At 43.3% G+C, this 144,179-nt stretch overlaps 1 protein-coding gene across 1 annotated transcript; it reads right to left on the bottom strand.

Moving 5' to 3' along the window:
• Positions 1-39,418: 39,418 nt before the first annotated feature.
• PTPRC (protein tyrosine phosphatase receptor type C) lies at positions 39,419-141,817 on the bottom strand. Its single transcript, XM_032466457.1, is given in 34 exon segments — positions 39,419-40,812; positions 41,602-41,737; positions 43,326-43,504; positions 43,721-43,843; positions 45,232-45,366; positions 46,289-46,422; positions 47,687-47,777; positions 50,660-50,809; positions 52,422-52,557; positions 52,767-52,924; positions 54,693-54,818; positions 55,697-55,794; positions 55,892-55,928; positions 58,321-58,397; positions 58,488-58,578; positions 59,136-59,201; positions 59,203-59,246; positions 61,895-61,929; positions 62,546-62,654; positions 65,300-65,360; positions 69,952-70,163; positions 72,019-72,171; positions 76,032-76,151; positions 80,180-80,338; positions 81,756-81,884; positions 83,009-83,135; positions 83,167-83,225; positions 84,951-84,977; positions 86,115-86,195; positions 86,973-87,116; positions 90,853-91,050; positions 94,965-94,991; positions 141,479-141,594; positions 141,678-141,817. Coding segments are annotated over 33 exon segments (3,771 nt in total). The 5' UTR covers positions 141,552-141,594; positions 141,678-141,817; the 3' UTR covers positions 39,419-40,536.
• Positions 141,818-144,179: the final 2,362 nt, after the last annotated feature.

The raw sequence follows: 144,179 nt of genomic DNA, 5'->3' as shown, positions 1-144,179 counted from the left end.
GGGAGGAGATCAAATAAACAGGGCGCTTCTGCAGTCCTTTGTGATACTCCTGAAAGGACTGAGCTGGTTCCCAGTGGGCACTCTCAGCGAGGAAGAAAGAGCTTCTCAAAATCTTCCGGGATTGTAGAAATCTCACAAGAACTTGATATGCCCCAAATAGCTGTGATTAAACCTAAGAGAGAGGCTTCTCTCTCAAACTGTAGGCATGGCCTTCTGAGTTAGAATTGAGTGGGATCCGATTCATAGAAAACCTGAAAAGTTATTAAGGGAGGTATATAAGCAAAAGCGTTGCCAGACTGAAAATAAAACTATTTAAAAACCAAAAAGGCTTCCAGCTTCCAACTTTCTGCAGACAATGAAGAACGAGGGAATTTCTTCAAAGGCCGTGTTTTCCAGTAGAAATCCTCCCACTGCCAGGGCAGGGGCTCTGGGGACATGGCTCACCCGGATTCTGGGATGCTATGGGTCAGGGGCTGCTGTAGCTCTCATTCATCACTTTTTCAAGTGCACATGTTTAGTAAGGGAATCATCCTCCGTTCCCATCCTTGTATGTTGGGAGGATGTGAGACAGATACCTTGTGTTTTTGGTCCTTAAGCCTCTACATCAAGAGGAGTCACATCAAGAGCTGATGCAGAATCCAAGATACTGAATTTTGACCCTCCTGCTGCAGGTGGTAATGCTTTGAGGATCCTGGAGGGGGGAGAAGACATTTTGTAGGTGGAAGGACCATGAGCATCTATGGCAGAAGATAGACGACTGCATATTGGTGACAGAAAGTGCCCGCAATTCTTCACCCTGCCCTCTACTCTGCAGTGCAGTTTTGCAGTCCTTCCCCTCGGAGGTCACTTGGACCTGGCATGGCCTTGTCATTTCCATCAGTCGGCAGGTCGCCCTCTGGGCCAGCCCCGCACTATCTGAATGACTGTGGCTTTGTAGTAAAACCTGAAATCGAAACGTGTGAGTCCTCCGACTTTGCTCTTTTTCAAGATTGGTTTGAATATCCAGCATTGAGTTAAAGATGGAACCCAAGTCTAGTGAAAGGTGTGTGGTTAACGTTGGACAAAGGGACCGTTTGGTACTGGCCCTGCCAAAATGAAGCTGTTCAGCACGGTTCTCCCTTGCACGGTATGTGTATAATAAATGTGCATCCCATTTAAGTGTACTTCCGGTTCACATGTGAGATAATATTCTATAGCCTACGGTAGATTTTGGCAGCTGTTAAGTATTTTCTGACTACAGATCTCAGATAACAGGATTTTCTATCTTCCAACGCGGCATAGAGGCACAGCCTCCAATGAAAGATTCGCGATCACACAGTGAAAACATGAGACTCTTGGCAAATGGCGGCGGGGCCTTGAATCATCGGGTCGAGCTGCGCAGCCCGCGTGGGACAGCGAGGGCCCGACGCCCACGGCGCGGGGCGGGCTGGGCTGCTCGGCTCGCCGGCCTGAGGAGCCCCCCCGGCCGGAGCTGCCCGGCGCCGCGGGCCCGGCGAGCCGCGGGGCGGCGCCTGCTGCTCGGACTGCGGGCTGTGCGAGTGACAGCCACAGCCCCCTGCAAGCTCCGTCTACTGGCCTGAAGCACTGAGTATCCTTCTAGGCTGATTTCTGACGGTGCTCAGATTTCTTCAAGAAAAGCCAGAGCCCCTGAAATCAGTGAACCGCCAAGGGCTGTTCTTGTTCTTTTGATTCCTCCGTCACCGCCCCCCTCGCTTGCTGGGTCCATGTCCCTTTTTAAAAAATTTTTCTCCTCTTTCTTTGAGGTCCGTTTATCCTAAGTACACCCTTCTCTGCACTTCGTCCTGCTCCTCCTGGAGATCCTGACCCTCGATTTCTCCCTCCCACCCCCACCACACCCTCACCTGATCATCTCTTTACAAAGCCTTCTCAAAAACAGAGATTTATAGTGAAACCTGAGGACGATGGCGACAATTTCAGACAATAGCTTTTATACCAAATATACTTTTGAGTGGCTGTTATAGTCCAGGCATTTTGTGAGCCGCTGGAGACACATCCAGGGAAAGGATGGGCACCTCCCTTTCCATGCAATTTAACAAACACTTACGGATGTTTAGTAAGGGCTACAGAAAAGTGCAAGGTTCGACTGCACGATGCATTTGGCCAGAGATACCTCGCGGAAATTGAGACCTGATGGACGAATAAACGGAGGTCAGTGGAAGAAACGTTCCAGCCAAAGAAAATGACGTTTGGAAGCTCTGGAGTGGGAGAAACAGCCTATTTCAAGATGAGAGAGGAATCCATTATGGCTGGAGCTTAGGAGAGACAAGGAGGATAAAGCTGTGCGTTGAGAAGGAGGTACCTGGAGACCACTTGCAAGACTTTGCCCCAGTATTTAGGGGAAGTAGATGGTTTACCAGAAGGCTGACATGAGGGCAGCTGTATCTTCAAAAGATGAATCTACGGATTGGAGATGGATTGGAAGGGGCAAGACTTGGTGTGGTGAGGAGGTTATTTCCCACACCTAGAGGAGACATTGCAGTGATGTAACAGCCCTGCAAGAGGGTATAAAGAAAAAGGAGTCAATCCTTTAGCTCCTTCAGAGACAGAAACTGCAAACATGGAGGCGCCGCGTGAGGAGGAAGCATCAGGGCTGTGAGGGAGCAGCCCGTGGCTTCCTGCCCGAGAGAGCGGGGGTCTGCAACACTCAGATGCGCCACGCTGCGCAGACGCCAGGACGCCGGGGGCTGGGGGCGTGCTTACTGTCGAAGTGGGGGGCTTGTTAACAGCTTGGGGCATGTGAAAGGACGTGACTGGAATAAGTACTTTGCAAAGGGGAGTTAGATGCTTTATACCATTCCCACATATTAAAATCGGCTGAGTTTTATTTTTTGCTAACTTAGAAATATTTGTGTCTGCCTTACCTCATCTTACACTGGACTTCAATAAAATAGAGTTTTCATTTGGGTAATAAAACTCAGTCTGCATAACTTGTAAAATTTGAGCAGGAATCCTCACATAGACCGAGGAAGGAGACAGCGTGAGCCAGGGTCCGTGCAGGGAATCTGAAGGTTGGCGACTGAGGACAGTCTCTGAAAAATACACGAATTCCTATTTTTACCTCCGTGGGGACCTTGGGAAGAGAAGGCAGTGGGATCTGGGATGAGCTGGAGTATTTCTGCCACTGACTGCACTTGAGATCTGGCCATGGACTCGTAATAAGCCTGTCATGGTGATGCTCATAATTTTTTAACTCAAGCCCAAATCTCTTCTCTGAGCTTCAGTCTCATTTATCCTACCGCCTACTTGACCCACTTTTGTGTCTAAGGGAGAGCTTAACTGACATGCCCAGATCTGAACTCCAGGATTTCCTCCCTCAAACCCTGAAACTTCTCTGCCTGCATGCAGTCTCCGTGTCTCTCAGTTCATGGTGCCACTGCTCACCCAGCTTCTCAGGCCAGAAAAATGGGAGGCATGTTTGGAGTCTTCCTGGGCTACCACATCCGCTCTTCCTGTTCTTCTTTTCTTCTTTCTTTCTTTCCTTTTCTTTTTTTTTTTTTTGCTTTCCAAATATAAGAGAGATCATATGGTACTTGGCTTTGCCTGTCTGACTTACTTCACTTACTGTAAGGCCCTCAAGGTCCATCTGTGCTGCCGCAAACAGCAGGATTTCATTCTTTTTTACAGCTGAGTAATATTCCATCTGCAAATAATGACAGTTTTACTTCTTTCCTTCCAATTTGGATGATTTTATTTCTTTTTCTTACTTAATTGCTATGGCTAGAACTCCCAAACCATGTTGAACAAAAGCTGGTGGCAGTGGGTCCTTTTTTCCTGATCTTATAAGAAAACCTTTCACTGAGCATGCTACTAGCAGTGGGCTTCCTCTGCATGGCCTTTATTATGTAGACCTGCTGTGCCTTTATAGCCCCTTTGCTGAGAGTTTTTATTATTAATGGAAGTGGAATTTTGTTTAGCTGTTTTTCTGTGTTTATTGTGATGATTATATAATTTTTATTCTTCATTTTGTTAATATGGTGCATCACATTGATTTGTGGATGTTGACTCGTCCTTGCATCCCTGAAATCAATTCCACTTGATCATAATGTATGATCCTTTTAATGTATTATTGAATTTGACTTGCTAACATTTTACTGAGAATTTTCGCATCTATGTTCATCAGGGATATTAGCCTATAATTTTCTTTTTTTGTAGTACGCTTGTCTGGTTTTGGTGTCAGGGTAATGCTAACCATGTAAACTGTGTTTGGAAGCATTCTGCCCAGCCCCACCCCCCCACCACCACTTTTATTTTTTTTGAAGATTTTGAGACGCTTTAGTACCAGTTCTTTTCTGAATGTTTGGTAGAATCCATAAGTAAAGCCGTTTGGTCCTGGACTTCTGTTTGTAGGCAGGTTTTTGATCTCATGCTTCAATTCTCTTTATGAAGGCTCAGAACTTAAGGGCAGCTCCGTGTCATTTTACAAGGAATGAGAGTGAGGAGGACTGTGAGATAATGGTGCCAACACTTTTATTGTAACACTCAGAGGGAGAGGTTCAGTTTTCCCACGTGAAGTGAAATTGGAAAAGGGTCCTTCCCTGTGCATTTGCGCCCCCTCTGTTTCCCTCTTGTGGTGGAGAAATAACAGTAGAGGGAAATTCATTTGGTCACAGGCTCCAGTTGGTTTGTTCTGATGAAACCCTCCTGTTTGATCCAGCAAGGGTAAGTAGCCAACATTGCCTGCATTCCTGCCTCTCCTGTGTCTCCTCTGGTTCTTAGAGACAGAATGAGAAGTTATAATTTTGTTCCCTGAGTGCTTCACGCCTGTTTTCCTGCTGTGTCTGTTACATACATATGAGTCATTTTCCAAACGCTCAAAAGAGAAAAATATTGTGTCAGAGCTCATTGTAGCATCTTGAAATTCCCTGGGGAGGCTGAAGGCTCTAATGGAAACTGCCCTGGGCCAGGAGCCTTGATATTAGCTTTCTAGCTCACTTTGTCACTCCCTCACTGCATCAACTTGGACAAGCCAGTGTGTGTCTCCGGACTCCAACTCACAGGCCTAGGTGCAATGAGAACATTGGATGAGATTACCTGTAATCATGCTTTCATGATTTATTTTGTGTGTTTGAGGACCCTTATTTAATTTATAGATTCTCAGGAATTAGAAAGATACCAACATAGTGGTTCTCACTCCCGAGCTGTTCACAGAAAGAAATTGAGAGGAACAGAGAGAAGGGAAAAAGGGGAAACAGGGCAAACATTGGGCTCGAGACCATGTGACTCATTTTAGTATCACAACTATATTTTGGCCAAGTAAGGAGCTCCATTTAGGATGCTGTATCAATCGGTTTAAGTGAGATTCTGCTCCTGTTATAAATGGCTCCCAAATTATCAGCGACACACAACAACAACAAAAGTTGTTTTAAACTTACATTGCATCTCCAGCATGGGTTGGTTTTGGCTCTGCTTCAAATTTTCCTCATTCCTGGGCCCAGACTTAAGGAGCAAGCTTTCCCAAGGATGTGTCATTCTTAAGTCAAAAGCAAAAAGCCATGGTAAAACCACATGAGGGCCCTTAAAACTGCTACCGAGAAACATCACAATTCCCTGCCACTCCCATTTTATTGGCCAAAGCAAAGTACACAATCAAGTCTGAATTCAGTGGAGAAAAAAGTATGACCCTCTTACAGAGAGAGTGGCAAACTAATTAGAGACAAGAATGTAATCAACTGCAGGAACATTTTTGTGAAAACTGAGCAAAACGTAGTGGTCCCACGGGGAAAGTAAGGGCCTCCGACCACTGACACGCTAGATAAATCATGGTCTGCACAACCATCACTACAGGCTGACTTTCCCTACACAGGGTAAAGAAATTCGTATTAAACAGCTTTCTAGCACAGCTATCTTGCAAACTCTGGCTTAATGATACACTGATCACAGCCACGAAAACCACCACATGCCGCTCACTGGTTTGTCCTCAACTGCTCAAACCTCTACCAAGCCTGGTCCTCACTCCGTCCCAGCACACAGAGATTCTTTCTCTCCCCATGCCCAACTATTTTTCCTGTTTGAATTGTCTCTACAATTTTAGAAGCTCAGAGTCTCACAGCTTCTAAAAGATTTGAAAAGTTCTCTGTTCAGTAAGTGCGGATGAATTTGGCTTCCTACAAATCAGCTGCCTCAGGAAGGCTGACACTCCTGCAGATGGGAAAATGTGCAACTTGGTTCGCATGTCATTATTTTAGCATTTCAGCATTTAAGTTTCTTGAGCATTCATATCCCATCTACAACACTGAAAAAATTAAAGTAATTTGGGTGTGCTTAAGCCTTACAGCCGGCCAAGACAAGTTGCTTAGTTGAATGAGAAGAAAAAAATTGGTCTAAGGGAAAATGAAATTAGAGGTTTGCTACATATTAAGAATCAACCAGTAATGGCCTTTCAATGTTTATTGTTGTTTTGCTTAGTTTTTTAAGCAGGGAGAAACTTACATAAACACATGTACTCCGGAAAACACTCTTAGCAGGGTTCTTTAATATTGTTTTACTTATGAATGCAAATTCTGAATCTATTCAATTCATTGTTAAACCATACTACACTTTAATTAGCCACATAAAAATTGGAAATGATCAGAAACTTACCACTTCTATAGAGCAATTCTCTAGAGGAGACAGGATTGGCGACCACCATTAGGTAGTCTCGCTCCTTCTATTCTGTCATCTGATACTAAAAAAAAAAATGCCCGCTTAACAAGATTTCTTGGGAGGCGCACACGCCCCTGTTGCACCAAACTTTATGCTGATTAGATGATTCTATCACCATCTTTCCTTTACTGCCTCATTTCTCTTCTTCTTAACACATCAACTCCTCCTGCAGATACATATTTAAAAAGTATCAGCAGACAAAATGCATCTCATCCTTTCCCTAACTTACGCGTTTTCTTTTCAGTTGCCACGTTTTTGCTGTTTGAAGTCTGCTGCCCACGAGGCCAAGGTCAGAGGCTGGCTCATTGGAAGACTTCTCCCAGTCAAACCTTTCCAACCGTTATTTCTAAAAACTCTATGACATGCCGGCAACTTACTGTGTCGTGATTGTTTTCAGCTTCCACATCTTGATTTATCACTTGCTGCTATTCTCAGCTGTGTGATCTTGGGCCAGTTATTTAAATTTCTTGTGTCCCAGATTTTCTATTTGTATAATGAGGAAAATATGAGCATCTTATGAGCACCTACCTATTTGTGTTGTTCTGAAAAGAAAATAAACCATTGCTAACAAAGCACTTGAAATGGCATCTGGTACATAATAAATACTCGGTAAATGTTCACTATTACCATGGAGATGAACACATGTAAATAATCTTGAGCTTTGGAATTTGACTCTTCTATTAATGCAGGCCTTTCTGTTGTTGCTTTTGAAAATAAAAATATTTCCAATAATCCAATAAATGTATTTAACCACTTTATGTACAAAGCACTTTTGTGTAAGCCCCATGAGAGTAGAAATCTCTGGCTTCCTGTCTTGGTTACTGTGCTGAGATGTGTCTTGGCAACTCTTTGTTGACTCAATGAATAACAGAATGATATGATTTTACCCTTGCCATTCTGAATCTCGCAAAGGAATGGTGATATATTCAACCAGCTGTGTTAGTTTGCCACGGCTGCGTAACAAAGAATGCACGCTGGGTGGCTTCAACAACAGACATTTATTTTCTCACTATTCTGGAGGCTGAACATCCAGGATCAAGGTTTTCAGTAGGATTGCCTTCTCCTGAGCCTCTCTCCTTGGCCTGGACGTGCTGCCTTCTCCCTCTGTCTTCACGTGGCCTTTCTTCTATGTGTGGCTATGTCTTCATCTGCTCTTCTTATAAGGCTATCAGTCGTACTGGATTAGGGTCCACTGTAAAAAATAAAACAACAAAAAAAACCTCATTTTAAATGTAATCATCTCTTAAAAGGCTCTATCTCCAAGTACAGTCACATACTGAGGTGCTGGGGGGTTAGAACTTCAGCACATGACCTTGCTGGGGTCACTCTTCAGCCCGTAATGCCAGTCTCCCATGTTGGGGTCACCACAGAATCAGACATCTTTAGTCACCAGGTTCATTTCTCTTCCATCAAAATGTGCTTCATCTTGGTAGCAGGGGGCACAAGTCGGCAGACATTGAGGAAAACAAAACATGAGAATAACAATGAAGAAATTAAGGTCAAAATCAAGAAACAGAGGAGGAAAATTATCATAGCAAAATTACTGATAAAAGTAAGTAAGGGAAGGAAGGAGAAAGGAAAAAAGACTAGTTAGGAAAGTAACTTATCCTGTGTCTTGGGCATTTTTTTAAGCCTAGCTCCATGCAATGTGAAAAAGAAGGTTATAACAAGTCAGTAATCTAAGAATTAGGGGGAAAGCAAACTCCGGCCACAACATTTTCACAATCTTTCTCCATGATTAATTCAAAACCTCGCTTGTTACTTTAGAATCACATTTAAATCATTTTTCATTATGTGGATCTTAGTTGCAAAGCACTGATGAAATTTAGTTATTTTTAATCTTATATACAGCAAACCATTAACAAGCAAACAAAACCAAAATTAATCAGCGGGGGTTGCACTGACTGGCCGAGAGCTGGCTGTGTTTCCGGCGCCCGCAGCCCGTCCCCGCCACCAGCGCCGCGACGTCCGCATCGCACAGCTGCGCACCCCAGCCCTTGCAGCGACGTTCCCCGCGCTGCCTCTGCATTAATCCACGAACTTAATAAGCGTCTGTCTCCCCGATGGTGCCTCACTGTCTAAGTGAGCTACTTATCCTCTGTACAGTTGCAGTCTGTTTGACTTCCAGAAAACAAAGCAGTCAGGGTTGCCTGATCTCATCAGTTTAATCGCAGAATATCCAAGCTACTCAACAACTCGTGTATCTTTATGTTAAAAAAAAAAAAATTGGCTCAGCCAGAGCTGTTATTAGAGACATGTGTTCCAGGCTGTGATCAGAAACCATTAGTCTTCCTGGATGAACATGAAAATATGAATATGATCTATTAAAAACGAATGTGGCCAATGAGTGACTACGTGCTGAAATTACCACGGTCATCTGCAGGATGAGAGTCGGGGCTTGAGTATCAGTCACAAAACATATTTTCTAGGAAAAGGGATCAGTCAGGAGAGTCGTGAATCTGCCAGACAACTCAAGAGTGTGAGTGTGGCAGTGCTTCCGATACATTCATTACGTGTCTATCTGAAAGTTTCTTAGCTCTGCTAAGTTAAGTCTGAAAAGTCAGGAAACGGTATATATTCACCAGAGGGCCTTGATCCCAGAGGTACTTGGGGACAAAACCTTATTTTTTCCTGAACCACGTCCTTAATGGCCTCCACCTTCCTGGCGCCAGACAAGCGGGCACTATCGTCATATAATGTTGCAGGAAGGGGAGTGAATGACTCGTGACAAAGAAGAACACCTTATGAGCAAGGCTTCCTCCTGTTTTTCCGTTGGGGCAGAACCTCACAAAACCCCTCCCTGTCTTGGGCTTGGTGCAGGGAGATAGTAAAAATGGGCAGCATTTATCAAATATTTGGTCTGCTCCAATCAGTTCCAATCACACAAATTATATAACCACCCTATGAACTGAGTCATAGCATCACCCCCAGTTAAAAACAGAAAAAGCCAGGGAGCTTAAGTAACTTCCCAAAGGTGCCATCCTCAGGGAGTAGTAGACCTTGGACTTGAACGCAGGCATTTAACACCACAGCGCTGAGATTAACCACTACGCTGTATAGCAACTTGAGGCATAAACGTCTGGGTAATGAGGACTCTTGTCTTAGAGGGGAGATGAGGAATGTCTTGCTTGCCCCACTTTGCACACACAGTCAGCTGTGTGTGAAGAGATCCAACAGGACAGGGGCCAACTTCTTTCAGAGAAGAAAGGACAGTAGGACGTGCCCCAAGTGGGGAGCTTCCTTCGTGACCATCCCAAGCATCTTTTAAACATCAGCCAAGAGGAAGGGCTGGGGGAGCACATTGAATGTGAGGACCTCTCTACCTGGGGGATGCTGAGCAATTCTTCTAACTTCTCTGAACCTCAGTTTCTTCACTACTTACTGAAGATAATACATTTGTTACTGCTTCCATCTGAAGAAAGCATAAGACTTGCTCATTTCATCTTCTTAAAAATAGAGCAAATAATATTAAGAGGCAGACATTGTTAACTCCATTTGAGAGGTAGAAAACTAGGAAGTAACAACATTTAAGTTAAATTTAGTCATTTCTGAACTCCATACTTTCCTCCTAAACCATGTAGCCTACCATAAGGCACATTTTCTACATTTCTAAAAGCTTCAGTGGATTTTTAGGTGATAAGAAGTTTCTTCTCCATGGGGATGTTCATTTGTGGGCTGGAGACTGCCCAGAAAGGAAGTAGTATTTGATTGGAAAAGGAGATACATAAGGGTCCTTCTGAACCTGAGATTCCTTGACTGTGTGATCACCCAAGATGGGGCCACCCATGCTTCTGATCTTGCAGAAGAATTCTGATTCCACCCTCGAGTTCTTTCGTGTAACCCATTGTTACAGTGTCTCTCTGTAGTTAGTTAACTTACCTGGTTATTCCATGCTCCTAATTATATTGAATTATTGAATCCAGAAGAAGGTATTAATTACACTGTGAGCCAGTAAGCTTTGTGTTCCGTGACCCTGAATTAAATCATTAAACCCATCAAGATTCCTTCAAATGCAAGGATGGATGAATTCACTCAATCCATCTCAAATTCTGGGCAACAGGCGAAGATACATGCGTCCTTAAAAGCAAGTTGGTAGCCTTGTCTTCCTCAACATCTGGTGTCTCCACATCCAAAAGATATTATTCTTCCTTGGGTAAAAAACAACTCATTGCCAAAAAGAAAAAAAAGAAAAGGAAAGCTCCACTTCATGGAGGGTCATTTCAGCTGTATTGTCCTAATGTGCTCCCTAAAATCTGAAATAGACCTGCCCATTTCTGAATTTATACTTAAGCTACACCTGCCATGCTAAGTGGGTTTATTTTTAAACTAAATTCGTAATTAAATAAATAATTATAATACCCACATTGGAACACATCTTTTGATGCAATTTACTTTTCTAATACCATCTGTTGCCTTTCGGAGGCGTTACGAACAAGTCAGGCGAAAGGTTAATTCAAGAAGAAAACAGCATTCTCTTTGAAGTATTTTACTGCAGCTGGGCATTCTGCTTCCATTGGTTGTGTAGAGTTTATACACTTTTGTTTTTGAAGAGTCAGGCTTCTCCTCAGAGCAGGACTTTCCTGAATTTGCATTTTTTATTTGTTGTGCCTGGTCCTTCTATTTTTATGCTCAAAGGCCATACTCAGTTCTCATTTCAAATAAACAGGGAAAGATCAAGTTGAATGAATTGGAATAAAGGAAAGATACACACACGGCACTTAGCCACTTGCCGAGATATGGGAGCGTCAACTTTGATCTAATTTTTAAAAGAGATGAGAGTGAGATTCTAACCAAAAAAAGGCCGGGGGCGGGGGTGGGGCAGATTTTTTAGGTAAATCTTCACTGAGATTTTCAAGTAAATGAGGACGATACTAACGCAGGACATCGGGCCTAACATCCAGCGGCACGCGTGCTCCAGCTTCCGCTTCGAGGTGGAGTGCTGCTCTGGGTGTAACCGCCCAGTCACTCCTCAGCACAGGAAGCAATCTTAAAACTGAATAAAATATGCACGGCGACACTTTGAAGTACCCAACAACCGAAAGCAGAGGGTACGAGCCTTAAGAGCAGGAAACACATAAAATAAACTCTGGGACTGTCCATACTCCAGAGCAGAGACATAGTGCCCAGGGGAGAACAGGGGTCCATCCCGCAGGCAGAGGCTGGGATCATAGCTGAGCCGACGAGGCCCCGGGAGTCCGTGGGTCTCGACATCTGAAAAGTGGAAACTGCCTGGAGAGAGAAGCCCCTGAGGCTTCAGGGGAGTCCTCTTGGGTTCGAGGCTGAGGGCTGGCTCGTACACACACAAGACCGGATTCACAGCTTAGTGTGGTGAGCAGAGGCAGTGTACTAGGTGGAGACACCAGGTGTTGTGTGGGGCTGGGAACAAGTATTCACTAAGCTCCTACTGTCTGCACCAGGGCACCATGGAAAGCATGATTGTGTTTTTAAACACAATATATAAAACATATAAATTTATTTATGTAAAACATATTAAGATATATGCAGCAATATTTACAATAGCCAAGACATAGAAGCAACCAGGCAGACAACTGGCTTAAGAAAATGTGGTGTGTACACAATGGTGTACTACTCAGCCATAAAAAGAATGAAATATTGCCATTTCCTGCAACATAGACAGACCTAGAGGATGTCCTGCTTAGTGAAATAACTTAGAAAGAGAAAGACAAATATTAAATGATATTACTTATGTGTGGAAGCTAAAAAAATAATACGAATGAATGTATACAGAAAACAGATACAATTTATGTTCATGTATAACTGAAGAATTGTGCTCTACACTGGAATTTGACACAACATTGTAAAATGACTATAATTCAATTTAAAAATGTTTAAAAAAAAAAAAAGAAAGAAAACAGAAACAGACTCACAAATGTAGAGAACGCATTTGTGGTTATCAAAGTGGAGAGGGTGGTGGGGAGGGACAGATTAGGAGTTTGGGATTAGCAAACACAAACTACTGTATGTAAAATAGATAAGCAACATGGATTTACTGTAGCACAGGGAATTACCCCAAATCGCTCATAATAACCGATAATGGAATATAATCTGCCAAAATTACCAAATCACTGGGCTGTCCACCTGAAACTAACACAATGGTGTAAATCAGCTGCACTTCAATAAAAAAAAGAATGGGCTCAAAATGCAAATAAATAAATACATTTATAAGTATATAAATAATATTTATAGAAATATAGACAATATTTCTAAATATATAAAATAAATTTATAAAATCTATAAAATACCTAACTGATATTTGCCTTTTTCTCACCAGTTTTTCACCATCTGCCCACAAAGGACCCCGCGCAGCCTCTCCGAGCCACCTTTCCCAGTGACAGTCCGAGGGGCACCGGGAATGAAAGCGGCCCTCAGGAAGGGGGCGGGGCGCGAGCCAGCCGTCCACGTGAGTAGATGGAGTATGGATTGTTTCGTGACAGCTTCTGAAACAATCTGCCTGTGAAGAAACTCAGGGACAACTGCTTCTTGAAATTAGTGTTGGAAGGACTGACAGTGAAGCCGTGCCTGTCACCGTGGGAGTCAGCACGCCGGCTAGGTCAGCGTGCTGACTGTTCCATCCTGGGCTGAATGGCTCCGTCCTTGTTTTCCCTTTGAGAAACTGTCTCCTAAGGACTGAGATAAAATGATAACTTGGTTTTCAATGAAATATTTTTATTCACAGCAAACTTGTTATTCAGTCGCCTGATAAATCACAATTTTGCTCTCTATAGAGGAAGTGGGAATAGCCCGGCAGCTTTCCCTCTGTAATTCCAGAGGGAAAGGCGCTAAGCGAAGCCGTGGTGTTTATCACGAGACTGGGCCCTGTGACTTTTGTGGTGATTTCATTTGGGCTTAGCTAATGGCGCTTCCATTCTTGCTGGGCGACCAGTAGAAGTGGGCAGGATTCTGTAAGACCACCCAAACTGGAATAATCTAGGGGGTTCCAAGCACCATGGCAAACAGGCTAGTCTAGAATCCTCCCGGGGGGGTCCCGTGGCTGGGGTGTGTGCGCTAGTCACCTTTCACCCCTAAGCCTTTACATTCAATACCAAGCACTGGAAATACTCTCTTTCTGAAGTGATTGTCAAAGCCCTTCGCAGTTCTGAAATGCTGTGATTCTCTGTAAGTAATATTGTTTTTCTTTTTTGTAGCACGATCTCTTCTAGTAATGCTGCCAGTTGAACCACTTTCTGAGACGCTGTCAGCGTTGTAATAGAAACGTATCTGGTTGTCGTTAAGTCTAGGCACAAGAACTTCAGGATGGACTCCCCGGGGTGGAGTTATCAAAGAAGGAATTTATGAAAGCCAGGAGAACACGTGGATTTAAATGCTCAAGAAGAGTTAAAGGTAATGCACTTATGATGTATTTTTAAAATTTTTCTAACGTGAGACTTAATTTGTGAAAGCACACATTAAGAAAACCAGAACAATGAAAACTGGAGTTATCTAGAAATATGATTTCTAATTAACCTATGGTCTGCTCCAGGACAATTTAGACCACCTAGAAGCTCCCCGACCAGAGGAGTCCGCGGGCACCGAATTTCACTGCATCCCTGTTCTTAGTCAGAAGCTAAAGATACCCCCACGACTTAAGAGTTTACAAAGCTCCTCAGCATCAGGGGTGGACGTTATGCTAGTCCTTGCTTTTGAGAATGGAGGGTATTGCGTGTATTTCTAAAGAATGTGTTTTATTAAAGCTATTTCTGCTCAGCACGTAAAAAGAAAGAAAAGAAAAGACAAAAGTAAGAAAAAGCCAAGTGGAAAGTGGGAGAAAAGAAAGTAGCAGCTTTTCAAAAAAACACTCATTGACTGCTGGGAAATCTGCGGCGCTCTGCTTTTAATACTCAACATCTGTCTTTGAAAACTTATCAATCACATGATCGCTAACAGCTGTTGCAGTATTTTAATCAACCATGATTTTCAAAAGGGAGAAAGAATGCCTTTGGATCAGTTGATGGAAAGTTATAGCTGAGAATGCACCAGCTTGGTCCTGGCAACCAATTCAGAACTTAAAGAGACAAAACTCTACCCAGCACCATAGACACTATTCATGTGCAAAGCGCCTGCTATGAACTGCATAAACGCTCCCGCATGTTTGGAAGCCTGAAAAGAACAACGCAGGTCATGCCATGTATTTAAAATGATGCGTTTAATGTGATACGAAGCGTATTAAAATGATTTCAAACTGATCTTTACATTTGTAACAAGGCAGGAAAACACAACAGCGGGACACACTGTAATCACAATCAGTACAATCAGTACGGAAGTGAATGGGTCCCCCAGGTCTGGGGAGCCTCTTCCTCCCTGGGTGTGTGTGCAGCTCCCCCTCATGCGCCTGGAAACTAATCATCCACGCGGGAGTGAGGACGTCAGGGGCTGCAGCAAGCTGACACGTACTGGGGATGAGGTTACTCCTGCTTTGCGTTACGTCACCTTCCAGCTTTCCCGGAGTCAGCTTGTCAGATCTGCGCCACGTATCTTTCCCTGCTAGGCTGTAGTGGCAAGACGCTAAAAATCCTTGCATCAAAGTACAGCACGTTGTTCCAAATTAAGGGGAAAAACATACTTAACTTGCAGCACAAGCTATTTCTTAATTCACCAACCATTTGCTGCTAGAGGCGGCCACAGGGGAGTCAACGGCGTCCAGTGAGACTGAAAGAACATTACATTCACGTGTGACTCCCTCGGGCAAAATAGCTGTTACACGGAGGGTTTCCCCCAGAGTCATAGTCATTGAGACCGTGGAGGTATTAATGTCTCACGTGTGATGGCTAAAATAAATTACAACTAATTTGTAATTTATACACAAATTATATAGAAAGGGAATTTAATAATGAATTCCCTTTGAAGATAGATTTCTAATCAGAAAGACTAGACGACCAAATGACCTTAAATGACCAATAGAACAAATTTATCCTTCCTCTTATTTATTTTAAATAAAAATTACAGAATAACCGCAGACGTGACTATCGCGCAGTACTTAATTTCTATGTTATAACAGGAAATGATTTCTTGTAATGATTCTAAATTATATCCTACAAGATTTATGAGGATAATCATGATAGTTAGCCATCCCATCCCATTCCAGAGCACAGCAGACATTTACTGCAGACATATTCTATATTAAAAAATGATGATCTAAAAAAGTCTACAAGGACGTGGGCTTGCTTTCCTGGAGTTCAGTCCTAGAACAAACACAAGGCCATTGCAACTGGGATACAGATGGAGACGAAGATAAAGTGAGAATTTCCATCCTGGAGTGTTGAGGGTCCTGGGATGAGAACTTGAGAGAGCTTTCCTGAGGATGGGACACTTGTGCTGGGCTCGGTGGTGTGTGCACAGGGCGTCCTAAGGAAAGGAAAGGGCACACCTGGTGGTGTGGGAGAGAACCATGAGCAGCCAGGGTGGCTCCAAGGGGGACCCCAGCTGCAGAAGGAGAGGGAGAGTCAGGGCATGAAACTGCACACCTAACCTGGAGCTAGCTGGTGAGTAGCCATCCATGCCAGGCTCTCAGATTTGTAACTCTTTTCTCATCAACGTGGTGGCTCCATCTGAATAAGTCATTCTCAGACTCTATTCTGAGAGGCCGCAGGATTCATCAGGAGACCCATCAGAGACTGCTGTGTGGGTGGGAGAAGGGCAGTGAGTTCAAGGATCTCAATTCCCACTCAGAGTTCAGCCAGAGGTGAGCCTTGCCCACCCACAAAAGGTTACTAAAGGAAGAGTTCTGCTGGGGGAGGAAAAATGAATGAACTAAAGAAGGAAGAAGTCTAAAACCCACCACACTAAGGATTTAGACGTGGGAAGACTGCAGCGACTCAGTGTTTCAGTGGGTTGGCTGGCTGGCTGGTCGGTCGGTTTTTGAAGCCACTCTGACGGCTGTGTGAAGAGTGAGTTTGAAAGAGGCAGACACTTGGGGAATCCAGGTGACAAGGAATGTGAGAGAGAGCAGAAGCTGAAAATAGGCCAAGTGAAAAACGGAAAGAAGAGGACAGATTTTGGAGACAAATTAGAGGCAGACCACTCAGCACTCACAGCAAATCAGAAGGGGACACGGTTTGGAGGGGGCGGCGTACTGCAGGGCTACTCGCAGTGTGGCCCGGGGACCGGCAGCTTCAGTGTGACCTGAGGGTCTCGGCCCACAGCCTAGACTTCCTTGATCTGAATCACTGGGATGGAGGCAGTGTGGTGGCAGGGGAGCCAAAAATCAGTGTTATAAGAAGTCTGCCAGGTGATCAGCATACCTGCCAAAGCTGTGGAAGCACCGGCATAGAGCGTGAGCCCAGATCCCTAAGGTGGTGAGTAGAGTGAGTGGTGACTGAAAATGAGAAAGATAAGTTTGGAAACCAAGATACTGTTTCAGCTCTGCATGTGTGCTTAATGTAAGAGTAGCCGAGATTTTTCAAAATCTGGGTCTGGATCTCAAGACAGGAGTTGGCTGGGTTATTGGTTAAGGTAGCACATACTGTTTAAGACCACAAACTACTAAATTTCAATGTCTTAACCTGTAGGCATTTATTTTCCACTCATAAAAAGTCCCAAACAAGTATTCTTCTTTTTTTTTTTTCAATTGAACTATGGTTGGTTTAAAATATTGTATTTGTCTCAGGCATATGATGTAGTGATTTGATATTTTTATAGATTATACTCCATATGAAGCTATTATAAAATATGTTCTTGATCAATAGCTTGCTGAAGGCTTCTCTGACTGGTGACCTCAAGCTGCAGAAGAAGAACGGCACACAGGAGCACGCATGACCGGCCAGAAAGATGCGACATCAGGTAGGAGAGTGCAATCTTTGGGTCACATCTCACTGCAAGGGAGGCGGAGAAATATCTATTCTAGCTGTGACTCCAGGAAGCAGTTCGATGAGAAATTGCCCAATCTTGGTCACTCCTGAAGATAGCAGTTTTAGCATCAGAGGCATGTATGAAGTGCTCTCTCAGACACGCAAGAAGTCAGTGTTTCCTACAAGCGGGGGCCATGGGCCCCATGCTGCTCCAGGCGTGCTCTCCGCAAAGCCAGAGTCCGTCTCCAGGCTCATGAGTGAAAGAGAGAAAGAGATGGGAAAGGCACGCCCATCACTAATTAAGTTGGCAGGAGTGCTCTGCTCGCAGGCTGTTGGTAAGAGTTGTTCACAGGACCCTCATTCACTTGCACATGGGAGGGGTACACATCAACCTTTGGCAAGACCTAACAGTCTTTAACAAACTCATTAACAGGTTATCATTCGGCATTTGATTTATTTTCTATCAGTTTCTCCAGCCAAGATCTGTTACCTAGAGCAGGAAAGATCCCCAGAGGATCTTACTCTTCAGGTCTCTGTTTATCCTTTAGATATAGATCATTCATCCCTGTCACCTTTTTCCTCTGGTGGCATTATTCTCTCCAGTGGTGGTCACTACTGTCTCTGTGCTGTTAATTCATTTATCAGTCAGTCCACTTACGTGTTTGACAGACTTCTTAAAATGATTGTCCAGACCTGGCCAGGAGGCGCCTGCAGTGTGGTGGAAACTGGAATAGAAATGTGCACAGCTCACTGCAGATGCGGAGCATCAGGGAAAGCCTTACTCTTCCTTGACAGGTCCAGGGAAGAAGCCTTCCCTGCAGCGGTGCGATTTTACCAGAAGTGAAAGCTGTTAGAACTCTCCCGGGCTGGGCTCGGAAGTCCCAGAACATCACCTCCACCACAGCTTACTGGTGGAAGTTAGGCACAAGGTCAGGGAAAGGGAAGTGCACTCCATCTCTTGATGTGAGCAGCGGCGTGTGCATGGCGGGGAGGGAGAGCTAATGTCCATCGTCACCACCTAGTTACCCCAAACTACCCTCCTTATTAACCGTGTGCTTGTGTGTATAAGATCTCAGTTGACTACTTTCTAGAACTATTTTTTTTTCCTATTTCTTAAATTATAGACTTTTTTAACTTTTATTTTTCTTTCTTATAATCTCCCTCTGTGTTCCTAATTAGATTATTAACTTCTTTTCCATTTTGCTTTTTCTCCCCCCTCCTCCACTTACTTTCTGACACCTGCCAATTAAATGTCTTAAATATCATTTTCTTCTTCAAGCCCTACTTCAACTTACTCTAAACAGTGATTCTAATAAACATGTTTACAAACTGGGGAATGTCTCAGGACCTCGTGTCCACCCGATCCTTAGTGGATACTTTCTGTATCTGTGTTCTTCAATGACCACTTCTTTCTTTTGCCATTCCTTTTTTCTCTTTTGGGGGTAACATTTATGCATGCATTCTTTGTGGTTTCCTCTTTGAGTATTTGAATGAACCATCAGATTTTGGAAAAATATTGTGAGAGAGAAGTCAGGACATCAAGAAACTGACTCTGCTCTCAGCAGAACGTTCTCTAATTCAAGGTTGTACATCTATGTATCTGAATATTCATTTAAACTTTCCTTATACATTCAGTTGGCAAACATCAGCCGCTGCATGTAGCTCATATCATACACCCTGTCTTCTCTGCTCTGCCCTCAGCTGCCCAGGGGACACCCCTACACCCCTCTCTCCCCGCAGACGCGAGCTTCCTGTGTCCACTGCTGCAGTCCTTCTCTCTCTCTCCCAGCCTCCTCCTTTTTAACCCTCAGTCCTCGTCTGCAGGCAGCCACAAGCTCCAGTGTTATTGTTCCAAACTGTGAGCCCGTGGTTTTACCCCATGGAATGTGTGACCCACTTGGAGGAATCTGCACTTGGCTGTGGTTTTCGTGAGTGGCCCCTCCCCAAGTCTTCATTCACCCTGAGTGTCTTCATAGGCACTGAGCTTCAAATTTCACTTATAATTAGTGATAATAAGACTTTTTAAGAACTCCAATGGCTTCTTTAAATATTGTAGATTACAGCTTAAAAATAATTCTTCTGCTCTCCTATACGTACATACAGTGTTAGATTGGAAAAGTGGATCTGGAATAAGGAAATGGAGCTGCTGATTCGCATCGCCCTTCTGAGAATGTGAAGTTGATGGAGAAAAAGCCAGGGTGGGATGCGCAGGGGGGGTGGCAGCACAGAACGTTGTTCAGAACCAGGAAAGACGCTGGTGGATCAGGATGGGCACCAGGAGCAGCGAATGGGGGGTATTGGCGCAGAGGGCGGTGCAGGGCGCGTGAGGCCGTGGAGCCCGGGGCACCGGTGGGGCCCCGCGGGACCCCGGCCGGAGGAGGAGCAGCGCTCCGGGAAGGGGGCGCCGCAGGAGGGAGATGCAGAGGGACCCTGAGTCCCGGACACAGGGAGGCACACACAGGGAGGAATCTGCTTGCTCTGGGTGAAGCAGAAGAGTCTTACTACTTAAGACCGGTGAGGGGCGGAATGGGCTGGACCACTGAAAATCACAAAGGGTGCCAAACAGTTCAGAAAACAAGTTTGTCATCCACCTGTGGCAGCATCCACAGGAACACATCTATTTCTCTTTTATTATTATGATTATTATGATTATTATTATTATTACTATTACTATATTTTAATAATACTACTCTAATACTATTAATACTATTTTAATAACAGCATTAATATTTATTGCGTATTATTATATATTGTATTATTAAATGTTAACATATTAAAATATTGATAAAATAATGTTTTAATAATAGTATTAAAATATGATACTTCAAATAAATAAATCACATTAGATTCAATTATTGTTATTACTGTTGTTTTTGTTGTTGTTGGGCTGTTATCACTTTGTTTTCGCCTAGTTTCAGATTTACATTCCTCACAATATTAGCGCAAAGAGCTGATGGAAAGATTTGCCTTTACCGCCTCCCTGCTCATAAAATATGTTAATAGGCAAAAATAGAAATCAAAGCCCATCTCTCTTTTCTTTTTTTTTTTAATGTGAAATTACAGAGTACACGTTTAGAAAACAAGTTTTCCTTTAACTCCAGAGGCAGACCTAAATCTTGAGGGGTATAAAAAAAGGTTTCACATGGGAGGCTGGAATTTTAGGCTAATGAATGCAACTCTATTTTTGATACTATGCTGTGTGTTTATATAAAATAGCGGAGCATTTTAGGCCAATTAGTGGCTTGCAAAACCTCTACTTTTACCAGCAAGGGCTCAGTTTGATGAACTTGAGAAGCTAACAGAAAAGTTGTTGGCAGGGAATCGTGCGGTCGGGTGGATTCAAGGCAACAAAGCCTTAGCATAAATTAGTTTTTATTTGTCCAAAGAAAAACAAATTCTGTTTGTTTTTGTAATACAGTTTGTTGGTTCTTTTAATTTGGGGGAAAATTTGGGGAATTCCAGTTCTCCGAGAAGTGAGAGGCTCAGGCCAGCGGGAGCCAGGCCCCAGCTCACAGGCCTGTGCAAACAGCCACATGCGGCCCCTGCGGCCCCGCGGGCAGAGGCCGCAGGGCCGGCCTGTTATGCCTGGACCTCAGCTGAACCAGGCGTGCCGGCCAGGCGAAGACCGGTGTGGGAGGCACACTGGATTATTCAGACCACCAGAAGGGAGCCTCTGGCACTGGCCCCATCACCCGTCCAGCTTGGCCTTTGTGCCGCGGCTCTGGGAACCCAGATTCCGAGGCTGCTGGTGGAGTCCTGTCCCTTCGTCTTGCAGATAAGAAAAGGCAAGATGGGACAATGGTTTGGCCTCATCTACACCCACGTAACACCTGACAGACTCAAGTCCCAGGTCGGAGGATGATATAAGCTGTGTGATCAGCAGCCTCCTTCGTCTGGCTGGCCACGTGCAGGGAACACAGGATGTGGGGGGCTTTCTGAGCCCCAGTCCAGAAAAGATGACCTGCATGAAAGTCAAGCGAGTCGCAGCACGGTTACCCGGAAGGGCTCCGAATGCAGAGCCCCGGCCGGCCGTGGGCGCCTCCCCGGGCCTCGGCCGCGGCCCCGGGGCCAGCTGACGGGCCTGCTGCCACGACTCGCTTTCAGGAGCTGGTAAAAGCTCAAGATTTGTGGGGCCAGAGTTTCTTTAGAAAAAGTCTGCGACTACGGTTAGCTCAGTGTTTGTTTTTTCCCCCTCGGGTCACAAAACTCCCTCAGACTGACAAGGCCCCTGAGACGCGGGACAATACTGCGAAGTGCGGTGGCCGACATTGCTCGTTCTTCCCAACCCCTGTTTTCCTTTTTCTACGATCGCAGAATTCTCGTACTAGCAGGGGGTCCCCAGAGAAGCGGAACCAGGAGGATATATATAGAGAGAGAGAGAGAGAGAGAAGGAGAGAGAGAGACGAGAAGAGAGATGTTACAGGGACTGGTTATGGAGGCCAAATGCCCCACGGTCGCCACCTACACGCTGGAGCCCCAGGGGAGCTGGGGGTGCAGGGCAGCCCGAGTCCAGAGGCCTGAGAACCAGGCGGATGGGAGAAGATGGACGTCCCAGCTCTAGAAGAGAGAGAGAGAGAGAGAGAGAGAGAGAGAGAGAGAGAGAGAGAGAAATTCACCCTCCTTGACTTCCTGCTCCATTTGGGCCCTCTGTGGGCTGGGGGACGCCCACATTGGTGATTCAGTCCGCTGAATCAGATGCTTATCTCTGCCAGAAACCCTCACCGCCCCCTCTTAGAAATAATGTTTTACCAGCTATCTGGGTGTCCCTTAGCTTAGTCACGTTGACACAAAAAAATTAACTCTTATAATTCCTAATTTTTTATGGGCACGAAATAAAGGCCGCACATCCCAGTCCTGCTTGCAGGGCGGTGCGGCTGTTCACGCAGGGTGCTGGCCGATGGGCCAAGAGCGGAGGCAGTGAGACGGGCCGACCCGCGGCGCGGCCTCGGTGCTGGGCTGTCGGGTGGCAGCGGGGGTGGCGGAGCGGGGAGCGCAGCGGGCGAGCGCGTGCTCAGCGTGCGCGAGGCCCTGGGTCCAACCCCCAGTGCCTCCATCAGATAAACCCAACCACCTCCCCCAAAACAAAAAAAAAAATTTAACAAAAGAAAAACAAAATTAAAAAAAAAAAAAAAAGCAAGGGCGAATCCTCCCCCCCCCCCTTCCCCTTTCCGCTGGTAACTCGGATCGGTAGCGCCGCGGCGGAGAAACCGCGTTCTCGGTGATCCAGGCACGTCAGCGGAGCGCAAACGCGAAGACGGCTGTTCTCGCGCGCGCTCGTGCCTGTGACCGCGGGCGCGCGGGGTGAGCATTCGAAGTTTGCTTCCTCAGTTTAAATCTGAGGCACTAACAGTTGCCCCGGGGCCTCTGATGAAATCAGAGGGGTGTCTGTGGAGCGCCCACCACAGGCCCAGCCTGCTTTTGTGAGCTGCAGGCTGACAAGAGCCGGGCAGGGAAGGCGGGGAGGGGCCGGGGGAGCCGGGACCCTGGGACCCGAGGCCACGGCAGCGCCCCCTCGGCTTCCCCCGCTGTGTGCGGCCGCTGCCGCTTTCCTGGGGGGGGGGGGGGCAGACGGGACTCTGTGGTTAGTGCGGGAACTCTTTGTCCTGCATTCGCAGTAGCGGGAAGAGTGACTCAGTCTCCAGCCTCAGAGGATGGGGGGCTGGGTCTGGTTTGGAACTTCCTGCCCCAGGTCGGGCTGGTCTGGGAAGCAGAAGAACAGGGCTGCGTGTGGGCCTGGTTCACAGAGGCCAGGGCGCCGGCAGGCAGGGTGGGAGGGAGCGCGGTACAGGGGAGCGAGGGGCACTGGCAACGGGGATTTTTATCAGCCTGGTGCTTTGAGCCAACTTTTAAAGGCCAGTCGATCTAAGCTTGAGCCCCAGGTCTACTGGTTAGCGCCTGTCAGGGTACCAATTTCCACGTCTTTAAAGGGGCACCGCCTCCTTCGGGGGGTTGTGGGCAATGGCCATCACTGACCATGCTCTTACTTTGTGTCAGTTACTCTTGTAACTTTTTTTTTTTTTTTTTTTTTTTGCCCATTATCCTGGATAATCTTCCCAACAACCCCAGGAGGTAGCTCTCCTGACTTCCGGGAGACAGATGAGAAAACGAGGGTTTGGAGAGGCCGGAAAACGGCCCGCCGCGCAGCCGCGCTGCGGGGCTGCTTGTCCGTCGGGGCCGCAGCGAGGAAGCCCGCGCACGCGGTCCCGCGCAGAGCTCGGCCTGACTGCCCAGCGCACACGCTCCTTTAAAAGTGTTACCCCAGCTGCAGAGACGGCAGAGCTGAGCTGAGAACGGCTGAGTAACCCTCCGCGATCACACCACCGCGTGGGCGGAACGAGGCTCGGACTCTCCATCCCAGAGACTCCGCTGCCCTCGCGTTCTGCCCGCGCCATGGGGGCGCTCGGCTGCCGGAAGGCGGCCCCCCATCCGGGGTGCAGTGGCCGGGCCACCCAGCTCTCGGAGCCCAGGCGGATGCCCCAGCCCCTGAGGACACGGCCTCACGCTGTCACTGAGGATATTTCCCTCGTTGGATGGATCTTACAGCAGCAGCCAAGAGCAGCCTCCGTCCCACAGCCCCGCCCCTCCCTCCCTTCCAGGGACCCGAGCTGAGCTGCCGGGAGGGCTGGGGTCACGTGGTCCCTCGCTCACTTCTGTTTATGGAGTTTCTCAGCCAAGAGGAAAACCATTAGGTGTCAAGTTGCAAGTAGACAGCATCCAAGGAGCTGCCTATTCCAGCACGAGTTCCTGCCAAGGAACCTTAAATAAACTCGGTGGAGGGAAGATGTCTAGGCCTATTCTGTAGGCAGTATATTTAGTTTGTTAGATTCATACATAGAACTTGATTTTGTCTAATTAATTACCTTAGGTTCTAAAAAGCAGAGGAAAACATGGGCCTTCCTCCCCCTTCTCTTTGTGGGTTTTTTTTGGGGGGGCAAAAGTCTAGTCAATGCACTACTTCGGATAAAAGAAAAATCCAGCTGAAGTGTTTAGTTAAGTCTTTCTTTATACTTTTAGCCAAAGGTGAGAGGTAAAGTCAACAATACCTCTAGGCATCGGTGGCCGTGCCGAGCAGTGGCACGAGCAGAGAAGACTTGGACACGTAAAAGGGAGAAGTCAGCCCAGTTAATGGAGGTGAGATCAGGGGCCGACATCTCACCTTCACGCAAAATGTATTTTCCCAGAAGACCGTGCGTGTAGAGAGCAGGCTGACCTCCTCTGTCTGCATTTATTAAAATGTTCCAGGAATAATTTTTTGAAGAAACTGGGTGGAGTTCAAAGCAGGTTTTGAGACTTTCTGGAAAATCGGACAGTAGGAAGAGATGATGGTGTAAGGAAGCGTCAGACGGGTCAGAAGGAGGCGCTGCAAGACGACAAGGCAAGAGGTGCAGTTTAAAGCAAGAGCTAAACACAGCGGAAGTGGCAAGCTGCATACCTCCCCGGTGAGACGCTAGTGCAGGTAGTCAAGACGAAAGCAGTGGACAGTTACCTGAGCGGAAAGTGGACCAAGGGTCAGGAGGGCAAATAAAACCTTCAGCTGAGGGGCAGAGAGGTTACAAACACGAAAGCAGTGAGAGGTCCAAAATCCGAACTCTGGAACCAGCAGGTTCAAAGTGCCAGCCCTGAACAGCGTGTCAAGGAAAACCTCACGCACTGACAGAGGGTGAGACGAGCGCCCTTCTCCTGGGACAGCAGCCCCTGGAAAAGGAAAAACACATTTGTGTGAAAAGCAAGGCCATTTCTGCCTCTTGGCACAAAACTGTGGAGAAACGGGGAATGCTTGTGAAAGAAGGAAAGAAAGGAGAAAAGAGACCGTGAAAGGCAAGAGTCTCCCCCTCTGGCCCGCTCCCCCTGGTGGCCCCACCCCCACCCCCGCCAGGACAGAGGGCTGTGGGAACAGCCTTGGTACCCAGAGGGGAGAGGCTCTAAGACACAGAGCCTGCGTCGTTGGGATCCGTAAATCAGAGGCCACAGGTACGTGATAGTGAGTCTGAAGTCAGTAGAGACCATAAGGACAGAGGGATGAGCCTGTTAAGACACTCCGCAGACCCTCAGGTCAACTTAAAGTGGTGTTTCAAGTGTAGAGTATGACGAGAGAAAGGAGCCAGTTTCCCTGAGGAGCTAGGACGTTCCTTCCCCCTCCCTCTCCCCTCCCCCTCCTTTTCCTTTTCCTTTTCTGCCCCCTCCTCTTCCTCCTCCTCTTCCTCCTCCTCAGCCGTGGGATTTACAGCGCGCGAAGGTGGAGGAACAGAGGCAGACGGAGAGAAGAGAGACGCGGTGGTGGAAGCGGGGCTGGTAACCGGAGCTCGGGGCCGTGTGAGCCCAGGCTGGGGGGCTGCGGGCCAGAGCTGTGTTTCACAAATAATTGCATTTGAGTGCTTTTGGGTACGGTATGCGTTTTCCGTGTTTCTGAAGCTGCCACCCTGAATATTTTATCAACCTTTTCTGTTCATTCCTGTTATTTTGCTAACCTCTGAGGGTATTTGCATTTGCATTTGAACAGTTCTGGAAAGATTTTGAGGCCAGCCTTTTTAGAGCTGTAACCTCCAAAGCTGATCAGTTCAGTGGAGATACACTAGGGCCCAAGAGAAGGAGAGCACACGCTCAAGGTGACAACCAGCACGAGGGTAGAAGTGGTCCCTCTAAGGACACACTGTCGTTAGGAGCTAGTGCACAGCTTCAGATTGTTGTCGGCAAAACTCACACAGATTTATGCACACATGTTTTCCTAAACCCTGTACTTTCTAAATGATCTTTACTAGACACATTTCTAGTTTGCCATCCTGTTATGGTATTGAGTTCTCCTCAATTAAAAATTCTTTTGTTTTCAAAAGGTATCCATCCAAAGAAGATGCTGAAGTACCAAAGCTCCCGTGAGCGCCGGCTACCTCTGACGAATACACGTCTGACCACTTTGGCGGGAAGGACCCTTGACTGAGCCGTCCAAGTAGCCAAAATGCATCACATGAACGGGCTTCAGGGGATGTGTTGTCGTATCTGTGAGATTTGTACATTGTTCTGATTTGGGGCAAAGGAAAGTATGACCCAACATGGAGCTCCTTTTATGTTTCTTTTTGCCCAGTAAAGGAGCTGGTGTTAATGTGGGCAGATAAAGGGATATGCCTGGGAAGGTTAGAGGCATAGGAGCTACACATGGATGCTCTGACCTAAAGAGACCTCCCTCCCAGGGCCCTGCTGTCGGAGCAGAGAGACAGAAGTGGGTTCCCAGAACGCGAGCGGAGGTGTCAGGCTAGACCCCTTGCGGGAGATTGTATAGAATGTGCTCTAGAAAGAATTATTCTCTGCAGAAAGAACGTGACTGACTTACCAAGTCGCACCATCTCAAGTCAGCATGAGTGAGCTCAGTCGTATAAAACATCAGCTCACGTGTGGAAGGAAACCTGTGAAGCAGGCGTGTCTGAACGCACCAGCGAGTGTCCTGACCTCACACACGCAAGTCCGGGCGTCTGGAAGCCTCCAGTCCTCTCCACCCCGGCCTCCAGCACAACAAAACCATTGCCAAGGCTGTAGCACAGCCTGGTGGTCATTCTACGTGGTACACTAAGGCGAGGAGAAGTGCTCAAGCACATGTGTGGAAGGAAGAGCACCTCGCGGAACAGAATTACCCCAGAGAAAACACAAATCATGCCCATGAACTGTACTGTTCACCGTTACCTAGTGTTAAAATGTGACCCTAAATCAGTAAAATAAAACGTACATTTGCTCAAATTTGGTTTTGCTCAGCACTCATTCAGAAAGGAAATCTGAATATTTTAGATGAAAAACCGTCCTGAATGGAGAATGTAGTCTCCACAGACTTTCTTGCCTTTTTTTCAGAAAATTAGTTATTTCCACAGAATTAATTGTCAAAATTATTTTTAAAGTTAGTGATTTGGTCTTCATCAAAGAAATGGGAACTCGGGGTTTAAAAATAAATTAGTATCTTTTAAATAAAGGGAAAGTCTTAAGAAGTCCAAACTGAAACACTGAATATTTGTATTTTGTTTCGCTAATATGTGAACCTTCTTCTTAAAGTAATGAGAAAGTTTTAAGTGACTGCATAACTTATTTACCTGGTTTTACTGACCCTGGCCCAGAGACCCCACTGAATTCATTTATGTTGTGTGTGTTTATGAGTTTTGTAAAAACATTTTCTATTTCTCATAAAGCAAAAGCTAAAATAGCTGATTTGACTGACCCACCATCAGGCTGGCAGCTTGGGGAAGATTTACTTTCCAGGGAGCATTTAGGGCCTCTTTCCTCTGACATTGTAGATGATAAGTTATTGGGGTCAGAACTGTGTAAGTCTAAGAGTTGTAAATCTTCTTCCAAGATTTTTTTTTGTAGTATTTAAAGAAAATTTTTATCAAGCACGTATAGAAACAAAGCGAAGAATGTCCACGTCGAGTTTCTCGTGAGTCTGTAGTCCTCTGTCTTTGGTGATCTTTGCATTTCCTTTAATGATGGAATAACCTTTAAAGGGTTAAAGACCAGTTTTATTTTTAAATTAATGAGTCAGTGTTGCTCTTTGAGTCATTAAGAATTACTACCCGAATATGACTATTTTGATAATTGAAATATGACTGTTTTACTGAAATCAGAGTGGAATGTTTACGTAGCTCTCTGTAGGGGGCTCGCCCAGTGTTGGAGACCTTCACACAGTAGGGGAATAAAAAGGGGGGAGAAGCTTCTCTTTTTAATACTACAAAGAAGTTGTACTTTCCTTTGGTAAAATTTACTTATTTGGGAGGTTATTTCTATTTGTATAAAAATGAGCTATTTCATGTGTACAAATGCTTCATTTATTAAAAATACAGATTCTTATGAAAAAAAAAATCACCCACATTTAAAGTGCCTATTCAGTAATAAAATCCCTTCACTGGGACTCTGTAAAATTCACAAAGCAGTCCGTGATTTGCACTCTGCACTGCACCACCCTCGTGACGCGCGTGTGGTTAGGGACCATGGGCTCGCTTTATTGCGGTTCCATGCACCCAAATGGAAGTTAATCACATGTTTATTTTTGCATGTGTCTGATCAAAAAAACAAAACAAAACAAAACTCAAAAACAAAAAACTCCTATTATGACTTCCGGGGCGTTGCTTTCCATTAGCTGTTTCAAAGCAATCCCCATTTCTTATCTTAAAACTTGGTAGGTAGAGTGTGGAATTAATTTTAAGTTAAGCAAGAAAACCAGGGGGAGAGGGCATAGGACCAGATGTTTCCCCCCAAGACAACAATTTCCCTTCTAGAGAAGCCTGGAAACGGGTGGGCAAAGTATATTTAGATTCTCATAGTCACTCATTTTAGTTCCTCTTTGAAATCCCCTCGCTGTCCCCCACTTCCTGTCTGATGGCAGGAAGGTGTCCCCAGGCTGCAGACACCTTGTCACACTGAGCAGGTAAGCTCTGGTCCCTGGATGGGTTTGTGGCAGACCACAGAGTTCCCCACAAATTTGCTTCCTTCCACTCACTAGCACTCTCATTAGGATGTCCCCAGAGCCGTGTGTGTGTCAGGTGCTTGAGATACAAGTGACAAGCTCACTGGGGCGTGAGCTGCTTCAAGGTGAGTCATGGAGAAGATGACACACAGGGCTGGAAGGAGGCGTTGGTGGGGTGCAGACTTGCAGTAACCAAGATTTCCCGGAGCCGGGGAGAACGGCCCAGCCTTTGTCTTAAGGGTGGGTGACTCGGTTGAGAAAACATGGTCATGACGTTGGGGATCATCAAGTTCATCATCATCAAGTCAGTATTTTCCTTGAGGTTGATGTAAATTTATACAGGCAGGCCTTGGAGGTATTGCAAGCTCAGGTCCAGATAAAGTGAATATCATAGTAGAAGGAGTCATACACATTTTTTGGTTTCCCAGTGAGGGCAAAAGTTTGTTTACACTGTAGTCTAAAGTATGCAAAAGCGTTTTATCCAAAAAAGTACATTTCTTAATTTAAAAATACTTTATTGATAAAACACACTAACCATCACCTGACCACTCATGGTTGCCGCAAACCTTCAATTTGTAAACAATAAAATATCTGCAAAGTGTAGTAAAGTGAAGAGTGATAAAACAGAACACGACTGGACATAAGAAAAGTTACTCTTTTCTTTCGGGGTGAAAGGTGACTTACAGCATTGAAAACACGCTTAGTGACCATGTCAATGTTCCCACTACTGGAAGTTCTACAGAAAGAAAACAGATTCAGATGTGATTTTTTTTTAATAACAGCATAATCAGTTACAATGTGTCAATTTCTGGCGTACCGTGTCACGCCCCAGTCGTGCATATACAGACATATGTTTGTTTTCATGTTCTTTTTCACTTTAAGTTACTACAAGATATTGAATATTTCTTCTGTGCTGTACAGAAGAAATTTGTTTTTTTATCTGTTTCATATATAGTAGTTAATATTTGCAAATCTCAGACTCCCAATTTATCCCTTCCCACCCCCTTTACCCGGTAACCATAAATTTGTTTACTGTCAGATGTAGTTCTTGATGCTGGGGATGTAGGCTTCCTGAGAGAGACACTTGTATGAAAGTTATGAGGGAACAGGACATATATAAGCCCCGTGGTAGAGCTGTAACCCCTGGGCACTGAGAGTAAGGTGAAGGGGTAATGAACTCGAGCTGAGGTAAGAAGATACACATTTAGTACTAACTGGATTGTGTCTTAAAGGCGTAGACATTTACCAGTCAGTGAAAAGAACTTATTATTTCACCAAGAAAAGATGAAAGTCCAGAGTTGGGCAAAGGAAACATAGACAAAAATAGAGACAATACCTGAAATAGAACGAGATGGTAATTAATACACCCAGAGAGCGTTTCCCGTCATAAAGGATCAACTTAAGGTGGTTGAAAAGTGAAGATCCTGATAATAAATAAATCAATTAATTAATAAGAACTCTTATTAATGAAATTATATTTTAGAGGAAATACGTCAATATAAGATAGAAAATAAAGGTGAAGTTTCTCAGAGAAGGAACTAAAAAGGCAATGAGGTTCTTCAAAAAATAGCAAAGTTAAGTATAAGAAAATTAGAGAATTTGGAAATTCAATATAAAAAGAAAAGTAATTCTCACCTACGACCACACACACACACACACACAGACGGGAGAGGGGAAGAGAGAGAGAGAGAGAGAATGAAAAAATGGGAAGAGAGGCGATCCTTAAAGACGTAGTTTAGGGAAATTTCCCCAAACTGGAAAACATTAGTTTCCATATGAATGAGCCTGTCAAGTGACTAAAACAGTGAAATCAAAAAGCAAACAAAACAAAACCTGCCCACATCATGGCGCCTCACTGTGAATAAAAGATCCTAAAATATCTCAGGAAGGAAAACGAGAAACGTCAGATACCAAGTACCAGGAACCAGGTGGCATCAGACTACTCAGAACAGCAGCCAGCGGTGGGAAGCAAGAGAGAGAGATGCCTTTCAAGAGCTGAAGGGGTCTGCTGGGTGCAGAAATGTGAACAAGGGTCCCTAAAGGAAACCACATGCATGGAAGAGAAATTCAAAGAGACAGTAAATAAAAAAAACATGAAAAACATAAAATCCAAATATAAAAACTGAAAGTACAGAGAGTCCAGAAATAAGTCGACACAGATACAGTCAATTAATTTATGACAAAGGAACAAAGACTATGCAATAAGGAAAGAACATTCTCTTCAAGAAATGTTGCTGGGAAAACTGGAAAGCCACATGTGAAAGAATGAAATTGATCAACTGCTGATTAGAGATTTGAACAAAAGACCTGAAATGATAGAACTCCAACAAAAAGCCATAGGGGTAAGTTCCTTGACATCAGATCAGTCTTAGCGATGATTTTTTTTTTTTTATTTGACACCAATGGCAAAGGCAATAAAGGCAAAAAATGAGCAAGTGGGACTTCATGGAACTAAAAGCTTCTGCACAGCGAAGGAAACCATTAACAAGACCAAAAGACAGCCTACTGAATGGGAGGAAATATTTGTAAATCCTATATCTGATAAGAAGTTAATATCCCAAATATATAAAGAACTCGTACAATTGAAAGATCAATCAGATTTTTAAAAAGTGGGCAGAGAACCTGAATAGGCACTTTCTAAAGAAGACACACAAAAGGCCAAGAAGCACAGGGGAGGTGCCCAACGCCACTCATCATCAGAGAGATGCTCAGCAAACGCACAATGACCTGTCACCTCACACCTGCTACAGCAGCTGTTATGAAAAAGGCCAGAAACAGCAAGTGTTGGTGGAGATGTGGAGAAACTTGTGCACTGTTGGTGGGAATGTAAACTGGTGCAACCACTATGAAAAACAGTATGGAGACTCCTCCTAAAATTAAAAATAAAACTACCGTATGATCTAGCAATTGCACTTCTGGATATTTATCAAAAGGAACAAAAACATTTGCTCAAAAAGATACATGCACTCCCATGTTTGTTGCTGAAATATTTACAGTAGCTAAGATATGGAAACAAACTAAATGTCCTCTTATGGATGAATGGATAAAAAACATGCTATATGGACACCATGGGATATTATTCCATTAAATTTAAATTCCATTAAAAAAATGGAATTCTGCCACTTGTGACAACATTGATGGATCTATAGGGTATTATACTAAACGAAATAAATCAGAGAGAGAAAGACAAATTCCCTATGATCTCGTATGTGGAATTAAAAAAAAAATAACAAAGACAAAACAAAAATCTAACTCATAGATACAGAGAACAGATTGGTGGTGGCCAGAGGTGGTGGGGGCGTAGAGGGGGTGGGGGTGAGGTGAATGAAGATGGGCCAGAGGTACGAACTTCCAGCCACAGGATAAATAAATCCTGGGATGTAATGTACATTGTGGTGACTATAATTAACAATTCTATACTGTATTTGAAGTTGCTTAGAGAATAGTTCTGAAAAGTTCTCATCACAAGAAAAAAGTGTATGCTTTTTCCTGAGACTAATGTAGTGCATAGGTCAATTATATCTCAATTTTAAAAATGGTACGCACTGTGTCCCAGGAAGACTTTATAGGGAAAGTCAATACCAAGATAAAGTGGGATGAGTTTTTGAATTTCAAAGCTCAAGAAAGAATCATGAAATTATCCAAGAAGAAAACACAAGTGGATGATTAAAAGAAAAAAAAGATTTGGCTTGGCTCCAACATTCCACAGCAACAATCAATGACAGAATTCAGTGAAACAAAGTCTATAAAAGTTTCTGGGACCAAAAAATGTGACTCCCAAATTTTATATGTCCTGCATGCTCTCTTTCTAGTAGAAAGTCAATTTTGGACATTCTGCAGTATCAGATCAGAGGGAAACAGCATTGTAAAGAATACCTGGTAAGGCCCACTTCACAATGAGATTAAATCAGTCAGAGATTAATCAAAATAAGAAATTCAGGCGTGGCGAAGCCCTGGAAAGGACTCTAGACCCCGATGCAATTTGAGTGCAGGTTTAATGCAGTGCTTGTCAGCTTGACATTGTGAAATTAGCAAAAGAAATAAACACATCAAGGGGTAGAGAAAGATAAGGTTGAAGGAGGTGTGGATATGACAATTCATTGTCTTTAATTGCAGGACGACAAAGAACAGTAAGTGAAGTTAAAACATTTTGAAGTTTTTATGATCCCTGTTTGCCTCAAGTTCAACGTGAAGTCATTTAAATTTAATGCAGGTATTAAAAAAGAGATAATTTAAATATAGGTTAAAATGTTTTTCAACTCATTGAAATTCCTTTTGTTATAGTAAATTCAACTGGATTAAATATAATCCATTAAAATTTTTCAATCCAATTATGATTTTCAAATTTTTATGTTATTCTAATTTTTTCTGTGTTTTTTCTAATAAAAAAAATTCTTATTTATTCTGGCCTCTTTTCCTCCCTCTGTCCCTCCTTCCCTCCTTTCCTCTCTTGGGAACTTCTACAGATAGCCACCAAAGCACAGTGATGTTTATATCTGAAAGTACGTTCGGGAACTTTAAAAATTTTCATTGTTTTTCAGATAGTAATAGATTCACAGTTTAAAATTCAGACAGTATGCTAAGATGTACAAGTCCAACCCATGTCTCCATCCTGCTTCAACCCCAGCTGGTAAATTCACAGTTGAATTCCAACGGAAGCTCCATTCCATTGAAAGGGAGAAACTTAGCTTATTCCAGAAGCTTACAGATGGCCACTGGGCTGTTTCTAGTGATTAGTCCTGATTCAGAGAAAGATATTATAATTTGCACACATGACATTTTGTAGCTACAGAGCTATTTCTTGGAGACAAATCTGGAGATGTGGGGTCTCTGGGTAGAAGGGGAAATCCGTCTGTGAGTTTGATGGCTGCTGGGACGCTACCCGCTCTGGGGCTGTTTCTTTAGTGCTGGGGGGATCAGGATGGGCTCGCTCCCCACCGCTCTGCGTGTCTCCCACTAAGAAAGATCGTGTCAATGTCCTGTTTATTTGCACCTCCCTCATTTGTGTGAGACTGAGCTACCCTGTGTTTAGGCCTATCGTAGCTCTTGTGCTGTGAGCTCTCTTTTCTTCTTCAGCCAATTTTCCACTGGATTCGGGATGGCTTTTTAACTTTTCATTGATGTTTTCTGTATTGCTTGCTTTTCTATAATGAACGTATCAGTTTTATGAAACAAGACTTATTCTACAAAACACAAAGACCACAGATGAAGAGTTTAGTGAAGAGGACGGGAAACCTCTTCTGAAAGTGAAGATGGTAAGGGTAGAAATACATGCTTAAACGGGTAAGAAAAATTTAGGTGAGTGGCTTCTATTTTTGTTCGTTTGAAGTAAATGGGTCAGTGACATTTGATGAAATGATCAGCCCAAGGAGATGGCCTGAGCTGGGAAGAGCAGCGAGGAAGATAGTAAAGGAAATAGTCCATCCACCATTCTGTGGTCCTGAACCGAGTTTAGGCTCATCTAATGGTACTAATAGGTAAGTTTTTTGTTTTTTGTTTTTTTTTAAATAATAGTGGCTCCAAGCAGAGAAGCTCCAAGAGGGGAAGTGGGAGCAGGGAGAGGAGGAATCTGACTAATTCAGATGAACTGTCCGTAGGGCAGGGTACTTCCGGGCCGGGCTGGTGACAAGAACTGCTGATGCTGTTGTCCCTGTGTCTGAACTGGGGGCACAGAAAGAAGGAGAGGGTCAGGACAGGATGAGGACCAGAGCTCCCCACGGGGTAACTAGAACTCCCAACCACACCCCGTTCTTATCTTCTCTTTTTTGTTTTCTTTTGTGAAAATTCACATCAAAGCATATCTTGCATTTGTAACAACTTCACCTGCTACATAAAATCATAAAACACAAACCTCAGATAATATCCCCAGAAAAATAACTTATATGTAAATCTCCATAGACTTATGAATTGCCTACAAAATGCGTCATCTTGCAATCCTAAATAAAGTCAATCTCTTCCTTGAACACTGTATAAATATAAAGTTGGTTTTATTTCTGAAATTCATATGTTCTCTGATGACTACAGGGCATTGAATTAAAACCTACTAGTAAAAATCTGCAGAGAGAAACAGTAGATTTTAGTAATTTGACTAAATTTGTCATTCATTGACTTGACTGATTTTGACCTTTTTTAACTTCCTGCATTTAAATTGTGAATAAATATTTTGCTACCTCCTGCAAGAACAAATAGAGTTTATTTACCACTGGCTCTCATCAAAGAGAAATTTGACCTCCATGATTTAATGCTACTTTAAACAAAGAGAAAACTGCCAAAGCATGTTCTGTTTACAAAAATAACTTGTTTCATTTAAGAAGTCACTTTATAAAACGAAAACTGACTGTGAGCACAGATGAGAAGCATTAGACTATGTTAGGGGAAACCCACACCCTGGCACAGACGCTGAAAAATCCAGACCAAAGTTCACTGCATTTGAGTCACTGATAAGCATTTCTCGTGGAATTCACATGACTCTAGCTATCGGAAAGAAACCCTTCTTGTATGTTGAACTAAGTGTGATCCTTTGTGGTACTCCTCCGTCATCCAAGAAGGATGCAGCGTTTTTTAGGGTTACCAGACATTCCGAGACAGTACGGGAGCCATGTCCAGATGCAGCTTCTAAGGCAAAGATCTGATGGCTCCTTAAAGACCTATAACCTAATCAGAGAAGCTGCCCTGGGAAAGAACAGGGTAGGGGGAGAAAACACACGTTTTTAGAAGATGATGTGCAAATAACCATTGCTGACATGTCCCACAGAGTGTTACCTTAGACAGCTAGCTCACTGTTCTTTGCTCATGTCCACGAAGACCCACCACCATGTTGAGAAACGATGGGAGGTTTATCCACAGTCAATTCAGAGTAACTCAAAGCAGGCACCAGATACCAATGAGGAAGTTTCATTTTAGCAGAACCAGCTGGCCAGTGAGCAAGTTTCTTTTTTTTTTTTTAATTTCTGTTAATTACGATGAAAATATCCAAAGTTGCAATTTTAAATCTTCTGCATATCCTGTGTTTTCCATCCCTGTTTAGGTTAAGCTGTCAGTGCAGTGAAGGCAGATAATTAAAGGTAAATGGAACCTCCGTTATAGAGGGATTGACTCCATGTCAGTTTCCTAGAAAGGCAATCATCTGTTTCATCCCTTTCTGTTTTCTAACTTGCATGACAAAAGTCATGAATTGTAATTCATGAGGGACAACTTAGTCTGAATTAATGACAAACCTGGATTGTGGGTTACCAGTAAAAATTCTTGGTATGAAGCTACCTTGGAACGTGGTGAGGAAACCCTATGTGGATCCTGGGTTAGCAGCTGAGGGACAGGTGCTAATGGGCAATTCAACTGCTTACCGTCTTTCATCCAGTGTGATGACAGTGGGCAGAGTGTTTCCCTCCCTGGTGCCACATCCTCTCTCCATCTCACAGCCAAGACTACACAAGCCGTAAAAATTCAAGACAATATTTTCAGTCTTTGAAAGGTCACCAGCCCCTAATGGCAGGATTCGCCCATCATACCTGAAAGAGACTGAGCCCCACAAGTTCTCCTTTCCTGGAAAATTAAATACAGTGCAGCAGAGGTCCCACTTTTACTATTATGCACATGAATCAAGAAAGCCCTGGTTTTCTAGAGGGAAACGCACGTGTCATTTTCCATAGGAAATCCGTGTCCAGGTCCCTGGCATCCTATGTTTGGGGACAGCTAGGTCAGAGAAACCAAGTGCCCTTGGGCTCACTTACCAGAGAAGGAGTGAGTCATACTCTCTGAGACGTGGTTTCCATTTTATGCACCCTGTTAACTTGTTTCAAATGCTGATTGATGGGTCCTTTGCAAATGCACTGAAATGTGATCTTAACAGTAAGAATTTGTTCTGATTACCAAATTGAGAGACAATGGAACAATGACATGTGTGACTTATTGCTGGGTTTTACTTCCTGGCTCTCACTTTGGGAACGAAGTGATCTTTGTTTACATGCATTCTGAGAACAGCCCTTTCCTGTAGGTGTTTAAGAGTGTGTTTATTTTTGTGTAATCACTTCAATCTTGTGAGTGAGTTCAGCTCAGCTAACTAGAGCATACAGGGTTGTTGAGAGCATATGTTACACGTGGTTTTATTTTTGTTTTTGTTCTAATCACAGGATTGAGAAAAGACATAAAAGAAATTCAGACTGCTTTTTTTCCCACTAATTTTTCAAAATATGTGAACAAAGTTGATACTGGGGACGGCAGAAGATCAGGAGCTTATAAACACAGACTTTAGTGCCAGTAAGAGCTGGTTCAGATGTGTTGGAACAGTCCAGGTACCAAACTTTTCTAAGCTTCACATTCTCATCAGTAAAATAGAAATATTAAGAGGATGTGCTTTGGAGAATTTGTCTTGAGAAACAAATACAGGTAAAACAATGAATCAAATGCCTGGCAAGAATTGTGCCTCGATAAATGTTAGTAATAATAATAATAATTTTTTTTATTTATTAAGAAGTGATATAAGATGCACACCCTTTGACTGGGTTAGTATTGAACTGGGAAAGTGGAAAGAGAAGTATAAAGGGGCTTACAAAAGAAAAATTACAGAAAATGGACCTTTTGCAGAATAAATCTTTTCACCCAAAACAGGGAATGAAAAAAATCCTAATTTTGGATGTGTCCCTTTGAAGAACCTTCAGGTCATTCCAGCTGTGAAACCTGCATAAGAAAGTGAGTCATAGCCCCTCCTACTTATTCTAAGAGATATTCCTTTCCTTGGAAGTTGAGCATCTGGAAGTCTTCACATCAAGAAACTCTCTGCGATTAGCCAGAACAGTTTGCATCTACTTCCTTAGGCCTAATATAGTGCTATGAGAACATTTGCTAACTAATCTCCAGTGTAAATTAAAAATTAAGACCAGTCTTAGTTATAAGAAATAATAAACTTCACATTCAGTGTTTTAGCAGGAAAACAGCAAAAGAGATGAAAATTTCGCTGTGCAAGCATTGCATTCTGAGGAGACACTTACACTTTAAAAACAATCATTGCGAAGACATTCAGCTAATCACTTCATACAGGCTTAGCATTACAGAGAGATTAAAATGTATATTTCTCTTCTGCAAATATGCATTTGTCATATGTAAAGACAATGAATGGCTTGGGAGCTGAATTTTTAGAGTGCTAAGTGTATCTTTTATTCCCAGTGAATTTTAGCACCAGAAATAAGCAAACTTTAAATGGAACGCGACACAGTCTCTTTCTGTCTAATAATATACAATAGGATCCAAGCCTTGCCCCTAAAATGGACCAGGCTTTATTAAGTTGGAACTTTTTGCTTAATTTTTCTGACTAGGTCCTGGAATTACTAATGGCGGTGCCAAACTTTAGAGGAAGGAATTTTTAATGTCTCATCACAGATTCCCCAGGAATGCCACCCCGGTCATAGACATGGGTCTGTGCTTCACGTATTCTTTTCCTTTTTAAGATAAAAATCATAGACATGAGTCCCTGCTCCAGTGGGACGGGCCCCAACTTCCGAGCGATACGTGTTCTCACGGGGTAATGGAGCCTCTGACTGCCCACCGCGCTGCCCCTCCTGTTACCACAACTTCTCACACACACAAGGGGAAAAAATGTGCCTAGCTTGCTTCTGGTAAACTAATAGAAATTCCCATTGCTCTGTTATCTAAGTATTCATTTTGTGTCTTCTTGAAAGGACAGAGTCAAATGGGAAAACACACATCTAAAACCCACATCTATCTTTGGAAAGTGTCACTGGCAGCTAAGGCCTCTATACTAAAACTTTACTTGTGGATAATTTAGAACTGAGACTGTTTGCTGTTTGTGCTTTGAAAGCGGCTCGTGGAAGAAACAGACACACACTGACATTAGTCTACTGAACATGAGGACTGTAAATTTCAACCACATCCTCCGATGGGAACTCATCAGCCTTCAGGCACTGGGGTTTGCACGGCCAGTGAGAGGGGTAAAGCAAGTCTCCTTTCTTGCCAGAGCTGATAGTGGATGGTTCACAATCCCCTTTCTTCACTAGTAAGTGAAGAGATAAAAGTAAACAAGGTAAATTAGAAACGATTGCTTCATCCTAAAACTCCCTTCTTGTCTTTGTTAACGGCAAGGTGCTGTACAACGCTGTGAGGACTGATGGCTAATTCTGTGTGTATAGGAACAAAAGAATTAGAAGGATGATCACAAGGCAAATGGGAGCTGATCAGGCAGCAACTGACGACAATAGTTGAGAGATTTAGAATCAGGCAGGATAGTGAAGACACAGAAAGCGAAACCCCCTTAAAGGTAACATGTGGCTAAGGGAACAGGCTGATGCAGAATTCAGTAAAGGAAGTTTTGTTTATTACCCTTTGAAAATGACCATTTTTCTTGAAGTTTTTTCTAGATTCAAAATTAAACCATAGATCTTTAAAAAAAAAAGAATGAGACCTGCAGAGCTGCTCCACAGATGTTAACTGCATGAGCCTATATTTCAATACATGCTTCCAAAATCCATGTGTGAATGTTTATCATGCCTAAAATATTATGTACAAAAAGAGATAATAATTGAATTTTATTGTAATTATTGACATCAATTCCTGGTAAAAACAGTCTAAGCATTTGAGAAATTCAAGATAAACGCACTTTAATGAAAGTCAAAGACAAACTGTACGATGAAAAATAAGCATATACAATGTTCTATGTCTCATATCGACGTCTTAGTCCATAAAAAAATAACTATATTAGGCCTCGCATGTAAATATTTAGCACAAATACATTTTCATGACTCTGTTTTTAACCTCTGGATTTAATAGAAAATGCATTTGTTTAAAGATATTTAAGTTCAATTGCAACAAACCTATAATTTTGGGTCAAAATTATGCAGCAGTGACTTTTACATATTATACAAAGACTAATCTGTGTTGCAAAGGTGTAACCGCCACATGAGGACAACAAGATAGGCCTGCCTGAAAATTTTAAATTAGATTAAATAAACTTGAAAAGATATTGAACCAAATGCTAACATATGGAACCTAAGGTTTCCAAATTTTAATTTAGTTAACTTTCTTGTAGTAACTATACACACACACTACGTTTACATCTATTTCTAGAAGTAACACAGGAAGCTCTGAGATATTTAGGTAGAACAAGGAGGCCATCTTGAGGTCATTCTAGAAATGTACATGCTATTCTTACAAAGAGGCCACACGTGACATGATTTTTAAAAAAATAGACATTTAAGCTAACATTTCCAGAATAAAGTCTTGTCTTTTTCCTTCAAAAAAAAAAAAAAAAAAAGAAAAGAAAAGAAACCAAAAAGGCAAAGTTTCTCAACAGCATATAGATTTACCTGAAATCTTTCTCTCTCTCTCTTTCACACACACACACACACACACACACACACACACACACACATACAAAGACTACAAAGAGGTGATTTTTTTGGCTGAATGATGGAAAAAACTTTAAAATAAGCACAAGATTGTACAAAATACTTCAGCCAAACTGTCTTAAATATTTTTCTACAGCTGTAAAATAGAAACTTCCCACCAATGTTGGTCCTTGAATGTCATGAATCCACTGTGTACCAGTTTTGCCTCACTACTTCTAGAAAAATAGAAATCATACTTCATATGGGGTTGCGAGTTGCCCCCGCATGCCTCTTCCTATGCACTTTGAGTTAAAACTGGACTCGCAGGACCATTGGCAGAATGTTCTGGCCCCTCAGAGCCACTCGCTGGTTTGGAGCCTCCATCCTCTTTGTTGCCTTCAGGGGCTTCGTCCAGGGGGCCCGGTGGACTCACACAATTAGCATCCTGGTTTGCTTTGTCCACCTCATTATCAAACTCAATTGTATCTTCCTGATGGTGGCTTTTCCTTACTTGTCCATTCTGGGCCGGGTAGGTGCTCGCAATGACATCATACAGGAATTGGTACTGCTCCTAATACAGGAAAGAAGGGAGAAATCACATAAAAGAGGTTTGTGGAATTATTTTTACATCAAATGAAAGTTACCAAGACTTAATCATTTATTTGTGGAATAAATGTGTGTTTTCATAAAAAGAACATTTTGGGGTTTTTTGGGGGGGGAGGGGTGGAGGAGATAATTAGGTTTACTTATTTATCTTTAAATGGAGGTACTGGGGATTGAACCTAGGACCTTCTGCATGCTAAGCATGTGCTCTACCACCAAGCTACACCTTCCCCACAAAGGACCTTTAAAATCTCCTTAGGCATCTAAAGGTTTGACTATAGAATACTCTTCAGAATCTCCTTTGCAGCTTCACCAGATTGGCCTCTTGGGATGTTCTGCTACATGGCAACACAATTTGATACAAGATTAAAGGTTGGGGAAATTAGGAAATTAATGAGCATTTAAAGAAATATTCTTCCAGAAATGCCACCACAAATTGCTGGCAAAATCCAATTAGTTTTCTTATTTATGCTGATAACAATTCAAAGTGAGTTATGATGTAAAAATGGAATTCAAAAAATAAGACTAGAAAAGTGAATAGAAGAGAATGAAGGGAGAGGACCAGAGGGGAGGGAGAAAGGGAAGGAGAGGAGAGGAAATTGGGTGTAGCTCAGTGGTAGAGCGCATGCCTACCAGGCACGAGGTCCGGGGTTCAATCCCCTGTACCTCCATTAAAATAAATAAATAAGCCTAATTACCTTCCCCTCCCATGAAAAATCGCAAAGCATGTTAAACACCAGTGGTGGCGTATACTTACAAATGTGGGAACCATTCCTGGTCTAGCTTTGCGTAGAGATTTTACGACTTGAAAAACATCTATCACATCTTCTGTTTCTGCACTTTCCAAGAGGTTAAACAAAGCACAAAATACTCCTGTGTGCTGAGCTCCATCTCTATAAAAGGAAGAAAAGGTAATAATAATAATAATAATAATAATAATAATAATAATAATAATAATAATAATAATAATTCTACATTTTATGGAAAAGGTGATATTGGAATAAAATTGGAAGAGAGAAACATAAATATGTTCTTCACTGCAGGCTTATTGTAATTATTTTATTCTAGTCTCTTAGGAGTAAAATACTTCTGCTAAGTGCATTTTTTGTACAAACTTTTCCAACTTGCGAATATAACAGACCTATAGTTTAAAACATGTTTATCTCAGGCTTTAAAAATATACTTTCTTCTATTTAGTAGTCTATGAATGAGAATGCATTTTTATTTACATCCGAAGTTGTTACAACAAATAACATAATGCCACTTTGATGGATGAGACACTGAGATTTAGGGGAGAGAAAGCCATACCCAGAAACTGATGGAACCAGAAATGCTGGACCTGATCTTTCGTAAATTTCTAGACCACATGCTTTTTCTCCTCACTCCTGCCTCTCAAATGCTTTTTTACAAACGTTTAGACTTCCATACCAATAGAAAAATGATGCCTAGTGGAATTATTCATTAAAAAGAGGGCAACCAAATCATTTTCCAAATTGTGAAAGGTGTGTTACATTATTTTAAAAATTCATTTTAAAGAATATGTTATCAGTAGAACTTCATTTAACCTCACTCATAACCAAGGAACAGATAGTAGGTATTCAACCATACCTTAAGAAGCACATATAGTTTTAAAGCCTAAATCTCCCTTCTTCCACGTTCTTTCCATGTAAATTTTACCTTTGAAAATAGATGTCCAAAAGTAGTATATATCTAAGGGCTTGATTGTAGTATATGCAATTCTAATAATTATTATCAAGCTTTCTCAAACATTCTAAAAGCATGTCACTAGATTTACGTTTCCCATTTTTGCTGTTTTTCATGTCTCCATTATCTTAACATTTTTATGTAAACACACATCCTTCTTTCAGTATTTCTTATTTGAGATGGTTACGTAGGTATCTGCCACAGACAAACATTATGGGTCTGCATAACAGAAATTCATAAACTCAAGTATTATTATGCAAATCTTTGCCTTTGGGGTCAGCTTAGAAAGTCAGGTGATGGGTTTCAAATCAAAGTTGCTAAACACTGAGGTTTCAGTTAAGACATGACTTGAGAGCTGTTCACTGGAGGCAAAGCACTCAGTCCTCTGGAGTCTGCTGACACCTAAAGGAGTGACTCAATGCACTGAAGCAGAAGTAAAACGTCACGTCCCTCCATCTACCTGCCCATGAATCCTTCTGTTCGTTCATTAGTTTACTGAGGACATGACATCCCAGGTTCAACGTTAGGCAAGGGGGCGTCAGGGATGGCACGACACTGGTACTAAGGACTCGCAGTCTAACAGTGTGGCACCGAGCTGTCCTGGTTTCTACCGCGTTTCTGCAGAAGGCACGCTGCGGGAGCAGGGGGCAGAGCTAGACTCCCGTGCAGGCTCCCCTGCGGCCACGCGCTGCGGCCACCAGGCGGAGTCGAATCCAACGGGAGGTGTGAACCGCTGCTTCCCGGAGCTCAGGGCGCGGCTCACGCAACCCCACCCACCTGCAGTGAACGAGGAGGGGCACCGTCTTGTGGTACTTATTCCCGTCGGTGGAATTCTTCTTGGGGAGTTTCTGTTTGAGATTCTGAATCATAGAGATGAGCTCCTGGGGCTCCGCGGGAAGCCCCTCCGCCGTCCAGCTGCTGAACTGGTACTGGTACACGGTGCGCGGCTCTTTCCTCTGCAAGCGGAGGTCAAGGGGACACGCTCAGAGCAAGCTCAGCCCATGTGATCATTTGATGGTCACATGTTCCTCATAGTTACTTTCATTTAAGTCATTTAAAAAAATCTACCCTGACAACATTCAGTTGATGGTTGCTTTGTTTTCCCAACGAACGAGCTTTTCCTACCAGGTCACGTCCACCCGGTACACATCCTCCTGAACCCGTTTCTGTACCTTGGAATGTCTCAGTTCGAACGCGCGGATGGTGTAGGCCGCAGATCTGTTGGTGTCTTTCATCTGAACCTCCACGTCTCCGCATGTTTGGGTCCCTTCTTCCCAGTACTGAGCACAGGCTTCCTGGAGAGGGGAGACCGCTTTCAACATCTACACAAGCGTTCTGTTTGCCTCCTCAGTGTTCAGAGTGCCCCTTTCTGCCTTTGCCTTTGTCTCTCCCTCTCTCTCTTTTCTTCCCTCTGTTCTATTAAATCAAAATGACTAGTTGTGCTCTAAAATTGAAACCTACTCACAAAAACCTAAAATCTATTTGAGGTCTGTTAGACATCCGTTCACCACATACGTGGTGTCTCCTGGTGTAAATCAAGGGAACGGAGGAGTCACCGAGCTGGCCAGGACACCCCAGAAGGACCACAGAAGGGCTCTGCCATCCTAGGAAGGGGTCAGGTTGAAGAACAGATGGAATACAAAAGGGTTTCTTCCCTCTGCAAATGGTTCTCCACCGACTACAGCCCCACCGTTGCTGACAACACTCCCATTCCATTTTCTGGCCCTTGCAACTTAGATGAAAGAAAAGACTGCTGGAATTCCATGTTGGAAATCTGAATGAACATTTCTTTTTCAAAAAAAATACATAAAAATAAAAAAGCTACTTTCTGTGGACAGGGGTAGGAAACCAGGGAAAAGAGGGAGAGAAAAAGCATGCAATATATTTACACGCTTCTGAGGATATTTATTAAATAGCTTTAACATGTGTCAGATAACGTGTTAGGTGCTAAAACTAAGATGTGCCGCCAGGAAGATGCTGCTAAGTCAGTGCTAAGGGGAGCACCCAGCACAGGTAACAGGCACTGGGGGGAGGTCGAAGTAAGCCTTAAGCTCACCACCAACTGCAGAATTTTAGGACCATAAATGTTCCACGGGTTTAAAGAAGACAAGATTTAGATGCATATTTCAGGAGTTTTATCCTTCTAGGAGAATGGGATCAACATGGGAAGAGAACTTGAGATATGTGGAATGTCAGAAAATTGAGACTCAGTGATAAAAACAGAAATGGTGTGTTAAAGATTCAGCCAGTAAACCTCCTTAACCAGAGTGGAAAGTCTGCAAAACATAGAAACGTAAGGAAAATGGAAAGACATTTGAGGGCCTGATTGTTCAGGGTCTTGAATATCAGACTGAGGAGTTTGGTTTTCATCTTGGAAGAAAAAGAAGGAGAACGCGGCTGTGTCTGTTGTGTTTAGCAGAGGTGGTCCTCGGGTGCTGCCAGTCATCTGTGAGCAGTGGGTGCAGCTGAGGAGGGACAAACAGGAGAGAAGGTTGGATCCGGATGCAAAACTTCAGAGGCCAGTGCTCGGATGCTTGGATGGAAAATGGGAATTTCCAATGGAATTGTGCGACAAAGAGTTCAAAAGGAGACAGGTGTAGCCATCAAGCAAGTAATCCAAGAATGAAGAAATCACATTTTAGGATGGAAAAATTTTTAAAAAGAGATTCTTAAAAGTACCAACCTGGTCTCCACTCCTTAGCTCTGTCAGCATAACAATCACCTTGACTTTTCTTTGGACTACCATCTGCCAGAAGTCACCAATGGTCTCCTTCAGTGGTCCCTGAGTAGCAATCATCACTTCCGGTTTCCAGTAACTCTTAGAAAAGTGAAATAAAATAGGTGAGACTTGGTTACTCCTGCTGACGAGAGAACAGTGCAGCATTAAAATAACCATCTGGAAATGTAGTCACTTAATTTGATATCAATGCTGTTACATAAAAATATTAAGATTCTTAGGTCCACGCGATAATGTGACATCTATATGTGAGGTGCTTTGTTAGCTAATTACAATACTGGGCTAAGAATGTGGAATCAGCGTTGGAAGATATTAGTTTAGAAGATGAACCAAATTTTCCTTCCCAAGTACCATTTTTTCTCTAAAAAAGGTTAATGTGATTGTAAAAAAAATAGCAAGAGCATTTCAAATTATCTTTGTGTCTCTAATTTGTGTCTATATATTCTCATGAGAGCACATCATTAAACTCGTATTCTATGAATGTGTGTTTTAGGAAAATTGGGGAAAGAAAGAAATCCAGCTGAGCCTATGTGCAAAAAGTATTTACCGAATAACTGAAATTCCTTGTTTGAATTCTCAGTGCATTTTAAGAAAAGGTATATAACAGACCCACCTCATAATTCAAATAACCTGAATGAAAAATGCTTAACTCTACAAATATACAAATTTGGATTTACTTACAGTTTGGGTTATCTGGGTAAATACAAGCATTTTCAAACATTAGTTTCTGCTCAAATTTAATATTTTCTAAATTATAGTCATATTTGTCATAAATTGTAAGCAATAGCATTGTTTTATTTCATATCAACTCATTAAGCTTTAACATCTAAGTATTTCAGTAAGTTAAAATACAATATGAAAATTGAGACTTTTGTGTCCATCAATACCTAGCTGTGGTCAAGCTCACCATTCTTTGATAAAAATCATTTCATGCAGGGCCATGATAACACAGGCATATTGTTTAAAGCATTAGATCTCGGATTTTGGAAATGTGCGGACCTACCATGACAAAAGACGCATTGATGTATTTGCTTGTTTCCTCCAAGTCACTGTCATCGTCCGAAGACGCATCTGAATCGTGCTCACTCTCTTTGCTCACTTCCAGCTCGTGTCGAAGTGGCACCCTGTTAAAGTCATCTACGCAAAGCAAACTAGGAGTCAGTCTTTCTTTAAAAGACCAGATCTCTGCTTGATTGTCAAATGGAAATCAGAAAGTAATTTAGAAGCAATAGATTGCATTCTGTAAATATATTGATCTACATGGAATGAGATCCTCTTCAATTTTTATTGATTAACAAATTACTTTTTAAAAGTCTAATAAAAAGGAGGTCCCAAGAGAGTTCCAGGAAAAAAAACATAGAACATAACTCTATGTTAAGCAAATAGGAGTCATAAAGTTTCGTGTAACTATTCAATCTTCAATGCATATACTTTATTTTCCATGGAATTTCATCATTCTGCCAGATATAAGTTTAAAAATAGATATATAAGTTAAGAAAATACATACCTTAGGTAAAAACCTAATTTTCCAATGATATCCTATTAACATTAAATTAACAATCTTAATTAAATGGGTATCTCAGATAAATTATTACTTAATCAAGAAAATGATTCCATCCATTATTTCTCAGTATTTCTCAGTTTCTTTCATTTATAATGGCCTAGCCGAATGACCTGATTAGCTATAGCACCACCATTTCTATATTCTAGGCTATATTCATAAGGACATCTTCAGAAATTAAGTAGGTCAACCATGCATGATCCGATTTATTTGGTTGTCTGGTTTATTGGCTTGGGTTATGTTTCCTCCATGCTAATTTTAGTAAATGCAGCTGAATAAAATTCTACTTGCACCAGATGTGGTCCTAGCAATATACTCATAAAGCAGAATTCAAGTCTTGAGAATGATGCATAGTTTGATTTGTTAAATTTGATGACTGACAGTTTACAGTACACTTTCCACCTACTTTTAGCCTCCCTGATATCAGAAAGGGATAAAGAGGGAAGAGCAAGGGAACAAAAAAGTGCAGTTTTGCTATTTGGCAGTGACTCTGGAGTAAATAACTGAAATAAACTGAAGATGAGAGAGAACTGGTAAGAGGACTTGGCCTTTTTTTCCTCCCAGCTTCAGAAGTGACGTCTTTCTGACAACCCAGTTCTGAACGAATTGGTAGAAGAAAAACACTGAACAGAACCACTTTTCCAAAGTCTGTTGTAAATGTTTGGAGTCCAAAGTATTTGCTACAACTGAAATTTAAACAGCCTACAACTATCCTCTACTGTCAAACAAATGTCAAAAACTTGCTTCAAGATCATCTGTGTGTGTGTCTCACATTAAACAAATCCAAAAGTGAGCTTAACTTTATCTGGTACAAAAAATAAAATCAAATAAACAGCATACATGGAATGATGTGAGAATTCCTGTTTTTACTCTTATTTTCTTCTTGTTTGCCAATGTGCTGTGTCCTCCAGCTCCTGTACGAAGGAAGTCTCTGAGGGAAAGGAAAAGCATGGAAAACTCCTTTAAAAACAGAAGTATTGGCTTAGTTTATTATTGTAGCATAAGACACTCAAAAAATAACTTCATCAAGTTTTGTGAAATTTGCATACCTTCTCCAAGATCACAATTTTTACGTTTGCCTCGAAATTTTTCCTTTTAATTGCTCAGGTATTTAGTACTTTGATGCGGTTGGTTTGAACTAAAAATATGCAATTATATAACAGAATAAGCTCCCTGGCTAATAGGTGCCAGATAGCCAAATAGTATGGTTTGTTCTTGTGTAAGTGGAAAGCACTGGACAGATGGTGATTATTATCCGCATTGCAAGAGCAATGGTGAATTATTTTAAATAGCTCCCAAGTAAGTTCTCCAGGTAAAGCATTTGCAGAAGTCTAGGCTCATGCTTGGAATAATCAGCACGTCATCTCGTGAAGCCTTCCTGGCTGCTCTTCCAGGAGCTAATCAGTCGGCCAGACCTGCCATGTTTCTCGGTAAAGCTCTCCAGTCTTCCTACCTCTCCTCTCTCCCTACGTAGTCTAGTCCACTCTGATTCCTCCCTTGAAAACATCATTAAGTGGCCTCTTGATCTTCAGTCTCACTTGCTCTGATCCTTCTAACGCACAAAACAGAGACTGCCCTTCTCAGGCTTCTGGCAGCTTCCTTGGGAAGATTCCAACATCTGTGCAACACAGAAAGCCTTTCAGGTCATGCCCTTGACTGCCTCTCCAGCCTCACCTCCTGCTGGGCCCCTCTGCACTGCAGCCGAATCAACTTCCTCAATCCTTGGAAGGAGCCAAGCTGTCCTTTGATTCTCGGCAAACTCATACGGGTGTTTCCTGCCTGGACCACCATGACCCCTCTTGTCACTCTGCTGACTTCCTCACCCTTTAGATATCAGTTTAAATGTCAGTTTCTTCTGGAAGATCTCCTGCCTGCAGCCTTCTCTTCCCAATAAATAGCTTCAATAAATATTTGTCAAGTGGATGAATAACCCAAGTAGAGGGAGTCGTCCTGCACAGTTTGGTAAGATTACACATGCATATTTGTGTGCATATATGTGTGTGTGTATGTATTGTGTACATAGTTTTAAAATATGACACCTTGTTTTGAATCAACGCTCCAGTGTCTTCATTTCTTAGCTCCCCAGTCATCCACATTCTCCACTCTACCTTCGTAAGTTGCATTCCAAACATTGCATCACCTTAAAACCTATGATTTCTGCCATCCCTACCCTTCCTATCCTAGTGCCTCCAATCCAGCCCCCTGCAGTCCTGTCGCAGCCCTTGGTACATTGTCTTTGCTGCTTCCTCCACATGCCCCGTGTCCTTCTGTGTCCACACTACGTCACTCACTTGCAAACACCCTCAGTTCCTTTGCTTCCCAACTTTCAATTGGTCACTTTAAAAAAAATCCTAGATGGCTTTGACCCAACTATACACCACCCCTAACTCCAGTGTCATTGCAGGGATCAGAAACACAAAACGAAACAAAACAACCGAATGACTCTCCGTAAATTCATGACCATAAATTTCAAATGATCCCACCGTCATGTGTGGCAGCCCTACCGCCGTTGCTGGGAGATGGCTTTCCCACTTTGCTGTGACGACTTCGCATGCGTCTCTCTCTCAAGCACAAGCTCCTGTTTTCCCTACTCGCTTCCGCACCACTGAGCTCTCTACCTGTGACCAGGCGCCACAGCAAGGCCAGGCCAGGCCACCAGACACGAGCCGCCTCAACTTCCGTCACTAATCTGCCGATCAGACTGCATCTCCAGCTCACTTCCTGCCTCCCTTTCTGCTCAGATGGACTCATTTCCCTGTTTCTTTCAGAGTTGTGGTCACTCCCTGTGTTCTGCAGGACACTTACTCCCCACGCCCACCTCCAAATCACTTGGGCTCTTGTATATAGGATTATACACAGCCCAGAGCACAGACTCAATCATATTTGCTCAGTGAAAGAATTTACCCTTTCCTTTAGTGATTTTACATATGAATGTTTAAATTAAACGTATAAATGTTTCAAACAGTGTATGCGTATAGGGTTAATGTATTAAACGGGGTTGAATTACCAGCTAAAAGAGTGAGGACAATCAGACAGCCCCCTAGGGAAGGCCACGCTGGTGGCCGGCCAGCTCTTGCCCCCCAGCTCAGTCTTCTGGTGGGTGGTGTCACCTGGTGGTTATCTCGTGCCCACCTCCACACCCCCCACCCGCCCCACTCTGATTCCGAACATTAAGCGATTCTGCGTCTGATTAAAAGCACATTCCTGCTCTTGTGAAACTCTCCGAATTGACCAGCTTTGTAGTTTAGAGAAAGGTTCAATAAACTGAAAATCGTAGGGGAAAGAGGAAAGCTACAAAACATTTTTTTGACAACAGAACAGTTTGGAGAGAGCCATGCCAACTCTCTGAAATCATAGGTTAGTTCTCAGAGTAATTGCCAAACAAACAGGTTAGGACACGTGTATTTATCCTTTAGTTTCTGTCTACCGGCTCCAGCCAGCTCGCCCTCCCAAGCAGTCATAAACCCCTCTAATTATTTCCTTTACAAACCAGAACCAGATGTAGTTCTTAAAGGTGAGATGCTGCATTGCCTTCGGCAGGCCAGCTCTGTGGCCACATACTATTATTCTGACACTTTGTTTTACACCAGCTTAATGAGGGATGATTAAAATGCTGGCTGTAAAGTCGGATTTCGAGGTTGAAACAAATCGTAATAGCTGTGTGCTTTCAGGCATTTTCTCTTAAACTTTCTGTGTCTCAGTTTCCTCATCTGTGCTCTGCATTACGGGAGGTTCCCATCTGGGACCTATGTCACCAGCACTGGAAAACAGAGGTACAAGCTGTCATTAATGGTGTTTTATCACGGTTACTACCTGGAATTCAGCCTCCAGCGGAGACGGCTCGCTGGGCGGATCTCTTTTCTTCATGTTACACAAATACGAATGCAGCTCAGACAAGTTCACTTCCGTTTCCCCAAACTGATTGTATTCCACCAGCGCCTGATGGATCAAGATGTACTGTGCCTGCAGTTTCAGGGAAGAATACAGATGATTAATTGATAACTTACCATCCTATGACTCATATTTAAATAAACTATACATTCCCATAATTTTGCTCGTATTATGACAATGGGTGGAAAAGAAAACTGGTGTCTGTGACATTTAAATACTGTGGAAGTTGGCTGTCACAGGTTTCTGGGATATGTGCAAGTTCCATCTCAGACGATTTTTCCAGGAAAAAAAATTGCTTGGTAGATGGCCAGGCATCTGCCGTGCAGCACGCAGCTTACGTCTTATCGCGAACAGTTAGACGCCGTGTCACTTCCCTCTGTAACTAGCATTGGGTCAGGAAGTTAAATCACTAACATGTAAAACTATAATAAACTGCGTGCTATATCTGAGAGGAAGAAAAGCAAGTTGTTGCTCCACAGAACATTTTTTCAAAGAGTTTTCTGGAACCTTTCGAACAGAGAAAGTTATTCTAAAAAAGCACAATACGCCAAGCCCAGATTTAACAACTCCTAACCTCTTATCATATTTGAATCCACTATTTTCAAATAAATGACGTATTTCTGATGAGTTCCCAGACCCTTTAACTACCACCGCTGGTCCCCCGGGTTTGGCCGCATGCTTCCCCTCTATTTTATTTTTCCATGGGAAATCATTTCTGGTGGGCAGCCTGCTCTCATGCTTCTACACCAGTATCTTTGCATCTGTAAGCATTGTACGTGTCTGTGTCCTTAATAGTCACACACATTGTGTTGCATACATTTCGCTCTGTGGCCACGTTCACTTACTGTTTCCATCTGAGCACCCACCCACACGATCTCGCGTCCCCTGCAGCACAGCGCGCGTTGTGCAGAGCCCACATGTCCACCTTCTGTTTGTCCGTTCCTATACTGACACATATTTAAGGCTTTCCATTTGCTGTTGTCCTAACAGTGCTGATTGCCACGAACACGCCTGCGTGTTGCTGGTTGTGCGTGTTTGCTGACGCTTCTCTTGGGTACGAGCCCACGTGTGGGATTGCCGGGTCAAGTGCAGGCATTTTCGATAAAAACCATCCCTTACTGACCACGTGCACTGTTCCAGGGGCCTCTCTAAGTGCTTTACTTCGATTACCTTTTGCGTCATAACTCTGTTAGGTAAATACTGTCATTATCTCCATTTTACAGATGACTTAACTGAGGCACAGGAACATTAAAAACTGGTAAATGGGTGCTGAGTATTAAGAATAAAAAGCACAATTTGAAACTTCTAGCTCTAGCTCCCCAATCCAGGCTCTTAGCCACTGCACTCTAGTCTCCTGTCCCGCTAGCTTCAATTTTATGAGATGCTGCCAAATCGGGTTTTGGCATTGCCTTTTCCCAGTCTGATATGTGTAAATAGTATTTCATTATTTTTTAAAGTATACTTTACAGTCATCTTTCTTCCACAATTCTTGTGGCCACTAGTGCAAAATGCTTCTAATGGGATTGGTGCTTACCAAATGATTTATTAGTTTTCAGGAAATTGAAACTATTTTCAATGACAGGTTGAGAAGAATCTGGATTTCCTTTAAGATCACTTCTCCCGCCACGAAAAGATTTACATCAGAAGGCAAAGGTGAGGCCAGTGGCCGCGGGCGAGCACATACCTCCACCTGAACCATCAGGCACCTCTGGCGCCTTAGCTTCACCACGTAGCCGTAGACATCCACCTTGTTCTCTGCCTCCAGGCCTTCCAGCATGGCGTCAATCCCGATGTAGGTGCCCGTGCGTCCCACACCAGCACTGACAAAGCAAAGGAAATGGTTGAAGGCGTGAGTGTGGCAGGAAAAGGAATGGAAAAGCCAACCGGGGTGACGCAGAGAAAACAATGTAGGTTCCTCCTCCGAGACTGCTTCTCAGGATCGCAGTTGCAGAAGTGGGGCAACGGCCCTCCCAGCCCACGGGGCGCGGATCCGAGCAGCCCGGCGCCGCGGGAGCAGGCCTCCCTTTACCTGCAGTGCACCACGATGGGGCCGCTGAAGAAGTTGCTGAAGGCGTTCACTCTCCTGCGCAGCTTCAGGAGCAGGTGAGGGTCTTCCGGGACCCCGTGGTCCGGCCAGCTGGTGAACTGAATGTGGGTCACTGCTCTTCCGGTTGCTTTTTCTTTTTTCTAGTCAGGAGATAATATTTCTTTTAGACGATTTGCTTTTCTCAAGGCAAACTATGGGACAAAAATAGGCGGAAGGGAAGGCCAGTACAGAACACTCCTCATGCAAGTTCTTTTCATCCATGATCACATTTTCGTTTCCAACAAATAACTAGGAACTGAGCCATCGTGCAGGACTGGCAGGCACCGACCAGTAAGCAGTTACTTACCAGGGAGGTAAGTGAGGTGTGGCAAGGGTAGCCGAAACTGCCAGGAGCTTTCATGCCGCCAAACCAAAACAAGCAAAGAAATTTAAAACACACACACACACACACACACACACACACACACACACGCACAAACTGGGGGTTGGTGGGAGGAGGGGGTATTAAAAGATATAAACTAAAAGCCATTCTCACAGTTGTTTGAAATACTTCTGCTTGGTAGGCAAACAGGACTACTGTCATGGAAGAAAGTCTGATTAATTATTTGATGAATGTTATATTCTCCTATTAGGAAGGTCCACTTAGGCTGTAGAGAGAGAACTGAGGACAGGCAGCCCCAAATAACAGCTCAAATTTGCCCCAGTTTCAAGGTAACCACTAGCAGGGGCATCACTCATAGTTCTCTGACCAGGAATCAAGAAGAACCACCTCCACTGAAATATCAGGAGGAGCAACAGAGCGTGGGTGGTTGCAATTGTCCAGATAGGAAACGACTGAGTTAATCAGAGCAGTAACGTCAGGCGAACCAGTGCAACCAGACTGGCACGGGCCTCCGCTCAGGCCTGGCACGGGAGGCCTTCATGGCGCGGGGCGTCGTGCATTCAGTCACGGGCCCTGCTGGGACAGTCACAGCCCTCGGAGGGCACAGTCACTGGTGATGCCACCGGAGTCTTAGGAGGCCTGGGGAGAAACACGCACGTGCTGTTTCTCCTTGCAGAAGATGTATCTGGACCATATGGAAATGCAACTTAGATTACTGAAAATAACCTTCTATAAATGGAATTCAGAGAAAATTTCAGCCTTATCTATAATGACCTCCATTTCAACACCTTTATTAAGATATTTTTCACATGCCTTAAATTCATTCCCTGAAAGTACAGAAGTTTTTTTTTATATTTTATTATATATGTTACTATATTCACAGAGTTGTGAGGTCATCACCGCCAGCTGATCACAGGGCATCTTCGTGACCCTGAGAAGAAACCTACGCCACGGGCCGCCGCACTTGCCCCGCCCCACCCCCAGGCCCGAGCGGCCACTGCTCAACTTCCCTTCTCCGTAGGCCTGAACTTCCCACAGGAACAGCACCACACAATCCACGTGAAGGCCTCCGTTCTCACTACCGCCGAAGGCCTCACTGACAGGGCCCCTGAACTGAACATTCAACACTTTTTCTGCCCTACAGAGATAGAACTGTTTACTTTTACAGTAGTCTGTCTGCCATTTGTATAAATAGTCTTTCCATAAACCCACTGAGGCTAGACACCCTTTTTGTCAGTCATTCAGTAATTTATTCATTTATTCAACACATTTAATGGCCTCTTTTCTTTACTCTCCAAGGCTCACGGCGTCATCAGCTCCTGATGTGGCGCCATGTGAACACTGCTTTCACTAGTGACCTACCTTGACCCCGTTGGCTTGTGCTGTTGCTCTAACCCAGCTCTTCCTCCTGTATTTCACTACAAAGAATTTCCCAGACGTATGCTAATGTCTCACATCTAATATTCTGTAATTACATTTTTAGACCAACGTGTGAAAATTGAAGTTATGTCACAGAGCAAACTCACATGTGTAACAGTCAACTTCTGAATGATGTAATCTGGGCATCTTTTGTGCTCATTGACCTCCACCACCACATCTCCAAAAGCCCGGGTGCCCTCTTCCATCGACGGCCAGTACTCTGCACACTTGTTCTATATTTAAAAAAATAATCATCATTCAGTTAAGCGATTTTCTCTATTAAGCATTCTTTGTAAAACAAAACAAAGCAAACATGTATCATTTGAAATTCTCCAAACATTTGTATATTCTCCTCTAAATTGTGATGCTGAAAATGTATTCCATTTCCCACTAACTGCCCTGAAGGGTTTCCTTCACATTACCCAGCAGAAGGGTGATCTTCCCAGCTTAGCTGCAGACTAAACAAGGACTTGCTCAGTGGTCTGCAGAAATGATGTGGTGGCACGTGGGTCATTTCAGGCTGAGGGATGGGAGGCTCTCGTGCCTCCTTAAGTCACATTACACGAACTACCATCTATCTGCCCAAGGTCACGATTCACAAGTGCTTGTGAAATCAGCACACAGAAATGCACTGAACTAGGAAAGGAGGGTATAGCTCAGGGGTGAAGTGTGTGCTTAACACGCACAAGGTCCTGGGTTCAATCCCCAGTACCTCCATTAAATAAATAAACCTTACCACCCCCCTACAAAAAAGTTTTTTTTTAAGTAATAAAGTAAAAAAAAAAAATGTACTGAACTTAATACTGTAATGATAACATTTTATAATTATAGTAACACTGCAACAAAAAAGGAATCACTCGTAAATCCAGCTAAGCAGAAACATCTACATTTTACTTGTATATATGTATATATATACATATGTATTTTATTTTTCTACATGTTTGAAAAATTTAAATAAAATGTCATACTGATTAAAATAGAGAACTTTGTTTTGTCATCAAGCACATACACACAGGACTTTTCAAAACGCAACTCAGCACTGTCTTCTCCTAACCCCAGCCTCCACCTCGAGGCCCTAGGCCTTCCCTCAATGAATCTTCAAAGTCCTCACCTTGTTCCCTTCTTCACAGCGAGTGACCATGACAATAACTGTGGCTTTCTGTTCCCAGATCATCCTCCAGAAGTCATCAACGGTTTCATCCCTGGGACCTGGGAGGTGAGCAAGTAAACCCTGGTAAGACGTGTCCTCTTGAAAGTGCCATAGAACAATTTTTCAAAAAGAATATTGGACCTGCAGATAAATTACCTTGTGCAGCGATGTATTTCCTGGGTTCTTTGAAGCCCTATTCAAAACACACACAAAGACATGTCATTTACTGAGCCCTCAATTATTCATTCACATGTCAAACTGTGAAACAGAAGCAGCTGCTTTAGATCCACCATTTCTTGGTTGTGTATTTCCCTCCGCAGTTTCCAATTGTAAGGGGGATTTTTTTAAACTCACGATCAGGTATTTAACTGTGCCAAACATGTTAGTTAGCGTTTACAAACAGTATTCATAACCTTCATGTGTCTTTGTTATATGCCTTGAACAATCTTTAAAACTAGATGGGCGTTCTCCTCATCTGGGCTGGTGCAGCAAGTTAGAAGCGTAACGCAGGCATCCTAGATCCTTTAAATCCTTCTAATTACTTTACATAAACTGTGTGTAGTAGAGTGAATAATGTTGCCCCAAACTCATGGCCACTCGGAATCTCAAAATGTCACCTTAGTTGGAATTAGGGTCTCTGTGGAAGATGAGGTCATACTGGCTGAGGTTGGGCCTTATATTTAATGACTGGTGTCTTTGTAAGAGAAAGGAGACACAGTGACATAGAGACACGCAGGGAAGACGGCCATGTGTTGACGTGTTGATGGAGGCACAGACAGGGTGACGCAGCTACACTCCAGGGAACGCCAGGGATTGCCAGGGACCACTAGAAGCCAGGAAGATGCAAAGGATTTTTTTCTCCAGACCTTCCAGAGAGAGCATGGCCCTGCTAACACCCGATGTCTGACTTCTATCTTCCAGAACTGTGAGATAACACATTTTTGTTGTGTTAAGCCATTCAGTGTGTGGTGCTTTGTTATGGCCATTCTAGGAAATTAATACACCATGTAAATAAATAAATAAATAAATAGAATTTTACCATTTCATCTTCTCTACTGAAAGTTTATATATTCAAATAGATCCAAACAAGCAAACAAAACCCCAACTTCAATTGTTTTTTTGCTTTTCTGTTATTTTACTTTACGAAAAATTTAAGAATGACCTCATAAACCAGCATATATGGTAGCATGACCAATGCACTGTCAACTCTCTGACTGTCAAAAAAAAATTTGACAGTCATTTTTCTGGTGGGTCTGAGTGGAAATAAACACTCATTATTTGCGGGTGGAATGTAAATCGGTACAACCCCACTGGAGGACCGCTTGGAAACGTTTTTAAAATTACAGATGCATATTCTTCTTAGCTTGGGAATTCTTCCTTTGGGAGGTCACCCTACAGATACACTGAAACTCACTGTGGGATAACATGAGTCAAGATTAGTTATAATAAACCACTAACTGTTGGCAACAGTAGATGAGAAAACAAATTTAATGCCCATTACTATCAGAACTGATGGAATACGCCACAGTGCAGCCATGCCCAGAATTACTCCAAAAATATAAAAGAAAGATGTAGAAATGCTCTATGTCCAAAGTCAGCAAAGGCCAGCCTGTGGGCCGAATTCATGGCCTGATTTTGTAAACACAGGTCTTTTTGGAACACAGCCACATTCTGCCTTGTCTGTGGAAGTAGTTGCTCGGCTTGAGAGCTGAGTAGTTGTGACAGAAATGGCATGTCCTGCAAAACCCAAAATATTTGCCAACTGGCCCCTTACAGGAAAAGCTCGCCTTTCCCTTCTTTTTAGTGATATTTCATTTATCCAGCACATATTTTAGGCAAATGCAGCATTGTACAGAGCAGTGTGGGTATTATGTTAACACCTATGGATAAAGAAAGGAAGAACAAATGTTGGAGTTCTCTTGTTTATGTAGAAACTCCCCCAGGATGAATGAGAAACTACACAGAGGCCACCTTTCCAGGTGGGTGGAGGCCCCGGGTAAATGGTGGATTGCGTGGGATGAAGATTTTTTTCAAGCTGTCTGTGTTTTTATACTGTTTACATTTTTTAAAATTTGTGTGATGCATCACTTAACAATTGTATAACAAATTACACATTTATGTATTTTGGATAAGTTAGCCATGCGGCACAATGTCATCAGATCTTTACTAACTGAACAAGGCAAAGTAATGAATTAACCAGAGCCGCCCAGTCCCCGACTCCACGGCAAGGGTCAGAGGTGGGGCTCTTATGAAAAATACTCAAGTAGATCATTTGGTCTAATACCCAGCACATAACAGGCACCAGAGTGTTTTAACTCTTAGTGTCACTTTGTCTGCAGAGAAAAACCCTACACTACCTAGTGCCAGTAGCAAATAGGAACTATTTTTGCAAATATGAGTGACCGTGTTGTTTGTACCAATGACACCTGTGGGCTTGCTTCACATTATTTCTAACAGTACTTCTAATACTCCGCCATGACAGAGAAGGGACCAGACGGAGTGCATGGATACGAGAAAAACGAAGGTGATGGACGACAGAGTGACCGAGATGGGGTGGGACCTGGCGGGTGTGCACTTCCACTCACATCGATGTAGCTGGCATTTATGTAGTTTGACCCTGCATCTCCGTTTACATCAGAGAGTTCAACACGGTTATAATCATCTGTTCCAAGAAAAGAAATACAAATGAGTGGAATCATGACGAATCAAGTAGACTCAACATGTGGAAATTCAGTTCTCAACGAGCACTTACAAGGAAGGATGTCAACATAGCGGTTTTTATTCTGGTTAAAGGGTTTCCGAGCATCCTTGATAGAAAACTTGCTGAATACCCGTGGAATGCTCTGAAAGACACGAAGATCCTTCGGGTCACAACCGATTCAAAAAAACCAGTTCCCCCTGCCACTTCTCGTTTGGAGCAAATGAGACATCCTTGAACCTGTTTCCCTTTATACCCATGAACAAATTGCATGTGGTAACTGACACTATGCTATTAGGAATTATGAAAAAAAAACACCACTCTTCAAAAAAATGAATGACGGACTACTCTGCGAATAAATCCCATGAGTGAGAGCAAATTTAGCATTAACTGCTCTGCTGCTTTAAAATTTGTTGAATCATAATGTTGTACTGAGAGTACAAGTACAAAAATCAGCCAAATTGGTTCCGTGAGACAACTTCGTAACTAGTAATAACACAACAAAGCATTATTTGGAAAATATTGACTAGTTTGATGACCAGGAGTCTTTCTTCTGGCCCTAAATATGTCATCTCTGCATCCATCAGTGGCAGGATTATGTGGGCTAAGTTACCAAGGCAGAGGGGTGTGCAGTGCATGCAAGGAGGAGCCATGCTGATCACCGAGTCAGCTTTCTCGTCGTACCTCGGGAAGGGCACGCACCTGAAATTCAGCCAGGAAGAGCCTGCCTTCATCCGCGATCTTTCTCTTGTACGTTTCCAGCAAGACAGTCTGCGTGGATGGGCTCCACACTCATCAGCTGTTTCTCATCATCTTTAAACACATCAGACATTCATGACTATCGTTACGTCTCTCTCTCCAGCGCCCACACAAATTTCACTAAATTGACATCTTGGAGTCAGTCTTTAGCATCTCTCCTTCTCACACACATTCCACCAGGAAGATCTCACAAATAAAGATGCACGCATAAACCCAGGACTCCTAAATCTCAGGCTCCAGCCCTCTTCTGGGCTTTATATTAATCTTTCCAACTTACGCTCAGATTTTTCACACAGTTATTCCATGGGTACCTCAAAGCCAAGATGCTCAGTCATTTATTTCCCCTTTTTTCTAGCATTTTAAGTCTCAGCTAACAGGACCACCATTAACCAAGTAACTTAAGACAAAAACTTCCACGTGGTCCACGACTTCTCCCTCTGTTCTGCATCCAACAGGTCACCCAGCACTTTCCGCCCCTGCTGCCTGTGGTCACACTCCGGACTCCCTTGTGACAACATCTTCCTGACTCCTCTGCCTCCCTTCAGGCCTTCCCCGCCCTGATTTCCCTTTTCAACTGCCACAAATTCATCTTCTGAAATGCAAATATGAGCATGCAACTCTACTTGTTGGGGAAAAAAAAAAACTACCACTATTGTTTGTTCTCTGTTGCCTGAAGGCTAAAGTGTAAGTGTTTCCTGCGTGAGCCCTTTCATGGCCTCCCCGGCGCATCCCAGCCGCACCGTTTCCCACACTCGTGCTTTACATCTTAGGCAGGAACAGTTTCCAAGGGCATCGCAGTGTCAGGTCCCCGTGTCTCTGCACATGCCGTTCTCCCCACCCAGAATGTCCTTTCTCGCTTTCTCTCTAGGAGCAGATTCCAGACCAAATATCACCACTGGAAGGATGTCTACATTTTTTGTTTGATTGCATGCGTTTACGGCAATTACCATCCTTATTTATCTATATGGTTATGATTATTTTTTCTTTTTATTCTATCTGTTTTTAACTTATTGTGAAATATCGTGAACAAATAAATAAGAGAAGATGATTAATATTCTGACACCCAGGACTCCTCTTAGCGTGGTCATCTCTTCATACTAGATTGTGCACAGACCGTGTTAATTGTTGTGCCCCTAGAGCGTGAAGCTCAGTACGTGCTACGCTTGTGAAGTAAGTTACTACAGAATAAAAATAATGCTAACGTCGACAGCTATCACCGTGCTTGGGCCCTGACAAACAGTTTCAGAAGAAAAAGAGAATATAAGCCGCTACACGCGTAACAAGTGTTTCTCCCACTATCCCAGGTGCGTCTGGCAGTATTTCTTTCAAGATTCACGTCAAATTCCCCTCTTTGGTTTGATACAGAAATAAGACGTCCATGCAGTTTGCAGGTTTGTCTTACTGTCCACAGAAATGTTCTATCCAACCCCAACTATCAAACCGGCCGTGCACGTTTCTTCTTGGGGCGGCCGGGGGTCTCGGACCTGCATTCCTTCTGAACTCTGGGCCACAGCTGGGGTTTTATGGGGTCCAAGTAAGTTCTAGCCATTCCAAGGGGCGATCTCTGCCAACTTGGAGGTCCAGGCTCCTTTGAAGCTCTCGGGGCAGCCTTGAGCCCTGGCAGGGGCCCTCCACCTCCCAGTCTCAGGTGCTTCTCGCTCGAGCTCTTCATCCTTCCCTCGGCCTGTGGAGACTAACCCTCAGGGTGCTTCAGCCCCTTCGTTAACTTATTCATGGATGTGCGTGAAATCCCATACGCTCCCCTGCGCGCTGGGGGTAAAGCCGTGACTGGGAAAGGAAACCCTCCCTGCCCTTACAGAGCTTCACATCCCCATTAGGGCCGGAGGGTTAATGCACAAATGCAATATGCCACCCGGTGTCAGGAAGCAGTGGGTCCTGCAATGGAAAACGAAGCCCCTCGGGGCACTTCGAGGAACCCACCCCCGAGCTTCTCCTCACAGACTAGGAGGGAAACCCTTCGAAGGCAAGTTAAACCCAGGAGCAGGAGTTCTGAAAACTGTCCTGTCTTGAGTATGAGAAAGCAACTCATTCTCTTTACCGTACACATAGTTTCAATTTCTTTAACTCCAACCCATTTTACTGGATTAAAAATCACATTTTAAAAAAGAAATGAATGAAGAACAGTAAAAGTTTAGGAGAAAATAGGAAAAATGGAATGTGTTTTCATTTCCTAAGTCAAATTGCAGTTTTTCGGTCCATAAAGGCGCCCTGAGTGGGAACACGCGAGCACACGGCCTGCGAGACTGCGCCTGCCCCTCCCTGCACCACGCCCGCGCTTGTCTGATGTCTCAGAAGACCCAGATCCCTGCCTTCCCACACGCAGTTTTCTATTGTCGGTCTTTCTCTGGAACTGTATACACTGGACAACTGTGGCATCTACCAAATGTCATATTATCCACATGGCGTCTATCAAATTCTGTCTCTTCAGCTCGACTCTAAACCTTTAAGAGCAGAGGCTGCGACCTGTCACTGCTGTACTTTGAGGACAGGCACCACATTTGGTGTTCACTGGGCAAGTCCTAGATTCTTGCTGGCTGAATAAATACATAAATGAATTTAACTTTTGACACCATATCCACAGAGAAAGTCCAGATTAGATATTTTTTAATGTTGAATTATTTAAAATGAGTGGATTCAAATGAGAAGGGAGATTCACCAGCAAAAAGTACATGCATACTTACCCCTTTCAACAAGTTCCTGCTGTTCATCTAAATTGCTGTGAAAATAAGAAATATAAGTTTCCTTATTCATAAGAAGCATAGAATTCTGTTGGCAATCAATTTATATTAAATGAATATCTTCAAGGAAGGAGGGAGGGTAAGAAGGAAAGAGGGGAGAGCAGGAGGGGGAGGGGGGAGGAACACTGGGGCCTCGAGGGGGAAGAAAAAGTGAGGGAGGAAGAAACCAGGGTGGTCAGCCATACTTGGATAGGTGGCTATGTTGTTTTATTTGAAACCTCTTGGTTTTCATAAAATGTAGTTGTTCCTGGCCAAATGAATGCATATACGTCCCTATCTCTCTCTCCTGTCTTTTGCCTTTGTCATTTCTAGATCCTTCTTTTTTTTTTTACTTCTGACTCAATTTCTTTTCATCAGTTATTATTAAAGGAAATCCATACCATTATTAGTGAACATAGAAAATATTAATATTTCATATAAACCAATAAGACCATATAAAAGTCTTTGATCAAAAGGTCAGTAATGATCTAGACTTCATGCTGTCATCTCTGAATTCAGATTTTTCACTTAATTGGTTCCAAACCTGCCTCATAAATGGGGCTTTCATCATTATTACTATGATTATTATTTTTTTATTTTGAATTCAGCTCTTACCTGGATCTTTTCTTATGCAGAGCATAGATTTTATAGAGAACAATGAGCAGGGCTATGGATGTCACAATAATCAGAAACACCAGAAATATAATCAGAGCCTTAGAATTATCTAGAAATGAAAACACATGAAGGGAACTTATTACATCGAATATTTTGCTGGATTTTTTGAAAAATCACCTTTAAAGCACTTACATTTTAACATTTTCATTTCTTTTGAGGTTTTCAAAAAATACAGTTTTTAGAATGAAACCAAACACAATACATTCCTGATTTTGTAAACTTTGTCTATATTGTTCAGAACCAATAAAAACACTTCATATTTTAAGAGTGTAATTAGAGTAGAGGAAAGCAAATCTCTTCCCTTCTGCTGAATAATGTCCTTTTATGAGATACCATCATTTAGATCTAATTCTCTTTCTTTCAGTCACTCCATTTGGAAGGAATCCAAAAGGAAATCTAGTTGTAATTCTCAGAGAGAAACTCCCACAGTTTAATTTTAGATGCAGAAGTAGGCAGCCTCTTAAAGGGATCAGAAAGTTCTCTGCCCCACGGAGACAAATCTGCTCGTTGAGGGATAAAATCAATTAACCAAAGGACAAAAATTTTTCATCCTGTAGTTGAGATTAGACTCAGCCCGGCGTGAATTTTCACTAAGGTGTAATGTGAAGTCACGCCCTCTCTGAGAGGAAGGGCAGAGAGAAGAGAGTGTACTGGAGATCTCCCTTGCCCTGAATTAGTGTGTCATTCTGTTCATCTACAGTGAGAGTGCAGTCAAATAACACGAACACATTAAGGCCTCCATTCTGGAGCCAGACAGCTTGGGTTTGAAATCTGTCTCCATCACTTCCTAGTTAGGACCTCGGCCAGAATCCTTATTATCTTTGTGTGTCCATCCCTAATTCCTAAAATGATGCTAAACAAGTTTGATTCATGGTAAACATTCAGCATCGTCCCTGGGACGTGGTCAGTACTAATTATTCAGTGTGCACACAAAATGTTTTGAGTCTTAGTGGGTGTCAAACACTGATTTCGGTGTTTAAGATACTCAGAGAATGAAGTAAAGACAGAGATTCTGGTCCTCACAGGGCTTTCCTTCTGGGAGGATAGACAGTTAACAGTATACACAATGAATAAGCAGATAGTACCGTAGGTTAGAAGGTGATAGACTGAGAGGTGAGGGAGTTAGCGAGGCAGGCAGTCTGGGGGCTGCATATAACAGGCAGAAGTGTAGTTAGAAAGAGCCTGAAGCCAGGAGCAACAGTGCATGTCCAAGGGGCAGCTGCTCGGGCGTGAAGAGGGAGGAGGCCGTGTGGAAAGCACGTGAGGGGCTTCCAAGCTGGGGAAGCTCCCGCACCCACACATGTGGTCTCACTCTTGCATCTCCTGGGAGAAGGTCAGAGAGTAAGAAGTCCCTGGACTGCCACACGCCCTGCTACCAGGATTCCCACAGCCAGACCACCTCCTGGGCTGTTTCCCGCTCTGCGTCTCTCTGAGTGAAGTGATGCCAGGCCTGGTCTATTAAGATGTCAGCGTGAAAACTCCAGCTGAGTGTATGACCCCAGCATAGACGCTGCTGCTATAAATTATTGACATAATCAGAAAAACCCAATGCAGCTGTGTTTATTGTAAGGGCTTATAACAGACAGTACATAGGAGGTAGAGGGTACAGCTCAGTGGTAGAGCGCATGCTTGGCGTGCACAAGGTCCTGGATTTAATCCCCAGTACCTGCATTGGGGGTGGTGGGGGAAAAAGAAAGTACATAGAAATAAAAATCAAAGAGAGCTGACTGAATTTGGCTGGCATTTCACACCAGGAGCTTTTATTTTATAAATCTGAGCAGAAAGAACTAAAACTTCGTATAGGACTCGGAAAATAAGCTATTTTTATATCTCTCCTCTTTCAAAAGACTTGGGGAAATAAAGCATCAGTGATTGTGCACATGAGGGTAAGAGGCAAAGACAGAGAAGTGGCAAGAACATTAGAAACAGGCAATATTGCACTTGGAGCTTTACATTTAATTTTTTTATAAAGCTAACAAGCAGCGGGCTAAGTCTCCTTCCTCCACGGCCCAGATCAAACATTAATAATTCTGGATAGAGCTGCAGATATTATTATTTATTCAGAAGGAGGAAACTGTAAGAAGAAATGGTGAAAAGTGGTCATCCTGGAGGGGGAGTGGTAACACACAGCTGTTATTGTCACTATTATAGTGACATTTTAATGTAAGTGAGTTTTTTTCTCTATGCATCTTTATTTTGATTAAAGTATGTTTAAATATTAATGACAAAAAAGTAAATAGCCACACTGTCATTAGGGAACGCTTAACCTGGCTGCAGTTGGGTGAGCCACAGGTTTGCAGGCAACGCCTGCTTCTGCCGTGCATACGTGGAAGGACAGGGGAAGATAAGGGAACCGTCTCTAAAATGGTGCGCAGGACGAACGTGCTCGTTACTGACATGAAGAGGCGCCGTATGCATCATAGTCTACGCAGACAACTCCTTTATGCATTATTTTATGAAATCAGCAATCTTTTAATAATTGAATCTTCTAATTTGAATTTAAGGAATTATATTTTAATATGTTCTCCTGCACATGTGTTTGTTCAGACAACTTGAAAATATAGTTTCTATGGAAAATGCATAGTTTAAACATTTAATAATTAAACATGCATATGAATGTAAAATAATAAAGCTTTGAAAAATGCTAATATGTATTTAATATAAATATAATATAATAGCCAAGCAATGACTTACAAGATGTCGTATGCGAAACACTTTCTGAATTACCACGATGTTCCCCGTTGTGATAATAGACCTGAATTTCAGTAATAAAAGAGAAAATTGTTTTCTTAACATGAATTTATAAGTCAATATAACACATACATATTTTGCATACATTGCTGTTTAATTTCATAAAAAATATACTGGTTAGCTTTCATTTAAAGTTGAAGCTTCAAGATTATGTCAATATTTTACTAGCAAGATTCTTTTAAAGAAGGTATTTAACAATGGAAAAGATATAAAGACATCATAGCCCATTTACCAATAATATCTATTAAAAATAATTTACCAATAATTACCTATGAATAGGCTAACATCACCACATTTTTTAAAAAAGGAAATTTTGCCGTAATTTTTTTACAAGAGTTACACATAAAACGTACAAAAAAATTTTTAAGGCTGAGTGGAAACAAAATAATGTAAGAATTGCAATATTTATATTAAAGTGATATTTAGTTCACAAGGGTTAAAATGATAAAGACTGATGCTCTAAAGTAATACAGGGTAAAATTTACAGGATAGACATAAGTAGCATAAATACTTCCATCTCAAAATATTGAATTCAAATAAAGCAAAACAATTTAGATATACCGAGGAAACTGCATGGATCCAGAAAGCATTAAGAATCTTCAGAAAAAAAAAAATATATATATATACACACACATATATGTAAGCAAAAATAGATATGAATAATATCATTAAAAGAGATTAATGACAAATGTAATAAATCTGGAAAATACACATCTAAGCTTTAAAACTATGGAGAATATATAATTTACCCAGTACTCACAGAATATTCAAAGCATTTATCATAATGTATGTATCATAAGCTGTAGAAAATATTATAAATTCCAGAAGGCAGAAATTGTAAAAGCCAATTATCTTTTATAAACTAATAATTAACAGCAATAAAAAATTTAAGAACCAGAAATATAGAAAGTCTCTTAAAAAACAAATAAATTAAAAACTCTTCCAAATTACAATTCTATACTCTTTAGAAATTATCAATAATAAGAATATTCTACTTTAAAAATCTACTCATTAAATTTTATGTCAGTCATTGAGAAATTAGTGATAGATAATACAGACATGGGACAGAGTCAAAATTTTACCAAAGGACAATCCATAGCTTTAATTTTTCTAGTTAATAAAAAAAGAGAAAGAAGTAAATAATCAAAAATCACTTTAAATCCCCAAACTAGCAGAACATCAAAATAAACCTATGGTGGGTGGGTAGTGTGTGTAGCTCAGTGGTACAGCGTGTGCTTAACAGGCATGAGGTCCTAGATTCAATCCCCAGTACCTTCATTAAAAAAATATAAACCTAATTACCTCCCCCCAAAATAAATAAATAAATAATTTTTTAAAGAAAAATAAACCTACAATCAAGGAAAGTAACAAATCAAGATTAATCAAAACAACTTAATGAATTTATTAACCAGAGAGCACAACGATAAATGAAACTAAAACGACTGCTCCCTCATGAAGGTGTAAATGCAGCGGTGGCTTCTTAAATAAAGACATAAACAAGTTATGGGAACTGCGGTGAAGAGCACAAGAGAAGCGCTTGAAGAGGGGAAGTCAGCCGGTGACTAAGTAACTGGCTCCGAATTCGAATTCTAAGATTGTATTCCAGTATGATGTTTATCTATATTTTTCCAGAATACTTTATCATAATTAACAAATCGGAGAAGAAAAGTCTAGAAAGAAGGAAGAGCATTGAGTAAAATGCCTAAAGAGAGTGAAGCCTGGGTGTTTTGAGAAACGGAGAGGAAGCCAGCGAGCGGGGGGCTCCCTGGGCGCGAGGAAGCCGCGGGGGCTGAAGCGGGTGCAGGGTGGTGGCTGAGAGCACAGGGGTTCTTTCACTCGGACCGTTCTGTGGGAAAACAGAGGAGGCACACTCACTCAAAAGGGCTAAAACACCCAAAAAGGACGGTGACACTGAAAGAAAACATAAATGGGTCTCAAAGAACCCCTCTGCGGCAAAAGGCTAAAACACATTTTTTCAGTGAATAAATCATTCCTGTATTATTTGAAGTTATAAAACACAGAAAAACAGGAAAATGTCTCCAAGGGGTCTCATCAGGTTAACAGAACTTTTATACCAAAAATATAACAAGGATGACATGTGCCCCCCCCCATGCCAACATCACCTCTACACACTTACTGAAAGACCTCATTTATGAATGTCTTCATAAAGACTTAGGAAATTAAGTTATTGAGATCAAAAATACTTCTGAAAAATAATACACAATGACAGAGCAGAGTTTTTTCTTAGAATGTGACAATAGTTCAATATTAGAACATCAATCACTATAATTTACCATATAAACAAGACACAACACAGCATCACAACCATGGTGTCATCTAATTTGGTACCATTGAAAAATTGATTAAAGTCCAACCTAATTTTCTGGCTAAAAATAAGAAATTATATATATACATACACACTTTTTTAAGCAATGAGACTATGAAGACTAGTTGTCAATATCACATTAAACAGTAGTCAACTATGGAAATTACCATTAAACAAGAAATGAAAGAGATAATCTGACTGAATAAAAATAAAAGGGACATTTGTGTATGATTTAAAGTGCTATTAAGAAAATAAAAAGGCAAACTATACACTGAAAACAAAATTTGTGACTCACATGAGACAAAGAGTTTAATCCTATTAAGATTCAAGAAGCATCCCCAAAGAATACTGGACAAAGGAGGTAAGGAGCATGTTATCACAAGAACAATGATAATAAAAAAAATGTTTCTCCTCAACAGTAAATAAAGAAAACCCATGAAAACAAAGAGAGATGCCAATATCATATTTACCCACTAAACACCAAAGAAAAAGGGCGTGTTCAGAGTCAGGGAGACTCCGAAGCAATCATTTCACACATGACTACAGGACGGGTAATTTGGTAACGCGGAAAGGAAAAATAAAGTAACATGAAAATTCTTAAATTAAATGGAAATTCCTTTTGACCTGATACATTCATTTCCAGGAATTTATTGAAGCAGAAATGACAAAAGCCATAGTCAAAGATTTTGTTATTTGCCCAATAAGGATGCTTACTGATGATTGTTTTTAACAGAGACCAAAACAGATATAGTTAGTAGAATGTGATAAAGCTGTAAGGTAGAAGTTTATGCAACCCTTAAAAACTGCACAGTAGCAGAATAGTTAACATGGAAAAATGTTCATGACATGGTGATTTATGAAACACACAGCTTCTCAAACTGTGAGTTCATATTATGGAAGTCGTGAGAAAATGGAAAATAGATGTTGGTCCCCACCTCTGGTTCCTGGCGCAGGACTCCTGAACTCTTGTGTTCTCTAAGTGCTAAGGGATCTAGAAGCATCTTGTGTCCTAATATTTGGTCTTTGACCCTGATTCCCGACACAGAGCTCCAGAAAAACTTGTAATTTCCTGGGTGACAGGAGTGTCTTATTCTACCGAGGTGACTGCCAGGCTCCTGGGTGGCTCCTGGATGGGGGCCGGTCACCAGAAAGACCAGGCCATGGGTAGAGTCTTGGAAGTTTCAGCGCCCTCCTCCTCCTCATCCTCTTGAGAAAGGAGAAGGGCTGAAAATGGATTTAATGGCTGATCAGGCCTACGTGATGACGCTTCCATAAAATCCCAAAAGGACAGGGCTCAGCGTGCTTCCGGGTTGGAGAGCTCAGCCGCACCAGGAAGTCGCCACACTTCGAGTCCCCAGGGACAGAGGCCCCTGCTCCCGGGCCCGCCCCCCGCAGGCCTCACCAGAGCAGACAAACCCAAGGAAGGGGTCTAGGGAGCCCCCCCTGGGTAGCCAAATTGAGCAGAACTGGAAGGGCCCTGCTTCTCGCGATCGGCACCTGAAGTGGGTGGGACCAGTCCTGTGAGACCGAGCCCTTAACCCGTGGGACCTGACGCTACCTCTGGGTAGATGGTGTCAGAACTGAATTAAATGATGGGACACCCAGCCGGTGTCACAGATACTTGACGTGGGGAAAAAAATCCTCACACATTTGATGACTGGAAATGAAGTGTTCCAGGTAAACAGTAAAGGAGACTTACGGGGAAGAAACACACAAGGGGTAGAAGGACCGCAGGCCTTCCCTGCAGCAGGAGGGAAGCCTGAGTGTCTCCATCTTAGGCGTACGTGCAAAATACGGCTGGCAGACAGCACGCTTACAGGTGTGCTTTATGCTTCTCTACATTCATCAGTCTTTCCTAATATTTATTTCTACTATTTTCTAATCTCAATGTACCTGTAAAGATTTTTTTTGTAATTAAAAAAGTTGTACTAGTAAAGATAAAAAGCCAAGAGGAAAGAAAGAAGTGATAAAGTGACATCCAGCGCATAAAACGCTGTGTTACTTGACACCGGAGCAACAATTCAGGTATAAGTAAATCACGTTGAAGGTCAAAAATATCCCAACAAAATATTTGCTAAAAACCACTGCTTTTAGTACTAGAGATGAAAAGTTTGCAGGCAAACTTTTCAAACTTTAGAAGTATGATCCCTTCAGATATTCGAGCTTCTCAAGTTTACATGAGCATTGGTCTCAGCACTATTTAAATGCTGCGCACGAGTGGCTGTGATGCGTATCAGTTCTGCGCTGATTATAGACATTGTAATCTTACCTCAAATGTATATTGTGTTGAGTACTGAAGACCTTCTACCACGAAGCTGCACATTTTCCTTGAGTAATATCTAACTGGTTTATCTTCAATTTTGACTTCCAAATGGTAGTCCTCTGTATCAGGACCATTAAAATAAGCAGGAGCCTTGCAAGTCACAGTTGCACTGTTATCTGTCTTCCGTAGGACTTCTAAGCCCCTGACCGGGCTTGGAGCTACCAAAAGGAAGAAAGATGTGTTGCTTTCATCATTTGGTAAATTCATATTTAAATTACTTGACTATCTTTGGGTACAGTATAAACTATGGGGGTTATGGGTTGGAAAGCTAGGACAGAGCATACGTGGAAAAGCTGTAACAAAACATCCAAATTAAATCACGCATTCATTCAGTAAATATTAGCACCTAAGTGGTACTTGAAATCATGAGAGTGTTTGCAGTTCCCTTAAGGGGCGTGTGTGGAAATAGAGAATAGAGAGAAAACAGGGGAGTGTGGGGAGGGGACAGAGGGTGGTTGGGAAACCCCAAAGGCCTGCAGACCACCCAGGTCCTCCTTTCTGGAAGTGCTTACATGACCCTGGTGAACAGCTACCTGGCTGGATTCTTTAGCAGAAGCAATGAATTGTCTTTGCTTCTGTGATAGCACAGAAATTCGGGAACATAACAAAAGCATAGAGCTTGAAGACCTGGACTTTTTATTTATCTTTTTATTGGAGTAGACTTGATTTACAATGTTGTGTTAGTTTCAGGTACACAGCAAAGTGATTCAGTCATGTAGATATGTATACAGATAGTCTTTTTCAGATTATTTTCCATTATGGTTTATTACAAGATACTGAATATAGTTCTCTGTGCTACACAGTAGGTCCTTGTTTATCGATTTGATATCTAGTAGTGTGTATCTGTTAATCCGAAACTCCTAATTTTCCCCTCCCCACCTTTCTCCTTTGGTAACCATAAGTTTGTTTTCCATGCCTGTGAGTCTGTTTCTGTCTAGTAAATAAGTGCATTTGTATCATTTTTATAGATTTTACATATAAGTGATTAATGATATTTGTCTTTCTCTGTGTGACCGATCTCACTTAGTATGATAATCTCTAGATGAAAACTCTAATTTGAAAAGATACATGGACCCCAATGCTCATAGTTAGCACCATATACAATAGCCAAGACACAGGAGCAACCTAAATGTCCATCAACAGATGACTGGATAAAGAAGATGTGGTAGGTATATATATATATATATATATATATATATATATATATATATAAAATATGTATAATGGAATACTACTCAGCCATAAAAAAGAATGAAATAATGCCATTTGCAGCAATGTGGATGAACTGACAGAGGACCTAGACTTTTGAAACCAGAACCTAAATGATATTAAGAGCATTCAGTGCCCAGCCCTGCACAGGACAATTTTTCTTTGTGAGCTGGTGCCAGTTAGGGTCCCTGGAGCTGAAAGCTGCTGCCTTACTCAAGGGTGTTTCTTCTTCCCTGACCCAATGCAATTAACGTCAACCTCAGAGACAGATCCACTTTTGGACCAAAAATCCACGGAGCCATCATACAGGTGGCAAGAGCCAAATGAATGTAAAAGATGACATAAAATAAAATAGTAGGTAGTTCACTGTAACAGAGCAGAAAGTGCCAACAAAATATTATGATTTATGAGGTGTTTTGCCAGGTGAGCAGACGTTAGCAAGGGGATGCTTTGTGAGTGAGACGTTATTAAGTTGACTGACAGCAGTCAATATTTCCAGACAATAAAGAAATAAAAATAGGTAATGTATTTTTATCTAACATGATTAGGTACTTAACTGCCTGAAATCTTATAAATTGTGCCACTCCATAAACTTTTGTACTGCATGCTTACAGTGATTACTTCTGAAGAATACAGAGAACCCAGGATGCGGGGTTTTAAATGGTTGTATTTTAAATGATCATAAACCCTGGATGTCAACCTATGTGCCAGATCAGTGTGTTTCCCAAACGAAGCACGGAGGTGGACGTGCTGCGCGCTCCTCCTTGCCGCTCACAGGAAAAAGCACCGACGCCTATAACTTACGTGCCGTCTCTGTTTTAAATTCACATTTCACATCAGCTCCGGGACGAAACACCGTTCCATTGACAAAGGCATGTACTGTTACATTATATCTTGTAAAAGGTTTCAGATTTCTCAGAGTGTATGTGCGTTCAGTCTCATTGAGGCATACTCGATCTCAAGGGAAGAAAAAGAAAACATTTATTAAGTCATCAAAAGTCAAGAAGACCACACACTTAATTTCGTCGCTACGTTAAATCACTCCAAGCCAACTCCAAAACTGCATGATGGAGAAATAAAAACATCCTTGGTGCTCGGAAGTGCATACAATTATTAGCAAATGGATCAAACACATGCGATTACTAGCAATAGACTCAAATATACAATGACTATGGTTTCCTATAGTTAATTCGCTGCACCACGTATTTAATAATTTTAGGCATATCTGAGAAGATGGTCTCCTTGCTTTCTGAGAAAACACAGCCCACAGTGCATATTGTGAAAGGCCTTTTTTTCTGGTACTTTGGTGAAATCTTTTTTTCCATACTTAACCTCAAAACTTTGAGCATTGGTTTTAGCTACTGTTGTGGACTTGAGACGCCGAATTCTCTTGATCGGCAATAGACTGGTCCACCCTGTCCTACGGCCTAAGCTCAATAGTAACAAATGGGGGCTGAGACAATGCAGCAAAGCTTCACGCTGGCAGGAGAATCTGAGCTGTTCGTTAGAAGATGAGTGCGACTGAGCAGGTGTAAGGAGAGAAGAAAACTTTAGTGAAGGAAGGAGCATTTTGACTTCAGGCACAAACCCGACCAGGACAGCAGAGTCTGCCTGGGTGGGGATAGGAGAGAGGACACCTTGCTGAAATACGTTTAAACATTCAGGCAGATGACTGAGCATTTGTTAAGTTGAAAAGTCACTAGGCACTGACTGTTTTCGAGTAGCCAACTGCCACCAAGAAAGATAGTCTAAAGAAAGATGAGAGAGGCAGCGTGTCACTGAGTAGCAGCTACAGTGATGACACCGCTGCTAACAGCGCCAACCACGGTAAGAGCAATGCGGAGACGGTGCTCTGTGCCGAGCTCGGCTCTAGGTGGTCTACGTGAATCCGTGAGCCATCGCCACAGCCCTACAGGCTGGCACTCTTGATGTCATCAGATTTTACAGATGAGAAAACTGAGCCTCAGAGACATTCGCAGTCTGCCCGTGATCTCACGGGGAAGGAGGAACAGAGCCAGGATGAGGTCCGGACACTGAGGTTCTGCTCAAAGCTTCACTGTGCATCCCGGGACAGAAAAGGGCACCAACGACTGCACAGGGGCCAGCTCTTTCTTACTCTTGGACACTTGACTTCTCTGGTCCAGCTGGATGTGCCCAGGCACTTGCAGAAACAGTGTGAGAAAAGATCTATCACGTGCTGATGTCTCGTCTCAGTTACTTACCCACAAAATGGAGGCTACAGGCGTCTCTCCACCTCACCGTGGGAGGCTGAACGGTGGATGGGACAGAGTGCCTGCTTCAGCCCAGGTAAGTGTCTGTTTTCTCAGAAATCCTCAAAGCTGGACTTAATCAACTTACGCCTGCCACTCAGTTCTGCCCTGACCCTAGTGAGAGTTCTCTCTGGGGACAGGAAGAGGGGCAGTTCTACAGAGGGACAGGTGGTCCGCCGACTCCTAGCTTCTGCCAGCTCCTGATATGGGGTCTGGCTGCAAGGACAAGGACGAACTGCTAACTCAGCTGCAACCCACAAGTCATTCTCAAGGTCCATCTGGCTTCCATTCAGTGACTCGATTTTGTCTGTTTGTGGGTGTAACCTCACAACCTCCCAATTCAGCATCAAAATAAGGTTCATTTATGTTGCTCTGTGACGCTTTTAGCCAGCTTGACGAAAGTCAAATTGTTGATTGAATTTTGAACAAAACATTTTTCAAAAGATTTGGCATTTGGGGAATGTAAGTGTACAGTGCTTAGAAAGCTGGTTCCCAGTGTTCATTTCCAATTGCCAAGGGTTCCAAGCTTTGGTAGAAAGGCCAGTATACTTCATATGAGCCTCTCCGCCTCCTCCACGTGCGGGAACACTTGTCCTCAGGGCTCTGAAGTCAGAAGCACAGGCTGAGCGGGACAAGCGAAGGACTTACTTGACTCAGGGCTTGAAATTTTGTTTTCTTTAGGGAAATAGGAACATGCCTCATTTCAAGTCATGCCTGCGGCTCTGGAAATGGCTAGAAAGACACTGACTGAGGACATTTGTCACCTCTTTGCTTTTTAGAAAACACCTCAGGAAATCCATGAACAACTTCCCAATCTGAGCTGCTCTTAAAAAAAATAAAAGAGGTAGTTTCACTCTTTAAAAAAAGGCATTACACAAAATCGTTTCCAGTAACATCGCTGTGACCCTGAGGGGTGCACGTTGGTTTCAATGACTTCTGAAGAACAGTCCTTTGAGTGCAACCATGACTCGAGGTCTAGCCCCCGGTACCGAGAAGCCTTCATTGTCCCTTGGCGTCGTTAAGTTCATACACGACACCGAAGTTGCCCAAGGGGTCTTGCGCTCAAAACATGAACATACAGTAGCAAATAAAGCACGGTTCAAGCTGTCGAACTTAAGCACTGATCTGAAGTCCTGCGACCCTCAGCCACGTGGTCTGAGCTCTGAACATATACACGGACCTCTCCTCCCAGAGTCATTACTGAAATGTTTAACAAAACCTTAAAATAGTCATAAAAACATAGAGGAAATGAAAGAAATGTCAACTACATTTCTCTCCTCTTTTAATTTGCAGCTTTCAGTGACTGAAATGATTAATGATAAAATCATGAAATGGAATTTAAGACCTAATTAAAAGTAACAAAAACTGCCAGAATAATATGTGAGTATTTTGTATGCCAGATACAAATGGGACCGCGAGTAGAAGATTCAGAGAAGAGAAAAGAAATTCAAAGGATGTGCTCATACAGAAATCAGAGTTTGTACAAGAGGTTCCTAGTGAGGCAGACGACATCCAATCGTCCCGCTGTTTTAACGTCCTGTAGTTTGCATTCGTCCTTCCTCATAGACGTAACTTTGTAAACACACTGCACAGATTTCTCCTCCACAGCATCTGAGTCCTCTTAGGGTAATATGAAAACCACACATGTGTTGAATTTTGCTTTAGTTGTTCGATTATTAAGATTCAAGAAACCAGCAAAAGCAAAATTTTATCAAAATACGAAATAACACGCTGAAGATAAAAGGTTTTCTACTTTTCAAAATTTGAAATTTAGGTCTGGTATCTACCCACCCACCAAAGAGATGGACTTCAGGGAGATGTTAACATGAACCCTGCCTTAAGCTGCAGGGAAACGATTAGCAAGGGGCTCTCCCAGGTGCTGAGTCTGCTCTGAGACGGCCCACTGGTGCTCAGTGTTCTCTACAAGCATTTTGGATAAATTGTCCAGGAGATGTTTAGTCTCTTAACTGGCCTCTGATTTGGAGGAACCAGTCTGCTGGTTGAACCAGTCATAGCACATTTTTTGGACCACCTTTATTTCTGGAGAAGTTTAACGCTAACTAGAACTACGCCCCCAAGATTCTACCTGTCATCAAACTGGCCTCCGTGGCTAAATGGGTACATGTTCGATTTTAGTCACTCAATTTCCTATGTGTATCAGTTGAAGTGAGTGTTGGAAGTGGTCTGTTTGTGGTCCTGAATAGTGAGTTCAAACCAGTGTCGCTCACTTGAGGAATATTTGGAAGACAGGTATGTGTGTCGTCTTTCCAGAGGTTTTCTTTCTCTAGGCTGCGGGGTGTAAGGATGAGAACTAAGGAAATCAAGAGAGACAAGCAAGTACTGGGGCAGTTCTGAGCTTTAGTCATTTCAGAGGCTGGGGAGCCCACAGCGGGGGAAGCAGTTCTGCAATCTGGGCATGGAGGACGCCCACCCCAGCTGCTGTGCAGGGAGGCCCGTGGCGCCCTCTGCGGCTGAACCCATGTGTCTTGCACTTTCCCGCATTTGATTCGTCTTTTCCTAGATGGAATTAAATTCCATACAAGTTACCTGAAGCATTCCAGTAACAAAGAGTGAACCCGTGAGAAGTCCTCTCAGGTGGTTCCCAGAAGAGCTGTGCATCAGTTGCACTTACATTAGAACAATTGAGAGACTTAGGGACTCCTGGATCTGTTAAAAGAATAAGAATATAAAATATGAAAACTAAGGCATGGAGAAAACATCCTTCATATTATTAGCATGCATTATTAAATTGCCAGATTTTGATTTTAATTATGAATTAATAATGAAATTAAAAGAAAGAGAACTGGTCTTATTAGGGTTGCACCAGAGGTCATTTAACAGAGTGAATGCCGCTCCGGGTGGCACCGCGGAACCCACATGTTCCCCCGACTTGAAGAGACCTGAAAACGCCTTCTCCCTCCCATCACTACTGCATTGTTATATTATTGCTGCTGTCCAGCTGTCTGGTCATTTCCAGATTTCACCGTGCTGAAAATCTGTCCCTGGTAGTGTTGATGAATGGAACAGTCCTCATTTGGAGTAGCACTGGTCATCACTCCCAGTAGCCAGTCATCAGAACTTGAAATGAAGCATGTAATCAATGCTCACGTCAAAATTATGAGGTGTAATTTGCACTGAAACATACTTGTTGGGGTATAGTTTGATGAGTTTTGACAAATACATGCATCTCTATAACCACCATCATGATCAGACATGAAACATTCCTGTCATAGGAAGGAAGTTCTCTGCCGTTTCCCAGTCAACCCAGGCCCCTTGTCCAAACCCAAACACTCTCCGAACTGCCCTCTGTTACTACTGATGAAGTTAGTTGTTTCTTCCATTTCATAGACATGAAACCAAACAATGAGTGCTTTTCTACGTCTAGCAGGTTGCACTCAACGTGATGGCCCAAAGAGCCATCCATGTTGTTGCGTGTCGGTGGTCAGTCCTTTTTACTTGTGAGTAGCATTCCGCTGTAAGGGCAGACCACATGTTATGTATTCATCCAGTTGTCGGTGGACACTTGAGTGGTTTCCAGGTTTTTGGCCACTGTGAGTCAGTCTACTATGAGTATCTGTGTAGAAGTCTTTCTAGGGACATGTCCTTTCCTCGTTGGTAAATATCTGGAGTGAAATTGCTGGCTTATTACTTTGCATTCTCACCAGCAGTATTGTCAGGTTTTGTTTGTGTTCTTTTTAATTTTAGCCATTTGAGTTGGTGTGCAGTGTCGTCATCTTACTGTTGCTTTAATTTGCATTTCCTGGGTGACTAATGATATGGGGCCTATTTTTATGAGCTTATTGGCCATTTGAGTATATTCTGTGAAGCACAAGTTCAAAATGCTTGCCCATTTTTAATTGTGTTACTTGATGTCTTATTTTGTTTGGGGAAGAGTTCTGTATACATTCTGGCAAAACTATCTTTGCTGAAAAAATTGTGGATATTTTTTAATAATGTGTGGATTGCTTTTTTTAATGTCCTTAATGGGTTTACTCAAAGAGCAAGAATGTTTAATTTTGATGAAGTCTGATTTCTAAATTTTTTTCTTTTATGATTGTTGTTTTTTGTGTCCATCTAAGAAACCATTGCCTACACTAAAACAGCAAAGATTTTCTCTAATGTCTTTGTCTAGACATTTTATAGTTTTAGCTTTAGTGTTTAGGCCTGCAATCCATTTTGAGTTTATTTTTGTGTTTGTTGAGATTTAAAGGCTGTTTTTTTTTTCCCTAAAGGGATAACTGGATCATTTGTTTAAAAAAGAAATTCCTTCTTCCACTGAATTGCGTTTGTACTTTTAAAAAAATGAAAGATTTTTTTTTTCTGGGATTTCTACTTTGTCACAGTGATTTATAAAGACTATACTAATTTTAGTACTTAATGTCCAAAAACCATTCAATTTTTCTAGTTATGCTGAGGACATAATGTTTCTGTAGTTTTATTTTTTTTTTCTTGTGGTTTTGAGTTTTTGGGGGTGACTGGGAGACGTGGATTTAGGAAGCCCTTTCATCGCCAGCTCTCCATCCTTCCGCATGAAATCAGAATCACTTTAGTACGTTCTGTCAAAAGATCCTATGACAAACAAAGCTGCTGTAAACATCCATGTGAGGGTTTTTATGTGGACGTGAGATTTCAGCCCCTTTGGGTAAATACCAAGGAGTGTGGCGACTGGATTGCATGGTGAGATTACGTTGAGTTTAACAGGAACTGTCAAAATGCCTTCCAAAGCGACGCACTCTTTTGCACTCCCACCAGCAATGCATGCGAGTGCTTGCTGTTCCCCACCCTCTCCAACATTTGCTGACGTCAGTGCTCTGGATTCTGGCCACTCTAAAGGTGTGCAGCGATCCCTTATCGTTATTTTAGTTTTAATTTTCCTGATTACACATGACGTGGAGCATCTTCTCTTATGCTTATTTGACATCTGTGTATCTTCTTTGGCAACTATATACTTGATAATGTACTGAAGGGTCCACTTCATTAAACACAGATTTAGTATCTGTGTTCAGAGAAAAGACTGCTCTATAGTTGCCCAAGTTTTGCATCCACATAGCACTAACCTTAGGCCTATCCCAAATCTAACAGTAATCGAAATGAGTTGATAGATTTCCATGTTTTCTGTACTGTGGGGTAGTTTGGATAAGATAGGAAATAACTGCTCTTTGAATGTTGGCAAACTTGCTTTTATGGTTTTTCTTTTTTAAAGGGCAGGCGATATAAGCAGACAGGGAGTGTGAAGGGAGTGGAGAGGTACTGAACTATAATTTTAACCCCAATTTTCTAATGCTTTCTGGGTAAATGTCCATAATTCATATGTTCTAGAAAGTTATCCATTTTATCTAACTTTTCAGATTGGATGCAAAGTTTCTTCATAGTCTGTAAAATTTTTTCTGTATTTTTAATTTTCTTTTTTTTTTCATCCTTGGAGGAGGGATCATTTTGCTAGAGATCTATTTTATTATTCTTTTAATAAACAAGTCTTTAAATGTGTTAATAAATTCTTGATATTTTTGTTTGTTCCTTCTTTCAATAATTTATCCTCTAAACTTTGTTATTCTCTCCTTTCTACTATCTTTGCATTTGTTTTTGGTTCTTTTCCAAGCACTCTCCATTGATTTTCATTCAATAAATAGCAAAGCGATAAAAAGTTCCCCTAAAATGTCACTTGATCTTCCTTAAAGCTACAAATTCCCTCCAAATAGGTCTTTACTCAAGCCTGAATATCTTTGTTTCAAAAGGTGAATTTAAGCCATTTATATTTATAGTGACCTTGATACACTGTGACCTGTTTCTGCTATCTTACATTCTGTTTTCTACTTAGTGTTCTCTCTCTCCTCCCTCCCTGCCACCTTTTTCTTCTTCCTCTCCTGTCCCCTTCGTCTCCTTTCTCTCTCTCTCCCTCTCTCTCCAGCACACTCTCTCTCTCCCTCCTCTTTCTTTCCTCTTCTTCTTTCTCCTTTTCCTCTTTTAACATGTAGAATTTTTTATGCCGTAGCTTTCTTCTACTGTTTATAAGCAATGCCGTCTACTTGCCTCTTTCTCTCACGTTTTATAGTAGTTATGCATAAATTGTCTTATGTACAAATGACATATTTTCCTAGCAGATTCTAAATTTAACCAGATTCTCTAATTCTACTAAGTAAGACTGAAGCCTTAGCACTTTTCACTTTTCTCTCCCCTCACCTTCTAACTGCTGTTGTTTTCCAGAATTTTATTTTCCAGTTGTTATCAGTAGTTTATATTGCTGGCATTTTAGTAACAATTACTATTTGCCATTGATCCTTAGCTTTACCACGGTGTTCTATTAGCTTATGTGCTCACTATGCTTCTATCAGAGGCAAGATTTGCTAGAGGGGCAGAGGGTGTGGGACACACCAACGAGAGAAGGATGCTACAGGAAGAGAGGAAATGAAACGAGAAATGAGTGAACAAGCATTTCACTCATCTCACAGTTTTGTTTCCACCACAACCTCACCACAGCCTTTAATTTGCGCACGCGCGCACACACACACACAAAACTTGATGGAGGTTTGGATCCTCTGTCATTTATTTCTAAATTCTACTTTAAAGATTGATTCAAATCCATATTCTAAAACCCTTTCTCCAAATCCATAACAGCATTTTCTGTGATTCTCAAAGAATCATAAGAACATAAAAGGAAAAGAAATTTAACATATAAAAGTAAGTAATATACTCACCTCCAAAATCTGTTTTAATAGTTTCAGTTTGGTTAGTAATAATCAGGTTATTATAGTATACTTGTGAACTACAAATGTAAGTCATTTGAGGTTCAAGGCCTTTGAATTCCAATTTGTTACTACTAATTTGTTCACTGCTATTTTGTCGAGGGTAGTCACCTAAAAGAAGTAAGGATTGCATGTGAGTACATGACTGTAACACATCACATTTGAATTTTATTTTGTACTTATATCTATACTTATTATCTGTTAGATTAGAAACCTATGCAAAAGGCCAAAACAACAAGTAAAAATTCTGAAAACTGCTATAACAGTGTATGCGTTTGCCATACTCAATTGTAAAGAAAATGTTAGGCAGTAAGACTAAATTTGACAGTGTCTCTCATTTACCTGAGGGAATGAGGCGTTAGCTCACTACTCTCTGTTCAGAAACTGAGATTGCACTTGAGTTCCTCTTTACCTTGTAGATATCCTAGGTCGTTGGGTTTTTTTACATGTTTTAACTGAAGTACAGTTGATTTACAATGTTTCAGGTGTACAGCAAAGTGATATATTCTTTTTCAGATTCCCTTCCATTATAGGCTATTACAAGAGATTGAACATAGTTCGTGTGCTCTACAATAGTTCCTTGTTGTTTATCTATTTTATGTATAGTAGTGTGTGTCTATTAATCCCAAACTCCTAATTTATCTCTCCCCCACCTTCCCTTTTGGTAGCCATAAGTTTGTTTTCTACGTCTTAGATCAGTGTTTTCTCATCAGTCTGTCGTAAGTTTGTTCTTGTTTGCCTTGTATTGCTTGCATCTAAGTGGAGCATATTTCCCATAACATGACGATTACAACCAGCATCATACTCCAGCCTTTGTGTGAGAGTGTGTGTGTTTGTGTCTGTCTGTCCATCTTGCCAACCATGGCGTAGCAGATGGCTTTCTGCCAGGGGAGGGAGATTTCATCTCCATAAATACAAATGAAAGGAAATTAAAAGTTATTAAATCAGTCATCATTAAAACGAAATGTTATCTCAATTGTCCCCCCTCCCATGAACCCAAATTCCCATTCCTAGAAGCACTTAGCACCCTTTTTCTACTCTTCTCTGATCCAAGTCTGCCGGCAGCTGCTCATGGTGGTGCTGAGGGAGGGCCGGCAGGGCGAGCCCTCTGGCCCATGGGTCTCAGGGCTTTCGCTCTAGCAGTATGCGTGTCACGATTTTTTATAACTCTTTTCTCTGATTTTCAACAATGCCCATGTATAACAGTTGCCAAGAAAATTCTTATAAATTAATTGATATTACTATTTCAAAAATCATTTTTCAGGGGGAGTATTTGTCTATTTTGTGAATGTGAGGGGTATAGAGAATACAGTGATTTGATTCCAAACACATCATGGGCTATGAAGGAAAGAGAGAGAGACAGAGACAGACAGACAGAATGGAAAAAGGAAGAAAAATAGAAGAAAGAAAGGTAAGAAGGAAGAGAGGGGAGGGGGAGGGAGGGAGAGAGGGAGGCCGGATTAGGTAACGCCTAGAGAAACTTCCCACGGTAGAGGAAAACCTCTTCTGGTCAACGCCAGACTCTTACCGCACTGAAATTTGTACGTAATTTTATTTGCATCACAAGCGCTGCTTCCATTTTTTCTCCAAATTAAACAAAGAGACGTAGCTGCATTTTCAGGCTCCACACAAACTTCAAGCTTAAAATGTCCAGGATCTGTCAAGAAGAGGATGTAAAAATAGGTGATGAGTACTTAGTGCTGTGCCGTAGGCTCCGTGATCGTCTTTGAAACTATATTCACCACACAGAATTTGGCAAGAATCTAGGTTACTTTGGTAAAAGTCTAAGGCCTCTCAGGGTTTTGCATTTCTTGAACGTTTAGTTTATTCTTTTTGAACGTCACACATATTAGTAGCTTTTCATTTAGGATTTATGCTACATTGAAGAAATGGTACTCAAGCAAACGTCCAGATGAAATTGCATTTTTTTTTTGTGCATTTTAAAACACTCATTCCATTTAGTTTTCTTATTTATATCTTCAAATTTTCACTTACACTTTGATTGTTTTATTGAATGATCATTACACAGAGCTTGAAGTCTTCCCTCTTGGGAAATGTTATTTTTTTAAGCAGTCATTTTCTATTTTTAATTGGTAATGTATTTCAGAAACCTTTAGAAAAAGTGAATAAGTTAAGTGGCATTTTTTCAAAAACACCAGACTTTGACCTGTTTCAAACATTAGCAAGCCCATCAGCGCTCTTGGATTGTTCACAGAGGAGAGAGATTCAGCAAGTTCACGCAGTCCGCGGATCCCTTCTGGAAAGTGCGTGTTGTTGAGGCGGCCTCTGTGGAGCGGGCTCCTGGGGTGGCCCCTTCGTCCCCGGAAGCCGCCCTGAGCGCTCTGACGCACCCGTGACTCAGCTTTGTGGGGTGAACGCACTTTTGCTCCTTCCACAAACATCAAACCTTTGACTTTCCGTTTCCCCTCCAAGATACTGCAGCCACGCTTGGATTTAGAAGGGCTGCTGTGGGCACATCCGTGTCGAACGACTTGAATTAGGTAGAGGAGGAAAAAGCTGAGCAGTCGCTCAGGAGGAGCCACATCTCATCGACGTGAGCCGCCCTCATGAAGTGCAGGGAGGCGGGTGTTCACACGGTTGTTGGATTAATGGGACAAACGCAGAGGCTTGTGGGCGGTCCTGTTGTCACTGGGTCAGGAGAGTGGGAAGTCCACCCCGCTGGCCTGTTCTCCCACCTGCTGATTCCTGTGACCACTGGGAGGCGCCACACGCAAACCTGCCTTGTTGTAAACACACAGACAGAAATCAGTGGACATGTACCTGGTGGAACTTCGAGTTGTAGAGATTTAGGTGGATCGCCACACGAGTCATGTTTTATCTCAACAGTGTGATTTGTGCACGTCTCCAGACCATGCAGCTGGTTCTGCCTACACTCAAGGGGGCTCACATGTCACTTCATCACCAGCAGCAAGTTTTGCGCTGTATGTTCCGTTACCGTTGTAAGAGTAATTCACACTGATGCCTTCATATTTATTTTCTGAAAGAAAATTAAACCACGAAGATTGTCCTTTAGTTTTCAGAACGAATAAACCTACATTGCTGTAATACAAACTCAACACGTACTTTAAAAAAATAGCAAATCACCAACAAAATATCCCCAGGAACATAAAAAAGGAAAAGGACACACCGGGGGCCTCCATGTCGCTCTTTCGTAATTCCGTCTGTCACCACCCTAGCAAGGACCCTGGCTTGTGAGCTTGTATTTATATGATTGTTGGATTCATGTCTGTCTGTCTTCCTAACTGGACCGTAAATCCCATGAGAGCAAAGTCCTGTCTGTTTTGATCATCACCGCAGATCCAGATCCCTGTGTCACACTTGTCATGAGCAGGGCCTCGGTGACTGTTGAATTACGCAGCAACGCACAGTGCACCTGGCACGTTCCTTCTCCTGCTTTATCACCCCCTTGCTTTCTGAAACGGAGTTCGGGATGACCTCTTTCTCTCGACATGCGGAACATCGTACTTGGAGACCGCAGGTGCCATCATTCCTCCGCTTTTGTAAGATTATGGATAACGATGCCTCCTTAGTGTGAAAATGAGCGTGTAGTCTCACACTCCCCTTTATTCAAATAGATGCCACTGACTGGTGAATATGTCTCTTCAACACCCATTGATATATTCACTCATTTTTTTTTAGTGCAACAAAAATTACGAAGCCCTTATTTAGCTTAAGATGCTGTCCCGAGCACTAGGGATACAAGCGCTAAGCTTTGGGGACCCTAGGATCCAACATGGACACAGGCATAAGCAGGAACCACAGAAAACAGGAAAAACACCTAAAATAAGATCATGCACAAAATAATACGGAGTAAAAGGACAGAGAAGTCGGTTCGGACTGTAGGCACAGGAGAGGTGTCCGGAGGAGGTGACTCCATTTGCATTTTAACTTGGGAGCAGGGCATGGACAGACTGATGGAGGAGGAGGCGCCGGGTGAGGATGGCGTGGGATTCCAAGGGGAGAGGAAGGAGAGCAGGAGGGAAGACGGGGCCCGCAAGAAACGTGTGCTTGAAAAGCTACGTATGCTGGCATGTTACCTAGTGAACAGTGCGAGGAAGCAGTAACACATGAGAAACCTGGTCACGCGGGGTCATATTAATCAAGCAAACACACGAAGGTGGATGTTCACTCTGAATGTGCGGAGAGCCACCGAAGGCAGCGACCCCAGCGGTGAGATCTAGGAACACTTGGAGGCAGGAGCCCTGGCCATGAAGAAGGACCCTGGTTCCACTGAGAACACAGGAAGAATAATGGGAAAAGGACGGGCACAAGCTGTTCTCAAGCACCTGCTCTGAGCTGAACCCTGGCAAGACAGAGAGACAGAGACAGACAGACAGGAGGACCTGTTCTCTTCTTGATTAGCCGTGAGGTATTATTCAGATTTCATGTTTCTCATCACCCTGAATCCTCCCCCCAGCCCAAGACAAACTCGTTATCTTATCACTGTATAAAATCCCAAACTGAAGTTAACTGTTTCGCTAGTAACTATCAACCCGGGTCCTCAGAGCCAGGTCCAAGTATGACGTCGAAGCTTCTTGCCCTGAAGGATCTTGGCTTTTAAGAACGGGAGACAACCACCGGCAAGGAGCTAGAGTCAGGGAGTTTAGCTCGCTAGGGAGTGTTGGAAGCTTGGAATAGAGAAGGAAGTAATTTAAGAGCTTTTCTAAAGTGACAGACGTTGCCTTTAATTAAACAAACTTACCACATGCTGGCTTACGAGTTGTAGTAGCTGTAATAGACAAAAAAAAAAAAAAAAAAAAAGAATTCAAATTATGAAAGCTGCATTTTAGAATATCTCCGCTCTGTCATTTTGGGGCAGGGCGCTTCACAAAGGTTCATCTCCATAAACTGGAGAGGCGACTGAGCTAGGCGGAGCAGATTAACGCAGAGGTGGCGGTGCCTGGTCCCACGTCTTGATCTCAAAACTTCAAAGGTTGTAAACCAAGGAGCTAGTTCTATAAGACATTTTCATGAATTGACCCAATGAGCACAACTGTGACTGTGTCGCATTAAGACCTGGTGGACACACATTGATCACAGAATGGCAATAACGCGGCCGACTGTTCATTTAAAAAGTCTTCATCCCCTTAACGAATCTCAAATACCTTTATAGAATCGCTACCCCTGGAGAGTTCAGTTCACACCTTTGTTTAAAAAAAAGTCAGAGAGTAAGCAAGGGCTGCTTCACTCCCTGGTTTAACTTCTGTAAGCTTCACACAGATACTGGGTCCAGGGCGCCAAACTGTGCTCCCCAGCCCCTGAGACATATCTTGTGTGAGTGCGTGTCTTTGACTGAAGAACTGAGTGGAAATGTGCTTTGTGGAGGCTGAGAGCTCTCCGCTAATCTGATCGTTGAGTTGGAGAAATTGGGGGGAGAATGGTACGCTTGCAGGCTCTGCGTGGCTGACCTCTGATGGACACCCACCAAGTGATGGCCATTCACGCCCTGCCTTTGTCTCCACGCCCCGCGCGCACGGCTGGGGCCCTGTGATCACTCCCCTGCTACTGACCTCGTGAAACAGAGATCCCCACTGATAGAACTGTCCTTTTTCATCCTAATACCAAAACCCGCTCTTAGAAGCCCTAGCCTAGCTGGTCATTTCTCTGTGCGTCTCATGAAGCACACAACTCTTGAGGGATGCTGCGACCGTGACGTCGTAGGTTGTCACCGCAACACCACGCCCTGAGCTTTAGCTGCCGCACTGCCGACACAGAGCAGTGGTTCTGACTAGCCCTCGGGACTAGAACCCTCAAGTGAACTTCTCCGGGAAAGAGCCCAGGGCGGAGCAAACGGAAGACCCTTCTGTGAGCGTGTCCCAAGCGCGTGGCGGTGCTGTGACTGCATGACTGGGGGTCAGGCTGTCACCTATGGTTGTGGGAGCTGTTGCAGAGTACGTGCTTGCTGCAGTGGTCAGAGAGGATGGTGCAGGGGGTGTGGAGAGCGAATCTGCAAGGAAATGAACAGAGGAACACCGGTTAATGCGTCTGTCACGTTGCAGGGCGAGGCGGAAACGCTTCAGCAAAGACCAACTTAACCGAATCTCTTCCTAGTTTGAATTGACACTCGCTTGTTTTTTAAAACAAGAAAGTGAATCAAAGGTTAATCTACACAAGGCTCTTTAAGATAACTAACAGTTCAAAGGATTGGAACTAAGCATCAGGTAAGCTGAGAGGAAGCCGTTCGTTGCTTGGTACAATTCTGCCTTGATGTGCAGTCCTGCCCAGGCTAGTCCTTACCCGATCAGTTACCACTCTCCTTATTTTAATTACTAACAAGGACACCAGTTACACTTTTGTTCTATTCATTTCATACCAGGCTTTTTACAGATTCAGTGCTCACATCCATTGTGTGAAATGAATATCATTACATCCATTTCTCCAGAAGGGAAAACCGACACACAGAAAGCTAAGAGTCACTTGTCCCAAAGTCAGCTAGGAAATTAAGAGGCTGGATTTGCTCTCAGCTAGATGACACTAAAATCTGTTATCTTTCTTCTTTGCCATAAACTTTTATAACATAAATAATAAAATAAAATAGGCCCAGAAAAAGCTTTCTGGTAAGTTGGGGAGGAGTGTTTTGCCTAATTTAGTAACAATATGTGAAAATTGGTAAAATGGGAAAGCTGCAAGTAATATTTGGTGTGAAATGAAAGAGCTGCATGAAAGTTTCAAGTTTTTATCTCATCATCCAGCACCTAAAACACCTAGAGCATCACGGTCAAACCTGAGGTGGTATTTTTGGTGGTCGAGTTGGAGATGCGTGGAGGCAAGGCAGCGAGGCTGCTGTGTGCGGGGCTGAGGGTGGTTGCTGGTGAGGGAGCAGTGTCTGCGGGCAAGGTGCGGGCTGTCATCCTCTCTCCGGGAGCACCTGCAATCAGACAGGTCGTCAGCAGCGCCACGCACCCCTGCCGCCCGCGCCAGGGCAGGGGCCACGCAGCCAACGTCCGCATGCCCGCTGCTGCTGCAGCCCTCGTGCTACGCCACAACGTATGTGCCTGCAAAACGGGCTGCAAAGCAGCACGGCTTGTGGGAGGGACGAGCTCACGGACAGACGGCTCAGATCCCGCGCAGTTTTGCAAGCACAGCACACATTTGGAAAGGGTCTGGGATCTCCGCCTGGAGGACTGCCCGGGGGAGGGCTGCTTTAGAGAGCCCTGAGAACACGCAGAGTGGGAGCCGCTGGCTGCTGCCTGAGACAGCAGGGCTGGAAGTGAGCTCTGAGGGCCAGAGGCTGCGGCCAGGTCTGCACGGGGGCCTGCGGCCCGCCCTGCCCAGCACCTCAGGTGGGACGTGCCTCTCTAGGGAGGGACCCCTGGGTGCAGGTGCTTCGCCTAATTTTCCTGAAGCAGAGCTGGAGGGGATGCTGCCCGTGCAGCTGCTGAGCTCGGGTTTTTTCCTTCCAGCTGAAGGTCCTAATTCTACCTTCTCTACGGAGACCAGGAAAACTCAGACGGGATTGGAGCCCACGAGCCTCCACGTTACACAGACAACATCCCCTCCTCTCCAACCTCATACATGCTAGCGAGTGTAGACCATCAAGGGTGGCCGCCCACGAGACCCCACCCTGTGTCTGGTCAGGACGTTCCATCATCAAGGTCAGAGCACCTACAGCAGGTCGCACCTTCCTCCCAGCACAGGCGGGCCACGGGCGCTCACTGGGTGCCCACCGCCTGCTCAGCACCTTGCTAGTGGTCCCGACAAAGGCAAAGGAAATTCGGGACCAGCTCCTATTTGAGTTCATGTGGTTATTTCACCGTCACGATCCCTGGGGTCACTGGTTCAACAGTGTGAGGTTAGTCTTGGATTTGCAGTCGGATCCTCAGTATTCAAGCCCAGCGCACGGGCGCACGTGCTCCGATGCCAGCACACAGGCGGCCTCCAATCACACATGTACACGTCACGAGGCTTGAACGGGCATCTTCCAAAATTCTGAGTTTGGGTTCTCAGCTCAATCTTCAAAAACCACTAAACTTTCCAAATTTAACTCAATCGTGGAATAGAATGAACAACAGAAACATCAATTTTTCAGCTCTGGCTTCTCAGAGGAAGGTTCCAACAGAGCAAGGAAAAGAGTAGAAAATGCATTTTTTTTTTTATCCTTTAAAAAAAATAGGAGGCACAGAACTGGCCTTCTGCAAATTTTGGGATCAGCCAGGCTTGCCTTCCTCCACACTCTTTTCTTCTCTTTTCGCTTACCCGTGTTCTCTCTGCCCCTCCCAGGTGTCCTTGGTCGTCAGGAGGTTCTGAGGGGCCCTCCCCCACTCGCTAAATCGCCCACCTCCCCTTTCATATGAAAACCACTTCCCTTGAGCAGGTAATCTCAAGGATGGCTTAGGAGTGGTAATTACTATTTTAATTAGGTTAATCAATCTTAATCGATTTTTAACCAGTGGAATGCGCCCCTGTGAGAGGAAGAATTCCTTGATGGGGCAAAGCAGAGTAGTCTGTGTGACAATCAGCCCCCAGGTCATGCCTCCTTCCCGGCCACACCCCGGGAATCCATGGATTTGCTAACAGCGCCACATTTTTTTTACTGCGGTTTCCACGGTAGTGGGAGCCAGGAAACCAGGCAGGGAGGTGAGGGCAGCTCTTTTCCCAGATGTTTAAAGTCTGTGGATTGCCTGTCATGATTTTTCAGGCCAAGGGAAGTGTCTTAACGCTTCAAAATAATAATTACTCTACTTGATATATATTGCTTCCGCGTGGGATTCATACTGAAGGGAAAGTCACTGTGCTGTCAGGCTCCCCACTCACACCTGTCACTTCCAGGCCCTCAGGTCACTAATGGCTACACGTGTCTGTGTGCATTTTTAACCCGAGAAACATGCTTGTTTTCCAGGATAAAAAAGGGCACCGTGAACTGATTAGACAGTGATTTTGGAAAGACCAGGGAGGGGATAGTCTGCAGCTTTTATAGACAGAGGTGCTTAACTGAAAGAATCTTGGTGTTCGAACGGAGAATGTAAGCATCTAATTTTTTTTCAGTCTTTTAATAAACAGTGTACTTGTGGTTACAATTTCTCAGTGCGCTTCATCGATAAGAGGCACGGCCTGCTTTTCATCCGTCTGTTACTGGCAGGAGGTCCTGAAGTAAAGAATCTGCGTACACATTCTTCATCTCTAACGAAAGGAAGTTTTCACTGCGCAGTAACACTTGTCCCAAACAGAAACAGAGGAAGCCCTGAAGAACCCCGTGAACAGGCTTTCCCAGTGCACTCGTAATTCTCATTCTTTAGTATTTCATCTCCATTACAAGGACCTTTGTTACGTGGTCTCCTGGCGGGAGGGTAACTATGAAAGGATGAATTTCCAAATTCATCAACCAGCAAATGCGACCCGTGGACTAGCGCTTGGATTCCCTCCCCGCGTCGTTAAACGGTGTCCGTGCGCTCTTCGTAGCTGCACGAGTCTAGGCGGCCGGCAGCCCGGACTTGGCGCGGCCCGGGAGCGGGGCTGACGCTGCGGGGCAGGCGTCCGGGAGCCACGGCCGGCAGAGGGCGCCAGCGGGCCCGCGGGCGCCGACAGGTGCAGCGTCCGCGCTGACGGACGCCGAAGGCCGGAAGGTGAGGTCATTGCATCAACACCTCCCCAGCGCAGGTGAAAATTTCAAATACCGAGAGGTTATAAGCAGCAAACTGGTATTACAGTTTACCAAAGTGGGAAATGGCTCCGTCTCTTCAAGAGCCAATCTGCCCGTATTTCAGTTCACCTGGCGGGAGGGCAGCCAGAAACCTCCATCAAGATGGTGCTCAAAACTCTGCACATACCCTGGGCCGCAAGTCCGGGCCGGAGCTCCCCACGCTTGTGCTCCAAGCCAAGACTGATGACCTTACTGAACACAGAGCTCAGTCTCTGATCAGAGCATGTCTAGAAACTGTCTGCTTCACAAAGGACCAACAAGCAGATCGGGGTGCCCCCGGATTCCAGGGGCATCCGGGGCTACGCCGGGCAGAAACACCTCCTACGGTAGCCTGATATTTTGCTATGAACTTGGCCACAGTACCTTAAATTCTACCATTAGGATGCACAACCCTAATTTATTAATTTTTGAAAAATAATGCAGCTATTGCTAGAAGAAATCCAAATAACTAAACTGGATTGTTAATCCTCAGTGTGGTTAAAAAAAAATGAACTGTCTGTCTCTGATAATTTTCTGATATTGAGAATCTGAAACTGAACCAAGAAAGATTCTACTCCGGGGTAAGAGCCAGGGAGGGCGGGGCCGACCCAGACCCGCAGCAGGGAGTTCTGACCTGTCGGGCCGACAGGAAGCCTAGGTGAGCGGGACCAGGAGAATGATGTGGTTGGCAGAGACAGATCAGGGAACACCGAAAACACCCCCAACCCGGATTTTGCCCAGGCGGACTTCCCTCGCCCCCTGCTCCCTGACAGCCCCAGGGCGTCACTTCAGTCAGCCAACGTTTCATTCACACCTGGATGTTCTGCGTTTTACACACTTTGTAAGATCACACACAAAGAACCTAAACACTTAAAGAAAAACTGTTCTGATGACTTTAAAATTTAAAAAAAGAAGAAGAAATAAAGAAAAAACAGAAAGAGAGCCAAGTCTCCCTAACCCCATCTGAGTTAGGATGTCCGCCAACCTGTGACAGCAGGAGTCCCATTGTGAGCCGTATGGTCCCAGGAGACTTCCGCGGTGGGGCTGCCTGGGTTTAGAGGAGGCACGGTCTCTGAGGCGGCCTTGCCTGGTTCAGAGATGCTTGCGGGTGAGAATGCAGTGGTGCGAGCAGGAAAGGGGTCACTTGGAGGCAGACTTGTGGACGCCTCTGTTGTGTTCAGTCCTGCCACAGTCATGAGAGATGCAGGGAGGAGAAAATCAACAGGTGAGGTGAATCATATCCTGAAACGTCAGCCCATCTGAGCCTACTGACTCCCATCCATGACGATGTGTACTTAAATGTGCATACATGTACGTGTGTGCCCATGCACACACCACACAGCTGTGAGTCACGGTGTATATGTGTATAGGCGTGTGCATTTGAAAGTGCACACACGTATGTGCACCTGCATAGATACAGCTGTAGATGCCATCAGAGGTGTAGATATAATAGATTAAGATCGAAAACAAACTCAGCAGTAGAGTGTGTGCCTCTCAAGCAGGAGATTCCCGGTTCAGTCCCCAGTCCCTCCATTAAGATAAATAAATAAATAAATAAATACAACTTAATTACCTCCCCTGCACCCCCCAAAAGTATATAGCACTATATGTCAGTTATATCTCAATTTTTAAAAACTGGAAGAAAAATACTTTGAAAAAATGTCTAGGGGAAGGGTATAGCTCAGTGGCAGAGCACATGCTTAGCATGCATGAGGTCCTGAGTTCAAGCCCCAGTACCTCTATTTTAAAAAAGTCTAAAATAAATAAATAAAAATAGTAAAAGCCATGGAACAGTTGCTAAAGGTAAAAATGGGGAAATGGAGCTAAAAGCAACTAGTCTCTGACCTCTTCCCACTTAATTGCTCGATTCTCAATGTGCAAAGCAACTAGGTTCAGAAGGATAAAATCCAAGGCATAAAGATGACTCCAAGAAATTGTAAAGAAAGAAAGAAGGAAGGAAGGAAGGAAGGAAGGAAGGAAGGAAAGAAAGAAAGAAAGAAAGAAAGAGAGAAGAAGAAAGAGAGGAAGGAAAGAAAGAGAAATTGTAAAAGATGTATCAATGAAGAAAAGAATAAAGATAAAATTGGGACGTGATTATGCAGAGGGCTAGGGTTCCAGGAGAAAAAAATAAAAGACCAAACTTCTAAAAGGCACACACTGATTTTTTTTTTAATTGATCAAATTCAAACAAAGCGAAGGCCAGGTAAAAGACTGGAAGCCAAATTTCATAAACAAATAGACGAATGACCCAAGTCTATAAAAATGGGTTTTTTTCATGACAACGAAAGAAACACAATTTGAGATACTGATATACCATCTCCCACAGCCCCAGTGCACCTCAGAAGAAGAAAGCTGAGAGGAGGCGGGGTGTGGTGGTGCTCACACAGCTGGCCTGAGAGCAGAGCGGGCCAATGGCACCGCGTGCTGAAGCCTCTGCGTCACGCTCTCTCGCCCGGAAACAGTGCTCCTTTATCTCAGAGAATGGGGGAGTTCGCCAGTTGTTTTAAAAAGGCAAAACAGCACTGTGATCGCTGAAGATTAGGATTATAGAGGTGTTTCCCTAATGTTCTCTGTTTGACATGTATTTACTTCTACGAATAGCACATTTTATGTTTTTCAATGTCTAATTAGTGAAAAATGGAGCTATATGCCACTAGTAGTTTTGTTCATTCAGCTCAACAAGGCTGGATGAGACAGCACAGCACAGATAGGGGAAGGGGGGACAACTGGGGGGGGGCTAGAAAAGGGGCAGAAATGCTAAGACAGGACAGAACTGAGAACAGGAACGGAGGGTCACTGACTAGGAACAGGAAGATGACACAGGGAGGACCCAGCTTCACTCGTGAATGTCACAGGTGACGTGAAATCCATGTTTGCTAAATACACATAAACCCTCTCTGAGCCCTGTAGACCCCCCTCCTCCCCTCCACGCCAGCGCCCAGGAAAGACCGCAGAGCGGTCTGTGATTACAGAGCCCCAAAGGGTCGCACGGTTGTTCTGTGTGTTATTTTCCAAAGAAAATGTCCAACCTCTAAAATTTCACATCCTAATAACTCACAAATACATATTTTTACTAATACATTTTCACCCTTAATTACATGCCATCACATCCAACTAAGTAACAGGCAAGGAATGTCTTCCTGTCTTTGGTGTAAAATCATAAATCTAACCTGTGTTCGTTCTCTCATTGATATATGTTGACTAAAAGGTGGGAATGACTGCCCTCTCCAAAAAGAATAAAAATTTAAAAATTAAAAAAAATAAACGTTCTCATCGCAAGAAAAAATTTATTAAAAAAAACATGTCAGGGAGGTGGAGGGGGGAGAGAAGATGGAAGAGAGGGAAGGAGGGGCTTGAAGTTCTGTCCAATAACATTAATTCACGTTCATCATTAGAGACTAGACCCATTATTTGTTTGCTATGTTTAGGTTGAACTCACTTGGGAGTGGCAGGGTTCCGATGATCCCTTTTGCTTTGAGGAAAATGTTGCAACCTTCTCCCTGTATCACCCACTCCATCCTTTTGTCAGATTTGAATTACAGAGAAGGAGAGTCACCCCAAACACCCCACAGGACAGTGCTCTACCGTTCTGAAGAGCCGCACCCCTAAGGCACTCTGGTCTGGAGCACATTTAGTCCCTGGTGTGTGAAGAAACGGTGTTCTGAGAGCCACCCTCCCACCCAGAAGTCCCGTCACCCTTGCACTCATTCTAAAGCTCCGTGCACACTCCCTGGGTTCATAAATAAGAGTTTAATTTAGGGTTAGGAGACGCGCTCCAGTTGCCAATCCCACGCGGTCCCCGCGCGCACGCTTTGCAGATGCGCTGGTTCCCACTGGTCTCCGTCCTGCTGGCGGTGTTTGGCAGGGGCCGTCCTGGATTGGCACCTGGGAATCACGGTTCTAACTCACCTGGCTCCATCCCCGGGAGGCTTGCGGTAACAGAGTCCATGCAGAGATCGTGGAAGCTCTCCGCAAGGTGAGGGTCACCTATCGTTTCAAACATTCACTCCCCTTTCCACCCCGTTCCCACCCCACCTGCAGAAGCAACCGGTCTCTGTGGTTGAGATGAACTTATCCTCCCGCAAAGGAGGAATGCCCAGCTGCGCCCCAGTAGGTGGCATAAGCCAATCACAATCCGCTAAGCGGCAGCGACTTTCGTGTACGGATGGAACCTCTCTGAGGCACTATAAAACTACAAAGTCCCAATATTACGCCTTTTAAAATTAAGACCGCACGCTTCTTACGCATATTCAGGAACATTTTGTTACAGTTCTTTGTTTCTGAAGTTCGGCATGAATTTTTCTTTAATTACAGAAATAGTTCCTTTAATAATCCAGTTCTCAGAACACTGTGAATGTGCCTCACTAGAACTGTGCCTTATAATGGTTACATCAGGTTATCTTAACGGCTTTACCTACCATTGCATAATGTCAACCATATAACTGATCAGGAAATCAAATAATATAATTTCATAACAGTAACACTTTAGCGATGTAATTAACTTTTAACCAGATGCAATCTAATTTCTCTCTCTTCTTTTGCACGTGATATGTATGAATTTATTGTCAGCATCTGCATTGCTTAAATTTATCTCAGGATTAGGACAACTTGTTAAAACTGAATTCAGTTGTGACAATAGAATTTGGAAATGATTATGACAAACTATCTTAAATAATGTCAAAGCTTTTCTCTTGCAGGAATTTATATGTATGTAATTATGTTTAGAATTCTCTCTAATTTCTCACATAGCTCCTTCACTATGAAGTTTTGTGATCAAACTAAAATAAATAAATTTATTTACAATGTTAAAATTAAAAAAGAGGTTGGAAATCTACCATGTGATTTGCTGTCCATATAAGAAAGGCTATACTTTATACACAAAATACATTTACAAGTAATAATATATATGTTCAGGTAGTTACCAAAACTTATAAGCAGGCATATTATGATCAAGAGAAGGTCAAGGACCATTCATGATTATAAAGCTTGTCCTTAAAAACGATTTCACTAGATGATAATGGAAAATTCTATCAATATTAAGTATATAAAATTGGCAACAAAAAATAAAGTAAGTAAAATCCAAATATTAATTCCTACCGTTAGTTGTAGTATCCACACCTTGTCCTGCAAAAAAAAAAAAAAGCATCTCTTAGAAAGATTCAAACTTCATACACACATGTGTAAATGTAAGTTAAATTTATGTATATACATGCATATACATGCGTGTGTGTGTGTATGTATATACACCTCTGTTAGTTCACATTTACAAAGTGGCAACTTTCAGTACCTTTTACCCCAATGAAACCATATTCCTCCTATTGCTATCACGTTTACAAAGCCCAGGTGTGTCAAAACTATGCTATTAGGTTTTGAAATCTCAGGTAAAATTTAAAAACATAATAGAATAAAGGAGAGCTACTGGAATTAATTTCTTGTCTGCAAAAGACTTTGAAAAGACTTCTCAAAAGGTTTTCCCAAGTGCATTCATTTATTGAGATAACGATTACTGATTGACTGGATAGGTCGGACCCTCTCGTGTTTAAGACACCTGCCTGCCTTGGGATTCCATGCTCTGAGGACACACTGATGGGAAAAAACTTTCTCCCCCAGAAGCGCCATCAGAGGTGCATGATCCTGTATTCTTCAATTACACCCCCCTGGTTTGTTCCACGAAATAAAATGTTTCTTTTTATTTTACGCACATATACGAAATATACAATATATAAATGTGCATAATTATTACAAGATATAGTTTAAAATACATAGACCATGTTCTTATTCTCTCACTATATTGTCTACTTTTCCTGAATCATTCATACTTAAGTATTGTTTTAAGTTTACATTATTTGCATCTGCATCCTTGCCCTGTTTACTCAGCGTTTACCCTTCTACCCGATATAAAATAACTTTCTTTTCATTTTTATCTTCCCATTAATAATCTTCCTTCTCCTCTCATTTTTTAAAATTTTATGTAGTCTTTCTTTTTCAGTTGATTTGGGGGGGTGGTAATTAGGTTGATCTGTTTAATTTTAGAGGAGGTGCTGGGGGCTGAACCCAGTACCTCGTGTGTGCTGAGCACACGCTCTACCACTTGAGCTGTTCTCTGCCCTCTCCTCTCATTTATTCTTATTTCCTTCTAAATTAGGTTCTTAGAGTTGTGATTTGCAAAAGAAGGAATAAGGGAAATAAGATACCGGTGTAGCAGTAGCTAACATCGCTCATGTTTTAAGCAAAAGGAAGAAGAGCCATCATGGTAACGGCTTGGAAGGAATTTCCCGTATCGCCGCATTCAAAATGTTCAAGTTGGTCTGCATGTGTGAACACACTTCATGTAATACCTGTCTCCTCTCTATCTGGGAAACAGAGAAGCTTTTAAATGTCTAAACCTATTTGATGTGCTCCTTCTCAATAGAAACACTTAAATCCTTGGAGCTTCAGATGAGTTAATTTGATTCAGTTAGGTCCAAGGCAGATTTATGGTTTTGCTGGCACGCTATTAGTGGCTCGTTTCAAGCATGGTGAAGGTTTCCTTTGCCCTGAAAAGCTCATAATCCGTAAGACATATAGATAAACAGAGAGAGGTGGAGACGGCCGTAGCCTCCAGCGGTCTGCAGAGACACTTAGGTTATCCATGCACCTGACTATGACTAAAAGCTAAAATTCCTTCCATCTGAGATCAGCAAGAATCATATAATAAGACGAGGAGGCGGGGAGGAGGAACCAAGTAGCCTTGGTTACGTAACAAAGAGCCTTGCACATAATAAGTGGTGGATAAGTCACTGTTGGATGATTCGGAGCATGAGCAAACGCAAGGGAGAAACCCGGCAGGCCTGGAGACAACGGCCTGGGGAGAAACGCCAAGAGCGAGTGTTAGAAACCTGATCCCGAGGCTGGACTTTCTTTCCTGCATGACGGAATCAATTCATATGGAGGAGAAATCGAAACATAGATCTGATGACAGAGAAGAGAGGAACCTTAGCGGTGCCTGTGCTAGCTCCATCGCTGACTCCACAGGTCGGACGGTCTACGGCTCCCACCCGCCCATCTGTGGCCACTGAAATACGTAGTGCAAAGGACACGGAGCACTTTATAAAAAGGAGTTATAACTTGTCACCTATTTATTGGGGACATGAGAAACACGATGAGGGGCTGATAAGGAAGCTGTTTCTTCTTTTCTCACTTAAGCGCTATGAATCCTAGAGTCAATATGACAGAAATGTTTCTGACCCATTTATCAGGCCACATACATGTTAACAGCTCCGGAGATATTCATTTAATTCCAATCAGTTCGAAAGCAATGCATTTTTTTAAAGGAAAGCGATGATGTGTAGCGTTTTAATCTACGTCTTGAAAAGGAGAGCAAACTGTTACCAAAATGAAGATGAAAGTTTGTAGAGATTTATCTTTTTTAAGAATGTTTCAAGAAACAATACTTTATTTTAATAATATTTTATTATTATTCTAGAATATATTATCCTAACAGTATTTTATTGTTACTAACTGCTAATATTCATTGTTTCCTGAGTGCCAGGCACTACGCTAAGCCCTCTGCTTGCATTTTCTTTCCTAAGCATCACAGTGGCTCCCAGAAGCTTAGAGACGGCAGGGGCCGTGGCTGAGTTCTCGGGGCTGGTCCGTGCGAGCCCGGACTTGGCCTGAGCCCATCTGACTGCACAGGACCGGCTCTCCACCTTCAGGCATCCCGCTTTCCCCATCATCTCGTCCTGCAAGCTTTTCCTCACATCCGACCTTTCAGCAAGGACATTATTCTAGCCAGTGCTACAGGTTCCATAGAGACTGGTGTTTGTTAACAGCTCATAAGCTAAGTAAAAACAAAAAAGCATCTTAATCAGGATTGCTCCGCAGAGCAAGTGATCAGTCGTGCTACACCTGCTAAAGTGAACTTAACACTGAACACAGACTTTCAGATTAAATGCAGTGTGCTGAGTGAATGCTCTGCGTATGTCACAGACAGAGAAAATGCAGCAGTGTGTCCATCTACTGCAGGATGTTATTTCACCAGGAAAGTCAACCAAACAACAGTAACATCCAACAAAGTATTGCAGCTCCCCACACACCTCTTGTTTAGCTGTGAAGTGGCTTCCGGAGCTTGGAACAGAGAAATACCTCGTCTGTGTAACTACATACCTATCTGTGCCGCCATCTACGTATTCCTGATCTGATCATGCCCCCACAGCCAACATTTCCCCCGAACCCTTTAATCCTCAATACCAGAAAATCCAGCATCCATGGAAAACAGCGTAATATCTAAAAACCGATCACTCTCCTTTTTCTTCTGCCTTCGTGCTGGCTTCCCACAAAGGATCCCCGAGTTGAATATGCATTTTTTCTACCAATCTATCTCAAAATCTGATCCTAAATTCTCCCACCAAGTGATAGTAAAACACAATAGCATTCCTCATGCTTTATTTCACCTTCTTTGTAGAGGACTACACACACAGACACACACAGACGCACGCAGACACACAGAGACACGCAGACACACACAGACACACACAGACACAGACACACGCAGACACACGCAGAGACACCAGCCTCCTGTCATTTTGAAAGACAACTCCGAGCCCTCGGCATCACAGTTGAGACTTGGGATGCGACTAAAATGACTTGTTTCACAGTCACAAAACCCTATAGGCAGATATACCGTCTCTGTAGCACTCAGGTAATATCTAAAGGACATATTTCCCCCCTCCCCCCAAAAATGATCCAACGACTTTTACAGAAACATCAGCGGGACACCAACAAGCACTCCCGCAGAGCCTGGCTCCCCGCACGAGGAAAGGCAGCGGGTAGGTGAAGTGATGTGCGTCCTCAGAGGGGACCGCACCAGCAGCCGTCTGCACAAGGTGTCAACATCTCACCCCATTTTGTAACTCTTCCTCAGTTCTCTGAGCAGTGATTTCAAGTGTCTGTTGCATTTCGTGAACCGGACATCATCAGAACATTAGCAAAATCACAGCAGGAGGGACCAGCGCTGAACAAGACCTGGTAAGAGTGCTTGTAGGAGTCATTTAGTTGTGTCACGATCTACCCATTTGGCTGCTGGGTTTAGCCACGGAGTGATCTGCCTGGCCAACCAGGTCACCTCCGCTGTCTGGAGTGGGTGACAGCCCTAGTTCGTGCATCACTTGAAAGCAACCATTTACAGTTAGTGGAGTCACATGAACCCAAAGCAAATAAAACATCTGCCTAAAGCACTCAATAACCAGTGCATAATAAATGCCCGCTTAACATTAGGAGGCTGTGTCCATATAAATAACGTTACAACGTATGTAAACATTATCTGTGAATAATGCTGGGAGGGTGTGGAACGCGGGGAAAGAAAAATGTGAAACAGTAAGAAATAAGAGGGCACGTACTTAGGGTGTGACAATGAAAGAAAAGCAGCATCAAACACCGCGTTTCTCTAAGTCTAAGCTGCGCCGAGTGTGCCCTTAAGCTCTGCGCCCACGTCTCGCCAGGTGAGCACAATAAAGCAGAGTGCCGCCGTGCACCTGCGGCTTCCGTGTGTTACCCTTTGACTTTTACTTCTGGGGGCAACATTTTCTACACCTTCTTTTTCCTTTGTAAGTGCCTGTTTTCATCATTTAGACAAAGGAATATTTAGAAATATCCCAGTAGGTGGCACCATAGCACCAGAAATCTGTAGATCATTTGTGCTTTAAACCTGTGCCTGTGAATCACCCATGGAATTGACGAGGTACAAGAAACAGAGGAAAATGTAGATAACAGACCACTTGATCTTCAAAGCTGTGTTATTCTAATACATGTATTGCTACCGAATTTACCTTTCCCAATATGTTTCTTTTACAACTCAAAATGTTTAAGTGATGGCAAATCAGTTACCTTGAAGTCACACCCCTAAGTCCCCCATCAGAGATTTCAGCAAAAAACTAAGGAATTAATGGAGTGAAAATGACATTTCAAAAGACGTACTCGGGCTTTACATACCAACCATTACCACCACCCCTCTCCCCCCCACCCCAGCCATTCCCATCTCCCCTCCCCCCACCCTTCCCTTACCTCTGCAAAAAGAATGGAATGCCATTTCCAAAGGGATTTAAACCTGTCTAGTTCAGTAAATCTGAGAAAAATACAAGGACAGAAGGGGGAAACAGAAGAGACAACATAAATGCTTATTTTCAGCGTCCAGCCTAAAATTAATGGTGGCATGTCTTAAAAGTTGAGAATGCAAACCTGACCTCCATAGACACAAAGGCCACCCAAAAATGGAAAAAAAGCAAATCAGGACAAAAATAAGGGTCCACGAAAACAGATATGTACGGTTTTCCTTGCTCACTAAGTATATAATAATAGTAAAGCAGGAAGATAAAAATGAAAGGATTGCACTTTTACTTATTCTGCAAATCTGATATAGAGTTCACAGACAGCAAACCCAAGGAGTCCACAACAAATTAATAAGCATCTCTGGAGAAAGCTCTCCGTGCAAGTGACAAGCGAGGCATTATCTGGATTTCAGAGACCACAGGACAGTCTTCCTTCTTTCCATCAGTAAATACAATAATCGCAGGAACAGTTTACTGAAACAGTGTGTATCAGACAGTATGCAGACCTCTTTGCATATTTTTGCCCTTAAATATCCCAGAAAGTTAATGAGTTGGCAATTATTTTTCCTATTTCACAGGAAATGAAACTGAGACTTACAAGAGTTTAGTAAATCATTCGCAGACACACTCAGGAAGGAGCAGATGGACAGAAGACTGTCCACGGCTCGTTTTCTTATTATTTATGCAGACTTTGTGCTAAAGCATTGGGTCTATTGTTATCAGCGCCCAAAATCCCACAAACCAACCAGAAAATAATTTTAGACATCTCAGTGGGTATAGAAACCTAAGATTTTAATATCTATTGACATGTAGCTCCTTTGATAGGTAAGGAAACTAAGGCCCAGTGAGTTTAAATGCCTTTCTGACTTCATGCAATTTAGTTACAGCCATAATGTACACATTCCACCAATTACACAGAATTTCAACAGACCTTTTTGGCGGCCTCACTCTTAAATGCAATAGTCATCCAAGAAACACAGACAGAAGCCTTTAAGGACAGAGACCAAGAGAAACAAAAGGGAGACCCGGGAGAAACAAGACAGTACAAGACCCTGAAACCAACTGCAATTCATCTTCTCAGAAATGAGACAACATTGCATCTGTGGGCAAAACAAGGGGAGATAAAAACAATACTCCAAGATCAAGCAAGGAAGTCAATAGATGCTGGCTACAATTTTTGAAATAAAAGAAAAAAGAAACAGCAGGACAGCAGAAAATACCATTTAAAGGTGCTGAAATCACCTAGTGTTTGTTTTGGCTTCTGGGAAAATGGAGGATGGGGAGGAGGATGGGGAAGACGATGCGGGGGAGCGATGGGGAGGAGGGAGGATGGGGAGGAGGATTGGAGGGATGGGAGGAGGATGGGGAGGAGGATGGGGAGGAGGATGGAAGGGATGGGAGGGATGGGGAGGAGGATGGGGAGGAGGAGTGAGGGATGGGAGGGAGGATGGGGAGGAGGATGGGGAGGAGGGATTGGGAGGAGGATGGGAGGATGGGGAGGCGGATGGGGAGGGGATGGGAGGAGGCTGGAGGATGGGAGGGAGGATGGTGAGGGGGATGGAGGGAGGGGGATGGGGGAGGATGGGGAGGATGGGGAGGAGGATGGGGAGGAGGATGGGAAGGGGAGGATGGGGAGGAGGATGGGGGAGGATGGGTGGAGGATGGGGAGGATGGAGGGAGGAGGATGGGGGCAAGGACCAATCCTACTTACTGTAGACCTTACAGAACTGTTTAAACATTCAGCTCACACACACACACGTGAATAAAAACACAAGTAAAAAGGAAATGTATCAGTCTGCAAAGCTGAGCTGACAATAAACAGGGCAAATACACAGGCCCCTGGGAGGAGAGATAAAATTTTAAATTCATAATTTTTTAAATGCAGCAATCACACCCAGCTGTCTCCCAGCAGCCGTCACGTGCAACAACACAAGCATTCCTGCTCGTCTGTAGGTGCATGCAAGTGTGCACTCATCCCCGAAAGCAGGCGTGCATTTGTATGTCTTTTATATTTGGCTTAAAGCATCATGTTATCAATTTCTGCCATTTCAATTAACTAAACAAATAACAAGAAAAAATTAATACACACAAGATGACCATCTATAGAAGATTAGTCACTTTGCCTTACTTTCTATCTTAAAATACTTATCTATAAATCACAGGGGGGAAAACAAGATTGTTACTTCCTGTGTGATGACAGCCAACCTGAGATCCTTGATTCAGATTCGCGTGTCTTAAAATGGCCCACAGCCAAACTCTTTTTCAGAAGTGCATCATGCTATGTGACCCTTGGAAAGATTTATACAGTGTGTTAATGCAGTAGAGGCAAAGAGAAATGTATGCAGCTCTGCTCAACCCAGAATCTCCCCCAAAGCATTTGCCACAAACCCGTTTCTTCCGTGGATATTTTGTAGACACTGTCATGGACAAGAGGACCAGGGGACCTCAGTGTCCTGAGATCCCAGCCTGTGATGCTGGTTTGCGTCTGTGATGTGCAACTGTATGTAATATATTAAACATAGAGATGAAATCAGATTAAAAATCCTGGGCTTCACCCCTGCAAATTCTACTGAGTGGATCTGAGGTGAGAGGTGGCTGGGGCAGTGGAATCGTCTTACAGCTCTGATGGTTCTGGCGGTGAGAAGCAAGGGCTAAGGGTGATTGGTGAAAACACTTCCTCATGCGTGGCCTCGTTAAAAACATTTCTCAGAATAGGTTTATTTTTGTATTAAGTGTGTCTTTATTTCTTAAGAAAATGTCCATTTTCCTTTATAAAAATCCAGGGATAAATACCAAATTTATAAAATATACTCAGGATAGCAAAAGCTGTATTATATTATATTAATCTTTAGGAAGCATATGTTTTCATACCTCTTCACTTCCTCCAGGGTGGGGAACGAGCATAATCAAAGAAACGAAGAGTCACCAAAGGACGCTTGCCCAGGTGGTGACATTGCTTTATCAGTGTCTTTGGTGCTGTTAATAGTTTTTGCTGTTTGTTAACCAACTACTGGGTAGGCGGTGCTATGGTAAACAAGGGCACGCATTTATCTAATCAGAAACCCCACAAAGCAGATAGCATGGTCCTCTTTTTACAGATGAAGGCTCTATCTAATAAAGATATTCATCTATTTACTAATAAATATATGAAGGCTAGAGAGCTCAGAAGAGAGTTTGGTTTTGAATGCAGATCCGTCTGACTCCAAAAAGGTCCAAGCTTATTCAACTAGACACTCCCACAAGGGGAACATGATTAATTCTAAATCCAGTAGCTGCACTAAAGAGACCCAAGATGAGTAATGTGTCGAGTGTGAACCATCAAAGTGGGATTCGGAGTAAGTCACGCACTGAAATTAAGTTTTACAAAGTGCAAATAGCTGAACAATGGCTATAAAAGAGGTAGATTCTTACTGTTTAGAAAGGCGGGGGTGGGGGTGGGGTGAGGGGGCTGTGAACAGGCCTGTAAAAAACCCAAAATCAAGCTATGAACTTAGCCTTCAGTATTTTCACCCAAATCTTCAAGGAAGGAAAAAGAGAACATGCCGGAAAAGGGCTTGCTCTGATTGTGCCCATGCTTCAAAACGAAACAACGGAACCAAGAGCTTGCGCAGGACCAAACCTACGCCCCTAGAAGGAGTGGGCGAGGGAAAGAGGGGGCTGGGGGGGGTGCAGAAAGTGGGGGGGGGGTCGTGCATGGATCCAGCGATGCGTTCAATGACTTACGGCACCGTCCACATTTTTTAAACGAACCGGGAGTGAAATTAAAATTACGCCATTTTTTTGGTGACCTAAATACAAGATAACAAGGAAAACGCAGATCAACACTAGGCTGCAGTGAGGAGTCTGCCCAACAACTGGTTTCCCGTCTCACAGAAGGGTCCGAGGGTCTGCCGAGGCCCCAGGAGTGCAGGGAAGTAAAAGCAAACGCTGGGGCGGGGGGTGGGGGACGACGGGGGTGACGGAGGGATAAACTGGGGAGTTGGGGATTTGCAGGCACTACTGCTGTGTACCAAACATATAAACAGCAAGGTCCTCCTGCACAGCACAGGGAACTGCAGTCAGTATCTTGCAATCAAACAGCTTATAATGAAAAAGAATACGAAAAGGAATATGTATGGACGCCTGAATCACCAGGCTGTGCACCAGAAACTAACACAACATTGCCAACCGACTAGACTCCAATAAAAAGAAAGAAAAAAAAAAAAGCAAAGGCTGATAAACGCACTACTAACTTCTCATTTCCTGGTGCTGAAAGCTCCCAACAGAAACACTTGATTGACTTTCAGAATCATTAAAGGAGCGGGGCCTAACGGGAGCAGCTCCCCGCTCAGATAGGCGAGGTTTTCAGCGGCTCTTGCCCCCGGACGGCTGCTCGCACGGCCAGAGCAGCGGCAGCGGCGCTTCTGCGCCTGCGGTTTCTCCCCCTTGCTGCACTTCTGTTTTTCTGATTCTGAGCCTTTATAGGAAAGGAAGAGGTGTAGCTGGTGCGGTTAGGCGCGCGGGCCTCTGCAAATGCTGCAGCGCGTTACCATGGCGCCGGCATCCTCCGCCCCACGTCGGGGAGAAACCACAGGTCTCCAGCCGACGGTGGGGCCGGCTGATAAGGCCAGGAGCTGCAGCGAAGCTGGATGCAGGTTGCTGTGCTTTTGTTTCAATGAAGAGGTGGTTCCAAAACGCTGGAGGACGAGGAAGAGGACTCGTTTCCCTTGGAAGCACTTCGTTTGGAAAAGCGTTTGCCAATGACATTTTAATGTGAAAAAAAAAAAGTTCAATCCAATCTTCTCTCCAGTAACATAAAAAGTCACCCCCTCCTGGGCCCGTGATGAAATCTGATTCATTAATTACCTAGCTGCAACTTGGAGAAAAGAGATTGGCAGTGGAAGAGAGATGGCCTAGAGGCCAGTGAGGCAGCTGCCCTGGTTTGTAAATAGAATGCACACTCCTCTCACCTCAAGACGATGAAATGGCCAGAGAGGAGGCGAGGCTATTTTGAAAAGTGCAGAACCCTTCACCATCTCTTAAGGCTGTTCCTCCCCCCACGACATACCACATCAACCCTACTGTCCCAAGCTGGAGGAGTGAGGTGACTTCCTTAGTGTCACACTTGGAGTCTCGTGAAAGGTCACGCCGGAGAAGCAGAAGCAGTACAGAGGGGCTCGCTGCCTTTCCATGTCACCTGACACTCTTCAATCAACAGTTTTCCATGCTGAGTATTTCTACTGACTGTCCAGGTCATTGCTAAAAATAATAGTTTCAGGGCATAGAAAATACTAACCTAGTGTATGAACATCCAGAAATCACCTGTCCTGGAAAAGGTCAGGAGACCATTTTTATTTGACTTTTACAGAAAAGTTCATATTGGGTGAGTTTTTCATGCCTTTTTCTGTCAGGAAGGTTTTCCTCTGTCATGAGTGAAAAAGGAACAGGTTTTTGAATGCCTGCTCCCCTCGGCCTACCTCTGCATGATCAGCGGTGTTACTCTTGTTTTATAAATAAGGAAAGAAAGAGACTTGACGTTGAAATAAATTGCTCCAATACAGAGTGAGTGAGTAACTGCCAAAACTCAGTCGCAAGTTTGCCAGACCCCAAAGCACCTGCGTTTTTTACCAACTGAACAAGGCCACCTTCTGGGAGTGGAGGACTCCACATTCATTTCACGTGATCCTTGCACTTTGAGTCCACGGTCTGAGAACACCTCCTCTCTGGGCTCTGGGCTCCTTTCCCTTCCCCTGCCTTCTCCCTGGTCCAAGCACCCATCCTGTCCTCATTCACCAGCCTTTATACTCAGTTCTGAATTGTGACTGCCCCGCCCCCCACACGCATGCCGGATACAGCCACCGCGTCCACCTTCTTTTTTTTTAATGGAGGTCCTGGGGGTTGAACTCAAGACCTCACGCATGCTCAGCCCACGCTCTGCCGCCCCACGAGTCCACTCTTAGAAGGTGCTGACATGCGCTGTTCTCATTAAATTATTTTAGTAGCAGATTCTAAAATCTTTACTATTATTACTGAAAACCTTTCCCAGTCCAGCTCTGACTTGCCTTTCCAATAACAGTATCAATGTGCTTAACTGAAATCACTCGTTTCAAACTCAGCTCAAATGCAATTTATGGCAACCCAGCAGGATTTAAGCACTTGGCGCCTTCCTCCCTGTCAGTTTAATCTGACCCTAGCCTGCAGTATCTTTCCTTCTTTTAACGACCCTGGAGCCATCCTCCAGACTTGGTTCAAATTCCAACCTCATGGCAATTTCCTGGTCTCCCCAGGCCACTAAGGTCTTCTGACTTCTAGAATAATAATCATGTCGCACTCATGGGGATGTTGATCATAAATTGACTTTAATTAGTTATCTTTTTACGTAGACTGGTCCAGTTAAGCTCATAGACTGTGAAAACAGCGCAAGGGAGTGTGACCTTGGAAAGGTGACATACCCTCTCTGAACAGCAGTCCTTCAGTTAATCTGTAATATCTACTCGTCAGGCTCTATGCCTGTTCGATAAGATACTGGCTGTGAAGCTCTTAGTTAAGCACCCAGCCCTTGAGTAAGCGCTGAGCACTTCCTCACTTAGGAAATCAAAAATGGTCCTAATCACTGTTTTTGTCACCACCATCGCAGCGACCACCTCTGGGCACTGGACTTCTTAACTCTCTGTGTGTCTCCTACAGGTGCCGGTGAAACCGGCACCCCTCGCATTTCCACAGCAAAGGCTCGTTTACGGAAGGTAAATAATAAATACCTCGGGTTTTGGTCTTAGTCGAGCTCCCGCACGCGTTCCCTCAGTGACACAACTTTGAGCAATGTGATTTTGAAACTCCCTGTAAGATATGGGATGTGTAATTCCTCATTTCACAAGACGGTATTGTGGTTCCTCTTGCCATTTTCATGTGCTTTTGAATTTTCATATACATCGATATTTATGGCCTGCGATGGAGAACAGAATGCAAAACAATGCCCAGAATGACCTGGGCTTTGCATTGGGCTCAGCTGGCCTGGCTTTGAATCCTAGCTCAGCCCGTCAGGACCTGGTGCAGGTTAAAGAATGCCTGCGGGCTTCGTTCTCCTTGTGCAGAGACAGAATCACACACCCAGTGTGTGTGTGAGTAAATGGGATGATGAGATGTAGTGGTGGTACAGGGCTTCTCGAAACAGACAGCAGGCACACAGGTGGTGTCAAGTAAATGTTCATTCCAGTCAACACCATCCATCCCTCTGCCTTTTCCGCTTGGTGGCCATCGATGGTGACCCTTTTGCAATGGGCACCAGGAACCCAGTGGTAGTTAGAGCTCTTTTAAGAGGCTCTTGGGGCTGAGCCATGTATTCATTTACTTGGCCCGCCAGATCTCATTTTGTTTTTAATTATGAGGTAGGTAAAAATCTGTACCTGCTTACTGTCTTGAATTCTGAATTTCCGCATGATTTTTCCTATGGTTAATGCCACTTGCGCTGGGCAAGAAATTTAGAGTCCAGAGTTCACAGGCAGAATGCGGTATTCCGTGTGCCCTTGGCTTGGATGCTCTTAGCACAGGCAGTGCTGTGTTTTATGCATTCCTTGTGCACTCCCCCCACCGCGTAGGAGGGCTTTAAAAACATCTTATTGAGATCAAGGCTTATGAGTGACAGCAAAGATACCAGCCCTCAAACACACATGACTTCCCAATCACCTCTCACCCGTGATTCTATCTCTGCAGCAGCAGTGGACACGGCTGGGCCCCACGGGCTCTGAGTCCCAGGCCGCCCCTCCCAAAGGTGCTCAGACACCAGGGCCATGTCGTCTGGGTCCCAGACATCAGGCCATCACCTAGAAAACTACCCCAGAACCCCTCACTGACTGCACGGATGTGTAGTTTGACAAACGCACCAAAAAAAGATTGTCACAGCTGGACGGAGGAAGACACAGCCTCTTGTCAGCCTCACACTCAGTTCACCGTCCCTCCTCACTGACTGGCAGAGACACTCCCCAAAGGCAAAAGAACACCGCAGGCTTTTAAAGCGGTGCTAAGATCATCGCCCTTTCAGAACCTCAGAACATGGCTTCTCTCTGCCTGAGAACTCGGTGGCCAGGGCCAGCCTGGGTGTCCACACAGCCCGTCAGGCTCCATGTGCTGCACTGAGGCTGGTTTGACTGAATCAAGTTATTTAAAAAGCACAAAACAACAACCCCAAGCCCCTCAGTAATAGTGGAGAGAGGACATGGAGGGGCCCAAGTAAAACTGCTCTTTGTGGGTCTGTTTCCCACGATAGCCGTGTCTTTTACTGCCTTTTTCACGTTAAGGCGCAGTTTTAATCTCACAGAGCACCCACAGCCTTGAGTTTGAGGCACAGCCCTCAGTTCTGAGGCAGGAATGGTATTCTGATCATCGGCAGAGCTCTGGACAGGCTTACGGGACATCAGCAGGGAGAGCAGAAGTGAGCCCACCCATTTCAGATCCAGGCACGCAGCTGCTGGTCAGATAAAGCTGGACTTTAAGAATAAGATTGCCTGGGGGAGGGGAGAGTTCAATGGTGGAGCTCAAGCTTAGCATGCATGAGGCCCTGGGTTCAATCCCCGTGCCTCCATTAAAAAAAAGGTAGAATAAAAAAAAATATTGTTTAAAGACCGAGTTGAAGATTAACCTTTTAAGAAAAAGAATAGGGGCGCTGTCATCCTTTTGTAGTGATAAACCCTTCCAGAGAAAATGGACCACTTGGGTTTGAATGATCAGTTCATTAACATATTTTTATAACTTACACCAAATTCACAAAGATAGAAAAATAATTCTATGCCTGATCTATGAAAAGGAAAAAGATTTATTTTCATTTTTTGCATCACTTTGTCTGATTATGCTCATCTACTCCAGTTGACCCTAATCAGGGGGGCGATGAGGCCCAGATCAAGTGGGTTCTTACTGTTAACGAGATGTTGACAATGGCATAGACTTTTTAAAAGAATAAAAGCTAAACGTGCTCACAGCTTTTCATAGATGTGGACAGCATCCTTCACCTAAGGCAGTGATGGTGAACTTGAGATACTGGTCCAGACGCCCATAAAAAGAAGACACAGTCTTGAGGCCAGAGAGGCAGTGCCTTTTTTACTGCATGTGAGGAGTAAGGAAATGAGGGAAATAAAGGTCTTTGGTTTAAGAAGATAAATTTGGATTCAGTGGAAAGTGTGTAGACACAATTTTTTTCAAAAAAGTTGTAATTGCTCTTTCACGGTATATCCAGAGAATACCCAGAAGTCTGCTGGCCAAAGAGCCTTTCCTTTGAGGGTTTAGCCCCCAGGTGCGCACGTAATTCATCCACAGTGTGAAAAATCAGTGAATTAAATCTTTGGAGAGAAGTATCTGTGAATATTTAGTGACTCCAAAATTCTTAAATTTGGGTTTGCTTTTTAAAAGATACCAGCAAAGTAAAAAAAAAAAAAAAAAAAAAAAAAAAAAAAAATCTATGTCTCACAAACCTTTCCGTCTCAAAAAAATCTATGTCTCACAGAAGCTTATTTCTGGGGAAATTCTGTTTCATTTTGAGAATATATTCTTCTGCATTCTTTCCTACTACTTTGTTGATTTTTCCATAAAAGACTGCATTCCTTAATACCACTGGGGGGTGAGAAGAACAAACTCTTCCATTCTTCAGAATAACAAACTGAGGGTGAGAGCGTGGACTTAGCCTCTGTCATGGAAACAGGCAAAACAGCGTCTGTTTGTTTACTGAAAACAAATAGTTCCCTCTTTATTGACTCACCCTAAGTATTTTCAAGTTCCTTTGATGTACATGAGTCCATGTTTGATGCTAAGGACACACGGTCCTTGGCCTCAAGCAACCTACAGGCTATGAGACACACAGTCACAGCGATGCAGTCATAACAGCACTAACGCACCCAGCACGTACGTGCCAGGCGCCACACAAGACGGCCCGCACCCCCTGTGTGTGTGGACCACGTGTGTGAGCGTCCTCCATCACCGCAGTCACATGGGTATGTGTGACCGTTATCCCGATTTCAGAGCCGAGGAGAACATAGCATCACACGGCTTGTCCAGGGCGCTTCACCTGGTGTGCGGCACAGGCAGGGCTGAGACCAGACAGGACGGCGCCGAGTCCGTTCTCCCCATCACTGGGCTGCCACCACCCGGCGACCTGCCAAGTGCTGCAGTGAGCCAGGTGCAGCGTGCTGGGGAAGGAGAAAGAGTGCCTAACCCGGCCTCGGGTGATCGTGGGTGATACCCCCAAAAAAAGCAATGTCTAAGTAGAGGGGGACCCGTGGGCGTCGGGCAGGAAGGGAAGACAAGTCTTTCAGAGCAAGAGAGGAGCGTGGCCCAGAGTGGAGAAACCAGCACAGCTCAGAAAGTGAAAGCTGTTCTTCGTGGCTGGAAAGCCAGCAGCACGGTCGGCCGGAAGGCTAGCAACGTTTCTGGAAGCGAAGCGCACGGCCGCTGGCGAAGGGCCTCCTGTTACAGCCTCAGGAGTCTGAGCGTTATTCTCAGGCAGCAGGAGCCACGGCAGAGCCCTGAGCCGGCGAGTGGGCCCCCCTGGCTGTGCCGAGTGGAGCTCAGGGAGGGGAGAGGAGGCTGCAAGAAGCTTCCAGAAGGCTGGCTGCTCGAATACTTTCAGTTGCAACTAACAACAACAAAACAAACCCAACTCAAACAGAAAAAACACTAAGGGACTGATTATTTCACCAAAAAAGGGCCAATTCAGTGGCTCAGCAACAGCGTCAGAGCCCAGGGTCCTCCTGTATTTTCTCTGACATTCACAGGCATCAACCTCAGTGCCCTCAAGGTCTCAAAGTGACGAGGTGTCGCATTCTCACAAAACAGCAACCAGAGACAGGAAAGGGGCCTCGCCGTCCTTTTGTTTCTTTTTAAGACCCAGGACGCAGCTTCCCCTAAACCTCTTAATGTCTCATTGGTCTAAATCGTATCACTGTCAAGGGGAAAATGGTCACCGTGATTCACTTTGACCAACCAGGGCCTAAGTGTAGGTCACATGGAAACAGCAAGATCTAACTAAACTTTAAATCACTCGGAAAGGCATGAATAGCTAAATAATTAAATAAACACAAAGTGAATTTCTTTTTTTAAAAAGGAAGTTTTCATGAGCCAGAAAAACACAGAGGTGCGGGGGGCGGCGAGCTCAGGCCGTCCCGCTGGAGGAAGCCAAGCGGTGAGCGGCGGCGGCCGCGGGCGCGGGGGGGGGGGGGGGATTTCAGGAGCTTTAAAGGCTACGGACTTGGGGATATTTTATGACTAAATGCTGAGCTGCGGGAAACGGAGCGATTCAGCGCACATCCTAAGTTTCTGCTTTGGAGCCTAGCTGTGCGAAGGCCGACAGCATTCACTGGGCCGGGGAGTGCGAGGGCCAGTGGGCCAGTGGAGGAAGACGCTGCGTCCGGCTCGGGGCGTGCGGCGTCCGAGATGCCGGTGGCGTTCCAGTCGCAGTGTCGGCTGCGCAGCTGCGCAAGTGGGTCTTTAAGGCAGAAGAGCAAGCAAAGCTGGGGATACAGACGTGGCAGCCAGCCCCTTCCAGAAGGCAGAGCAGCGGCGGGGCCGAGCGACGGCCCCCGGGGAGACGCCGCCCCGGCGGCGCCGACGGAGCCAGCAGGAAGGGGGAGCCCGCCCGAGGGCTGAGGCGAGCAAGGACGCCCAGAGGGGCTGGGCTCGTGCTCTGTGAAAACTAGGAGAGGAGAGCGCGTCTCAACAGGAAGAAAGCAGGCGATGACGTCCGCGCTCCAGGAGCGGCGGAGGAAAGCGAGGCTCACGCCTGGTCCGGGGATCTAACGTTTCAGAAGCCAGGAGGCCGGGGGGCGATGCTTGGGTGTGAAAGCCAGTAGTTTCGGGGGCGGATGAGGAGAAGCGGCCAGAAAGTAGTAAGCAGGTGGGTGGACGGGAAGCGAGGGGTGCAGCCGACGAGGCTGGAAAAGGCCTGAGAAGGGAAAGGCAGAGCTCAAGAGTAACTGAGAGACACAGAGCGGGAAGAGGGTTTTAATTTGTTGGTTATACTGCCCTTACAGTGACTTCTCCTAAATTGTGTTTTGATGATATTACTTATAAATTGTTTTGGAGCTTACGGGGGAAAAAGATCCCTAGATTTAAAAATTGTAATGTAAACATTTCTGAAACATATTATGTAGTAAATTCATTAGGAAATTATTTCAGCCTTTATTTTTCAGCCTTTGTTTTTAATTTTAAGTAGTCATTGTGTCCAAAGCTGTCTTATGTTTCACTTTTCAATGTATTTCTTCAATAGAATTTTCTTTTATTACCAACCTTTAAACCCCAGACTGATCAGGTTTCACATTAGGAAGGTGAATATAATTTTTATACCTAATGGGATTGTAGAACATTATTAATCAGATATTATAAATATGTTATCATGAATTTGGGTTTCAATGTCTTTCCTTAAAAACGCTGATGAAAGGCAAAAATAGGAACATTCATATTCAGTATTTAAGCTGGGTCTGTCATGTGGGCCCCCCCAAGCTGTGCCAGAGGTGCACTTGTGTGACCGCACTTGCAAAATGTCTAGATCACTACCAAAACTCCTGAGATAAGTATAAAAATGAATTCAAAGCAGAAGCTAGGAAATACTTTTAGATTTCACTTAATGTCAAACAAACAAACAAACAAACAAACAAAAAAACAAAAAAAACCCAGCATTTGTTCTCATAGTTGTGAAATAAGATGTTCACAACAGAAAAAAAAAAAAATAAAAGGGGAACATATATTAGCTTTTCTTTTATAAGGTCCTTGGAGTGTTGCCAGAGAAGTATCTGATCAAATCCATCCTTTTCCAAGTGCACTTTTCAGGACGATGGGAGTGTGAGCAGATGTGGAGAAGAAGAGGGTGTAGTTTGGGGAAAAATGACTCCATTGTTTACTGGACGTTACAGCTCAGAGACTTGCTTATGAATTCAGTTAAAATAAAACTTGTTTTCAAAAAATTTCCCAGTAGTATCTTTGTACAAGAAACAGATTTTTCATCTGCTGATGGGGGAGAAAAGGGGTCTTGGAGTGACTATAGGAAGTCCTGGATTTGACCCTGGCTCTGCTTCTGAAAGAACAGACAAGTCAAGGGTCCGTATCTGTAGGATTCAGCAAGGGGAGGCTTAGCAAAGGTAAAACATGGTGTGAAAACAATGTAAAAATTTGAAAAATGAATCGGGGAGGGTAGAGCTCAGTGGTAGAGTGTGTGCTTACACGCAGGAGGCCCTGGGTTCAGTCCCCAGTCCCTCCATTAAATAAAGAAGGAAATAAGCCTAATTATCCCCCTAAATAACCAAATAAATAAATGGCTCCAGAATAAAAACTTGAAAATGAAGGAACATATTTTAAAAGAAGTACTTAACTTTTAAATCTAATTCTATCATCTCTTTCCAAAGAAGTAAGTCAACTCTTATCTCAGACTTCATACTTTGAAAAAAATCTTGATCAGACAATTCAATTTTCTTCCAACCTCCTACCCAAAGGAAACCTATCAATAGACTTTCTAAGTCATCAAATGACTTCCTCGCAAATCAAAGGAGTTAACATTTTTTCCCTAATTGCCTAATAGCTTCTAGTTAGTGTCAGAAAAAATGCGCTAGCCTCTTCTCCAGAAACACACCCACACACCCACAAGCAAACACAGTCGTCATCTGCTAAACACAGTGATTCATTAATGATTGTCTAAATGTCATCTTGAAGACTGGGGAAGGTGAAGAATGAGGATTGTCAAGGTTTAAAAACAAATCTCATTTTGTGAGCACACAGCAGGTGAAGGAAGGAGGCCCCCACAGTGGGAGCAGGAGGGCCAGAGGCTTGAAGGGACCCTGGGTGCAGGTGGGTGGTTGTGAACGTGGGAAAAGCTGGCGGACGTCCAGTGTGAGTACCACCCCTCAGAGAGGCAGAACCTTGCACAGGATTTTGGCGACCGAGGCGACAACACTAAGAGTTACTCATTTCCACACCTATTCTCAGATCTACCATGATTTGAGTTCTGAAAATAAGTGTTCATTTTTTGTGGTTTACTATGCAGCCATTTAGCTCCTTCTTTGTAATTCTGACCCAAAGTGCTAGCTGTGGGTACCAGTTCAACCATGTTATTTGCACAGAAGTCACTCCTTTGAAACCACTGCCATTAGGCTGAATCATATAAAATGGTGTCTTCTGTAGACCAACCAGGACCCATGATCGTCAACTCTACGGCTCAGACTACAGACCACGTGTCACCTACTGGACATACGAAGATACCCTTGGTGGTCTTGTTGCTGCTTGCTACATGGATGGGTGGCTTTTGCTAACCTCACTTCATCACCCTTAAATATATCGCTGTTCACCAAAGGGCTCTAATGCTTTCATCGGGAGAGATGGCCTCCCCAGTTCTGAAAGGTGAAAACACCGACCTTGGCCTTTTGGAGTCTGAAAGCTCTGCAACCCCTAAGTGTTTGCCTGCACCTCTAGGACCCTCAGTCTTAGCCTTCTCGGATCCTTCCCTTTGGTTCCCACAGACCTTTCTCACCTCATGTAACAAAATCTTTCATTTTCCTCCTGGAATACGTTTTAGCTGCCGCCATATTCCTCGCTTCCCTTTTAAATCACCTTTGCCGACACAGCACCCACCTAATACCTTACCATCCACTCGCACCTCAGCCTCGATCATTTGTCTTCCCTCCAAACCATGCAGTTGGAATGATGCCACTTATTTGGTATTTACTTGCCAAATGCCTCAGCCCCCTTCCTTCCTTCTTTTAAATACTGTCTATTCTGAGTAGCTGTATGGCAGGCGTCTGGCAAAATTAAAGCACTTGGTGTGCTTGCAGCCCACACCTCAGATGTCTCAATGCCTCTGTTTCTCCTGGGTGCTGCACCTTCCCCTCTTCTGCGTCCAGCTGACTCCTACAGGGGCTTTAAAACCCCAAGTCAGCTGGCTTTACTTTTTGCTACTGTGTCGCTCTGTGTGTATGTTCACATGAAACTTATCACACTGTGTTTTCATCCTTGATCTGAGTACTGGGGATGCATTCCCCCAGAGAGACATCTGGTCAATCTCTCACCATTTCTGCTCTCTGTCCAAGGTCTCTGTCTGTGAGGCTGCCCTGATCCCTCTAACAGTCAATATTCCACATTTATGAGAGCACATTTTAACTCCGACTTCTGCTTTTGGGGTTGGCTATGAGCTAAACCCTTGAGTAACTGTAACATTCCCTCGCTCTCTCTGCAGACAAACATGGTGCCAGTCCCCTGTGTTTATTTTTATGACCATATTTGCTTATGCTAGGCACTGCCTACAATGCCTGGGATGCAGCAACTACGTATCCAAGCCTTAGGATTTAAAATCTATCAACCACTTGAATATCTCTGAACCTTCTAGCTTTCACCGGTATGTTTTCCATATTTCTGTGGCTCGTTGTGAATTACCAGTTTGCATGTATGTGTGCGTGCTGTGGCCCACAGATAGAGGCGATGTGTTTTTAAAGCAGAGACCATGACTCTTTTTTTTTCAGTCATGCTCTCCCTGGTGTGGAGCCCAGTGCTTTGCAGCTAGTAAGGATTCAACACCACCGCTACCATGACCCAGAGACTGGATGAATGCCTGTCAGTAAAGCAGCCAAGCCAAAATCTTGGCTTCCCAGACTCATCTGGCCAAAGAAGTTGGCCTCTTCTACCACTAACAGAATTATTCCCATGTGAGGCAAGCTCACCATTTTCCTTTGATCTTTGCGCATCAGGAAGCTTGTCAGATAAAATGTCCTAATAGATTCAATCACGTGAAGTGACTCCCAGCTATGGCGGCGAGCAGACGCGATCAGTACTCAAAAGCTATGCCCAACCCCGTTCTCCCTGGTCTAGTCCACAAGAGAGGCTGGAAAGCTAAAATAGTTTATTTCTTCAAGCCTCCTTCCCACTTCTTTTGGCAGTGGGTACCCCAGGATTTATTTCTGGCCAATTCATGTAAACAAAGTCTCTGGGGAAGTTTTCCATCTCTGAAACAAAAAGCAAAAGCTCACTAGGAAAAATCTCCTCCCACTTTGCCCTTCCTTTTCTTCTTGCCTGGAATGCAGATGAAAAGTATGGATGCATAGCAGCCACCAAGAGACATGAGATGGCAAGCATAAGGACAAAAGCCTATCACACAGAATGGTAGAGGAGACCCAAGGAAAGAGGTTAGTTGCTTAAGCCATCCCTATGCCTCTGTGCTGTCTGTGGATTAAATCCTCCAGATCTCTAGTTGTATATATTTGAACCACTGGTATCTTTTGTTTGCTAGCTCAATACAAAGCTGACTGATACAATAACCTGCAGGACCATTATTGAGCTCTTTGCAGATATCTGTATTCAAGCGAGATCATAGTTAACTTCTCAAGACAAAGGAAAACGAATCTCCTCTTTTATAATGTATATTGATGGTGGGCGTATTCATAATCTACCTTGAAAATACTGTTATGTTACGATGACTTTGCTCTTGGAATATTTTATGCCCTTGACCCTTGTGTCTGGTCTAGCTAAACTCTGTCCGCATCCTCTCTGTCACAGCCTCCGCACAGTCAAAGGCTGTTCTTACACCATCTTGTAAAATCAGCGCGCGCTCCTGTGCGCGGGCCCTGCAGGGCCGGCCCTCCCGCAGCTTCGCTGACTCGGCTTCCTCCTGGCTCCCCCACCCTTGCACCGAACTCGACTTCTTTGGCATATTTTGATGTCAACACATGTCCATCAAAATTATAATAAACAGCAAAACATAGTCCCCTACAGAATATGATATTCAAATGGTTATTAAACTGTTATAAAAGGCAGCAGGAATGATCCAAAGCTGCCCCCCTACCCCCGTACTGGCTCCAAACCCATTCAGATTCAAGCTAACTCTCCAAATTGGAAGACCTGGATTTTTTTCAGTCCTTAACAGGACAAGAGAGCGTTTTTCTTCCTCTTCTCAGCTGCGTGGATACGAGTCTATCACGAAGCCAAAAGGAAAGCTCCCTGCCAGCCCTTCTCCTGGTGTTGGAATTCGCAGGGGCCAGAGGGAGGGGCCCAGGGCAGTGGGAAGACAAGTCCTCAACTGGCCACCTGGCGACCCCTGGGGCCGTAAGCAGCCCCCGATGGGAGATGCGGCCTCCTTTCCCGGCAGCACCAGGGCTTCACACAGGGGCGGGAGTCGCCCTCGGAGGCCGAGATGGAAGCCGCTCTTGGCATGTATCTAAGCTGGCATTTTCCAGGTTTCCAAACTGCATTCGTTCACTCAGTCTCACTAAGGGTCACTCTACTTGACTTTGTTTCCAAGTAACATGACTATTAAAAATTATTAGTTGATTTAAAAAAAAGAAAGAAAGAAAAGACCACCATGGTTCTCTACAGGGAAACAGTTTCTACACTGGGCCCCGATGAGATAGTTCTAAGGGCACAGGAAAATAGCGTGTCCTCGGACCCCTGTTCTCGGACAGGTGGGGCCTGGGCTTTTCTGTACACATGGCATCTTTGCATTGTTTTCTTGCCAACCAAATAATCTACTTTGCTGTTAAAACGCTTCACAACTGCAGCAGAATACACAGCCATTTTGAACCAATCGTTCCCCGTTGGTGTGCAGTTCCCTTTCAAATGTGGGAAGATGAGTTGTTCCGCATTTCTCATAGCCAGCTGCAGACACTGGGGAAAACAGAACGAAAACCCACGCTCCCGCCTCAATTATCCACAGTCCCATCTTCTTAGAGCAGCTAAACTTCCATGGATATACATGTAAAACCTAGAGTCGTACTGCCTTAAATTGCATCACGACCCTTCCTGCTCAGCCCCACGTGTTCTTGCTATTTGATGTTCTGCTCCTTAGAAGACCAAAGGCGTGGGGGCGGGGGGGAGGCGCATAGCCTGAAGCTTCAGAAGCATTTATTGCTGTGATGAACTCTTCTGTTTGTGTTCTGCTCTGTCGACAGACAGGTAACCTGATGTCAGGCATAAAGGAATGCTTATTAAAAGGGTACAAGCCTAGCAACGATGATAATAATTACTAACGTGTATTCAATACTCTCTCTGTGCCAGCCATCTCTTCCTGAGTACCTGTGAAGGAGGCCGTTCACAGATGAGGAAACTGAGGCACACAGAGGTGAAGCAACTCTCCTAAAAGATACAGGACCGGGCGGAGCTGCGATTTAAATTGAGGAAGTCTAGGTATTAAAGTCCACATCTAGCCAACCACAAAACTACTCTGTGGCCGATGCGACCCCGCAAGGCCCCCAGGTCAGCCCTGGATTCGGAGGGAGGCTACGTACCTCCAGTAGCCTGGTCAGGGCGTCAGTCATCGGATCAACTTCTGTCATTTTTCAAATTGAAGTATAGTGGATTTACAATGTTGTGTTAACTTCTGGTGGACAGCACAGAGGCTCAACTATACATACATATATTCATTTCCATATTCTTTTTCACTATGGGTTATTATAAAATATTGAATACAGTTCCCCCCGCTGTACAGCAGGACCCTGTTGTCCATCTCTTCTGCATATAGTAGTGTGTATCTGGACCAACTTCTGACTGAAGTCTCTTTCAACTGTTGCCGGAAGCTTGCAGTGTCCCCACTTCCTCAGACCCAGGACTTTTTCCTTCTACTTCCACAAACCTGCCTCTGCCCCTTTACACTTCACAAGAAGTTTCAGCTTATTTCATTTGATAAAGGAACCTTACAGCTTAAGGTGCTCCTCAGAATGCTATTTTTTCAAGAAAAAGTTGAAGACCACTATTATTCAAATTGTTACCACTACCAGCTTGGTTTGGTTCCATTAAAGGACTGAGAAGAATGAAATGCAGCAAGGGCTTGAGGGGAGCAGGGGTACCCAGCAGGGCTCAGGTCTAAGGAATTCAGAAGTACACAGAGGAAGTGGTGACCAGTCCAGCCCTGCCTGCTGAGCCATTGTGCCGGGCGGGTGTGTCCGTTCTGTGGCAGCGTGATCACAGACTCAGGAGTGCAGGGCATCTCCTAGGCACAGGGACCAGGGGGGCAGGACACGGATGCTCCATTTCCCCCATGGCCCGTGCCCTGGCTGGGGACCGTGGCAGTTCAGCCCCTCCCCCCACATCTGCACAGCAACTGCACAAAGGGAATGGCGAGTCTGGAGCAAGGGCTTGAAATGAAGTCCTAGGAGCTAAAGGAGGACCCATAACTTTCCTAATTGCTACGAAAACAGAGGCAGGCGTGCTAAAACAACAGACACATAACTGCCAGGCAGCTTAGAACACCTGCAGTGTCTGCAAGGCTGTCCTAGAAAAAGGAGAGAGTGACATGGTCGGGGTGTGGGAAGTCACTGGGCGGATTTACAGCTGACAAAAAGCAGGGGTCTCCCGAATAAGGAGAGGATGAATTTCAGAATTTTCAGTCTTCATAATTACTCTTCCCTTTCTTCTCCCTCTCTTCCCACCCTCTTCTGTGCCTCCCGTCGCTTCCAAGTCAACCATTCCTACCACGACATTCCAGTCTAAAACATACATTGATATGTGTGTTGATTCAAATACAGGCTTACATTTGCATTTTTATATGTTTATCTAAACACACAGCTCCCAGAAAACCCCAAGTCAGAATGACTCTGGTGTGGGATCGGATCTTGGCTCTGCCTCCTGTTGGCTCTGTAACCTCAAACAACTTCCCTAACTTCTCTATGCCTCCCACTCTTATCTATAAAATGGGGTTAATAAATGTGGGTACCTCATAGGATTATTGTAAGAATTAGTGAGTGGATGCAAATACACATGAAATACAGCATCCGGCACATTTCAAGTGCTGAATAGCGTCAGCAGTTTTTGTGATTATTCTGATGGATGTTACTATTAAAATAACCAGTGCTGCAGGGAAGAAAGGCCACCTGCGCGTGGCTGGGTGGGCTCTGAGGTCCCCGGGGCTGCGCATGAGCAGCTGGCCTGCGAGGTTGGATGTGGTGGTTTCTCGGTAGCCGTCCTTTGGAAGATGTATGTTTGCTGAGTCAAAGTACGAGGTCCCTGAGGAGCTGGGTCCAGCCCAGGATAAATAACACACGTTAAGAACAGAACTGAAATCCAGGAGTGTCCAGAAAAGACGAACTCGAGGGCAGAGGGGTGGGGAGGGTGTAAGACAGTACGCCAAGCATAGGAACTTAAGAAAATGCAGGACATTGTTCCCTAAGATTAAATAGTGTAGGTGGGGATACAAGAAATGCATTCAAATAGTTGAAATACCATTCTGTGGAAGAAGGTATTTTATGCTGATGTGAAGGAAAGAATTGTACCCAGTTGACTTAAGCCAGTGGTCCTTAAAGTGTGTCCTGGAGGCCCAAGGGAGTCCCAAGAGCCTTCCGAAATGTCTTCAATAGCACAGGGAGCTAAGTTTAATACTTTGTAATAGCCTATAATGAAAAAGAATATGAAAAGAAATATATATATACACACACACACACATATGTACGCCAGAAATTAGCATGGCACAGTAAACCAACTGCACTTCATAATTTAAAACAGTGTCTTTGAGGTCAAAACTATTTTCACAATACCGAGGTATTTTTTGCCTCTCTTCTCTTTCGTTAGTAGAAGACGGGTATCCCAGATGCTATACTGTATCCACTACCACAACAGTAGAAATGGAAAAGCACATATAAGGATAGAGCTGTCTTCACTAAGATGGACATCACAGACACTTGTAAAAACGGCAAACAGTGCCACCATTCTTACTAAACCTTTCTTTTATCATATGTGGTCATTTTTCATGAAAAATGCCATTTATATTGATATAGATTGGGTTTATTCTTATTATTAAATTAATAATAAATAAAAACCGCAAAGTCTCACTCTTTATTTTCATTATGGTAAATTGAGATCTTAACCCACAGAAAGAACAGCTCTTTAGGGTCCATGATGAGGAAGAAGGGAGTTAATTTTAAGGAATGTTTAAGAGGGAGGACTGAGACTAAAAGGTGTGACAAGACTTGGAAACCACAGCTTTTAAATAATTGGGGCTGTTCACCACTCGACAAGGCTTTCCTTTTAAAACAGTAGTCTTAGAAAATATTCAGTCAGGGAGGGTGCTGGCCAGAGGGGCAAGGGCGCTGCCCTTAGTGGCCTCTGAGATGTCCCTCAGCTCAGATGCTGCAGTGCCCTGGCGAGAGAAAATGAAAAGGGAGGCTATGGGGAACACGGCTGTCATGAAGCTGCTGGACGAGCCAGCAGATAGCACGCGGCTATGGGTGGGAGTGTGAAGGTGAAGCCAAATGAACCGCCCCAGCGCCAGGGACAGTGTTTTTTTGCTTGTTTGTTTGATTTTGGCCGATGCACTTTGGATCGCTGTGCGGTAGGTTCCCTGAGAAGGGTCTCGTGAGCCTCTGGGCTCACTGCCAAAGTCACCTGCGTTCCCTAAGGGACCTGTTCCTGCGTGGATGGAGGCTGGTTTCCCTGATGGCTGCACAAGTCTGCCCTGAACATTCCAGCAACTACTTGTTAAGAATTTTTCAAAGAGGAAAATTGATCCAAACACATATGGTTTCTCCTCTAGACTAAGTCGCAGCTGATGACCTGGGTCCTGGTTCTAACATTTGAATCAGCTGCGAAAATACATATATGTATATTTCTGTCCTCTTCCATGCAACTTTATATCAAAATTTAAACACAGCTGCACCAAAGACACATGTGCAAACCACATGAATGCAGTTCCCAGGAAGGAAATGCAAATGATGATAAGCAAATAAAAAAAAAACACAATAAAAATCAAACCCAATGCAAAATAGACATTTTAAGGAACACCAGTTGCACCTATAAAATTAACACGTTTGAAAATGACACAAATAAACTCTGGCAAACGTCTGTGAAAGGGAACATGCACACGTTGCCAGGAGGAGCCTGGGGAAGAGACTGCCTGAAAAGCCAGCCGCTAACACGCCTGAAGAGACCGAGCACCTCCCTGGCTCTTGGCACAGGGACTCCAGGCCGCGAGCTCTGTCTCGAAGAACTGCTCGCGCACTTACGGACAAGGGCTTCTGAACAAGTATGCGCATGCTGAAGAAAAGCTGCCCAAATGTTCTCCTTTGACAGCAAATTAATAACCTAGTTCCACAGGAAAAATTGAATGAGAAAACCCTTCAGGACCAGATGGGCTTGGTCATCAGGTATCCGCTGCCCGTGTGCATCCTCAGACAGCACCTGTCTGGTCTCAGAATAAGCGTGGGGTGCCTCTGTGCCTCCGCCGTGGAGCACACAGGAAGCCTCTGTGGGGAGAGGCCACCCATCTCCCGTCACTGCTGTGTCTTCTGTCCCCTGACATGGAGTGACACGTACATTTGTTGAGGATTTGTAGGAAATGTAAGCAAATGATGGCTCTGATATAGTACATATCTCGTGACGACAGACAAGACAAGAAAGCAGATGTCAAAGTATGAGGACACTGGTACTTCCTTCTTAGAGATGGAGGACTTGTGTGGACCAGCCGTAGGCCCAGGGGTCTGTACTGGTCCATCTTTTTTTTCCAATTGAAGTGCATTTGGTTTACAATGTTGTGCTAATTTCTGGTGTACAGAATAGTGATTCAGCTACACATAAGTATATATATATATTTTTCATATTCTTCTGTATTACAGGTTATGTTCATAGCAGCACTATTTACAATGGCCAAGAAATGAAAGTAACCTGAATGTCCATCGACAGATGACTGGATAAAGAAGATGTGGTATATCTATGCAATGGAAAACTACTCAGCCATAAAAAATGAAATAATGCCATTTGCAGCAGCATGGATGGACTTAGAGATGATCACACTAAGTGAAGTCAGTTGTGCACTGGTCCATATTAATCTGCCTCTGAGTTTCTAACCTTAAGAAAATACAATCTCACCTCTCCAAATGTGTATATTTTACTTGAAATAACTTGGTCCTTTATTTTCAGTTCACCATTAAGACTTGTAAAAAAATGTTCTGTTGTCAGCTCTTGTCTGGGAAGAATATCATTGTTCTCACTTATCACTGTGAAGGCAGAACACTCTCTACCAGGGCAGAAATTTCCCTGTAAGGTAGGACCACATTGGTTCTTTGACTCGAACTTCTCAAATGGTTAGAGTGAAAAAAAAGCTTTTCCTTTGAGAGACTTTTACTCCAAAGGGAAGAGAGAGCTGGGTTTCTTTTCTGATTAGTATGAAAAACTTCCAGACAACTATGCCATGGTCTCTAACATCTCTGTAGGGGGCCTGAATTATCACAACTTTCTAGAAGCTTGCATCAGGGCAGAAGGGCAATCCCACAGTCTGGCCGTGTATGTGTGTGTGTGTGTGTGTGTGTGTGTGTGTGTGTGTGTGCTTGTGTGTGTTTCAGATGGATATGTTTTATTTAGCATCCCCAGGTAACAGATACCAAAGTGTTAAAGCATTGTTTTTTTTGGGGGGGGGGGCCGGTGGAGGGTGGTGAGAGGGACAGGAAAGGGTGGAAGAAGCACAGAAAACTTGCTACTTTAATCTGTAAGAGATAAAGCAAAAGGACATGGACCACTTCATGTGGAAGGAATATTTTTCTCATATACTGGGGATTGGTCAGTCACGGTAAACATTCCGGGGTCTGCACGTCATTCTGTCTCGGGGATGTAAGGCGTCCACGTATTGTGGTTTTTTTCATGGGTACAGTTATTCAAAGTACACACTGCCTTATTTCATCCCCTCCTGATATAAGAAAATAACAGAATAAGATAATACACAAGCTCAGTAGTCACCGTGTTCCTATCAGGATATCAGTCCTCGGTGTCAGTGTCTCTACACAAAACAGTGTGAAATATTCACAGGGGAGGGTCCAGGTCAGTGGCAGAGCATGTGCTCAGCATGCACAAGGTCCTGGGTTCAATCCCCAGCACCTCCATTAAGTAATAAATAGATAAACCTAACTATCTTGCCAGAAAAGAAAAAAATAGAAAGAAAATAAAATATTCCCATGATAACAAGTTACCTCGAAGAGTTGTAAGGGTTCATGAGTTCATTCATTTGCTGCGATTTCGACAAATGTATGTTTGAAAGCGGTTCTCTAATGCTGGGCACTGAGGATACAGGCAAGGAGAAGTCCCTCCTTAGGGGACCTACAGTATTGAAGGGAGAAGGTAAAAAGTAGGTGAGGAGAGGCACTGAAGTGAGACAGGGGTCAGAAGGACGGCCCCCGGCACGTGGGGTGGCTGAAATCTACATGCTTATCAACCTCTTCCCTAAAAGTGAGAAAACTGGGCTACCCCACAGGCTGGTTACCTGGATACAGTTTAGTGTAACGCATTCATCAAGTATCTAAACATAATAAGACTATTTCTGGATAATTGTGGAAGAGACGCTACCAGTGCTTATTTTTATGGAGCACAGAGGGAGCCAGGCAACAAGAGACCGACAAGAAGGCGTTCCGGATGAGGGCAGGGAGGTGACAGCGTACAATGCTGAAGGGGTGGAGGGTAACCAAGGCCCTGCCGCGGACAGGCAGAGCTGAAACGGGCATGTAGCAAGAACGGACTTTCCTCTCAGACTTCTGGTATTTCCATTTGACTGGAGATTGGAAAAAAAAAAAAAAAAACACAGAGCAAAAGTTTTCTCACAATGTTTTGCAACTTCTGCTTCTGGATTCAGTCAGAACCCGGAAGTAGCAAGACAGTTGAAAATGAAAACATTGCTTATTTTTCTTAAATGACAATTGATTTTTTTAACCCACAAAACTGGGTATACGTCATTCAGATATGTTTGGGATTGGGGGTAAATATCTATAATGAATCTATTTTTATTTTTTTTATTTTAATTTTTTAAATTTTAACCTGGGGAGAAATAAAATCTCACTTGTTTGACTCCAATCTAAACAGAAAATAGTACAACTTATCAAAGTTGAATTTCTTTAATGAAAAAAAAAAAGAGAGACAACTGAGGAACTGGCAGGCTGGTGAGAATATTCAGTATCAGGAAAAGTTTTTTCCTCCATTAGTAGACTTGGAAAAACTTAATTTTCTGGAAAACTGATTGTCAACACTATGATGAGGAATACAATCCACGTAATTTTTCTCTGTTCTAATAACCAAATATTTTGGTTATCAGCCCAAACTTTGCTTCCCTGGAAAAAGAGAGATCAAAATCTTGATTCTGGATATTCATATAGCTGTATACAGTAGGTGCAAAATGATCTCAATGCCAACATAGGCTGCATTTAAAATGCTCTATAAACAGAAGACACAATTTAAACAAAATTGGTTTTCCCCCTCTAATTGCATCTCCTTGTCTTGTGCATTTTGCTGTTCCTTCTCGACAGAAGTCTGCCTACTTAAACAATTTTTAGTCACAGGATGTGGCTGCCTCAATTTTTATCTCCATCTGGCACAGCATCACCAATCCATCCGAGCTCTCAGCTCCTACTTCACAGCACCTAAACTTTCCCTGTGCCCCTGCCCCCCTCCCCACCGCCACGATGCGCATTTCTTGCAAAACAGTCGGTCATAAGTCAGGTATAAGTCAGGAAACTTCCTCGGGGCCTGGCAGCAATGAATGGCCAACAAAGTGACCCCGGGGAGTGCAGCGGTGGGGTGGGGGGCCCCTCAGAAGAGCATCCGGTGCTGAACAAGGGTCCGATGCCCCTTAGTAGCGACTGCACACGCGCTGCTCTGAATCAGATGCTCATGTTGTACTGGCAGGTATCTGGATTTGGGGGCGGGGGGTGGGATGAGGATGGAGGAGGCAAAGAAAGGGAAGCAACCATATCCTTCCATTAAAAACCTGAGGATAAGAGGTGTCTCTTTCTTCCCTGCACAAAAGATGAAACTCCGTCTGTGACCCTTTTCCCTGTGAGACACTTAATGTTTGTTCTCACAGATCTTACCAGAAACAACTGCCCTTCGTGGTCTAAGTGATCTTAGAAAGGAACCTGGCTGGTGGACATCTATGACTGAACGTGGGTCCCTATTAATCTATGAAATAATGACTGACTTGTTGTGCCCTTTGGACACCTGGTAAAAGCACAGATAATTTTTACTTGAAAAGAACATTATGCCACTTCTGCTGAAGAAACTTTTGCATTGTTCATTAAGCCTTCTTAAACCTTTCCAATATTTAAGATCTCATTGCTATGATAAGATTCTCACCTGTGAGTATTTCTGAATATTTTAAGTTGCTAAAAAATATATGTCCCTTTTGGTCACTGTAAACTGTACCCAACAAACTTCCTGGTGAATAACACTCTGTGAGTCTTTCCTGGTGAAGCAGCATCCAAGAATTAGGCACGTGTCCAGAATTGCACAACATCAGTGCTGGGTGAGTCCCAAAGAAATGATTTCAACTAAACCGCAACTTCTCAAGGAAGGTGGTGAGAACTGGCAATTTTGCCCTCAAGGGACATTTGGCAATGCCGAAAGGCATTTTAAGTTGTCATGAACTGGCCAGGGAGGAGGGGTGGGGAAGGGGCATGACTGCGTCTGGTTTGTGAACGCCAAGGGTGCTGCTAAACATTGTGCAGGGCACAAGACCACCCAGTTCTCCCGCGCCAAACCTCAATCATGCCCAGGCTGAGGAAGTAAATGGGCAGTTCATTTCACTGAAGAGGGAACTGACGCTTGAAGAAATCAAGTGACTTATCCAACACCACACCTCAGAGTCTCAGTCTAGGGCAAAGGAACTGGTGATCAAGTCAAGATTCAAAACTTGTCCTGGAACATCTAATCTGATACTCATTCCGTTCTGTCAGGCAAATGGCTAAGGACCTCGTGATGTGGTCCAGGAGGAACTCTGGACCAAGACCCCTCATTTTTGGTAAAACATAGGACAAATCACTAAACGTTCTTGAGTTTCAGTTTTTTCCCATGTGAAATAGAGGAGTTAACACAGATGATTTGGAAAGTCTTATCATTCCTTTAAAATTTTATCAGTGTGTAAATAACAATGCCTTACACTTACAATAGCCTCCAAATTCCCAAACTCCCTTTCTCTTTCTGCTTAAGCTCCTCTAGGAATCCCAGCCCGAAAAGGAGCAGGAAATATTGCTGCCAGTTCAACACAGAACAGTGTCTTGACCAATATTTGACTCTCAGGAAATAGCAAAGAGCATAATAAAATTCAAAGGCACCATCTCAAAACAAAGTGACAGGAATAGAAGGCATCCTCCTTGTCCATGATTTTAATAGGAAGACAAGTTCTCCTGGTCCTTTTATATCCTGACATAGTAACTTATTTTGACTACATACATGCAACATAAGGAAAATAAACACAAAAGAAAATGAATGACATAAGCAGCAAGGTGTTGTTACTGAATTAATTGAATTTGTTTGACAGATGCAGCCCATTGATGTATTTCCTGAGATGAAAAGTTCTCCAAAGCATTCGTGGGTCTATAATTTGTTCTTGGTAATTTTAATATTATAGATAAGAAAAGTTAACCAGTGTTTGACTGATTTTCATCTCCACACTCATACATTTAGCACGAGAGAGGGACCGAAGTTACTGGTTATGTGCTGTATCTTGAAGAATAAAAAGTTCAGTAGATTAAAGGCTACCATTGTAAAACAGAGCAATAGGTGAAAAGAGAAAATGTATATAAATTTGGGGGAGGGGGTACCATGTAACCCCTAAGTTCTAATCTTAAATCCTCTTTCATTATAAAACCAGCATGAGAAATTTTAGAGGTCAGATGGTTGTTTCATTCCACAAGCTAATTTTTTTAATCAGAAGAAACTAAGCTAGCTTTTTTTTTTTTTTTTTTGGCAGAAAAAGAATTTTAATCTCGCCCATGTGCCATCATTATCGTTAACCTCTGGACTTTTTAACATTTTGATGGATCTTAAATCCATTAACACTCCCCAGGGAAACATCTGTGGCCCTAATCCCTTTCAGAGTGGCTCTTACTATTGTTTTCATAAGGAACTTAAAATGTATTTAATAAAAAAAGAGAGCCATTGAAAATTCTATAATGCACTGTGTGTTAAAACAGTAGATACGAAAACCATGTCAACTTTATCAGCAAACGTGAAGCATGTGTATCTGCAAGAAAGGACGATTAGGAAAGTCAGCGGAAGGAAGTGTTTTCTTGCCCATCAGATCCAGATGTTCAGCCCGTGAAATGGAAGCCTGGAGTGAAAGGCGAGTTACGGTGTCTGATATCCTTCAGAAGTGCTACTTCTGAGAAAGTTCCTGGGCGAGGAAAGCCAGCATAGATTTTTAAATGAATTCCATCTTACATTTGATTTAGAAGACTCGTAGCACTATTTTCTACATTAAATAAGGAATGGAATAAAGGGTGAATTAAAATAAAAGGCACATGAATTTTTTTCAGAGACAACATTATGCAAATCCTTGGATTTAAAATGTAAATCTCTACTCTTTTAGCAAAAAAATAGGTCTATGACAAGCATTTTCTTTTCATAAACTGATAAAACAGATACCAGAGCAAAGACTCCACAAAACCACAGCTTAGTGGGCTGCACTGATTTTTTTTTCTTTTCTTTAGCCCATTGCTTTTTAGCAAATACAGATGTTTCTAGAATAGTTTAATTACAAAATAGGAGTCCACGTTGGCAGTGGCTGAACAGTCCTTATTTGTATATTTTGATTTAAAGATTAATATGCACACCCTGTCTTGCTTTTTAAATCAAGATTTCAACTTTTATTCCAGTTCTTCAAGGAGAAGCTAGCGGTAACAGCGACAGCAGAGCTGGGACTCCTTTGTGGTTTTCCAAATGCTTGCGTGAAGGATCCCTGATCTGGCTGCATTCCATTACACTTTGTGAAGTGCTTTCCTTACTCATTTTCTGTAATCGCCCCGTCCTTGGAAACGTAAATATTAAAATTTAGTTTAAGAGAAGGCGTTCTATTAAGGATAACGGAAAGGTCATCCTGGACTCCTCAAGCATAATGTATTTTTACTGTTGTTGCTTTGAAAATTGCCTAATTAAGATAGATGGGGGAAATGTGTATAGTTAAATTGATGATAACAGAAAATATCTTTAGCTTTACAATGCTCCTGAAAAACAGAACGTGAGAAAACTGGCACCGTTTCCACGTTTGACAGCTAGAGGCATTTTTATTGGTATTTGCCCATCTTTGAAGTTCTCCTTGGTTGTATCTGATTTGCTCCCCAGCAGACTGAGGTCCTGGCCTCTGGTCTCTCACCAGCCACACCCCGCAGCCCCCCGGCCCTGCCTGCCAGCCGCCCTCGGCACAGCACCACCTTCTAATCCTAGAACAGGGGTAGTCTTGTATTTCAAAGGCTTTGGCGATTTTCAGCTGTGGGTCACCCTGAGAATGATCTTCCTCTGAGTGAACCCCTCTCTCTTGACCCTGCAGATGGACTTGTGGGTCCCATCGGTTCTCAAGTTACCAGGGAGCAAGCGGGCATCGCAGCTCATCACGTGGAGAGGATGCGGGTCCTCTTACTTTGATGGAAAGTCATCTCCTTCATGCTAACATTTATCCTTGGAACAATGGCAAATAAAGGGATATTTGCTTTGTAATTGAGCTGACGCATCTGAAAATGGATTTTTTTTCTCTCCCTCCAACTTACAACCAGATAGCTTTTCTGCATGACAGCAGCTCTGCTTTCTGATTCACTGAGGACAGAGCCACACACACGATTATCCGTCTCCCACAGGCTAAGATACTGCTTGTAATAAGCTGGTCCTCCTGCTCCCCCTCCCTCCGCCGCTCTACCCGCCCCACCACCTTGCACACACGTGGGATGTACCAGGTGTGCTTACACTCGGCTTTATCTCTGTGTGAAAATGCAGCAGGGCCAGGAGAGAAAGCGAGCTGCACAACCTTCCCCCCTGCTGAGCCTTTTCGGCACAATTTCCATTATTGAGATTACAGCAAACTGCCAAAACATTCGATGTGCCCCTTTTTCAGCTTAAGCAAAACACCACAACACAGACACATTCTCCTTTTCCTCACTGGCTATGCCCTCTCTCTGTCTTTTCCTACGCCCTCCTTCCAGCCCCTTCAAATAGGAAATGTCCCAGGGCTCAGGAGTGGGCTCTCGGTACTTCTTCATCTGAACATTCTTCCAATTCGGTCACATTTATCCCTTGGCTTTAAACCCCTCTGTACATAGTGGACTTCCAAAGTCATGGCTCCAGTCAAGACCTAGTGAGCCCCAAACTCAACTCCAGCTGAGTTCTAGACACTTCTAGGTGGAGGTCTAATGAGAATTCAAGCATTAACATGCACAAAACAGACCCTTGACTGTCTAAGTCGCTCTGTACAACTTCCTGCTTCTCCTCCCCACAGCCACTTCTCCAGCTCCTGTGAGTCTGCCCTTTCTTTTACTGTCAACACTTGGTCCAGATTACCACCGCCTTCTCCCTTCCACCAACTCAGCTGGCTTCTAACTGGTCCCCAAGCTTTGTCTCTCTCCCCGTCTGCCCTCCTCACACCAGCCAGAGCAGTCTCTTCATGCAGAGAAGAGAGTAGGTCCTCCTGTGCTTAAAAATGCCAAGCGGCTTCGTCCTCTCCCACTCAGGGGGACTCCAAGCTCTCCCCACCCCCAGCAGGCCCTGCTGGACCTGCCTTTTCTGGCTGTGTCCCCGCTTCCCCGCTCGCCACTCAGCCTCCACCCGCCATGTTGCAAGCACCGTTCCTCCTCTCTGTGCCTTGAACCCGCCAATTTTTTTGCTTTTCCCTAAGGACCTCTGCACCTGCCAGCGAAGAAGCTCACATGAAACTTCACACTCCTGTCAGCCAACCGGTCGCTTAATGACCCTTCTCCAGAGAGGTCTTCCCTGACCACTGTGTCTAAGCAGCCCTCGCCCAGCCTGGCTGGTCTCTGTCCAACCACACTGTTTCATTTCACAGCACTTGCCGACGTCTGGAACTCCCTCAGTTACTGATCTGGGTTTCTTCTCTCTCTCTCGCTAGGAGGGAAGCTGCATGGAGGCCGGTATCTCTCCTGGTGTCTGTGCCACTGTGTCAGCACTTAGAAGAGCAGGGGCTCGAGGAACAGGGGGAGCAATGAGTAAATCTGCTCATTTAACACGACCACTGTTACTCCCATTGCACAGATGACGACGCCAGGGACTCAAAAGGTCATTTTCCGAATGTTCCCTAATTGGAAAGCTCGGAAGGGAGTCTGGGCAAGATTCCAAAGACTAATTTCTCAAGCGCTTTCAAAGCAGAGCTCGTCTGTGTCCAGCGTTCCTGGCGTCGTCTCTTGCCATCACTTTCATCCATCCCCTGACCCTTTTCTTCTCCTCACCTCCCTCCCTCGTATCATCACTTCCTCTCAGAGTCAGAACTCGGCCCTGGGGTCTCTGCTTTATTGATTTTTTCTTAGCCACTGGACACCTTGATCCATGCCTGAAAGTATCAATAAGGCAGCTCAAAACATGTTTTAAATGAATCGCTAAAAAGTAGGAAGACAGTGTGTATTAGGCATAAGCTAAAATCTTAGTTTAGAAACAAAAGCAGGCTTGGAAACCCAAGTCTAAGAAGTCTGTGTGGAACACGTGGCCTGAATTATCTGACTGGCAACCCTGTGTTTTTTATAGTAAGCGAACAATCAACATTGTTCCTTTACTTTCCCTTAAGTTATATCCATCTTGTCCTGGAGTAGAAAACAGGTCTACCTGATTCATTTACTATGCCTTCTGGATGACTATGAAAAGATGATCTGGTGTCTACACTTCCTGGAATAAGATGAGAACCTCATATATTTTCCATGATCAAAGCCTTTAACAAAGGTCAAGTTACTTCCCTTGTGTTTCAAAAACAAAACAAAAAAAAATTGAGATACTTTGGTAAATTATTCAATGGTTTTCACTTTATGTAATATCAAAAACAAATTAGGTCAGGGAAAATCCATGATTTTCATCTTATCACTCACCTCGAGGCAGACTCGGCCCTGGGCTTTGTCAACCTCTTCCCCAAGGTTATGGCAACACATCACTTTTGCATTGTTAACATGGCATCAGCGTTCACAGTGAAGACAACTTAATCAGAGATGTCTTTTTGCTCTTTAAAAGAGACACATGGTCTCAGGCCTTGCTAAAGATACGGAAATGGCTCAGGGAACAATGGTTCACTCATGCAGCTAAATCAAGTGGTTGAGGATTAATGCATGTTTCACACAAGTGACCTCTACGAAACCACCAGCTGCCCATCAGTCTTGGTGCGATCTGCCCACCGTCATGGCGTCCTGGCCTCAGTTACCTGGTTATTAAGCTGCCCACTAGGAAGGCTGGGAAACAATAGAGCCAGAATCAGAGAGACTCAGCACGGACTCTCAGCCCTCACCCCCCAACTCTCACTCCTCATGAACTGGGGACCTTGGAAAATTACTGTGAAAGATCACTAAAAACAGGAATTTGTTTGTGCGGTGTGTACTTGTGTCTGTGTAAAATTCTCTCCAAGTAAATCTTTTCTTTGCAGTTGAAATAATAAAAGAAAAAGCTAACCAACACAAGCGGGACTGTTGGCTAGTTCCTCGGCCCATCTACCACTTTCATTTACTCAGTGTCCAAGAATCATGTACAGAGCTCAGTGGTGGCAACCCCAGAATTCCTATGACCGGAAGCCTGCCAGAGTGGTCTGGCTGGCGCGGGGCCCTGGGTGGAGTCTGGCCAGAATAGAGTAGTGGGTTATATGTAGATTTTAGAGGAATAATTTATAATTTGTACAGGATTGTGAGCACAAATAGTTATCTGTTGCAAGGTATATTATTATTCTGAGGCTGAAGCTTATGGAGAATTTGAAAGACTTCACCGCGCTCCCTCCCTCAGCAGCCCCTGCCATGCTGAGATTATACGCTTCACGAGGGAGGACATGGGGTATGGTGTTCCCAACTCATGGGGCCAGGAGAGCGCCCGTAAAACATCTGCTCATGGAATGAGTAAGTGAATAAAACAGATTAAGCTAACCCGGTAAAATAAAGTACTCAGAAAGTTTCTAGGTGATGGGCACTGGTAATCTGTGAGATTTTTATTCTCCTACGTACTTATTTCTGTATTTCTCAAGTTGCCTGAAATAATCCCGGTTTACTTAGGAAAAAATAATGGGACATGCAATTTGATACACAATGCGTGATCCAAAGAAAGAAAGAGAGGGGACAAAAAATAAAATAAAATGTTAGCAAAGATGGCACGCATTTTTTTTCTTTCTTCTATTCCCTGGAGTTTTCTATCATGTAGAAATTTTACCATAAAAAATTCACCTAAAGCACAGCAACAGCAGGAGGACCACTAAAGTCGTTCTCGGCGAGTTATCAAGCGGTTTCTGCGTGCAGGATCGGGCCGCACCGACAGGCCGCGCATTCGATCAGCTCACTGCGGCGTCAGCAGAGGCCCAGTGAAAACCGACAGCAGCTCACCAGCCACTGCGAGAGACAGCCCGGTGAGGGGGTCACCAGCGGGCCAGCCACAGGACCATCAAGTCACAAGAGCAGCCGTCCAGGTGCGAAAGGGGTGGAGGACCAGAAGGCGTGCAGGAGGGCTGCCCAGAGGAGGTGACCTCTGAACTCAATGTGGAATATATATACATATGCATATTCATATGTGGAACTGAAGCAATCATAATTTGCCCAGTTAAAAAATTCTGGAGGGAAGAAAGCACAGTGTGGTCAACAGTTTAGAAGCAGAAAAACATATTTTTGGGAAAATGAAATTTACAAGAGGAGTATGGAGTACTTGCCACAAAGTGACCCCGGAACACAGCCGGAGAGATCTCGAGGGATTCAGTTAGAACCCTGTGTGCCGTGTAACTGCTTTCATTTTCCCTAAATGCAGAGACCGAAGGAGGATGGTCTGACAACTAATTGTGACCTCACCTGCCCTTGTACACTGAGAACATTCAAATCTGTGTTCATCTTTCTATTCACTTTTTGTTCCACCAGTTAGTAAGAAGTTGGCACAAGGTATGTAAGTTAATTAGAAGAACGTCATGCAAATGAATGAGAATTAAAACCTAACAATGCTAGACTATACACAGTCCTATAATCATTTCTCAGGTGTCCCTCGGCTCCCTGAGAAGTAACCCGGACTCTCAAAATCTCAAAGGAAATCTTGCTGAAAGAACTCGCAACCACAAAGTGGATGTTACCAACAGAAGTGCCAACACAAAACAGAAGTAAGAACGGTCAGCGCTGCCCCATCTGAAATTTGACCGAAGTGAAAAATTGTATTGCATAAATTACATTTTATGTAACATTGAAATGCAAAAAAGAAAGAAAGAAAGAAGGCAACAGTGGCTAAAACTGCACACAGGAAATGTTGTTTCTGGCTAAACAGAAACATTTAAACCTTCTTGGGGAATTTAGATGTGTATTGTTTCGCAGGGAAAATCACATTTTAAAAGATAATAACCATAAAGGAAAAGTCTCACAGGCATAAACTATAATCAATAAAATGTGATGTGGGTAAAAACTGATTCATAAATTTATATATATATATATATATATTTTTTTTTTTTTTTTTAGTGGAGGCACTGAGGATTGAACCCAGGACCTCGTGCACGCTAAGCACACAGCTGTACCACTGAGCTGTCAATTGATTCATAAATTTAATAGCAATTGTAAAAATTAAATGAAAATTGATGCTGTTGAACTTTTAATTCAGTAAAATAAAGATAGAAAAATTGGTAATAATTTAATCAGGATACATTAAAATACTCATGGAATTAAACTGGTATAATGGAGGTTTTTGTGTGAAATCTATTTTCAAGGAAAATTCATGAATGTTGAGATATTCTAGTTAAATGTTTATTTTCATAAATGTTGAGTCAAAACACTCTTGAGATCAAAATCCCAGGACAGGATGCTCTCTATCCCACAGGGAGCCGAGGAAGGAGGGGTGTGCAAAGGTGAGTGTGCCTTTTATGAAGATTATCCTAGTAGGGACTGAAGGGAGACGAGATTACAGGCTCTCGTTACAGTAAGAAACAGTACGACTCTAGCCAGGAGCTGTGATGTGGGTGGATCTATAAACTATTTAAGAAGTAGGATCCAGAGTAATTGGAAAATCCCTAAATAGGAGAAACAAAGTTAAAAGATTTCAAAGATCTAGAAGGGTTTATTCCTCTCTCACACAGCCTTAAACTGTCTTCTCAGACTCTCTCAAAGGAAGAGATGAGATGTGGAATCATGTTTCAATGGTAAGGACCTGTGTGTTGTGATTTCATGGGATTACACAAGTAAGATTTACAACTTTGCCAAGCATTTCACAGTTTTTAAAGTACTTTTGCAAACAGTATACCTTTTAATGCTTACAACACTTTATAGATGAGGAAACTGTACATTAGAGATGGAAAAATGATTTGGATCAAGATAAAAAATTCATAGAATTTGATTTCCGAAATACTTCTCCACTGCAGCTACCATGGTCTTCTCCAACTTGGAATGGCTCCTGCCTCATTTGCTGTGATGTTTAATATTTCTTTTATCAGTAAATAAATCATTGTTGTTTTAAGAGGAGGTATTTAAAATATGACGACCACATTTATTTACGTAGGTGTCTCTAGTGGCAGTAAATTTGTAATACACGAATGGCAATCATCGCTTGAATATTGTTGCATGTAGTTATGACTTTATCAGACTTGCAATTATTTACAGGAGAAATTGAAGTTTTAGTAAAGTAACTTTTTTTTATTGCAGATACTTGGGTCTCATTTTTAACAGGAAATGAGTGGGGTTTTTTTAATCTCTTTTTTTTTTTTTTCAAATGGAGGTTCTGGGGATTGAACTCATGCATGCTAAGCAGGTGCTATACCACTGAGCTAGAACCTTCCACCAAGTGTTTGATCTTTAAACACTGTATACCTATGCACCGTAAAAGCTGTTAAAGTCTGTTTGAGTTTGAGTCTTCAGTAAATAATCTAACAAAAGCATTGATAATCTTGCTGATTATCTTTTCAGAAGTGAATTAACTGAAGACACTATACATGGAATGAAAGAGTCTCAAGTCTTTCACCAGCACTGACTGGTTGTGTCGTTACACTTGTCCTGGCTAAAAAGAGGAAAAAGGTTTTCATTTCTCTGTTTTTGTTTTTTTTTTCTTTCTTGTTTTTGTTGTTAGTCCTGAACACATAATACTCTGTTTACAATAGCCATTCCCCAGACTCTTGACAGACTGAAATTAAAGTAACATTTTGATATATAAAAGAAATACATATTAAAGATTTTAGATGATAATTAGATGTTTTCTAGTCTAAATATTGGCTAGGGCCATGTACACAAAATCTAATGATCATGATAATTTTTATTTCTGTATATTTCAGAATCACATAGAAATAGATATCATATGGTATTGCTAAATGAATAGCCTGCAATATTTTTTTCTTTTTAGACTTTTTTAGTGTTTTATGTATATTGCAATATTTACTTTTTCTTTATCCTTCCATAAGACTATGATCATCATGCATGCCAAAGTCATAACACTCATCTTTTGGTGACAGGTAACTAGTATGTACTTGGGTGTCTATACTGGCAGAACGATTTAAATAAGATTGAAAGGAAGTTTAAACTGAGATTAAATTACATTTCCATGGTCTTTTCTCCTGTCTAAATATTCCCATAAACTTGCAAGATTGAGAAAGATCAAAGTTCCGTGGTAATGAATAAGTCCTATCTCTGTACCAGTAACTTACAGCCACATGGTCTGAAAACAAAACCTTGTCTATATTAAAGGTATGCTTTCATCAACAAAGCTAATCTTCCTGACAGCAAATCTCTGCTCTCTCCCTACTCAGACTGAAATGTGTTACCACATTATCTAGTAAGAAATGATGCCCAGATTCCTGGAGACTTTCTGTGAGCATACAGTGCACCTTGCAGGGGCACCACTCTTTCTCTGCCCTTGGAAACCATCCCAGGGCACCACAGCGAGCATTGCCCACGCCAGCACTTGTAAGACTGGCCCTGACCCTGGGTTCTTGTCCCCTGGCTTCATGAGCATCCCCTCCCCTTCTTCCTGTGGAGTCTGGATCTGGAGAACAAAGCTGACCCACCAAATGAAATGCCACCTGCAGGTATGTCCACGGAGTAGGTCACAGACAATTTAGGAACCACATTCTTGAATGATGGCTTTTTAAGAAATCAAGAGGCCTTTTCCGGGTAAGAGATAAAGTCAGGAGATACAAGAAGGAAATAGGAACCAAAAAAAGGCAAAACCTATAAAGATCTAGACCCAAAATTATTGTATTTAATCTTGATGAAATTGTCTAACTGCTCCATCTTCCCACTTTGTCTCTGGCTGATTTTTTTTTTTTATCTCATGTTTATCCCTTTTCTGTCCTTTTCTTCCTGAAAATGTTCTCGTCCTCCTCCTTCTCCCCCATGACTAGAATCTGCAGCTCTGTCCCAAAATGCCCATTACTTCTTCAGGGCCTGGTAAGAAATCAAGTACAGACGATACACAAAAGCACAAGACAGTTTCTGCCTCCACGAAGGTCCCAATGGCAGTAATGCCCTGATTGGTAAATGATGCCAACAACAACAAGTTGAAACAGTATGTGAAAAGTGACCAGGAAAGGCGATAAAGAGTATACAATTTCAGTGGAGATGTTTCATGGCAAAAGTGATGAAAGAGAATTTTCAAGGGAAAATAGGATTTGCACAGAGCCTCAGAAGTCTTGAGGAAGTGCTGAGAAGCAGCCGGGGGTTGAAACTACCTCCTACTTGTTCTATTTTGGTCAATCATAAAAAAGAAAGAAAGAAAGAAAGAAGGAAAGAAAGAAAGAAAGAAGGAAAGAAAGAAGGAAAGAAAGAAGGAAAGAAGGAAAGAAGGAAAGAAGGAAAGAAAGAAAGAAAGAAAGAAAGAAAGAAAGAAAGAAAGAAAGAAAGAAAGAAAGAAAGAAAGAAAGGAAGAAAGAAAGGAAGAAAGAAAGAAAGGAAGAAAGAAAGAAAGGAAGAAAGAAAGAAGAAAAAAAAATTAAAAAAAAAGATCCCGCCCAGCTCCTGGCCCTGCGCATTGCTGGACTCAGCGGCAATGAGTTTAGCGTGTACACCAGAAAATAAGAAGATATTAGAGGGGCCTTTTCCTCTTTTACTTAATTTTAAAGCTGTGGATGTGAAAAGAAATACATGTAACTTTGGACAGATTAGGAAACTATTACAATTCTGCCAGTGAAAAGTGATGAAGGCATGAATTAAAGCGACAGCAGTGGGGATGAAAAAGGGAGAAAGATTTTAGAGGTTACTAAAAAATAAAGTGATAGTCCTCAGGGAGCATTTAAATATATATCTCAGATTCTCTCTCTCTTTCTTTTTCTTTTTTTCTTTTTGCAAAAACACAACACAACAAAACAAGATTCAGTTTAGGAAAGAGAGTAGGCTCCACCCCCTGAGGGGTGACACTCTGGAGACAGAGGACCAGGACCATTAATATGCACTAGGTGATGATGAGGAACTCTGAATGCAAGAAACAAGCTAAAACTGGCCAAGGACTGACGCCCACAGAATCCCAATATTTAAAAGTAGACAGTATGGGGTGGGAAGGGATAAGTTTGGGAGTTTGAGATCTGCAAATGTTAGCCATTATCCATATAAAAACAGATAAAAGACAAATTTCTTCTGTATAGCACAGGGAAATCTATTCAATATCTTGTAACAGCCTTTAATGAAAAAGAGTATGAAAATGAATATGTGTATGTACACGCATGACTGGGACACCGTGCTGCACACCAGAAACTGACACATTGTAACTGACTGTGCTTCAATTAAAAAAAAGTAGACAATAGGGAGAACCAGCAGATCGAGGACAGACAGACCAATACATACACATACATGTACCTGTGTGTGTGTGATGTAACACACACGTAGTACACAGGATCTGTAACTCACACACATGTAACTAGTATGTCTATACACGTGTGTGTGTGTGTGTGTGTGTACGAACAGGGTGGAAACGTCTACCCTGTCACACTAGTTAGCTGTCCCCGGCGAGAGGACACCAAGCGGCCCAGCACAGAGGGAAGATGCGGCTGCAGCCGAGCGCTCTGACCCTGGGCTCAGTCACAGGGAACCAGGGAGGAAAGGGCGGCAGACCCCTGGGGTCCCCTTATCCTTCCTGAAACAAAGCGCACTTGAAACTCTAGCGACGATGAGGATCCCAGGCAGCTTTGTATCAGGAATACACTTCTAAAAAAATCAGTAAGTAACCATATTCACACCCCCGAGTCTCTACATTGTAGAGAATCCAGAACTTTAACAGCATTGCTCACCAAATTCAATTCACAGTTAGAACTGGACGCCTGTGGTACGCAAGGCAAGGTACATGTTTGTAACACGAGCTGTTTCTTTTCTGTGTAGATGAAAAAATGCAAACCCAGGTCCAGGAAACGGCTCTTAACCGTTATGACTCATAATTCACAGCACTCGTGTACTCATGGCTGTCATGTTATGAAGTGGCAGATTTGCCTGGCCTGGCACCTTTGCTGGAGGCAGAGATCACTCGTCCCTGCCTGCACTCTCAAAACCATCACTGTCCCCTAGAATTATTGGGAAACATTAAACAAAGTGTTGGTTTCCAGTTATCACCGCAAAGAAGCACAAAGCAAAGAGACGACCAACTTTTATGTAAAAATCAACCCACCGTTGTTCCTGCCCTGGCAAAGCTGAACTTGGGTCTTGACCGGATTTGGATTTTAGAGATTAAATAACACATCTGAGTCACGCATCAATTTATCCCTTGATGTCTCTCTACCTTTGCCCCTATTTCTTTATGCCTTTAGAACACACAATATAAATTTGATGTCCAGGATTTCCTATACACAATGAACTCAATTTTGACACATTAGAGTAAACATATTCCAACTCATACATTGCTAATAAAAATATATAATTTAAAGAATTAATAACTTTCAAAATTACATATTGAATCACAAAATAGCTCTCAGAACTTAAAAGCATGATAAACAAGATTTGCACACTCAGATAATTATGTCTATATATATTTTTTCAAAAATAAGTGTGTATCAGGAAGACTATCGATGCCTTTTAGAAAAATGTTTGCTCTCAGTATTTATATGAGCAACTGCAGTTAAACTCTGTCTTTCATAATGAATCTATGTATATTTACCCACTTATTTATAGTATAAATTATTCAGCAAAATTGGTTTAATGGCTTCTAGGTCATTTTACTCTCTTATTTTCATTATAAATTCAAAAATATTTCTTATGGTAAACATTCTTGGTAGACTGAGTTGAAATTTCTATGATGGTTTGCTCTGTGGCCAACAAAATATTTTAGTTTTTCTTTATGTTCATTTAGAAATGTTTTGCAACAGTTCCTGAGTGGGAATTTTTAGTGGAAATTTATTCTGATTTGTGATAATACACAGATTATCACCCTATTAAAATGATTACTCTTTATCATTTTTTGTTATGATAACCAACTTTATCAGAATGACAACTTGATAAACATTTTCTGTCCTGAGACAAAATGCTGTACCTATGTAAAAATTTTTAATCTGTCTCTTCAGTTACAGAAAAGGAAAAAACAAAAAAACACGATCCACACTGCTTTCTACTGTCCTTGGTTACATAAAATGTAAATCAACAATGTAGCACACTCAGAAGACAGCTACTGTCCTGGACCTTTGAGTGGACAGGGAGCGATGGAAAGTCAAAAAGAGATTTCAAAGTGAATTACAAGAAGCAAGATATTTTTTAAAATAATTTTTCCTGTTTTTTAAACTTACTTAGAAATCTACAAAACTACCATTTTAAATATCCTTTCAATAATAAAAAATAACTTTTAGATACTACACCATAAGGAATAATATTAAATATCAACCAAAATACACTCATCGACCCAAACTGAAACCATTCAAGAAATGTCCATTAAATAGACCATAACTGTACAAAGATCTCAAATTTAACAGGTAGCGGAAGTCCACTTAGTACATTTTCCTATAGAATACAGCATTTGCATGATTCTTAAGAGTTTAAGTATTTTTATCTCGTCAAGGCTGTAATATTTACCCATCACCCAGGAAGGGCGGTGGCCCCATAAGAATTTTCAAAGCAAATAATCATTGCAACAATCATAAGGAACCAAAAACCTTGATTTCAGATACATTCAGTGATAAGAATTCACAAAAAGTGAATATTTAATTAAAATACCTAAGTGTATTATTTTAAATTACCATATAGTGAAGTACTCAATAAAGTTTTTCAGTCACAATCAAAATTTGAGGAAGCAAACTCCTGGTCAGAAAGGAGGAGGGCTTACGTGCAAGCAAAGCCGTATTACGGCTTTTTGGAAAATGCATTGTTTGTTAAAAAAGAAAAAAAAACAAAAATATACTTCCTTTGTCATTAGCATCTACTTCTTGCTCAAACTTACGTTTGTGTCATTTCAGGATAAGGTAACAGTGTTGCTTTGGGGATATCCTTGAAGAGTTTGTAAACCAAGATACAGACAAACAATGTTTGCCTTTTAAATTGCGAGTTCTCGGCCTTTTTAAACAGAAACAATGTGTTCTTCACATTAACAAGCCACCTCTCTCTGAGCTAAAATAACGTTGACCTATATCCAGCGGCTCCCTCACCTCCAGTCACCAACACGCAACTGATTTTTCTATTTCAAACCAATGTCCTTCCGCCAAAAAAAAAAAAAAAAAAAAGATAATAATGTTAATCAGTAAGCAAGCGTGAGCTGCCTCGTACTCACCTGTAACCAGTGCTGCGGAGTCCAGCAAGGCAACGCCAAATGCCAAGAGTTGAAGCCACAAATACATGGTCATATCTGGAGATCAGCCGTGTTCCCGGGAACCAGCATGCGTCCGTCTGAAAGGCAAAATAATGGTTATCTCCGTAGAAGGTTTTCTCTGTGGAACCGAATCAAAAAATGAAAGAAAGAAACGCAGTACGCTGCTCTGGTGTCTTATCAGACGGGGAGCGATTCCGTCCGCTGTCGCCCTCAGAGCTCACCGCCCGCCAGCGGCATGGGCTGCGAGGGACTGCGGCAGATTCGGTTTCACCAAGTTCTCCAAAAGCGCTGCAACGGGGCCTCTTGGCAGGAAGTGGAGAAGGTTGTTCAAAGTCACTGCAAAGGCATCTTACTTCCTCAATTCAAGTAACTAGACTGAGTTAGTAGGCCTTTTAAAACGTTTTCCCTTCAAGGAAGATGTGCCTTAAGTATACAGCTAACACTCCCATGAGGTGGTCATCGTAACTTTTTAAAAGTAACACCTACTCTTCCCCAAAAAATCCACAATATTCTTACTTAAAGATGATAAAACAGAGTCAGCATGGCCCTGACAAAATGGAGGCTAGTGAGATGAAATGCTCACTGAAGTGGTAGAAGATGCCTGTCTTTGTTTTAAAGTGGCCAAAAGAGTGAGTCAACAGCTACCTGCCGGGTTATTTTTGGTGACCAGGGTGCTTTCACCAGCCAGATGGCGGGTTTAGCAGTTAAACCATTTCCCGGGCCAAAGCGTCCTCAGAGAACTTAACGGCTTTGCCCCACATCTTTCCCAGCTCTCCTTTTGGGGCCAGGAGCAGAATCGGAAAGTCACCTCCACTACAGCAAATCCTGCTTCAAAGCAAAGACCGCTCTGTGGCTGGGGGCATTCTTGGTGCTGATGAGGGCGTGAGGGTCATTAAACCAAGAGCTCTCTTTGACCAAAGTTAACTTTTGTTTTTCCCTCAGCAATGGTCTCCCAATCTTTCTGATTAAAAGACAACAGATAAACACACAACGTTCTTCAGGATTCTGATGGTGTTCTTAGTCCATTAATTATGAAAACGCCTGCTGGCAGAAAGCCTCTGTGAAGTCAGCAGCCCAGGGAAGTGAGCTGGTGTCATTGTCACAATATCTCTATGCATTTGAAAACCAGAGTGGGCGCCTGCAGAAGGCTTCATTATTTGAACTATAGATAATGCTTGTGGGCCTTGGAGATGGACAGAGTCCTTGCAGCCCCTAAAAATATCTAGGTGGGGGTAGGAATAGCTCAGTGGTACGGCGCATGCTTGGCAGGCACGAGGTCCTGGGTTCAATCCCCAGTACCTCCATTAAAAAAAAAAATAAAAAATAAAAACAAAAAACAACCAAACAAATCAGGGAGAAATCGTGCAGGGTTCTTGTATTTAAGAATATAAATCTGTTTACAAACGTATTTGCTTTGCTCTTACTTTGACTGCGAGGAACTAGAGTTCTATCTGCGCCCCTCCCCCCACCGCTTGGTACAATGAAGATAACCGCACATCTTAAAGTCTGAACAGTACGGTGACACTAAGATTTCTGTTATGGTTGCCGTCTTACAGGGTCATTACTGCAGTAGGTAACTGAACTCTTACCACGTCCAGAGATATGCTTAGCACTTGAATTGCATAATCCAATCTGTCCAACAGCCCTTGCGCTAGAGAGAGAGAGAATTCCTCATTTTACCTGTGACGTCCAGGGGGGTCCGGAGATTTGCCCACAGTCTCCCCTCTAGGAAGCAGAAAAACTACAGTTTGAAGCCCCGCCCCCAAGTTTCATCTTGCCTTCCTCATTTACCCTCCTATTTTCTTTTATTTTTCTCATCTCTTTCCCCAGTCTTTTTACCATGTACTTGTGTAATTTTTAATCTTTAAAAGATAGGATGTTGTGAGGGAGGGTAGAGCTCAGTGGTAGAGCACGTGCTTCGTATGCTTGAAGTCCTGGGTTCAATCCCCAGTCCCTCCATTAAAAATAAATAAATAAATAAACACACCAAATGACCTCTCCCTCAAAAAAAAAAAAAGAAAGAAAGAAAAACAAGCAAACAAGCAAAAAAGAACACTGATAGCATAAAAATGATCTTGTTCTCTATTTGCAAATGTATTTGCAAGTAAAGTAGTGTGAATGCCAGCACTGCTCTTGGGCAGGGAGGCCCAAGGAAAAGCAGGTGTCAGAGGTCATGAATTTAAGAACTCAGCTTTCTTCTTAAAAGGCATTTGCCATGGAAATCTATTTGGGGGTGAGCTTTGGGTATCTTTAAGCAAATACTTGTGCTCTGTTAGTTTGTGATCATGGTGGGATATTTGGTAAAACTAGAGGCCAGGAGGGAAGTGCGTGACGTATAGTCTTTCAGAAGGAAGTGAAGTCAATCAAATGTACTCTTAAACAAGCTAAGGAGAGGGGTTGGGAGCCTTAAAGAGACATTTTCAAAAGGGCTTTGCAGATCACAGCTTTGAAGGAAGAGTAAGAAATTGAGAGATTCAATTCCATTTCACACAGGTGGGAAGAAATTCTGCCCAAGGAATCCTGAGATTCTTTAGGAACAAATGAATCAGATTATATGTTTTACTTCATGTGTTAAAACTGAGCATCGTGTCTACAAGGAAGAGTAGAGCCGGGGGTAACAAAGTGTCTGATGGATGCTCTGCAGCCTGGTGTAGAGAGACGG

Source organism: Camelus ferus, chromosome 23 (assembly GCF_009834535.1).
Source record: "Camelus ferus isolate YT-003-E chromosome 23, BCGSAC_Cfer_1.0, whole genome shotgun sequence".
NCBI classification, from domain to species: domain Eukaryota; kingdom Metazoa; phylum Chordata; class Mammalia; order Artiodactyla; family Camelidae; genus Camelus; species Camelus ferus.
This window is presented reverse-complemented; position numbering and strand designations above follow the sequence as displayed.